Consider the following 121,896-nt stretch of genomic DNA (forward strand, 5'->3'; position numbering starts at 1 on the left):
AGGTCAGGTCACTGGCATCCATATAAACTTACAGCAAATAAAATCACAGTACAAAGAAGGTGCTGCCTGACATAAACTAAAGTTGATTGGCTTGTTTCTACATCTGAAAATTGAAGGCCATCCAAATTTCACATCAGTCAGATAGGAGTGGCGCTAATAGCACCACTATGAGGATGCAAATCAGCTTTATTTGAACTGCATGCTGTAATCGTCGTGTGTATTAGTTCTGTGAGACTGGACGTGGTAAAATGAAATGAGTCAAGAATGCCTCTAAGGCGACAAAGGCACTTATCAACACTTCACTGAGTTTCAACGAGCTCGTGTAATAGGGTTATGAGAAACTGGATGTTCCTTCTGTGGTATTTCAGAAAGACTAAGCAGGACTGCAGCCACTATACATGATTGCTGGCAGCGGTGGTCAAGAGAATGTTGAGTCGCAAGACGACTGAGATCTAGGTGGCCACTTGGCACTATCGAGAAGGACAATGATCGTCCTTGGCATATGACTCTGTCGCTTTGTACTGTTTTGCACCAACAATTTGAGCAGCAGTTGTAACCAAAGTGACCCAACGAACTGTTAAAAACTAATTACTTCAAGGAGAGCTCCGAGCGAGACAGTCTGTAACTTGCATTCCACTGACCCCAAACAACAGCCATTTTCGTCTTCAGTGGTGCCAAGCGAGAGTTCATTACAGGGCAGGGTGGAGGTCTGTTGTGTTTTCTCATGAAATCGGGCTCTGCCTTGGTGCCAGTGATGAACGACTGTTGGTTCGAAGGAAGCCAGCTGAGGGCCTGCAACCAACGTGTCTGCAGCATAGAAACAGTGCTCCTAACCTTGGCGTTATGGTCAGGGGTGCCGTTTCATATGACAGCAGGACCACCCTCGTGGTTATTACACGCAGTCTGACTGCGTGTTTGTACATCAGTCTGGTAATTTGATCTACTGTAATGCCATTCATGAACAACATTTCAAGGGGTGTTTTCCAACAGGATAACTCTCATCCACATACCACTGTTATAGCTCAATATGCTGTACAGAGTGTCGACATGAGTAGCTATAAAATGTAGGTTCTAGCTCACTTGTCTTTGTCTTGGCTCACGCCAGGACCGACAAAAGTTACCTAGAACCAACACTTCATAGCTCCTATGGCTCACAATTTGAAGTCTAACTCACATAATTTTATTTAAAAAACTTCTATTTTATATTAAATTACTTAAAAAATTAATGAAAACTATTTTTTCCGTATCTCATTCACTTATTTTAAATAATTATTTTTGTCATACAAAAGGTGAATGTAAGAAGAAAAATTAATTTTTTTAATAAAAGATGCACATAAGAAAACAATTTAATTTTCTCACAAGGAATAATTGATATTAAAATTTACTGGCTCTCCAATTCAGTGTATTTTATTATTTAACCAGGCAGTTAGGTTCAGCTGAAATAAAAAAAATCTCATTGCCCAAAGTCCAAAAACCTTCAATGCCACTTGAAGGAAACCCAGAGGGCTTTTTCTTGATGTTACCCTCTCTGTTTCATTTTACCCTCCCGTTTCTTTCGAAGTCCATTTTGAAGTCCCGGTAGCTCTCCTTGCATCTGGTCCCATCGTTTTTAATTGAAGAGAGGAGGCTGAACAGGAACAACTTGATGAGTAATGATCTCCATTGCTTGGGTGACCAGCTCACTCCTGGCCTGGGGCACTCCAGGAGCAAATGTATACGACCACAGTTTGTATATATAGTTTGAATCTGAATGACTAAGTTCATTGTAAAAATGCTACTTCATGATTTAATTTTGAGTGTAAATAATTTGTTTTCTTCATATTTTCGTATTTTATTTTATTATCAATAATCCTAATGGAATATTATATGCAAACAGACTTTTTCTTTCTCACACATTTTGAAAAATGGTAAGGGATTGTTAAATACACTAATGAACTAACTTCCATTTGAAATGCATATTGCTCATTATACTCACTGTGGTCCTGGGACCAAATTAGATGACATATTAGTGAGAGGTGATCCACAAGTAAATAAATAACATGAAGCAAGCAAACAACAAGGTATCGCCTATTGTGATCATTAAAATTTAGAATCTAGACGTGAAGCTGATACAGAACTTCAGTTAGTTGCAAAAAAAGAATGCATTCAAGTGATGCTTCATTAGGAGAAAATATAGTCGCAACTGCAGTTAGAGGAATAAGGTACAAAAAAGGAAAATTAGGTATGTGTTTAGATGTTGATGAAAATGATCGGGTATTGTAAAATTATTAATCCCTACAAATATTTTACCTTTATAAATGAATAACCTTAGCATTGATGATACTTTGCTACCAGGTGGCAAGACTAAACCAAAATCAATCAAAATTAAGTAAATAGTGAACAGTTACATAGTAATGATCAAGTTTTAACTGAGGCTTGAGAGAGACAGAGAGAAAAAAACTAGTGGATACTTACTTATTACATTAGGTATTGCAGTTCTGAAAAAGCTTATCGACTATCTAACAAACAAGAAAGAAGGGTTTCCATGAACAAAACATGGAGGTGGATTTTTAACATTACTATTAGCTGCATTTCCATATATAGCAAACAACTGGTTCACTCGCTGATGGTTTAGCAGCAATTGTAAATGAAGTACAAAACAAGAAAATAGCTAATAAAGAAGTAGAATATAATAAAAGAACATGTTTGGAAATAAGCTGGAGCCTAAAGATCACACACTTAATTGCGAAATAACTTTAGAAAACATAAAAAATGAATTATAAGCAAAAATTGGTTCAAAAATAGAAATTTTAATTAAACAATTTCATAAAAGATTAGATAAAATTTTAAAGCATCTGAAGGGTATATTTATTTTGGAGCTGGAAGAAGAATACATATAAATGATCCAGTGAATGCTTATAATGCAGTTACAGAATAGTAATTAGAAAATGCCTTAAACAATCTTGTTACAAAACCTCAATACACATGTATTCTAACACAACTCAGTAATTATGTCACTACTAAACAACTCACTTGAAAAAATAATCAACTTAATAAAAATGATCTAATTACTTTAAAAAAGAGAAAAAATAGAAAAAGGTTTAACAGATTATTTCTCCAAGGCAGATTTAACATCATACCTTAGTTGGCTAAGTAATCTTCACAGAAGAGCATGTGATGAACAGAAAGTAAAATTTTATCTTGTTAGAGATGATGAAATATTAAAATATACATTTGAATATGATGTAAAAATTAAGAGAATCATTTTATATAGAAGGAATATAGATGGTGATCTATCAACTACTGATTTTAAAATAGAAATAAAAAGACATAATGATGATGAATTGCAAATTTTATATTCATCTCAGTTCAGTAATCCATTACTTGAAATGAAACTGAAAGTTAAAGTATTTATAACTATAAAACAATCAGTAAAAATAGAACATGTTTCAGGTGAATTACTCATTTTCGTATCAAATGATGAAGATAGACTGGAACAATAATTTATATCGTATTAAATTTTTCTCCTATGTAGCTGGTGAATCACATTTACTGTTTCAAGTGAAAAAAGTAGTGACACACACATTCCTCACAGAGTAACAACTAGAAATGGAAGATAAAGAATGAAAGGTAGTTGTATAGTATGTAAAACTGAAAAGAGTAAATTCGTTAAAATATTTAAGAAGTTTTAATTAATTATGTAAACCAATGACAAAAAATTTAAAAGACGAACTGTAATTCCTCTTGGTAATTATGCTTTATGGGAATCAAATATAGTAGATATGGTTTTAGGTAATTTGAAAGAAATATCAAAAATAAATAAATGATATAAGTATTTATTAACTGTTATAGACTTTCCTACAAATTTTCTTGAGCCACTCCAGCTAAGGACTGAACTGGTAAGGATGTAGTTCATTCTTTTGAAAAAAAATATTTAGAGACAGAAATCTAAAGGAATTACAAATAGATAATGGCAAAAAATTGAATAACAAAGGTTTTCAAGAATTGGTGAAAATATAACATTTATCATTATTCAACATTTACAGAATTAAAAGCGTCTGTTGTTGAAAGATTTAATTGAACACTTAAAGGAAAGATGTTGAATAAATTTGACTTACAAAGAAATTATAAATGGACTGAGCCAGTTTCGAAATTGTTTGATGAATATAAAAACACAAAACATTTATCTACAAATATGAAACCAATGGAACTTAATGAGAAGAATTATAAACCAACAACTATTGTATCTAACGAGAAAGCGAAATTTAAAACATGAGGTAAAGTTAGAATCATTAAACTTGGTGAAGAAAAAAACTTTTGTGAGTATCAGGTATAGAAAACAAAGCATCCTGATTCATATCTTGTTGATTAAGTTTTGAAAAGGAAAGGAAAAATAGTGTATGTAAAATGGTTAGTATTGATATTTCACTTAGTAGTTGGAGAAATGAAGATAAAACTGTTTTAAAGATAAAACTGTTATATACATATCAAATAAAAATTTCATACAAAAATATATAAAGGTTATCCAAAACTGATAAAACAATAATTTCTTCATCTCATTAATAAACTTAATAATAATGACAAAGAGAATAACAACAACAAAGTGCCACATTATACTAATAAAGGTATTGAATGTTGAAGCAAAGGAATTAGGAATTAAAGGATATTCTTAACTTAGAAAACTATAATTCATCTTATAGACGAAAATATTAACAACGAAATTATTGACAACAACAATGAAGTGAGAAATTATACTGTAATAGGAATTGAAAACTAAAGCAAAGGAATTGGATGTTGAAGGGTATTATAATGCAGAAGAGGAAGAACTTATCACAATGGTTAGTTACGATTTTGTTTCGAGGAATTATATACTCTATATTGTAATTTGTCTGCCAAGTTGCTGCGAGATGCCGTGGAGGAGGAGGGGCGAGACTACCTGGAGCGAGCCCTCGAGAAGAGGCTCGCTGCAGTCATTCTGCAAGCACACAGCGGGAGGCTGGGCCTACGTCCTAAGCTCGTTCAAGGAGGGGCACGATACGAACGGCCTGTCTGACAGCAAGAAGTGCGCCGAGAGCTGATGGACACCTGCAGAACGCCAAGAATATAGAGCAAAAGCATCTGAGTTCTTCTGGCCGAGTGGCAGTCATTTTTTCTTCCATAGAATGCAGGCAGTTGCCAAAAATTCCAGAACTCCACAGTACAGGGAGGAGCGTGCAAAAAGCGCATGGAATTGGCGCAGAGAGGCGTGTGGACGAAGCCACCATTCTTAAGAAGATTTTTTCCTCAACAGTGAGGATATTCCTTACAAATCACGGACGTCAACAGTGTTTTAGAAGGAGCTCTAACATGAGTTTGTCCATGGCTCACGCAGTGAGAGCACTTATAAAGAAGTGTTGTGTAGCTGCTCTCCCAACAGTCTCGGAATGCATGAAAACACCTTAAGAATGTGAAATCGTGAGAAAGATGTCAATTCACGAGGCACACACTAGCCCACGGCAGATAGAAAATTTTCAAACTGTACGGAGAGGTGTGGCGATGGAACGACGATCTGGCATTGAGCTGCATTGAAAATATTATCGTCCGTCAATTACAAGGCCGAAAGCAAAAATATTTCGCAAACGAGTTGAGCTCATCGGGGGAAGTAAAAATAAATAAATAAATAAATAAAAGCGAGAAGATATGGGCGCTTTGCCACTCATCACCAACATCTGCCTTCCGACACCGTCGTAGCACAGCTTCGTCCACGCAGCTGCCAATGGGCAGACAACGCGGAGATCGTATCTTGGCCCTGCCACAGAGCTGCCGTTGCTGATGCGGGCAGCCAACCCGTGCAGCATAGCTCCGACACGACATGCTGCACTAACGCAGGGCCTACCGCCGACAGCAGTATACAACAAACAATAATGAAGAATGGTGAGACGATATGTTCCCTCTCCTTCCCCTTAATAACTGAGTCGTTTCCATGGCCAGTCAAATCGGACCTTTTATTTGTAATTTGGTTTTGCCTTGTGTAAACAGCACGAAGTAAATACATCTCTTCCATGGTTTGATCGTATAAGCAGCCTTTTATATTCATACATGAACAACTTAACGTCGTACCATTTGTGTTTCATTTTATTTAATTATTGATACTGTCGCAGAAAAAAGCTGAGTAGCACAGTTACCGTGGTGAAGTCGTTATGGTACTAAACTGTTGCATGGAGGGTCTTCAGTTCAAAGCTAATCTCAACCGTAAAATATTAATTTATATACTCCGTTGGAGTACATTCTAGAAGTATCCACAACTGTCAAGAATCATTGTACTGGGATGTTCTGTAGCTGTATATATGCCGTATGTGTTCTGGCCAGAGGAAGTTCTCTCTACGCTCTTGTATGTACTAGTGCTGAATAAACCTTCGTTAAGTGAAGTTAGTGTTCGTCATTCATCGAATTACACCTTCTTCTACATGACATTATTCTAGTGGAGACGCTGGGTACTGGAACTTGTGATGGCGCACATTATCGACGACTCAGTGGCTCCCATAGATAGAGCTGCCGTTTACGTGGCGAGAAACCCGAGTTGGGGCCATATTCAACAGATCGCAATCTATCGGAGACAGACGAAGAAAAGGACGTTACGATGACAGTAACTGTGTGCCACCACATGAGATATCCTTCCGGGTTCTCTGGTGACGACAGCCAAGATCCGAACAAGTGGCTGAAGCTATATGAGCGTATAGCCAAATCTAACAAATGGTATGACAACGTTTGGCTAAAGTATTTATCTACTTGGAGGGCACAGCCAAGCAATGGTATGAGAACAACGAGGAGAAGTTCACAAGCTGGAAAGTATTCCAGGCGGAACTGCGCAAGTATTTCGGCGATACACAACGACAGAACTGCAAGGTTGAAGATAAATTAAAGTGCAGGGCACAGCGTCCCCCCTCAGGAGACACCGCCTTAACGAAACATTGTCCGTGTGGGCGAGGGGGTTTGTGTGATCCAATGAAGTGGAGGGCTATGCCGGCGGTGGTGTAACTACCGGCAGGGCCTCCCAAGCCGGACAGGTCTCCATAGAGGATCCAGACAAAGTGTGTCTCACAACGTCCCGTCTAGTGTCCTGTCCTATCCTATTCTGTTCTGTCCCATCCTATACATTCCCTTCATTTCCTTTTCCTCCTTGTGATTGTGTGGCAGCAGACACAGTCCCCTAATGTGGACAGCGGAAGATCCTTGGAAACCAGAACGACGTTGATGCACATAGGCCTTACTGCGAAGGGATGGATAGCGTTCTGTAGTCGTGGTGAAGACAAGCTATCTAAGGGGTAAGGCCCTGAAATAAAACCTTGGCAGGTGTCCAGGCCATGAGGTGGCAGCCCCACCAGGACACTCGGGGGCTGTGGGCTGATAACCCGCACCACCAAAAAACACATATCACAGAAACTAAAAGGAGAAACAGCCGGATGGATCTTAAGGATATGACCTTTGGCCTGAAAAGGAAAACCCGTATCGGTTTTTGGAATGTAAGGACGTTGAGAGAGGCAGGAAGGCTAAGACAAGTTGAAAAAGAGATGGAGAACTATCGACTAGATATATTGGGACTAAGTGAAGTAAGGTGGCCAGAATCTGGGGAATTCCAAACACAAAATGGTGGAGTGTTGCTGTATGCGGGTCAGACCGGTGAGGACGCGATGCACAAGAATGGTGTAGGGCTCTTACTATCTAAAAGCAGCAAGAAGAGCTTACTGGAGTGGAAACCAGTCTCAGAACGGATAATAACCGCACGCTTTAAAACAAATGTGCGATATGTCACTGTAATTCAATGCTATGCACCTACTGAAATAGCTAAAGGAGAATTAAAAGATGCATTTTATACAGAGCTTAACGGAGTTCATAGACAGATAAATTCTAGGGACATAAAAATTTTAATGGGTGACTTGAACGCAAAAGTTGGTTCAGAAAATGAAGGGCTTGAACATATCATGGGCGTGCATGGCATGGGGATCAGGAATGTAAATGGTGAACTGTTGATAGATACATGCGCTCAACATGACCTAGTCATTGGAGGCACATTGTTTCCACATCGTAACTGCCATAAGGTAACATGGGTTTCTCCAGACCACGTTACCGAAAATCAAATAGACCACATAGTCATAAGTCGCAAGTTCCGACACTCTCTGTTAGATGTCAGAAATAGAAGAGGGGCAGAAGTTGGAAGTGACCACCACCTAGTTTTGGCGGAATTCATACTGAAGATAGTGGCAAATAGAACCAAGCTCAATCATAGGTGCAAGAAAATAGAGGTGGCAAGATTAAAAGACCAACAGATCAAAGAAACATTTGCCCTTGAACTACAAAACAGATTCCAGGTCCTCTCTGAAGAAAACTTAATGGAAGAGGGAATTGAAACATGCTGGCAAAAAATCAAGAACAGTTATTTAGATGTGGGAGAAAAAATCCTAGGATTTAAGGCACATCAAAGGAAGGAATGGATCTCCGATGCTACGTGGAATGAAATCAGCCACAGGAAAGAACTAAAACTTAAGTTAAATTTTTGTAAGACAAGAGCGCAGAAGAGCGAAGCGCATAAAGAATACATGGAGGCAAACAAAAAAGTGAAAACATTGCTACGTCGAGATAAAAGGAAATGGATAGATGAGCAAGCAAAATTAGCAGAAGAGGCAGCAAGACAAGGAAATATGAAAGACCTCCAAAACATTACCAAACGGTTGTCAATGAAGAACTTCAGACATGAAGGACCAGTTAAGAACAAGAATGGTGTGATGCTTACAACTCGACAGGCACGGCTACAGAGATGGGAGGAGCACTTCAGGGAACTGTTAAATTGTGAAGACAACCAAGAGAAACAAGTACGAGATGTTCCAGAGGAAGTCAAAGAAGACCAAAATATAAATTTGCAGTGCCCCACAATGGACGAAATTAGGATTGCCTTGAAAACACTAAAAAATACAGAGGCTCCAGGCCTAGACAACATAGCACCGGAGCTCTTAAAAGCCGATACTGAAAGTACTGTTAAAATGCTCCATCCTTTGCTGAAGCATATTTGGCTTGAAGAGAAATCTCCAAAGGAGTGGAAAAATGGCTTGGTGGTAAAGCTCCCAAAAAAGGGAAATTTGTCAGACTGTAACAACTGGCGTGGTATTACACTGTTGTCAGTGCCCAGTAAGGTCCTCACCAGAATTATTTTAAACAGAATTAAAGAATCCCTTGAAAAGCGACTGCATAAAGAACAGGCCGGTTTTAGGGCACAACGCAGCTGTGTTGATCTTATTAACACTCTTAGGATCATCTTAGAGCAAAGCAAAGAATTCCAAGCAACCATGTACCTGGCATTCATTGATTTTCAAAAGGCCTTCGATTCCGTGAAACATAAAGTGCTCTGGCAGGTGTTGTGGAAGTATGGCATACCACAGAAGATCTTAAACATCATAAAAGATCTATATGATGGCTACGAATGCTGCATACTCCACAAGGGAAATATGTCAGAGCCCATAAAAGTAACAACTGGAGTCCGGCAGGGTTGCATTTTGTCACCAACACTCTTTCTACTCATTATAGACTCTGTTATGAGAAGAGTCACAGCAGGCAGGAGACGAGGAATCCAGTGGGGGATCCACGAACGTCTGGAGGATTTGTATTTTGCAGACGACATAGTTTTATTAGCTCCAAGGCTGACTGATATGCAAGCTAAATTAAGCTTGCTGAAAGAAGAAGCAGAGACTGCTGGCCTCAAGATAAATACAGGCAAAACAAAGGAAATGAGAGTAAATTCAGGTAACATGGAGATGCCCCTGTTAATAGGTGAGCAGCGAGTGGAGACTGTCAACTCATTCCTGTATCTGGGTAGTATAGTGGCGGAAGATGGCGGAGCTGGAGATGACGTGAAAAACCGCATTAAAAAGGCAAATGCTGCCTTCATGCAATTGTATCCAATATGGAAAAATAGAAATATCACATACAAAACAAAAATCCGTATTTTTAATACAAATGTGAAGGCCGTCCTTCTGTACGCCAGTGAAAGCTGGAAAATGAATAAAAAGATAACAACCCAGTTACAAAGCTTCATAAATAGATGTCTTCGACGCATCATGAATATCTGGTGGCCAGAAAAAATATGTAATGAGGAGCTCTGGCGAATAACAAACCAGATACCTATAGAAGACCAGATACGAGAGAGAAAGTGGAGCTGGTTGGGGCACACCTTGAGAAAACCAGATGGAGCCATCGAGAAAAAAGCATTGGAATGGAATCCCCAGGGAACAAGGAAGAGAGGAAGACCAAGGGGCACATGGAAGAGGACAGTGGAAGGGGAAGCAAAAAGAGTTGGCAAGACCTGGGCAGAATTGAGGCAAATGGCCAAAGACAGAGACGGATGGCGAGTTCTCCTGGATGCCCTATGCCCCCATAGGGGCCAAAGGAATTGAGTCAAGTCAAGTCAAGTCAAGTCAGGGCACAGCGTCGAGGAAAAATGACAGCATCCTACATTCAAGACGTCTTGGAGCTATGTAAAATAGTCGATCCTCGAATGAAGGAGCAAGATAAGGTTGCACATCTCATGAAGGGTGTTGCTGAGGACATGTATCAAGCCCTACTCCTGAAGGAGGTTTCGACATCAAACGACTTCATAAAATGCTGTCAGTATTCAAGACAATGCATTAAAAAAATTACACACAGGAAGTTTGAACGGCTTCGAAACGTCGTATCGATGTCTGTGATGGAGGAAGAACCTGATTTCACAAGCGTTCTTCATCAGGTAGTGATAGAGGAAGTTCAGAAGGCACTTAGATTGCAAGGCGAGCAAAAAACCGAGACGCTTCAAGAGATCATAAGGGAGGAAGTGGATCAGACATTGAACCCAATCTCTTGCCCTTCATTTCCCTTTAAAACGATAAAAAAGTCGAGACCCAAGCGAAATTACGTTCCTACAATGCCGCGTGAGGAACCTGTTTAGGCACGAAGGATGACTGATGTCTGGAGGACCCAGGATAACCAACCAGTATGTTTCCACTGCGGACGACCGGGATGTATGGTGTGCTATTGTCGAGAAAAGTGGCGGATTTTTGATGACACCCGCTCCTGAAGACAGCAGACCGATCTTAGCCGACGCCAACTTCGGGACGACGAAGATTAACAAGAAGATGTGGGTGCAGGACGACGTAGGTCACCATCGCTGCAAGCTAGCCGCTGAAGAGGACGCTCCCCAACACGCCGTTTAAGGTCTCCATCGCCGCTTATAAGCTCCAGCCTATCACCTAGCCGCCGCAACCTGGAAAACTAAAGGGTGCGACCTTCCTTGGAGGTGAGGCCGCCGAAGAGAACTACACACAGATACCAGTGGGTATAGGATTGGTGTTGTTCTGCTGCAAACTTGGGATGGAAAAGAGCCTATGCTTCTAGGATACTTACAAAAGCCGAGAGAAACTACTCAACTACAGAAAGAGATTGTCTTGCTGTGCTCTGGGCCATGTACAAATTTCGACAGTATCTCTATGGAAGGCCATTCACTCTTGTTACGGACCATCATTCACTTTGTTGGTTGACAAGTCTTAAGGATCCAACAGGACGACTCTTCAGGTGTACACCACGTCTTCAAAAGTATGACGTTACCACAGTGTAGAAAAGTGGAAGAAAACACCAAGATGCCCACTGTCTCTCAAGAAACACTGTTCAAGACCATCAAGACTTTGATGAAGGTAGCGACTGTCTCGTTGCACTCCAGGATCTCTCTGCTGAGCAGAAAGACGCCAAGATATCTCAAATTATGCTTGCCTTAAATCTGTCAGAGGATGTGAAAGGACAATTTAAGGTAGTTAATGGATTACATAGCAAGAAAAACTTCCGTTTGGAATGAGGTGGCTACCAGTGATTCCTAAACACATGGGCTTCGATGTTCCACTGAAACCATGGAATACCTGCGGCCGGACATTAGTGATTTATTAAGATATACGATAGGATCGGCAAGAGATTTTTCTGGCCAGGGTTATTTAGGAGTGTCCGTCAGTACGTGTCGCACTGTCGAGAGTGCCAGATGAAAAATGCAGTTCCTCAGAAACCACTTGGCTGACCCACACCAATTCCACCATCCGAAACACCTTTCCACGTGTTGGGATTGACCTCCGCGGACGAATTCCAACGTCTGCTAGTGGCAATACATGGGTTATTGTTTGCACTGATTATCTGACACTCTATGCCATTACAAAGGCCGTGAAAACAGCCGAAGTATTCGAGGTAGCCAAATTCATCGTGAAAGACATTTTATTAAATCATGGTGCAACAAGGTCGTTAATTACGGATTGAGGGAAACTTCTTCAATCCAATCTTGTGACAATGATAAACCATCAGTGCAACATTACTGCCCGCATCTCGTGGTCGTGAGGTAGCGTTCTCGCTTCCCATGCCCGGGTTCCTGGGTTCGATTCCCGGCGGGGTCAGGGATTTTCTCTGCCTCGTGATGGCTGGGTGTTGTGTGCTGTCCTTAGGTTAGTTAGGTTTAAGTAGTTCTAAGTTCTAGGGGACTGATGGCCATAGCTGTTAAGTCCCATAGTGCTCAGAGCCATTTGAACCATTTTTTTTGCAACATTACTCATCACATGACTACTGCCTACCATCTGCAAACTAACGTGTTTACTGAACGCCTTAATAAGACCTTGGCCGACATGCTTTCAATGTTCGTCAGTACTGAGCAGAGCAACTGAGATGAGGTGCTACCTTTCATGACGTTTGTCTACAACACGGCCGGCCGAAGTGGCCGTGAGGTTAAAGGCGCTGCAGTCTGGAACCGCAAGACCGCTACGGTCGCAGGTTCGACTCGTGCCTCGGGCATGGCTGTTTGTGATGTCCTTAGGTTAGTTAGGTTTAACTGGTTCTAAGTTTTAGGGGACTGATGACCTCAGCAGTTGAGTCCCATAGTGCTCAGAGCCATTTGAACCAATCTACAACACGGCCAAACAAGACACCACGGGATTTAGGCTATTTTTCCTGGTCCATGGGCGAGAGGCGACTACAACGATGGACATTGTGTTTCCGTTACATCCTGATGACGTGGATAACGACTACATCGGCCAGGTGTTAACAAGAGCTGAGGAAGCTCGGCAGTTAGCTCGACTTGGCAGGCTGCTGGCTCAAGAAAACGATCGCCGAAGGTATGACGCGAGCCACCGCCCTGTTGTTTACCAGCCTGGTAACCTCTTCTGGATCTTCACATCTGTTTGGAAGGTTGGTCTCTCCAAGAAACTCCTCAGGTGCTACTTTGAACCTTATAAGTTTGTAAAACAGTTGTCTGATCTTACTTATGAAGCTGAATATTTCGACATCGACACAAGGCGACGAGAGGTCAGAGATACGATCCACGACCTTCAAATGAAGCCCTTTGAGGATCCTGCAACACAGGGTAAATTCGAAGCGGAAAGGTGACGAGGATTGTAATGGCGAAGGAAGTTCTAAGAAGGTCACTACCTGGTTGAACATCAGTCGTTGGCAGTCGGACAAGAAATAACCACCAAGAAATAAATATGTTTGTCATCATGATCATTTAACTGGAAAATTTATATATACATTATGAATAACTCTAAATTACAGTTAAAATATCTTAGTTTTGTACCAGTTTATTTATATAATTTATCTTTTTGCGAAAGAATTTGGTTATGATAAAAAAAGTATATTTGATACCAAATAATGAAGACATATATATTAGATTTGCTTATAGCAGAGGGAGAAAGTTTGAAAATGAGGTTTAAGGATGCATTTAAATTTATGGTTTCTTCACTTTGCAAACATCCATCAAATTTGAAAAAAGAATCAAATGAAAATCATCAGAAAATGCTTCTAAAAGAATTATTCGATTTTTTGGTCAGGAAATGTGTATATCCATTTGATGACATAGATTCTTGGAAAAAATTTGAAGGGACAAGTTTACCAGCAGAAGGAGAATTTTATAATAAACTGAAAGACTGTGAAATAAGAGTTGAAGATTATAAACAGGCAAAACTATTTGGAAAAATTTAATTACAAATATCTTGTTGAAATTATGATCTGTACTTTAAAACTGATGTATTTGAAAATTTTAGAAAAAGTTACATAAAATATATTATCTTGATCCATTTTGGTTTTTTACATGATTATGATATGATTTTAATAGTGAAAAGAGAATAAGAGGGGGAATGACACAGCATTGTAAAGGATTTGTTAAAGCAAATTATTAATGTATGAAAGATTTCGATGTTGAAAGACATTAAATTACTTATCATATTTAGGGGCAAAGAATGTCTATGGTTAGTATATGAATCAATATTTACCATATAGTGGATTTGAATGGGATGAACCAAATAATCTTGATAGTACAAAAGTAAGTGAGATAAAAGATACTGCTAAAATTCGATTCATTTTTAAACTGATTTAGAATACCCATCAGAATTAAATGATTTACATAAATATTTACCATTAGCTCCTAAAAATTAAACTCTGGCAGCAACTACAGAAAGCAAATTGTTGACTGTTCTGAATGAGGAGCATAATTATGTATTTCAGTATAGTGTAATAGTTGTGTTACTAGATGTACACTTCTGTCACTCAATGTAACTGGGTTTTCTCTTTTGATGCTGTCAATTGTCAGGATGAGCATTCTCAAGCATTCTGTTAGGGTGAAAATATTAAATAAATAAACTTTTCTCTCTTAACAACATGTGGGCAGGGTGGGTTCTTCCTTGGCTCGGGTATGAGGTCGAATGAAACATCATTTTTAAATAAGATAACTTTTATTGAAGATTTGTACAACTGTATCTTACGGGATGTTCTGGTTCGGAGAGCGGCAGCTGTGTCGTTTACGTAGCCTTCTGCTGCGGCAGCGGCGGCGGCGGCGGCGGCGGCGTCTGATTACGCGTAGCGGTGTGTATCTCGTGTCGCCGTCTCGCCCAGCTGACCGGAGACGCGCAGCGCGAGGTGGCCCGTTTAATTATTGCGAGCGACGTCGTGCATCGGATGGTGATACCTTGAATGTGGCGTCCCAATGTTTCTCTTCTCTAAGCGGCCGCGTGTGTTGTGCGTCGGCCAGCAGAGCGGCGCGGCGGGGGAAGGCCAGTGTCCCGGACTCGAACCACGGACTCCCGCTTGCCAGTCTTCGGCTGTCAGGTCTTCATCCCAGCTCACAGGTGACTGCTGAAGTGAGGCCGTCTCCTTCCCGTCCTCACGAGTCACCCGGGTACGTAAAGAAAATACCTTTTAACTTCTGTCTTCTGGCGCCGAGGATGCTGCTTGCTATTCCATTACAGCGGCGGACTTGGTGCGTCTGTGCATGATGTAGTCTCTTCTTGCATGACGGTCTTCAGCACCGAAACTAACTTAAAACAACTGCTACGCTTCTTCACTTCTTCGTCTTCTTCGTCGCTCGTCTTCGCCTTCGTCTTCCTCTCGTCTTCATCTGTCGGGCCCACTGCGTCTCGCGTATTTATTCACTTCAGTTTACTGGAGGTGAACGATTTCACGGCCATTGCCTCTTCTGTCACGTTGAAAAGATTCTCGAAGATTCTTCTTAACGTCGGTCATTGGCTCTTGGGATGTAGGCGAGGGCCTTCGCTCACATGCGACAACTGAGAAACACGTGAGCTGGTCGGGCGATGCCCTGACGGCTGAATCGACAGCGCCCGCTTATGTGGAACTTGCTGACTTCACGGTCATTGCCTCTGCTGTTTTGCCCGCTGAATGCCAGTATGTAACTCTCTAAACTAAACCAAGTTTTTCATTTATATTCTAATTTCTACTTCACTTTGATTTCACTAACTCTCTAAACTAAACCAAGTTTTTTATTTATATTCTAATTTCTACTTCACTTTGATTTCACTAATTTATTTACTTAAGTACCGCTCAACATTCCTCCACCCTTCGGAGAAATTCGCCCTCGAATTTACCACTCAACAATAGAAATCTTAAAGATTATTTGTCTCTTTGAATGAAATTAACAAAAATACATAGATTAGTTGCAGAAGTACATAGATTTAGAGAGAGAAATGGAAACTAGAGCCAAAAACAATTTTGAAAAAGATTTCTATAAATTGTTGAATGTGTCAGTGTTGGGAAAGATGATGAAAAAGGTATGAAACAGACTGGATTAAAAATTAGTGTCAGATGGAGATAAATGTGATAAACTTATAGCTAAACAAAACTTGTAAAGGAAAAACTATATTTAATGAAAATTTTGTTGCTACTCTTATAAATAAAACAAAAATTGTGTTTAATAAACCCAGCTATCTTAGCAGGAGTGTATTGATCTATATAAAGAATTTATGTATGATTTTCGCTATAGAATAATGAAATTAAAATATTGAGTAAATATTGATTTGTGTTGTAAAGAAATGGACAGTTACATTTACTAGTTAGTTTACATTTACTAGTTACTAGTGGAAAGTAGTGAAGTGTGGTGGCAGGAGGAACAAGACTTCTGGTCAGGTGAATACAGGGCTATAAATACAAAATCAAATAGGGGTATTGTAGGAGTAGGTTTATTAACGAATAGGAAAATAGGAATGCGGATAATCTACTAGATACAGCATAGTGAACGCATTATTGTGGCCAAGATAGATACAAAGCCCATGCCTACTACAGTTGTACAAATTTATATGCCTGCTAGCTCTGTAAAAGACGAAGAGATTGATGAAATGCATGATGAGATAAAAGAAATTATTCAGGTAGTGAAGGGACAAGAAAATGTAATAGTCATAGGTGACTGGAACTGGATATTAGGAAAAGGAAGAGAAGGAAATGTAGTAGGTGAATACGGAATGGGAGTAAGAAATGAAAGAGAAGCCACCTGGCAGAATTTTTGCAACAGAGCTTAACTTAATCATAGCTAACACTTGGTTCAAGAATCAAGAAAGAAGGTTGTATACATGGAAGAAGCTTGGAGATACTGGAAGGTCTCAGATAGATTATGTAATTGTATGACAGAGATTAAGGAACCAGGATTTAAATTGTAAGACACTTCCAGGGGCAGATGTGTACTCTGACCACTGAGAAAAGGTGGGAATTTGAGGAGATGGGACCTGGATAAACTGAAAGAACTAGAGGTTGTAGAAAGCTTCAGGGAGAGCATTAGGGAACAATAGACAAGAATGGGGGAAAGAAATACAGTAGAAGAAGAATGGGTAGGTTTGAGAGACGAAATAATGAAGGTAGCAGAGGATCAAGTAGGTAAAGAGACGTGGGCTAGTAGGAATCCTTGGGTAAGAGAAGAGATACTGAATGTAACTGATGATAGGAGAAAATACAAAAATTCAGTAAATGAAGCAGGCAAAAAGGAAAACAAACATCTCCAAAATGAGATCGGCAGAGAGTGCAAAATGGATAAGCAAGGACCGCTTGAGGACATATGTAAGGATGTAGATGTGCATGTCACTAGGGGTAAGATAGATACTGCCAAAGGAAAATTAAAGAGACCTCTGGAGAAAACAGAAATGGAAGAGAATGTAGATGAAGACGGAATAGAAGATATGATACTACGTGCAGAATTTCACAGAACATTCAAAGACCCAGGAGTAGACAACATTCCATTAAAACTACTGACAGCCTTGGGCGAGCCAGGCCTAACAAAACACTAGCTTGTAGTGAGCAAGATATATCAGACAGGAGATATAACCTCAGACTTCAAGAAGAATATTATACTTCTAATCCCAAACAAAGCAGGTGTTGACAGATGTGAAACTTACCAAACTATCAGTTTAATAAGCCACAGCCAAAAAATACTAAAACAAATTCCTTACAGACGAATGGAAAACCTGGTAGATGCCGATCTCAGGAAAGATCATTTTGGATTCTATAGAAATGTTGGAACTAGTGAGGAAATACTGACCCTACGACTTATCTTAGAAAATAGATTAAGAAAAGGCAAACCTACGTTTCTAGTATTTGTAGCCTTAGAGAAAGCTTTTGACAATGTTGAGTGGAATACTCTCTTTCATATTATGAAGGTGGCAGGGGTAAAATACAGGGAATGAAAAGCTATTTACAATTTGTAGACAAACCAGATGTCAGTAATAAGTGTTGAGGGGCATGAAAGGGAACCAGTGGTTGGCAAGGGAGGGACACAATGTTGTAGCCTATCTCCAATGTCATTCAATCGAGAAGTAAAGGAAAGAAAAGAAAAATTCGGAGTAGGAGTTAAATCCACGGAGAAGAAATAAAAACTTTGAGGTGTGCCGAAGACATTGTAATTCCTTCAGAGAGAGCAAAGGACCTGGAAGAGCAGCTGAACGGAATGGACAGTGTCTTGAAAGGAGGAAGTAAGATGAACATCAATGAAAGCAAAACGAGGATAATGGAATGTAGTCCAATTAAATCATGTGATGCAGCGGAAATTAGATTTGAAAATGAGACGCTTAAAGTTGTAAATGAATTTTGCTATTTGGGGAAACCTATGATTAATGATGGTCGAAGTAGAGATGATATAAAATGTAGACTAGCAATGGCAAGGCAAGTGTTTCTGAAGAAGAGGAATTTGTTAACATCGAGTCGAGATTTGAGTGTCAGGAACTCGTTTCTGAAAGTATTTGTATGGAATGTAGCCATGTGTGGAAGTGAAACAAGGACTATAAATAGTTTAGACAAGAAGAGAATAGAAGCTTTCGAATTGTGATGCTAGGGAAGACTTCTGAAGATTAGATGGGTAGACCACATAACTCTTTAAGAGGTATAGAATAGAATTGGAGAGGAGGGAAATCTGTGGGATAACTTGACTAGAAGAATGGATCGGTTGGTAGAACATATTCTGAGGCATCAAGAGATCACCAATTTAATATTTGAGGGCAGTATGGAGGCTGAAAGTCGTAGAGGGAGACCAAGAGATTAATACACTAAACAGATTCAGAAGGATGTAGGTTGCAGTAGGTACTGGGAGATGAAGAACTTTGCATAGGATAGAGTAACATCGAGAGCTGCATCAAACCAGTCTCTGGACTGAAGACCACAACAACAATAACATTTAGTAGTTATTGTCCTGAAAACAACATTTATCGTGTTCCACAAGTAACCTTTTAGGTCAAATGAAAGATGAAAGCAAAAAAATAATGGAAGGATTTTATAGTTTGAGAGAAAAAGCTTATGCTTATAAAGTTGGTGTCAAAATAGAAAAAATCTAAAGGAATTAAGAAATGTATTGCTAAATATAGAATAGGCTTAGATGATATAAAGACTGCATCTTTAACATTAGACAACAGTACTTAAAAATTAATATGGTTTGAAGTGAAAATATATGCAGTGGAAATAAACAAGCAGTTTAGGAAATTAAATCAGATTGAATTATGGATCAGGCATTACTGATTATAAAAAAGGGTTAGTAATTTTTTTTTTATAAATGGAGTCTCTAATCAAGAAGGTCAACAACACAAGTGCCTCAAAAGAGATTAAAAAATTAAGCAAGTCAGAGATAATTTTTTTTGTAGAATGTTATTAGATGTGAATATTTAAATACTAGATATGAGGAAAAGTTTATACTGATCTTATTAATGAGACTGAGATAATTTTACCAGATAGATATTCTGAATTAGTTACTGAGTGGGATTTTCAGTTAATTGAAATGAACAAATGAAACTGAAATATAAGAAAACAACAAATTAAAAAATAGAAATAATGAATTTCATGATCTGAAATAAATTGTGTGAAAATTTTTTTACAAATTTTAATTTTTCCTATTATATTTTATAATCCTTAAATGGACAATACCAAACAGCTAAAGGCATGTGGTGACTGTCTAGAGATAAAGAATATTAATGAATTTCACGAAGATGGATACTGCTAGATATGTAAAGAATGAATTTAGTTTACTCAAGCAATTATTAAAAAATTTGAAAAATCAATAATCCGTAAAAATCTTATGGCTGCTCAAGAAGAATCGATTAGAAAAATGTTGGATAAGGAATTGAACGGTTTCTGTTTACTTACTTACATTCACCTTTATAATAAAAATATGCTGAACTAGTGAACCTGTAAAATTTTAATATGAATTATTCTTTGTAAGAATAAATTATTTTTTCTTATGTGCCCCTTCTATAAGAAAAACATTAAATTCATTTTCTTACTTTCGACTTTGTATGAAAAAAATTTATTTTACAATAAGTAATTGTGATAAGATAAAGATTTATGTTTATTAATTTTCTAAGTAATTTAATATAAAATGGACGTTTTTTAAATGAAATTATTTGAGTTATACCCAAAACTGTGAACAATAGTAATTATAAAGTGTATTTTCTGGGTAGTTTGGGTCGTTCCTGGCGTGTTCCAGGTCTGAGGCAAGTGAACTAGAACCTACACTTTATAACTACTGACATGTTGCCTTGGCCTGCTCGATCACCATATCTGATACCAATCGGGCACATCTGAGACATCATTGGATGATAAGTCTAGTGTCCTTCACAAACTGTATTAACTGTCCTTATATTGACTGACAACAGCATCCACCATCCTGACTGACATCAGGCACCTGTAAAATGCAATGCGTGCACGTTACATCCTTGTACTTAACATTCTGGCTGTTTTAGCTGTTATTAATGTACGAGCGGTTCATATTAGCAATAGCTTATTACACACTTGCATTACCCTCTGATCAAGCAATGTTATTCAATTAAAATACCTAGACAACTGCATTCCTCAAATTTCGTTTTTCTAGATTTATCATTTTTTTTGGTGTTGCGACTTCGTTTCCATCAGTATATTAGATCTGTATGCATGGGCATCACCTGTTCCTCATAGGTGAGTGCTACATGCCTCAGCTGGTATTTCTTTACGTCATAAATTATTGTAAAATATTATTTATGAACTCTTACTGATGCTAGTAATTTATATGCTGTAAGTTCAGAAAACATTTTCTTAACTGACAGTTTGCCTGATGTACCCTAGCAACAGTCGGTGGTCTCTTCCAATTTTTATTTTCAGAATATGTGTTATGCATTCTTTTGGATAAAAATAGCTATTTCTAAAGCACTGCAAAGTGATTTCCACAAATCGTTTCCTTATGAAATTGTTCTATACGCTGTAACGATGAAACTGTTGTAGCGAGCAAACAAATGCAGTTGGTACCGTGTATCCAGCGACACCTAGCGGTTTAGTCCTGATGGTTTCCAATTTGTGCCTTGGTAGCAGTTTTCAATTGTCTTGTGATTGAGAACGTTGATGAACTACACTATATCTACTGAACGATTTTACACAATTGTCATAACACTGCTAAGCTAGAAAACCAAACTCTACTAATTATACAATGTCTCTAATGGATGGTAAAATGTAACATATTTTCATTACTTTTATGCTGGTTATGTGTTGTATTTTATTCTTTTTGAGAATGACGAAATGTTGAACTCGTAAAGTGAGTTTGGAAACAAGAAAAATTGTAGTCAAGACACCAGAAAGCTTAGAGGAAATGTGCCTATTATGAGATAGTTCCCTAATATGAGATACCCCAACTGTGCTCATGTTAGAGGCTGCACTCTGGTGGAGAGTTTCTCAAACACGTGTCTTGCGTGCCAGACGACGAAAAAGCGAGTATGACGCCATAGTTGAGCCGGACACAGGATGTAGAGGTTGATACAAAGTTTCTTGTGTTTGGAGTTTTTGCGACATCGGTGTTAAGACAATATTTCAGCTTAAAGGGGAGGGGATATTACTGCACTGTTACATTGTTATTATTTGTGACTGTATTACCTATAATTATTGACAATTAGGTTTATTTTCCAACGAACGTTGTTAGCAAGTGCGCGATTCTTTGTGTAAGATAGCGAAATTTCTAATATGCGATATTATGGGGATCCAAATATGCGACCGCGTCGCGTATTACAATACCTATCGCATATTGGGAGAACTCGTTCTCACACGATTTGTTATATGTAATTTACGTAATACTATCATGAGGTAAGAATATTTTTTCATTTATTGTAGTAAAATTTTGGCAACTGCGTTTATTTTAATTCGATTAAATTACCATAAACAGGAATTACTTTGACTAGTCTTATGAACATAAATAGGAATGTTTTCTGGAACTTTCATTCAAGGCAGTATTTTGCTCAGAAGTTGATCAATATTACTCCAAATTCAGAGTACTCCGTTCACAGTACTTATAAAAAATAATCAACAAATAAAATCATAGAAGTTGAAGTCCTTCAAGAAGTATGTCTGATTATTGTATTTATTCTTTGTAGATGCCATTGGCACCTAAAAGGAAAACGTGGGATAAGGACGCCATGGTTCGTGCCATTACATGTGTGAGAAGTGGCGAGATGGGGTACTTACAAGACTCAGAAGTTTTTGCTGTACCAAAACGTAGTTTGGAAAGGTAGTTGAAGGATAAAACTCGTACACCCGAGAAGCTGGTTGGTGTTAATCTTGGCAGAAGGCCTGTTCTCTCACCTCAACTGGAAGATGAACTAGTTAAATACTGCCTTGCAATGAAAGAGCGATTTTATGCTCTTAAATGTAAGGACATACGAAGCATGGCATTCCAGTTAGCTGTCAGGAAGAGGCTGAAGAATCCCTTTAATTCAGAAAAGGCTTTAGCAGAAAAGAAATGGCTCCGAGCTTTCCTTAAGAGACAGCCCATTTTATCAATGAGAACTCCTCAGGGTCTTGCAGCAGCAAGAGTGAAAGCTTTCTCTCCAGAAAATGTGGGGTGATTTCTTGATATTTAGGAATCTGTGCTATCTAAAGTCAACATAACCCGTCTCGAGTCTTCAATGTTGACGAAACTGGAGTGACGTGTGTGCAGCACAAACACAGCAAGGTTATTGCTATGAGAGGGAAGAGACAAGTTGCTGTCTTGACTTCAGCAGAAAGGGGAAATCTCGTCACAGTTGTAACGTGTATGAACGCAGCTGTCACTTATGTTCCACCACTAATCGTCTTCCCAAGGAAGAATATGAAGCAGGAACTGATGGACGGTGCACCTGCAGGATCATTATCAGCTTGTCATCCAAGTGGCTGGATACAAACTCACATTTTTACTCAGTGGTTTGATCATTTTGTGAGTCATGTAACGCCATCTTCATGTGACTCCGTCATTTTGATGTTAGATAAAGCACGTGAAAACAATGTTCATAATGCATGTTTGCCACCTCATTCATCACCGAGCGAGGTGGTGCAGTGGCTTGCACCCTGGACTCGTATTCGGGAGAACGACGGTTCAATCCCTCGTCTGACCATCCTGATTTAGGTTTTCCGTGATTTTCTTAAATCGCTCCAGGCAAATGCCGGGATGGTTCCTTTGAAAGGGCACAGCTGGCTTTCTTCCCCATCCTTCCGTACATCAATGACACCGATGACCTCGCTGTCTGGTCTCCTCCCCCAAAACAATGCAACCCAACCCACCTCACTCAACGCATAAAATGCACCCACTTGACGTCGGATTTGTGGGGCCTTTGAAAACCTACTACCCCCAGGAGATAGGAACGTGGTTGGCAAGTAACCCAGGTCGTGTTATCATCCCATTATTAATAGCCAGGTTATTTGAGGCAGCTTACAACCGAGCAGGAACAATGGAAGCATCTGTGAATGCCTTCAGAAAAACAGGTCTCATCCCATGCAACAGAAACATCTTTAGGTAACATGAACTTTCAATTCATCGCCATGCTGACGCTCTTCAATAAAGAGATGCCAAAAACTGATGGTGATGGTCAGGCTATCAGGCCGGCAGACATCAGACCTCTCACACACATCGCAAAACCATCGCGTTATTGCTCTGCTGCGTTACAAACTTCAACTCGTTATATGAAGCAATTGCAAGAATCTAAACAGAAATAATCAAAGGTTGAAGCTAAGAAAGCAGCCAGAAAGTAATTTGGGGAGCAGAGTGGAAAACCTTCAAATCGTAGACATAAAGCAGAAGAATCGTCTAGTGATTCGACATCCGATGTCAATCTTGATGACAGTGGGGATTCAGACAGCAGTGTTGACGATGACGCAAAGTGTCTGTTCTGTAGTGGGCGCTTTTCTGAAGACGAACACGGGGAGAAATGGGCACAGTGAACGAAATGTTATCGCTGGGCTCATGAAGATTGCGGTGTCACAGAAGACAATTTTGTCGTAAATATAAACCTGAATACTGTGAAATGAGTGAAGGATAACAGAAATGAATGAACATGTAAAAATTGTTTATTCATATGTCATTATTCTGTAATAAAATAATTAAATCAGAATATTATTACTGTCTCATATTAGGAAACCTTGATCTCATTTCTACGATATGCCTTATTTTTGAAGATTTAATTACTACTCTGAAAGATTGTTTATTATTGCAAATACGATAATTGCATGACAAAATTAAATAATGCAAGGTATTATTACCATCACAAAAAATGCAATTACACTTACTTTTAGGCCTTTCAAATGCGTTTACAAAAGTGTGCCTCATATTAGGCACCTTTCTTCTATAGAATTAAGAAAAATTCCCCACTTGGAGGTTGGCATGCGATTCCTCATTCGGATTCAAAACAAAATTATATCTAGTGAAATCATATCACTTGCATTTTCCAACCCCATGTATGAATACCCGGAGCTGGCAACACTATCATACCATGCAGCGGAGCACAGCTACTGTACCAGCCGTCCTAGTTCGCTGACTAGACTGCTGAGACGTTAAACGTACAACATAGACTTCTGGTTTATATCCTCCTTAGGTTCTTTTTTGTTTTTTAGACGTGCGTTCCCTAGTTCACATCGTTCATAAGCAACACATCATTTTGTCACACGACAATAGCTTGTCACGTGACGGTGGGATCCATTAATCAGCATGTGTGTACTAACTGCGCTGTTCACAACCTTAACTTATCGTGTCAAGTTCACGTAGGACGGCTTTGCGATGGAGTACACAAACGATAAATATGTCGATACGCTTTTGGTGCTAGGTACATCCGATAATTAAGCTGTTGCTGTTCCTCGTGCGTATCCTGCACTGTATACTCAAAAACGCCACACAGTTATGAATGTTTTACATCGTCTGGAGCAAGGCCTTCGGCAAACAGGTAACCTTTGCTAACAAGATCGTCCAAGCACTACATGCACTCCACATGAAATCGTTCACCTGTCACCTCGGCGAAGTAGCTTTGATATTGCATGGCAGTTCCAGGTAACACACAGTCTGGTTGTTGAGGTCTTGTATTATGAAGAACTGCATCCACATCATTACACGTTAACTCGAAACAGAAACCAGAAGATCTCATTCGGAAAATACAGTTTTGTGTACGGCTTTTGAACCAAGAGGAAGATAACGTACATTTTATATGGACTGACAAATCTAGCCTCACTTGTGTGGGTGTTTTCAACCTGTACAACAGCCATTATTGATCGGAACACAACCTACATGTCACCTGTGAACGTAGCTTTCAGGCATCCTATGGCGTTAACCTGTTGATTAGAATAGTTGGAGAGCGTTTGGACACTTCCAGGCAAGTTTAATGCGTGCTTGTAGTGTACACGTCTTTCCAGTACTTTGCCTGACACATTAGATAATTTGATGTTCAGCGACAGCCATGGTTTCAATATTTGGTGCACTGCCACACCCGTGTATGAATGTGTGTAAACCTTTAAATGAAGCGTTTCCAGGAAAATGTTTTGGTCATATAGGTCCAATGTTCTGGCTACCACATTCCCCAGGCTTTAATCCAGTAGATTTTTATTTGTGGGGACTCTTAAAAGAACAGGATGCAGGTGTATTACGTAGGGTCCTGAAAAGTATGATCCATCGAGTGGCGAGGTGTTTGCAATTGGAAGATGACCGTTTCGCATATCTTCTCTAAAGTGAATGTTGCTCTTACGTTTAAGTACTGGCTCTGTGAAAAAAGCCTGGACGTGAAATGTGCAGAATGAAATTATTGTGAGCAGAGTAATAAGCAAACTAGTGTAGCCTACTTATTGTATTTTTGTGCCTCACTGGATACAGATGAATGATGTTTCTGTACAAATGTTATGACCTAATGTTGAAACAAAGCTAACAGCAACAGGAAGAAATACATTTGATACCACTTTGTGGAGATATAAACTGGATACGATTTGATACTTTAACTGAAAACAGGTCTAGGGGGCAAATGCGACTAGAACATTGGCAAGTATGCATGTCGTTAACCAAGGCAGTGCATAGTCTCACTGAGCTGATGGGACAGCTGCAGCAAGGCGCGATATTCATTCTACCTGCTCTTGGCCACATTGCACGCCGTTATAGCGTTGTCAGAGCCTCGTTTTTTAAACTGCATTTCTGTTAAACCTACTGGTGGGTGTAGATGTTAGTAGATAATTTTATTTTTAATTGGGATGAAGAATCACACGCCGACTGCCAAGTGTGGCACTTTTCCTTCGCCCTGTGTATCGTCAGCTTACTACTAACAATTACTTTAATAATCACACAGTGTCATGCTATACTGTTCAGTAGTCCAGGTAATCATCATGTAGAACGCTGCTGCTGTGAACACCTCCACATCAGCCACTGCTCTGTGTTCTGACTGTTGTGATGATTCACGCATTAGTAGTTCAGACAACACTGCAAGTCCTACGTATAGCAATAAACACATAGTAACAATAATAATAATAATAATAATAAGTTATGGACCAATTCAAATAAACAGGTGTTTCCAACACCACTCACAAATGCTTTTTATGTGCTGATAGACTGGACAGAAATTTTAAAAAGAGGTTTGGGAGATTAAATATAGCAATTCATCTTATTGCCATTCTGTTACATTGTCATGCTTTGGGAAAAATATCTCTCTTTGTATTCACATGCTCCTCCATTGTCATACCTTTCCGATCTTCATGCGGGAAGCTGTACATGCATTTCTCTGATGAGTTTTTACAACAATTAGACTTGTTAAAGTCTTCTTTGCTCAATGCAAGCATTTTGTCGACTGAGCCTATGAAGCCTGGACGTACATACAGACGATGGAGAAATGAGAGGGCTCTTACAATCGGATCATAAAAATTGATAAACTGCTTGAGGTTGTGAGGGGCCGAGCTTGCACGCCAGTGGTCGAAACATCATGCCCCTTTGCCCCACAGTGACTGGTCGACAGCGTGATGGCGTCGATCCACGCATATAATGCCAATGGCCACAGCGGGAGGGAAAAGGTGGAAGGTGATAGAATTCCACGGAATAGGAGAAGGCAAAGGAATTTTGGGAATATTACTCCAAGAATTCTGATTTTAACATCAGCGATTTTCTCACTGGAACGTACACTGCTACAGTACTACTGCCGTTCATGGTCATCAGACACAGTATTAAGAACGAAGTCGTACGTTTTTAAAGTTCAGGAGACCATCATGAATCTTTCTGACTTCAGTGTAATTATTGTCTTTGAATAAGTCTTATTTCAACACGTCTCACTACCAATTTCTTTCAGTTACCTTCTGTACTACACTGTTGCAGTTCTTTCTATTAATGGTCAAAGTTTCATCGAGCTATCTTACTTGGGAGTGTCACATCATGCGGAATTTACTATCGTCCATCTAATGGAATGTTGTAATACTTATTACCTTAGTAACAACGCGAAGAAACTTTGGAGGGAAGACTGCTATCATTCGCAACTGATACACATCTCGGCCAGCACAGTAGCAAATTCAGTAGCGAACAGGTTTTGCAGTTTGCTTAGTCTCCTGCTCAAAGTTACTTACTCATCGTAATACCATTCACATACACACTCCTCCTGAAGATGGGTTACCTGAACAACTTACGGAATATCTGGCACTTATCTTCTAGAGGTAACTGGAGAAGTTTCCATGACAGATCCTTATCATGGACATTAGATACTCTTTACCACATCTGCGTTTGGGAAGACCCATACGATCAAAGTGTTTCTCTTGCGGAAGGATGCATCACTGTTCTGCTCGACGATAAGGACAACAGAAGACACTACCCACGTGTAGTTCGTCAACAATTGTCTTACATTTAATATCATGTTATCACCTTATTTGCATAGCTGTCATGAATAAATTGCTGATGTCTGATCGTTCTGTTTTCAGGAACAAATGGATGTTGCACGAAGTGGGTATGTGAGAAAAACAGATCCGAAATGTGGGTTCGTTCATTGATTTAGACACTGAGCATGCTTTCTTTTTAGGAATGTTATTGTTGTTGTTGTGGTCTTCAGTCCTGAGACTGGTTTGATGCAGCTCTCCATGCTACTCTATCCCGTGCAAGCTTCTTCATCTCCCAGTACCTACCGCAACCTACATCCTTCTGAATCTGCTTAGTGTATTCATCTCTTGGTCTCCCTCAACGATTTTTACCCTCCACGCTGCCCTCCAATACTAAGTTGGTGATCCCTTGATGCCTCAGAACATGTCCTATCAACCGATCCCTTCTTCTAGTCAAGTTGTGCCACAAATTTCTCCCCAATCCTATTCAATAGTTCCTCATTAGTTATGTGATCTACCCATCTAATCTTCAGCACACTTCTGTAGCACCACATTTCAAAAGCTTCTATTCTCTTCTTGTCCAAACTATTTATCGTCCATGTTTCACTTCCATACATAGCTACACTCCACACAAATACTTTCAGAAACGAATTCCTGACACTTAAATCTATACTCCATGTTAACAAATTTCTCTTCTTCAGAAATGCTTTTCTTGCCATTGCCTGTCTACATTTTATATCCTCTCTACTTCGACCATCATCAGTTATTTTTCTCACCAAATAGCAAACCTCCTTTATTATTTTAACTGTCTCATTTCCTAATCTAATTCCCTCAGCATCACCCGACTTAATTCGACTACATTCCATTATCCTTGTTTTGCTTTTGTTGGTGTTCATCTTATATCCTCCTTTCAAGACACTGTCCATTCTGTTCAACTGCTCTTCCAAGTCCTTTGCTGTCTCTGACAGAATTACAATGTCATCGGCGAACCTCAAAGTTTTTATTTCTTCTCCATGTATTTTAATACCTACTCTGAATTTTTCTTTTGTTTCCTTTATTGCTTGCTCAATATACAGATTGAATAACATCGGGGAGAGACTACAACCCCGTCTCACTCCCTTCCCAACCACTGCTTCCCTTTCATGCCCCTCGACTCTTGTAACTGCCGTCTGGTTTCTGTACAAATTGTAAATAGCCCTTCGCTCCCTGTATTTTACCCCTGCTACCTTCAGAATTTGAAAGAGAGTACTCCAGTCAACATTGTCAAAAGCTTTCTCTAAGTATACAAATGCTAGAAACGTAGGTTTGCCCTTCCTTAATCTAGCTTCTAAGATAAGTCGTAGGGTCAGTATTGCCTCACGTGTTCCAACATTTCTACGGAATCCAAACTGATCTTCCCCGAAGTCGGCTCCTATTAGTTTTTCCATTCGTCTGTAAAGAATTCGCGTTAGTATTTTGCAGCTGTGACTTATTAAACTGATAGTTCGGTAATTTTCACATCTGTCAACACCTGCTTTCTTTAGGATTCGAATTACTATATTCTTCTTGAAGTCTGAGGGTATTTCGTATGTTTCATACATCTTGCTCATCAGATGGTAGAGTTTTGTCAGGACTGGCTCACCCAAGGCCGTCAGCAGTTCTAATGGAATGTTGTCTACTCCGGGGGCCTAGTTTCGACTCAGGTCTTTCAATGCTCTGTCAAACTCTACACGCAGTATCGTATCTCCCATTTCATCTTTATCTACATCCTCTTCCATTTCCATAATATTGTCCTCAGGTACATCGCCCTTGTATAGACCCTGTACATACTCCTTCCACCTATCTGCTTTCCCTTCTTTGCTTAGAACTGGGTTTCCATCTGAGCTCTTGACGTTCATGCAAGTGGTTCTCTTATCTCCAAAGGTCTCTTTAATTTTCCTGTAGGCAGTATCTATCTTACCCCAAGTGATACTCGCTTCTACATCCTTACATTTGTCCTCTAGCCATCCCTGCTTAGTCATTTTGCACTTCCTGTCGATCTCATTTTTGAGACGTTTTTATTCCTCTTTGCCTGCTTCATTTACTGCATTTTTATATTTTCTCCTTTCATCAATTAAATTCAAAATATGTTCTGTTACCCAAGGATTCCTACTAGCCCTCGTCTTTTTACCTACTTGATGCTCTGCTGCCTTCAGTACTTCATCCCTCAGAGCTACCCATTCTTCTTCTACTGTATTTCTGTCCCCCATTCCTGCCATTTGTTCCCTTATGCTCTCCCTGAAACTCTGTATAACCTCTGGTTTAGTCAGTTTATCCAGGTCCCATCTCCTTAAATTCCCACCTTTTTGCAGTTTCTTCAGTTTTAATCTACAGATCATAACCAATAGATTGTGGTCAGAGTCAACATCTGTTCCTGGAAATGTCTTACAATTTAAAACCTGGTTCCTAAATATCTGTCTTACCATTATATAATCTATCTGATACCTTTTAGTATCTCCAGGCTTCTTCCATGTATACAACCTTCTTTTACGATTCTTGAACCAAGTGTTAGCTATGATTAAGTTATGCTCTGTGCAAAATTCTACCAGGCGGCTTCCTCTTTCATTTCTTAGCCCCAATCCATATTCACCTATTACATTTCCTTCTCTCCCTTTTCCTACTACCGAATTCCATTCACCCATGACTATTAAATTTTCGTCTCCCTTCACAATATGAATAATGTCTTTTATTTCCTCACAGATTTCTTCAATTTCTTCGTCACCTGCAGAGTTAGTTGGCATATACACTTGTACTACTGTAGTAGGCGTGGGCTTCGTATCTATCTTTGCCACAATAATGCGTTCATTATGCTGTTTGTAGTAGCTTACCCGCATTCCTATTTTCCTATTCATTATTAAACCTACTCCTCCATTACCCCTATTTGATATTGTGTTTATAACCCTGTAGGCACCTGACCAGAAGTCTTGTTCCTCCTGCCACCGAACTTCACTAATTCCCACTATATATAACTTTAACCTATCCATTTCCCTTTTTAAATTTTCTGACCTACCTGCCCGATTAAGGGATCTGACATTCCACGCTCCGATCCGTAGAACGCCAGTTTTCTTTCTCCTGATAACGACATCCTCTTGAGTAGTCCCCGGCCGGAGATCCGAATGGGGGACTATTTTACCTCCGGAATATTTTACCCAAGAGGACGCCATCATCATTTAACCATACAGTAAAGCTGCATGCCCTCGGGAAAAATCACGGCCGTAGTTTCCCCTTGCTTTCAGCCGTTCGCAGGACCAGCACAGCAAGGCCGTTTTGGTTAGTGTTACAAGGCCAGATCAGTCAATCATCCAGACTGTTGCCCTTGCAACTACTGAAAAGGCTGCTTCCCCTCTTCAGGAACCATACGTTTGTCTGGCCTCTCAACAGATACCCCTCTGTTGTGGTTCCACCTACGGTACGGCTATCTGTATCGCTGAGGCACGCAAGCCTCCCCAACAACGGTAAGGTCCATGGTTCATAGGTAACTAATAAACAGGACACCTCTCGTTTCAAAAAAGAAACAATAGATCTCCGAAGGTTCTACTGTAGTTCCGTTGATTTCTGAGAGATTAGGCGTTCCACAGTTTGAACTCTCCTTAACACAAACATAGTGCCCAGAAACTGGCGTCGGTTAATAAGAACCTTTGCTGCTGCTTGCAAGAGCAGTACATTGAAGTCGTCGCTTTGATTCAAATTTCAGTGCAGCGATACTGTAATTTGTCCAATTAGTTAGTGGTAAATTGACCTCTACGATACACCCTCGTATAGTAATCTAAATTAAGCATCATCAGAGATCGATATAGAATGAGTACTGTAGTGAAATGTGAGCACAACTAAATATGGGCCGATGAATGGTAAACGTTTATCACTTGTTATAGCCTCAGAAGTCTGCTGTGGGTATATCACATCACTCGTGAATTGTACATTAGTCCAGGAACAGTGACGGAGACGCACTAGAACTTATGTAGTCTGCTAATTCGTTTGTAGAACAATAAACGAATATATGTTGACAAGTAAACACCACTCTCCATGATATTCTAGGTGATATTCCTCCTACATTGTCACTATCAAGCAGTATAGCATCATGCTATAGTCTGCGACTAATGACCTGGAGCGCCGGCCGAAGTTGCCGAGCGGTTCTAGGCGCTACAGTCTGGAACCGCGCGACCACTACGATCGCAGGTTCGAATCCTGCCTCGGGCATGGATGTGTGTGATGTCCTTAGGTTAGTTAGGTTCAAGTAGTTTTAAGTTCTAGGGGACTGATGAGCTCAGAAATTAAGTCCCACAGTGCTCAGAGCCATTTGAGGCAATATCCTGGAAACATGACCACTGTGTGTGTACATGTATTTTCTACTCGTTATAGTAGTTTAAGAGTTGCTTGTAAGTAAGCTTCAATAGCCTCGCTATGCGTACTGTGTAATACGATGTAGAGAACCGCTCCTTGAGGGACATCATGGTACTGCATGTGTGTCGATTATCTCATTCCTAAGTCAAGGTATTTCCAACAGACCTGAAGGTGCTCGTAGACTATGAAGTATTTTACTGTTTGCCTCAGTGCAGTGCTCTGTGTAGATTCTCAGGCAGCAGCTAGCATATTTAGACTTTTTTCTTTTGTTAAAGTGTTCACTCCCACCCAAGTAGCACTCACATCACCAGGGCTCGTCCCTATCTCCTTTTACTTTAAGTTTGTATGGTTTTATTTTAGAAATTTACTTGGTGCCACTTACAGCACTAAAATCATGTAATTTACCCTCTTGTGTGTGGATTCTATGTTATTTTCTGTTTGTTCTGGGTGCATTCTTTCATGTTATTATACACTTCAGCATAAAAAGAAATGCGTGAAGAACGCGCTTAGTATATGTGTACACAAGGATATTGGGGTTGCTGCTAGAGGCTCTGATGGCCATAGCCAACAGACATCATACTAGTGGCCTGTAAAGACGTTGTTACACATGGGGCAGAAGCTGTGTCACTAACGGTGGTTCTGAAATCCTCAGGGAACCCCTGATACACATGCTCCTTTCTGTGTCAACGATCTGACAGATTCGTCCGCATCCACTGACCGGGACGGGTTGGTTCGCTTGTCTCTGAGTAGAATTTGGATTTGGATATTGATGGTTCTGCTGTCCTCTTGTGACTTAACAGCAGATATGCGTTGCTGCCCAGTGATATCAAATATCAGCCAGCAATGGATGTTGTTGGACCTATGTCCATTCTCCAGCAAAGTCCTCACAGTCATTGGGAATGGGAGTGTTGGTTAATTCTCATTTAATGGCAGGCAGGAAATGATTCTTCTCAGGGATATTCCACGCATGTTGGGAAGGAAGGGTACGCAATGATAAATCATGTTGCGAATAACGCCTACCATGGGGCTATAAGCTGATCGCCTGTTTCTTTACGTGGTTGAATCAACTGGTGAAGACATCTATCATCACACGCCGGTTGAAACAACGTTAAACTATTTCCTCTATCGTGCTTAGAACGTAGGGCTGCCGAGTGTAACGTTTAAAGCAGGTGCTCAACCAGTTGTGCGACGATCTCGGAGACGCATTTGTTGACCTTCGAAATAGGGTGGAGCACTATAGAGGCCGCCTTAAAAGATCTGATATGCATTAGCCACAGGAAGTGGCAACTCTTTTAGTAGTATCCATGTGGCGCTTACATAGCCTCACTAAGCCAGACAGTGAACTACGTCCTATAACTGTAGAAATTTTAATCACAAAGAAAACATTCACTCTCGCAACTCTTACAGATATAATGTTGAAGTTATCTTTATTAATTACCTGTAGGGGTGTGGAACGTTAGGTGTCTAAATTGATTTAACTATAGCTAATGATGTCCATATAATACTACGAAAAGAAAGCTGGCTGAAATAAAAGATGGAAGTGAATTTTGAAACATCTCAAGCACAGCTAGACGCCAATGGTGGCCGCTAATTGACTGCTATAAAATTTCGTTGATCTTTAGTGACAATCATTATCAAATTAGCTCTCCTCCTGATTGGTCCGTGCCGACAGGAAAATAATATGGGATTTGTGGCATCTTGATGTAAAGGCTTTGTTTGTTTTTCGAAAACAATTTCTTGGAAGACTCGCATCATTTGCGATTTCCTTTTTTTCTGTAGCAAATGAAATATATAATTGTTAGATTTTTAAATGTTATTATAAATCGGCTTTTTGGTTGTGTTAAATAACAAACCTACTACGTTTTGTATTTCCCCACGTCGTTATTTAAGTTACCTATTTTGCGCTTCTCATTTGCAACAAGCGTGCCTATCATCAGTGAATTAAAATTATGAGTTTATATTAAGTTTACGCTCAGAAATTGTATAAATATGGCAGTAATGCGAAGGTTTGGAAAATAATGACAGTATATTCTTTGCCAAATAAAGATGGTCTCGTATTTACTATCCGGCTCTATTAACGTATCTGTTAGCCTGATGCTCATCTACTTGCCATATGAAACGTGTGGACCATAGCCGGAGCGCTACATGCTCATGTGGGGAATATGGGTCCGCTGAGCAAGTAGCATTCCATTACAACACCCTCATAAGTGTAAGACTCGTAACAGAATACAGTGACATCAAGGAAATGTTGCGAGAACCGGAAAAATGGTGTGCGCTGAGCAGAGTCGCTGATAAGGTTACAAGAACATTGCATGACATCTATAGAGCAGAAAATCAATACGGAAAACATCGTACAGGCGTATAACAACCACGACAACAGGATCCATGGGAGGACACAAACTCAGGCACAGCCACTGATGTAGATGCAGACACAGAAAATTACAAAAACAAAGCAACAACATCAGACATAGGCTCATAACATAAACATATTACACATAAAATACATAAATAACGTAATTATAAGTAATGCAGATATGGCAAGTGACTAGGCCATTTATGTAGACTTCACTTTAAATATGGTAACTAAATAATGTAGAGGAGAACGACTAAGGTAAATAATGAGACAACCATTACATCTAAGTAATATGCCAAACGAATAGGAGGGGCACGAAGTTTAAAGTTCCTAGACTCTCCTCCCGCTTATGGCAATGGTTAAGAGAACAGCGTCATGCACACCAACATACAGTATAACAGAATACACACGACAGGTACAATTAAGTCTAGATTAGCAACACAAGTAGCACAACTGGTACGTGCTAGAAGTAATAACTATTAATACCTCTTAGACAGTAGAAACAATACACGCAGTCACTCATGATGTATATTATTTAGAAATACAAGAAAACATAATTTTGTATACTACTTCAGAAGGAACAGGTTCCATATTTCAGCTGATGCTCCTTTACCTGGAATAGCAACAACACGAACCATAAATTTGACGTTAAATTTCGTTTTGACAGTAAAACAAAATCTGCAGATGGTCCATTTCCTACCTTTCTATTATTTTCTTCGATGTTAGTACCGTTTATTATTTTAACAACTTGTATCATGCAATTTCATTGCTCAAAACAAATTTTGTTAGCAATGTGGAACAGCGTAGCTACTATTACAGGTAAAATTGTAAAATGTTCGACGTGCTTTTCAACATATTACACAGTAGATCTTTAAACATGTAATGAATGGAATGAAAGGAAACGTACCACTAACTAATTTTTGGAACAATTGCACACTCATCATCATATGGAGATGTTACAGGAACGTTACTTTTAGGACCACTGCAGCTGCACGCTAGGGTCGTGTTGTAGCTGGAAACGACGGAAATTTTGGCGTACATTATGGAAATATATACGGAATTGGAAATATATACGGAAGGAAAAGTTAGTTTTGGGTTACTTACATTACACTTAATCGAGGCATGTTCATAGCTTTCTATTAGTATATAGTGTTTGATTATTGTCAGACCAAGCGTCCCTAAATACAATGTGTATGTGTGTGTGTGTGTGTGTGTGTGTGCTATCTAACTGTATATTATCGTAATTAATTTGTTTTTGGTATCTCGAGAGAGCGCAGTTTAAATATTCGAAGACATTTTGTTAAGTTGTCTCTAAATGTTCCTTATTTCAGGCGGCACCACGACCCTAGGGTCTAGTTGCACACAGTGCGGAAAAAAACATTTATATGATGTTGAGCCTACTGGGGTTCCAAAACTAGTTACTGGCTTCATATCATACCTCCATAAAACACCAAATAAATCAGAGTTTCAGTTCCCCATCCACTTATGAAAGGGAAGACTATGTGGCGTCTGGAAATGAGCATCTCGGGAACGGCGAAGTTTCTCTTCTGTTCGCGTGAAGCTTGTCGGTTGTTAGTGTGCGAGTGAGTAACTATGGAAACGAGTTAAAGGACGCGAAAGCAGTAGGTGGAAATGTGTGGGCCGTCCACACCACGGCACAGAAAGTGGAGTTTGGAGGCTTACCCACTCTGTATTGCACAACACGCGGGTATCTGTGACAGATATGACTACAGAATACGTCGATGGTGCAGGCACATTTGTACTGGGCACAGCATTTCGTACCTCTTTCTGAATATGGGGCTCCGTTACAGATGTCTGTTATGGGATAAATTCTAGTGTCCGATACCACCCGTCGGCTTTGACCAATGATGTCATACATGAGGCAAAGATGCTGCAATGGACAATCTATGAATGGAACGGATCATATTCTTAAACTTACGAAAGTAACCTGCCATAAAATAATACATTTAATGCGACTATTATTTACGCGCGAATTTCATTTAAACAAGTTGAGGACGACTGAAATAAATAAGAACACAAGAGCAATTACGAGTGCATATATTATATTTTCCACACGTAATGCTAAAACGATCTAAATAATGAACCGTCGAATAGCTAGAATCGGTAACTAGAAGCAACCTATGTAGGAGGTCATTTCTAGTTACCGATTCCAATATTACTGTTTTTTGCATAAAAATCTTATAACATATCAGAAACGTGCTTAAAAATGATCTTGTTAGTGAACTACAGAATACGACTAGACTTTCAAAAAACGAAAATGTTTACACACATTACTGCACACGCAAAGAAATAAAACGCAAAAAAGGACCAAACCTTGCAACCGATAACTATACTACACGAAAGTCACACCAGCTACAGTAAATCCAAGTAACACTCGGTAAAATCGATACACCAGGAGTGACAGTAAAAATAAGAGAAGTCTAGCAGAAACATGAAAAAGGAAAACATAAAAATGGCTACATAAAAAGAAACTTACCGCATGTGAACTTCCAAAGGAGTCAAATATCGAGCCTGACAAGAACGAAATAAGGACATAACAAGAAATAATAATGTTATAAGGTCAAATTGTAACGGAAGAAGGAAAATCCAGAATAACTAATGAAAAAAATAATAAGAAACACAAACTGACAGGCACAAATGAGGTATCACCCAAATCAGTTCTTCCCTATCACCTGCCGTCAATCGGACGCAAAATTTTAAAATAATAAAATAAATGAAACCACAAGTCAATCACATAAACCCTACGGCAAAGTCACAGCAATACACCTGGGCCCACCATTGTGACCAGAAAATATTAAAAAGACAGAAAAACCTCCCTCCAGAGAAATCAAAAAAGTATCACTCGCACAATACAGTAACATAAAAAAACGCTACGTAAAACAAGAAGAAAGTATCAGACCCACCAACACCTAACTAACGAAACGAGACTTGTACATTTTGCTGGCTACTTTCATAAATGCAGGAGATAAAGAATAACCTTTAGGAATACTCTTCCTCCAACGTTCGGTATTCATCTAAATGGCCCTCGATAGTATTAGCACAAGCCCCCAACTTATAATCTTTAAGCTGAATATTGTGATTCACGACCAAATGATGATAACCCCTTGTACAAGCAAACCCATTCGACGTGACTACAGAACCTTCTTCCCCAAATTCTTCTATTAAAGATGTCAAGACTTCCTTTGTCCGATTTGGTACAACCCTAAATACAACATCAGCACAATCTACTCCAGAAACTACTACTCCAAAAACACAAAGCTCAACAACCTCGTGCCGCCTTTCGTAGTTTCTCTTTCCAAAATGTGACTCATCTACTTCAACTATAACTCCTAGCTGCCCCCAATGACCCCTCCCCCCCCCACCACTTCATAAATTCCCGGCAAAATTCTCTACAAAACGAGGACCAGTCCACTACAGTGCCACACGAAACCTCTGCTTTGTGCATGGCAGATTTGCAAGAATATTCATCGCAAAAATAGTAGGTTAGCATGACAATTACTTCTAAATTCAGCCTCGATCTTTCGAACCACTTACCACTGCGTATGGATCTCCATATGTTATTTTTTCTGCACCTCCACATGTATTCGTCGGAAGTTCCTGATAACGCAACCTTCATCAAAACCACATAATTTCCACAGACACTGCACTTGCAAAATTCAGCAATGACGCCTAATGATTGCAAAAATTTTATAGTTAATTTACGGATACTCATTTTCTGAAGCAAAATTTTCGCAGTAAAAACAACTGACTCATCCATAACGAACAGCGTGAGATAACAAGACCTTATAAATCACGACTACTTATAAATCGCGACTACTTTCATTAACAAAAGATGTCTAAAACAAATTACGAGATGAAAACAAAACAATCTACATCGAATTTTTAATACACGCGCGTAACGAGGAAATGCAGAGAAATTATTTAACGTTCATCGACAGCAATCTGCGGCACAAACAAAATAACATCACACATTACGTCATTAGTCAAAGCCGACGGATGGTAACGGACACTAGAACTGACCCCTCTTATGTGTTTCAGTGTTGATGAGTTGACATCATGTTTCAGTTGCACTTGTCTCATTAGGTAAGTAACGTTGTTCAATTGAAACCTTAATTTGTAAATAAGAATCTACAATACATACATTCTTGAAATGAAATGCTATTACAAACACCTCACTACAGACCCATTATCTCTACATACTCGTATAAAAAGCATCATAGCTCATTCCAAACCGCTAAGTATAGAAACTTGAAATTTGGAGAAGCTCTGGTCCTTACACTGTAGGCGTACTTTAAGAAGGCATTTTCCGAAATTCGAACCTGGGGTGAAAAAGGAGATGAGATTTTTTATGAAACTTTTTTATTACGAAAGCATTTTTAAAACTAAAGCTATGAAAATCTGTATTTGGCTTCTCTGTTACAAGTAAACATATGTATGTCACTGTTTCTGTAAATTCAACCCCTAAGGAGGTGAAAAACGGTGTGAATCGTTTTAGGAAAATATTTAATTGTGAAAGCATTTATAAAGCTAAATCTTTGAAAATTAGTGTTTGGCTCCTCGGTTAGAGATGAAAATATACGCTTTTAACAGTTTTTTGAAAATTTTGCTCCTAAGAAGGTGAAACAGGATCAGCCTGATTCAATGACTCATCATCGCTCAGCCCAAACCGCTGAGGATAAGAACTTTAAGTTTGGACATTGTGTGGATCTTACAATTTAGGCATCGTTTAAGAATGGATTGGCCGAAATTCCACTCCTAAGGGAGTGTAATGGGGATGAAAGGCGTTTTGAAAGTGTATTGCTGCTAAGGGAGTTTTGAAACTAGAACTGTGAAAACTGGTTTTTCATTTCTCAGTCAGACAATAAAACGTAGGTGTTAGTGCATTTTTGAAAATTCAGCCACTAAGGGGTAAAGTAGAGGGTGAAAGTTTTTTTGACAATAGATAATTACTAAAGACCTACCAAGGGATTCTTAAGGCTACATGTATGACCACTGGCCTTTGACTTCTCCATTAGAAATAAAAAGAAATGCTTGAGTGCTTCTGTAAATTCAATCGCTAAGGGAACGCAATAGGGGAAGAAATTTTAAAGAAAATGTTTCATTACGTGAAAAAATTTTAACGATAACTTTATGAAAACTGGTATATCTGTTATTTCACGTCTCAGTTAGATACAAAGAAATATTTGTTAAGGGATGAAAGTTGCTCTGGAAATATCTACACAGGAATGCAGAAGGCATGAGTAAAGAAAACTTTGGACTCCAGCTGCCAGAATGGCTTATGGCTTTATTGGGCTTCATTAGCTTGTATAGCTTAGATGATGTTGCAATTTGGGAATAACATAAAAATTCGATTTTAAAGAAAAGAAAGAAAAGAAGAAGAAGCTCTGCAGGCTATACAGTCTACACGAGCGAAGCAGCGTATGCTAAGATAGTCGTTCTATAATATTGCATAAGTAATATGCTAATCATAAAATGACTTTCGATGTCATGTACAGTGAGGGTTGTTTCAGGACTGAACTAGATAAAACCGCCACGTATGTCATCTTTTTCATTTACATTGATTACTGGTACATACAACTAGAACGCAAATAATGTGGGGATGCATCGTGATATATGGGACCACATCTTGTGAGTAGCAAACCAAAGCTGGTAAACCGTGAGATGCCATCTAAAGTTCAGTTACACGGTCGTCATTGAAGATAGGCACCCATATTGGAGTATGTGTTCCATAAAGATACAGCCACTGTTTTTGCATCAGTTCCAGAATTTTCATACATAACATTTAGTTAGAGCTATCTTTACTTGAATAAAGTAACATTATTAGTCAAAGAAACGTAACCTATTTGAGACTCTGAAAAGCCATTATCCCTCCTGAATAAACATATTACTAAATTAGTGATGATTAAGATCAGATAGAAGCGCTTTCTGATTCCCACACAGCCAGGGTTGGCTGTTGAGTAAGAGCACACGAGCACTTGAACATGCTATCATTCGACACCTTGCGGATTTATTGGTTATTTTTCCTTGTATGCTGTTAAACGTAACATTGATGATGCAATCTGAAAGACACAGCACTTGAATCTATCATGCTACTGCTGCTGTACACTCCATGAATTTTGGCAATAAAGTGGTGAGCGCACCTCCCGTAGTGCACATTTTAAGGAGCTTTTGTGCATGCACAACTCACGTGATGTAATTGCCTTATGGACCAAATATAAATAGATTTGATAAACGATGTGCACAGTTCACAACGTGCACTGCTAGCCCTTGCCACTCAACTAGAAGTTTCCATCAGTGCCTCCAGGTGGTAGCACAGTACAGCAGACTTTTATCCCTACTCGCTCAGCATAAATCCTGCTAGACTATAGCACGCTCCCCAGATATATTAATTCACTCACTACATGCTGTGATAAAAACAGATCGAACGCCAGTATATGTTAAAGTTGTATTGACAGTAAACATATTTTCTGAGTTTCTGAATGAGTTATAGAATATTATATTATGAATTTTATCATATAGTAATGCATCAGAGGCGCTGAGAATCATAAGTGAATAAAGAACATAACTGTCGATTGTGAAACTGTAGCATTTATTCATGGTTTTGAAATATGTTGATCTTATGGTGAGTCAGGTTTGTGTGTGTTGTAGGCCCACACTGCATATATGAAAATTAACGAACAGCTGTATCACTGGCTCTTCTGATATTCACTTCAATGTGGAATCGACGGCACTGTGCTTTAGACCCTTATCAATATCGCAGCCTCATTTGTATTCTAGTCAAGGAACTATGTTGGTAGACATTACTACTTGAGTTTAATCATTTTCACAAACGGCACTTTGTGTTTGGTGTTTGTTGTTTCCCTGTGCGGGACGTGGCTTTCGTGTGCAGTGTAAACATGAACTGTCAGTTTTAAATGCTAACAGAAGAGTAAAGCTGTGAAGAAGGGTCGTAAGTCGTGTTTAGGTAGCTCAGTTGGTAGAGCGCATGCCCATGAAAGACCAAGGTCCCGAGTTCGACGCTTGGTCCGACACGCAGCTATAACCTGCCACGAAGTTTCATATCAGCGCACACTCTGCTGAAGACTATAAATCTAATTTTTGGGACTGGGGCCTCCGAGAACAGATCCTTAGATTCAGAGAGTGACAATTTGAAATAAGCCGGAATATAAGCGTACACTTAGCAAGGAAGTGTACAGTTAGCACACGTTGCGGTTGTGTACATTGAGCGTAAGAATATCTGATTTTCATCCAGAAGTAAATTCGTGAACTAATACATGTATTAAATATCTTGTACATTTGCCCGAAAAAATTAAAAAGCTCGAAAACTCCTACTTACAGCAAAATGCGACCTGGAGAGTTACGAAAGCTTACACATTATTTCGTTATTGCCATACACTGAATTATGTGCAAAACAACAAAACTCCTCGAAAACTATTCCTTCATTTGTCAGAGAAGTCAGGCATATTATTATTATTATTAGTGTTGTTACATTATTGGAAGTGACTGTAGTTCTATAAAATTGTTGTTAAGCGTTACTGTTGTACAGCAGATGCTATTAGTTCTATGCTCTCAAATTTATCTGAATCAAAACGTTTGTGGCACACTGAATGTATACTCACGAACCGCCACTGCAACCACCGTCAGTCTGAAAAGTACGAGGCTGATTTAATTCGTGAGATTTACGCGATGTCAGCACAGTAATTAAGGTGGCAGCTTGAACAAACAACTGTAAACAACAGATGTGCAGTCACTATTAAATACTGGATGTGTGGCAGAAGTGTGTCAGTGTTGTTGTGTCACAAATTACAATGGAGCAACTTCTTTAAATCAGTGCTTAAGACATCTCAAAATGGATTTGAAGAAGATGAAAGTGTGGGCAAAATCTGTCCCAATCAAAAACAGTGACGTTTTCTCGACTTGATTGAAACAGAAAACGTGGACAATTACTTTTTGGGAAAGAAACTACGGGCGACAAAAATTGATGTTTTGAATAAGAACCTACCACAGAACGGTATAGGGCATAAATAACATGAAGGCTCAATGCTTCGATGATATAGAAGGCATTCATTGTAGTATGACTAATGATTGAAATAACATCCAAGAGAAGCACATTCGTAACAACTTCACTAGGTCGTATGAATGTTCTTTACGTTTTAATCAAGTGTAGGGAGAAAGGGGCGAAGCTATGTAGTTCGTAATTTTTAGGATAAATTTTTAGGGTGAATCTGAAACACCATGAAACCACAGAGATGGAGAAGATAAATATAAAGGACTGTATGATAGCGTCATTGTCCTGTAAAGCTAACATGGAAAAAGTAGGAGTAAAAGCTGGACAATAGTCAAAAATATTGAAACAAAGTTTTTGTGTATGTCACAATCTAGAAGCATGTGCTTGTCAGAGGTGTTACTGCAGATTATGTCTCTGGTAACTTTCAGCCATTTTTGAGAAATGTATATACATTCTTATACTGCCTGTCAGACAAGAATAAATAGTATGTTTTGGAGCTTTCAGTGTAGATTTCTTAAGGTACATGGACCGGTAAAATGGAATCATTATTTGCGTCTTTCAGTATAATTTCAGTAGTCAAATTTTCAGCTCATGTTCAGAAATGGACAGTGGTCTGGTTGAAAAAATCTGACGTGAACCCAGTTTTCAAAGGATGTCTGATTATGCCACATAATTAATGGTGGTGATATAGCATCTTCCAGGCCCATAAACATCTTAAGAGTACACTAAAAGAGGTGGTAGGTACAGAAAGAGATCTTAAAGCTAAATTCAGATTATTCGATGGTACATTTGTGTCAGTATTTTGAGTTACTTTCCTAGAATGTTATCTAGGGATTTTATTAAAGAACAAGTGAAGTATAGGTAAGTAAGGAAATTAAAATCTCATTTTAGAGGAGGTGGGAAATTTTTATAAAAGCCAGGACAAGTAAAAGTCAGATATCACTCACATACAATAGAAATACTTCAATATTGTAAGGAACATCATTACAAGTAAAGAAGAAATTAAGTCCTGACAAAAATTAATAGTGCACATAATATGATTTAAACTATATCAGATAATATCAAATGGGAGACAGGACAGCCAGTCAGTGTACAAGTTATCATATTAATTTAAGTAAATGAAGATTTTTTGGGTGATAACTTACGAGTGGTGAGTACTTTTAAGAGTCACTTTCTACATGTAACAGCAAAAATAGGGTTAAATAGTTCAGTTGAAGAAGCAAGAGAATACATTTAAAAACGGAATCCCACAAAAGTAAAGCAAATAGAAGCAGCAACTACAACTTTATGGAAAATCTTAGAATTTGGATAATTCTAAAGGCATCAGCAAATGTGGTGTTGATGCAATTTCAGATGGAATAGTGAAAAATTGTTTTAAATTAATAAGTAATGTCCTTAGTAACATATGTAACACATAATTGATACAAGAATGTTTTTTCAGACAGGTTAAAATATAAAATGTCTTCATATTAAAGGTGATACAAAACGCTTAAACAGTCACCATATAGTTTCATTTTCCCAAAGTATTCAAAACGTAATATACTCAAGCATAGCCTCACACTTAAGTGCAGACAGTTTACTTAGAATATCACAGTTTGGATTCCAGAAAGGTTGCTGGACTTATATTGCTATTTATACAATCGCTCACCAAGTATTACAAATCTTAAGTAATAAAACATCAACAACTGTATTTCTGTGATTTTTTCAAGATGTTTGATAGTTTTGATCATGTTATACTCGTAGAAAACTCAAATTTTATTAAACTGTTGGCTTCAAATCACACTGTATGGAATAATGCTTAACAAACACAATACAAAAAGCTGCTCAGAATCATTCAGTGCTGAAAGGTTAGAGAGCTGTAATGACGAGAAAAACACAAAGAAAGTTCCACAGGGTTCAATAATGGGTCCATTCATATTCCTTATGTACATCATTGACTTCCCACTTCACTGTCAACAATCAGAATTGGTACTTTTTCCAAACAATAATAGTTTTATTACGAATCCCATTAGTGAGAAAGAAACAGAAGACATGGTTAACGATGTTTTATCAAAGAACTATTACGTGGTTCTCTGAAAATTGTGGGGGAACACACTACATTCAGTCCCACAGAACAAATAGTCATGCTGACAACTGTTGCAGGGCATGAACAAGATTAAGTAAGTAGGGCAGAATGCTCCATATTTTTGAGTGTACATATTGATAAAAACTTGAACTGTAAGAAACATATTTCCTGCTCTTTTATAACTGTTAGAACTAATCGACATCCAGACATATTTTGCATATGTTCAGTCAGTAATGTCGTATGGAACAGCTCTTTGGTGTAACTCACCACTTAGAAAGAAAGTATGGATTGCACAAAACTGAGTGATAAGAAGAATATGTGCTGTTCAATCATAGTCGTCATGCAGGTATCTCTTCAAGAAGTTAAACATTTCAAATATACTGTGACAGTGCATGTGTTTCCTCATCATAAATAACCCCTCACTATGTGAGAAGAACTGTGATGTCCATACCTATATCAGTAGAGTAACTAATTACCTAAACTCATTTTTAAAGCCCTTGGTTGTTCAGGCATGACTTCCATACGCAATAAGTAAAATTCTTGATAATTTGACATAAAATGCCTGATCAGTTTTAAATCTCACATAAAATCATTCCTCCCGACCACCACCTTCTATTCTGTTTACGAATTTCTATTTAAAATCTGGTAGATTTTATAAAAGAATAGAAACCCCTTGTTTTTAAGTGTAGTTGCATGAATAGGACTAAAAAATAATGTGGTCATTAATGTTAACATCAATCTTGTGTACGTATCCTGTAAACTGACTCTTTCTGCATCTTTTCAATAAAACAATCGTTCAAAGGATCTAGGCAACATGTAACTAACTAACTATATATATATCTACTTACTAAATTAAGGTTTCCTACAAATTAAAAGTGTTGAAAATCTTTATACACTACATTGCCAATTAAATTTAATAGAATTAGTGAGTTTGTTATGCAGATATTTAGTAAGTAATCAACTCCTACTCTCAGAGCGCCTTACCTTCCTACGAGCGTCTGCAGTATTTATGAAGGGATTGGGTGACACGTTACTAATCTGAGGTGCAAGTGGTAAAAATTAAGAACAACCTATGAGAATCTGTCTGCACCCCAAGGTCTCGCGGTAGCATTCTCGCTTCCCGAGCACGGGCTCCATGGTTCGATTCCCGGCGCAGTCAGGGAATTTCACCTGCCCCGAGATGAGAGGGTGTTATTGTGTAGTCTTCATCATCATCATTCATCCCCATTACGGTCGGAGGAAGGCAACGGCAAACCACCTCCATTAGGTCCTCGCCTTGTACTTCGGTGTGGGTCTCCCGCATCGTTCTCCTATGCTCTGTCAAGAAGCTTGGGACTCAATTTCTTATTCCTATATGAGAATATGCCTTTAAAAGATTATGTATTAACTGTACACATTCGTATAGATTCTGGACATCTTAGTAGTGTTTTGGAGTAGTTGTAGTTCTGTAGCTACGTTGTTGCGGTGAAATTATCACTGGACCACCAATCTGTACTTTATAAGTTGAATACTTTAGAATGTTCTATAAGCAAATCCGGATAACTTTAATACTTAGCTAAGTTTATTGCATAATTTATTGCAACAGTACAAAAACTAAATATCTCTTCATGGAAATGTGATTACCATCTCTTTGTCTTAAGAAGTTTCTCACCAGTGAAGGTAGGCGCTGAGCTCAAATGAGTCAACAGATCGCATAGCTGTGGACGAACTGAGCATGTGAAGCATATCAGGGGGAAGATCTGAAGTTGACAAATTCCGTTTCTAACTGAAAAAAGTTGTTGACGGGAGTAGGCTAATCATGAGACATTTAAGAAACGAATTGACGAGGTTGAAGTACTTGAAATGAAAAGATTATTAGAGGTGATCTTATAGATTAAAATCTATATCTGTCGTTCCTCTTTTCTGTCGTAATTGCCCTCTTGAACTGTTATCTATACGCTAGGCCTGCTGAGTTAACACACGACACTCAAAATAATCTAATCAAGAGACGCCTTTGATCAACATCCTCACAGCATTAGTTGCGCTACGGAGGTTTAGAGGTGTCGCTCCCGCACTGTAGGTAGTTAGCTACAAGCAGACCTGTCTGTCCGTCGTAGCAAACGCAGCCACCATGATATTTCCCAGCTTATCTGTGGGGTCGTTACTACTTCTCATCTTTGCAGTGTTGGGTAAGGTAAAGGCCGCTTTTCCTCCACACCTTCCATAATTAATGAAAATATTTAAAACAGTATATGTCCTATTTAGATGTTAAACCTAGATGTTAAACCTAGGTTTTATTGAGAGGATTGATAAATTCACTCCATCTACTTGAAATAAGGTTTGATCAAATTTTAAGTATGTGTTTCTGTTAGTGATGTACACTGTTTTCAACGAAATATTAAAAATCGCGATCTGTACTCTCCTAAACTCATGACCTGTTCAGGAAAAATGATACGTCAATCTATAACGCTCTACTGTAAGGTGTATTTTTTCTGAATAGTTCGACGTATTACAGTCATGATGTGGAGAATTCTTAACATGAAAGGACCAATAGTCGCAAAAATGAAATTAGCCACAAGGTGCATTATTTAATTATTATTATATGGATATTGTAGTATTTGTTTCAGTATTGTGGTCCCGCTTCGTGGTAAGACGTTTGTACTTTCGCTTCATTTGTTGTAGATAAATGTAGGCATGATGTAATTGATTGAAAATAATGATTGTCACATTTACGTAAATAATAGTATACTATCCTTGACAAGTTTCGGTACTGAAAACGTCTTTCATCTAACCAACCAACGAAACTTTCAGGCAATGTGAGAGTACGACGTCAGCCTCAGGATAAGAATCGTTTACAATACAGTATTACTTCCTGGTCAATATCGATAATTCGATTTTCGGCTAGACCTGTCGAACATTGTAAGTTTTTCATGACGATCACCGATACCTTAGGCACTGTCAACAATCCTTACTGTATAACCATAGCAAGTTCCCAGTAGTTTACTCTTCCGAGGAATATATCAATAATGACGATCTGTACATTGCCTTTGTCATCTGTCTTGTTAGGGAAGAGACCGAGTGCAGAGATAAGCGCGCTGGACTCGTATTCGGGAGGACGACGGTACAAACCCACGTTCTGCCATTCAGATTTTAGTTTTTCGTGATTTCCCTAAATCGTTCCAGGCAAATGCCCGGTTACTTTCTTTGACACAATCTAAGCTTGTGTTCGGTCTCCAATGACCTCCATGTCGATGGGAGGGGTAATCGAACATTACTTCCTTTTTGTTAATGAATATTGATTTTAACGAGTTAATGTGACCTAGTTAGTGATGTTATCAGCTGTCAGATCTTCTCGAGAGGAGCAGGACCCACTAATGTCCTTGTTTCCACCGCCAGAAGAGACTTTGAACGCTTTATAGGCCACCAGATGGTTGAAAAAAAAATGCCTAAATGAGAGTGACACAAATTATAATTCTGACAATCCAGTGGTAATGTGTGAGCGAATCTCCAAACCTATCAGATAAAACTGAAACAATAAAAAGACAATTTGTAAGTATTTACATTGTTCGTTGGCGCCAAGTCAAAGTAAAACTGTCTTGCTCTACAATCTTTTGTCACGAGCACTTGATATTTAAGTTGACAGGACCGTCGAGTTTACTCTTGCGAATGAATCATGCAAGTTTTTTAATGAAAATATTTCGCGAAACTTAACGTAACCTGTATTACCTGTACTTTATCCCATAAAACGAGTCCAGATGCAGGGCAACTGTCTAACGTCTTCTTGGAAAATAAAATTGTTTTCAATATTCTCGTTATTTTTGACCGGGTTCCAGAAGTTAGAGAGTTGCCATAATTTACTCCTTATGAGATATGATTTTACCCGAAAAGCTTAACACAGTAACACAACTAGCACAGATAGGAGCTGTGTGTTTGCCTTGAGATAGCACTACGGATGTCGACGTTAGAGATGGGCAAAACTGTTCTTTTCAGAGATCGGATCAGAACTGTTCATTCCCTGAAATTAACTAGCTCTTTTTCATAACTCACCACTCATTCACAATAGAAAATAAATGGGAGGCACATTGCCCTTTAAACTTGGTTTATTCCATTACTATACCTGTATTTTGATCTTATTTGATCCCATTTTGAAGTAACACAGATAATGAGTAAGAATTTTGTATTGTTTATTGAAATTTCCACAATATGACAAAGTTTTTGATTATTGATTTTGCACTATCGTGGTTTTGGCTTTGTAGCCATTATCATGGTCAAAGGTGAAATAGTCATAAAATATCTGACATGTCTGAATGATTGTAATATTGTGACAGCAATCATTCACACATCAGATATGTAATAAATATTTCACCTTTGCACATGACAATGGCTACAAACTAAAATAGCATGCTGATAACGACACGTTTGAGTTCCCCGCAAAACAAACCTCCACATCTAAATAGTGATAGTGTGAAATGAAGTAATATTGAAACTTAATCAAATGGTTGCATTTTCATTCATAAAGTACAGTATGACTGCAGTCCGCAATGAAGGAAAAATCACTGATAGCTTTATATTACATCCTGAGTCACTTTGAGATAGAAAAGTTATACATTTCATCTGGTGGAAAAAATAAAAATATTACAATAAAATTCTAAGTATTTTTATCAGGTAGGGAAATTTTGAAAATAAGACTGATTCATATTATCTAAACAAAATGTAATTGCATAAAAAGTAACATATAAAAACTGTAATATATTTTAGTATGCACAGTCAACACACACAATAAGTATATGTTATAGAAAAAACTAATCAATGTTCTGGTTTATAAATAAAATTTGTTCAATTTTACACGAAGTGAGTCTATTCCTTCTGTCGTTGCATATTTGTCTTGCTTTTGAGAAGATACGCTCACAGGGAACTGATGTAGCTGGGATGCATAACATTTGCAGGACTAGTTCATACAGTGTTGGGTACAGCAACCTTCTAGTGCCCCACCAGTTTAATGGATTGCTGTTTCTGCACAAATATGCCTCAGACAAATATTTGTCGAGTTCGACAATTGCTGCACATCCTGGGTCATGACTTCCTTGGAGCTGATTTATTGTTTTATCGAAGTCCTCCCAAATTGTAGAACTCTCGCCTGTTACGGTGTTAACTTGTACAGATCGTTGATGTGTTTCTTCTTGTTGAGCTAGCAGTGATTTCATTTTTGCTATGACACTCGTGTAGCAGTCATGGAATGTCGACTCATCAGCAAATCCTTGTTTTTTGAACCAGGAGTCCAATAAAGTTGCTTGTGCAACCACGTCATTGCTGGAGATGACCCCAAATTGCTCTGACAAGCCTTTCAGCAAATTATTTATTAATGCATGTGTTTCTTCAGGATATTTTTCATTTTTGTCTTTAAAAGACTGTAGTTGCCATGCCATTAATCTTGGCAGGATCTTCATTTTTGACAGGGAGACTGTTTTCTCTGAGGACATCTCTTTGGTTACCTCATCGAAAACTTTCAAAATTCTTATACATTGTTGAATTATATCCAAGTCGGGTTCTTTCAAGTTTAAACTAATCGACTTTCCACCCAAATTAGATAGGCAAGAAATTATGGGATCTTTATTCTATATAAATCTATCTAACATGTCGTAAGTAGAATTCCATCTCATGGCACGTCTTGTTTCAGTTTCAGTTTATCCTTTTTCAAATTTTTTTGCACTTCAGCAAATTTGTTTAATGCAAAAGAACTTTTCTTGAAGTACATTACTGTCTTTTTCACCTCATCAACAATTTTCTTAATTGACTCCTGTATCGCGTGTTGCACAATGAGATTTAATTTATGTGCAAAACATGGGATATGCGGGAGTTTCAGAAGCATGACAGCTGCTTTCATGTTTGATGCATTGTCTGTGATCACTGCAGTGACTTTAAAATTGATATCATATTTTGCAATAACAGCCTTTACCCAATTCGAAATATTTTCTGCGGTGTGTCTTTCTTCGAACTGTGAGCACTCTAGAAGGTATGACTTCAGCTGACTGTTCACATCTATGAAATGTGCCGTGACTGCATAGAAACTTATATTATTTATACTTGTCCATCCGTCAAATGTAAGGCAAACTGCCTTTGCAGCGGCCAAATCATTTTTAATTTTTTCAAATAACTCGTGATACAATCTGGGCATTAAAGAGTTTGATAATGTTTTTCGATTCGGTAAATTATAATTTGGGAAAAGCATAGAGATAAATTTTTTTAAAATCTGCATCTTCAGCTACAGAGAAAATCATTTTCAAAAGTTGTGTATCTAATGCCATACTTTTGTTTAATGTGATCGGCTTCATAATATTAACAACATAATATTAACAAATCTATTTATGGGCTGTTGCAAATGATAAACAGTTGGAGTTGAGGGGGTCACAAAAGAAGATAAATCACGACTTGATCCAGAACCAGGTGACACTGATGGGCTGGATACAGCTTGAGACTCAGTTTGGCTTTCTGGGAGAATACCTTCATTTTAGGTGGAAGGAGGTTCGCAAGAAATGATTTCTTGAATTTCTGCGTCCATTGATGCCGATCTTGATCGACTTCTTGACCCACACCGTTCTGCAGGTACTGTTGGATGCTTCGATTTTAGATGTCTCTTCAGGTTTGAATTGGAAATTATCTGTTGGCAGTAACGGCATTTTCCTTTTTTTCCATTTTGGTAAAATGGTTCCATATGTCGCTCCAAATTCTTCTAGGCGAAGGCGATGTAGCTGACATACTGTCCTCCAGTACTGAAAAGTACATTGGAAATTAAAGTATTTACTCTTCAGATAGACCTCTTCAATAGCAAAAACGTAAAATGACAACAAATGCACATGCATTAATAATTGTAAGCGAAAATTATGGTGGGGCTGGGAAGTTTTAAGGAATTTCAGGGCTCTCTGCGATTTTGGGCCCACCCCTATTTTTTTTGTATAATGTAATTTCGACTACACTTTCTATGACTTCAGTGATTATACAGTTTTGATGAAAACGATGGCATGAGGTTTTTGTGAATCTATTTACAGACAGGCCAACAGTAAATTAAGTAGTGGCATACCTGCTACTTTGCATGGGCTTAGGGACTGGTAAATAACACATTTAATTCAATGATTTCTTTGTATGGAGTGTAAAGTGTGAAGACCCAGTTGTAAGAATACAACTTGGACTAGATTTCATAAAATCTCAATAAATCTTTTTTTATGTCAACACGATGGTGGTTTTACCCCAGCTAGATCACAAGTTGGCCTTGCCATGTTAAATGTACGCATTTATAGTTAAAATAAGGACAAAAATACCTAAAAATGCACTTAAACAAGGAAAATATGCATTTAAAATGGATGAACCTGTATCTAAAATAGTACAAAATAGAACTGAAAAACGGGAATCTTACAATGTATTAGGTGCGACTTAAAATTACAGTAATATTAAACCAAATCTGATTTGGTTTTAGTTGACCCCATTATAAAAAAATTACAATCTATTTTTCCACATCTTTCAGAAAGGCATTTCTTACGTATGCCAAAGTAGATTTCACAGTAGGAAATGTGCGTCATATTACTGATACTGAAAACATTAGGGCTATTTATGCAAACCTGCCCAAGATGAACAGTGTAAATTCCCAAATGCATGTTAATGTTATCTGTGGATCTCCGCCTACGCAGGGCACTTTGTATAGTACTAAAGGCAAAAGGCATACCCCTCCGGTGGGAGACATCAAACGTTTCTGGTGCCGGTATTACGGCACAAGCAGCGGCAGCCTGCGAGAGATGGAAATCTGCATTGTTGTCAGTTGACGTGGAGAAGGATTGCACCGGTATTCATCAAAGCTGTGTGGTTGAAGGGAAAGTACATCTATCGGTGAAGGTGCTCTCGACAGCGCTAGAGTGAATGCAGTCATTCTATTAACATTCTAAATCTGAAGACTTTTTTTTCATTTAGCAGGAAACCTGACTTCATTACGTAAGGCCAAATTTTCACAGGGATCACGGTTGGGCCCCTCAAACTGTATCCTCTACAAACCTCTGAATGCAGAGTGTTTCGAAACTGTCCTTTCAAGATTAGAATTGGCGTCAGAGCATACAGTTAATGATGGTGACGCTAACACAATTTTTCAGTATCTCCACTGTGAAATTGAAGCATAAGCTTTCTCTTCAAATATGACGCTATTTGCCTACTTCCACTTGGACCTATCCATAATGCAGCAAACAGTTACAGTTTCATACATATATTTGGAACGAAATCTCCAAACACCGTAGTTTATACCTCTAAAACATTAAAATTTGGAATTCTGCTCCTGACAATTTTGGAGATGTTGGCCCTACTCGCTAAAATATCCAAGAAAGAAACCGCAATTCACTGCAGAGACTTTAATTGCATCATTGTATCTGGTCTTGCTGCAGGGGGACAAGAGAGAGTTTAGGAGACTACTTCCACTCTGTTACCTGACATAAAATACAAACTTGGATTTACTAAGAAAGTAACTCGACTACAAGATAAATGTGGTCCACTGGAGATGGAAACCTTAAGGGAAAACTTATGCTAACGGATGAATTATAACAGCAGATGTATCTCACGCTACAAATCGAACTTACAAATAGATTACAAGCAAAAAGGACAAGAGTCAATCAATCTGAGACAAAAGACAACTCAGGCAAGATAATACATGAATCTACAAGACAAACGTTGACTAAGTGAAGGCAAAGTAGAAGCTACAGCTGATCCCATTGTCCTAAACGAATATTTCACAGAGGCAAATAACATTAGTTATGAAAAATTCTTTCTTAAGCTGGAAACACTATCGATAAATCGATCATTTGTATCACATGAGCATCTTCTGTACAGGATGGCATCACAGTCCAAATGATCAAGTTTATTATTGACACAATACTACGCTATAACTACTGCTCGTTACTCCCTTAGACCTAAAGGCTCTTGCCTGGACAACGCAGCAGAAATACTCGTTTCCATTAGAGTATGATCCTTTCTACTAAAAGTGGCTTAAGATAATAATGCCTAGTACATGCATAAAGAAGACATATGTTATAATATATTTGTTAAGTAGCTGTGATGTACTAAGTTTTATAGTTCCCTGACCTGGCCAAGCTACTATCCGATTTTTTATTATGGACACTTGAGTTTACACTTTAATTACGAACGAAACAATGAATGTACTGCAAAATGTGTACACCAATACTTTCCTTGTTTTATACTGTGTAAGGTTGTATGCAGTCTTAAAGTTAAATTTATATACTTTTTTTCATATTTATAATAATACAGATTTTGCGATTTTAGGCGTCTTCAGAAGGAAACGTTCCCTTTAAAAATATACAGCTTGCGATGTATTTGTTCCAGGTTAATGAAATTTTAATATGTTATAGCCAAATATATTGTTAATGGAAATCTCAAGTTTCAACATTTTCTGATCAACCAAAAATAGTTCTTTATTTTCGTAAACTAAATTTTTCTCATCACAGGATAAATATATAACTGCAAGCGTGGGTTTGTTTTGAAGGTCTCTTTCATGGTTGTAATAAGCTGCAACCACTGTGACCATAGAGTGGGATACGGATTTTATACAGAGTGATATTTAATAACGATTGTGAGCGTGTTTGACCGTGAGTTTAATAGTGTGTGCGGTAGGGAAATCAGTTGCTACGTTGCCGCGTTCAGGCGTAACAGTGGCAGCACGGAAGATATTAACGCCTGTGAGCTTGCTTTGTCTGTGGCTGTTTTTCCCAGCCGCCGGGGGTAGGAAACAGTACGTGACAACGCTGCGCTCCGCTGGACACTGCTAACTGCACGGTCAAACACGCACACAACCACTATCAAATATCACTCTGTAGAAAATCCATGCCCCATGCAATGGTTACAGCTTCTTAGAACCACGAAAGAGACCTTCAAAACGAACCCACGATTTCTGTTATATATTTATCCTGTGATAAGAAAAAGTTACTTTACGAAAATAATAAGAACTTTTTTTTGGTGATCGGAAAATGTTGTTACTTGAGTTTTGCATTAACAATATATTTGGCTATAATGTATTAAAATTTCATTAACCTCGTACAAATACATCGCAAGGCATATATTTTTAAAGTGAACGTTTCCTTCCGAAGACGCCTAAAATTGCAAAATCCGTACTACAATAAGAAAAAAATATATAAATTTGACTGTAAGACCAAAGTGCTGCATATAGCCTTACACAGAATAAAACAAGGAAAATATTGGTGTATCACATTTTGCAATACATTTATCGGTTCGCTCGAAATTAAAGCGTAAATTCGGGTGTCCATAATAAAAAATCCTATAGTAAGAGGAGTCGACAGGAACCTAATCTGATCAATTTAAACAAATAAAAATAAAATAAAAACAAATGATGTATACATAACATAATTATGTAATATACATACCGTTATTACTACGAAGAACAATATCCAGTAGAGAGGAACTCCGATGCAGAGGCGCTGAGTCAAACAGGTCGAGCCGCAAGCTGTATTACTGCGTGAGCTAAGACCGCAGGGACCAGAGTGACACCTGAGTTGCTTTGCTCAACACTCTGGCTAGAGTCGAGAACGGTGGGGTGAGCGTTGAGCGGGCGAGTTCCGAGGGTGGGGGGAGCGGTGAACGGCCACCAGTCACCCGCTCCGAAACAAATCGTCCGTTCTCTTGCGAGTAGGTTGTTGCAAGTAGTTCTTATGTTCTCCGCTAGGAGGCTCTCTGTCCAGTGGCTTGCATCGACTGCCCAGAGGGCAGGGCGTGCGACTGAAACGATCGCCGACAGAGTGCGATGCTAAGTTAAGGTGCACCAGACATTGCACGTGGCAGAGGAAGCACAGAGACGGCACGGCTTATGTGAAACACAAAATCCAATGGAGCACTGCACAATGCAGGCAGCCGAGGCAGAAGCAGGGCAGAGGCCGGCGCTGGCTGTGTTGTATGGTGTGCAGTGCGCGCTGACCAGCAGCGGCCCCGCTGATCTGCACCGACTCTCTCTCTCTCTCTCTCTCTCTCTCTCTCTGCTGTGGGAAACGTTTAGAGCTACCGTTCTTTTCTCTCTCTCTCTCTCTCTCTCTCTCTGCTGTGGGAAACGTTTAGAGCTACCGTTCTTTTTTCTGAATCACTGATTGTTCACTCCTTTGAAAGATTCAACTCTATGAATCAGTTCAGGAGCGGATCCCCCATCTCTAATCGACATTGGTCTTTGTATAATAATGATCCTCTCACTGAGTTATTCACAGCAGTTCACTTTTTGCCTCATGTCTGCATTCATAATGAGTTCTCAACTGTTATACCATTTTCTGCTGCTGTTGATATTATCCTATATTCGTCTGATTGATCCCCACTACACCTACATTGAGCCTACCCATATCTCTTTCCAGGTATTTTTACTTTGTTAATATTTTCTAACTTGTGATATTCCATGCTCTATCTGGTAAACTGTTATCCCGGCGTCGGTTAGTCCATCTTTTTCTCATGGTTACCTCCCCATTGGCAGTTCCCTCCCAGAGGTCCTAAATCTTCGTCTAATCCGGAATCTTTTGCCAATGGAGAGATCATCAAGACATTTTTTTTCAGCTACATACCGCATGTCCTGTGGGTACACGCTATGTGCCTTCAATGCATTGCTTTCCATTGTAATCTGCATTCTCATGCCGATGATCATTGTTCATTCTTCAGCCTTTTAATGGTAGTGTCCCACCCTAAAGGCAAGAGAGTGCCTTGAAGCTCTATCCACTTCTCCGACCTCATTGAAAAGGCGACTGGCAGAACAAGGTTGACTTCTGACGCCGGAATTCTTCGACCGGCATTGCCGGTGATTTTTACTGAAAACTTGAGCAGTGTCTGGGTTAGAACCCGAGACGCAAAACGTGCCCATTACTAGTCAAAGACGCTATGCATAGACCACGGCTGTTATGGCAAAGAAGTACTGTCAACCTCGGGTCTTGGAGGGATGACTGCCTCAATTTTCCTAACATCCGCTGTGGTTCCACTCAATGAAGTATTACAACAGCGGAACCGGATTTTTCCTCCCGATATTGCAAACTGTTTAACTTTTGCCTCACAATCATGTATTTCAAATGGAACGATGAGTTCTGTGGACAGACCGATGATGTCGCTATGGGTAGCTCCTTATTCACACTTACCGAGAAATTCTTTATGACAAAATTCGAGGAGCAGGCATTTGAAACTGCGAAAAAGGAATCGAATACCTGGTTCCGGTATGTGGCTGCATGACAGGGAGGAACTGTGGCGTTTTCAAAAACATCTCAACATTATCAATGCGAAGACTCGTTTCACCATGGAGAAAGACGCAGGCGGAAGATCAAATTTCCTTTATGTGCTTGTTTTCACGAAATAAGTTGGTAGCTTGGGTCACACAATTTACCGAAAACAAAAGCACAGAGCGTTACCTGTCGAAACACCACCACGAGAAAAGCGACGCATCATGAAAACATTTGGCGGATAGAGCAAGGAAAATCTGCAAACTAGAGCTGCTTGACGCAGGATTAAAACATCTCACAATTACATCGCTCAAGAATTGTTATTCGTTCTCTGAGGCAAATAGAGTGTTATGACCATCTTGTAGAAGTTATAGTTAAACTCAAGCAACGGTGAAATCGAAAGTTTTCCTGCCTTTTATTAAGGGCGTTACTAACAGCATAGGAAAAATCTTGTAGAACCGGAACATAGTGCTAATCTACAAACCTACTCGGAAGATATAAGATCACCTAAAATGTGTGAAGGATGCTCGCCAACCACTGGAAAAAGTGGGAGTTTACAAGATTTCGAGTAGCTGTAGTGAGGTGTACTTGGGTATTACAAAAAGAATGGCCAAAAAGCGACTAGAAGAGCTCAAGGGCAGTAGTAGAAGAGGTGAGATTTACAGATCACCTGTTGATGGAAAGGAAGAGGGGGATGGAAAGAGGAGGGGCTGAAACTGAATGACATCTGAATTCCGGTGCTGAAGAATATGTGTACCAGTCTTCCACCTTGGGGTGATAGCTATAGCGGACGACGGCAGTGACAAAGGCCAATTGCGCTCTGGTATTCAAAACAAGTGACGTCATGCCACTGCGCGGAACCACGCGGAAGCGGAATTTAGCTTCAGTCAGTAGCGAGCCACAGTGTGAGTCAGACATTCAAAGAAGCTGTGGTCTCTCCTGAAAACCTCCTCCACAGATGGAGACGGAACGTTTGGCTTTAAAGTGAAATCCATTCGATCACATCATAGCGTGGAACATTTATTAACTGTGACAATTTCGCCCATGAAAGTTTACGTCTTCAATTAGGTCAACTCCACCTTCCATTATTACTGTAAAGAATATTCCTAAAATTCTCCAAAATAATAATAAAAAACTGTTAAAAAATTTTGAAAACAAGCGAATTTTCTCGAAGACCACATTAGCTGCATACAGGTTCCTTTATTAGGCAACATAACCGGCTTTACGTCATTATAAGGGCGTCTCCAGGTGAAAGACTTTTCACTTGATAAACCTAGTGAGAATGTACGATGTCTCAACTTTCAATATGGAAACCGATTAATTGCGTAACTTCTTAAAAGGTTAATCATCGAATGTGAAAAATCGGAATTTATTGCTGTAAGGTCTTCAGAGGTTAAAAGTTAGATGGAAAAAAAGAGAACAGCAAGAAAAGGTGTGAGGGATCCCTGTAAAACATCACCAATATTTAATGGCTCTGAGCACTATGGAACTTAACATCTGAGGTCATCAGGCCCCTAGAACTTAGAACTACTTAAACCTAACTAACCTAAGGACACCACACACATCCATGCACGAGGCAGGATTCGAACCTGCGACCGTAGCAGTCGCGCGGTTCCAGACTGAAGCGACTAGAACCGCTCGGCCACCCCGGCCAGCACCAATATTTATTCAATAACACAATTTGGCTCTGTGTGCAGGAAAGAAAGCAGTATAGAAACACGTGATAACGAGATAAAGGAAAGCTTCGAATTAGGCTCGTAAAGACTGAACTGTGTTTTCATTTTTCTTGAGAGTGTACTTCCTTTATGATACAACACACTGCCATCATTTGGACTCCATAAAGCAGGTTAAGACCTTGTAAGAGGTTCACCACCCTGCTGGAGCTAACGCAATTTCGATGTATTGCTCACAAGCTACCTGCGACAGAAAATATCTTTGCTGCAATAGAGTCGCAGGTCAGAGCAGTCTCGGCAGGAGTTGCAGTCGCTCACTGCAACAGTGCAGCTGTATTCTGTAGCTGGTGCAGCGCAGTTCATAGCCATGTATTGTAAGGTAAATTTTATTATTTTTATTGGCATTATACTTAAATTTAAATAAATGACTGGATCGGGCCTGGTAATGACTTAAGGTAAAATTATTCCTTTTTTTTGTTGGCTGGTAAAAATTATATTTTGAATATCATTTACATTATTGATACAGATCTACAATCCATTATATGAAAAATTGAATATTACAAATCTGGGTCAACTGATGAATCAAAAAAGGCTGACACAAGTTCATATTAACATCTCAGACAAGTGACTTAACTACGCGCACGCCCATAAAAATAATATAATTTACCTTACAATACATGGCCTTGAACTGCACTGCACCAGCGACAGCCTACAACTGCACTGTAGCAGCGAGCGACTGCTACAAGTGAAGAGACTGCTCTGACCTGCGACAATATTTCACCAAAGATATTTTCTGTCGCAGGCAGCGCGTGAGCAATACAACGAAATTACATTTGCTAGGGGTTCACCACCCTGCTGGAGCAAATGTAATTTCGATGTATTGCTCACACGCTGCGGCGACAGAAAATATTTGCTGCAATACAGTTGCAGGTCAGAGCAGTGAGCAATACATCGAAGTTGCATTTCTTCCAACAGGGTGGTGAACCCCTTACAACCTTTAAACTGCTTCGACATAGGCCACAGCCTCAGAATCGCTGATGTGCAATAAAGCATAGCCTTAAGTTGAGATCACTCCTTTAAGGTGCCAAGGCTGTGTTATGATAGAGTCAGGGTCTAACAACTTTATAAACGTAGTCCTAAAATACAGACCATATTGAAAGAGCAGCACATTTACCACATACAAGATCTCTGTGAGGTGGTTAAAACCATAATTAATGTAGGTCGCCTATAAACTGTCAATTTCCTCTTCTACAGTGCTCCTGTCACAACAGTCCTATGTAATGAATACCAGACAATATGGACTTTCAGTAGCCTGATGCAGGACTCTATCACTGCATGACAGATTAAAAATTTCATAGTACTTCACCACGGTCTCGTCGTAGTTTCGGTGATGTACATGAACTACGGTTTTATTGACCTTGTGGAGATGTTGTTTTCGCCAATTCGACTCCTGTTCTAAATGTGGACTACATTTTACGACTACATTTAGTAGGGAGTTCATTTTTAGACCTCCATTTTATTATAACACAGCTTTGGTACTTCACTGGAGCATGAATTCTGACACTTCTAGCTTTCACCTTACGGCGTATAAACTGCAATTACAGCTATTCGTTGATAAACCATTTAAGAAGTTACGCAGTTATTCGATTTACGACTTGAACGTTGGGACAGCATACAACCTCTTTAACCTAATGAAGTGAAAAGTTATCATCCCCTGAAAATCAGGTTATAATGGTGTGAAACCCGTTGTGTTCCCTAATAAGATACCATATTCTATAGCTAATACGACACTGAAGAATTTTCATTCATTAAAAAATAATAATATTAAGATTAATTTGGAGAATGATCGGTAATTTCTTTACCATAACAATGTATAATCTAAACTGTTGTTGCCTTACTAAAAAATCGTATGTTCCTTCCACTGCCCCCAGGGAGATATCTGGTGGCTGCACTAGTACATCACGTCAGTTTGTACGCAAACGTTTAACTTTAGATTATATTAGCGTTAAACAGGTTGTCTGCCTGAGCATTTACGAAAATGTTATACATAATGCTTGATCTATTAATAAGGTTGTCTGCCTGAGAATTAACGAAAATGTTACACATAAGACCTTATCGATTAATAATTTCAGTGGATCCAAACTGTAAAAAATAATTCGTAAATGGAGTGTATCCAATAGTCTTCAGAGGTTGAGAGCAAAGTGGAGAAAAGGAGAACAGGAAGAAAAGAAGTGAGGAATCCCTGTAAAAGGTCACCAACATTTAACCACTAACAAAATTTTGCTCTGTGTATAGTAAAGAAAGCATTACAGTAGCACACGTGATAACTGGATAAAAGAAACCATCGAATTAGGCTCATTATGACTCAATCGTTTTTCCACTTTTGTTGATAGCGTAGTCCCTTTGTGATACTTAAAGAGCAATACCACACAGACGTCATTTAAGCCCTGTTAAATACGACAATGCTTTTAAACCGCTTCAACACAAATAACAGTCTCAGAATCCTTGATGTACAATAAAGCACAGCCCGAAAGCGTCGGGAAACATTCCGAGGAAATGCAGCTCATCATCTTTGGCCAGTACAACGTCGACCAAACCTAAGGTACAACACGACCGATACCTGAGCTTAATTTTATGACGAAACCCATCAATATGTGTAAAGTTTGGCTGCCAGCAACTGTGTATCGGAGACTGAAAAGCAATTGACCGCTCATATGTTTTGGTGTTGAGGGGAAGTATCGTCGTTCAGAGATGTCGAGATAAAGCACAAGAAACAAATGTGCCACCCTTTCAGATTCATTTGGACTAATCATCTTCATGGACTATAATGTTAATTCGCATCGAGCTGCTGTGATGGGTGAATTCACCGTGGGTGAAGATATCCACCATAGTGGTTAGGGAGGTGGAATTTAAGCGTTACACGGCAAATCAGAGATGCAATCGCAACACATTCACCTGCAAGTATGACCTCTTTTTGGGACCTGTACGAAATTGCTTTACAGGGATGAGATCGACAGTCGACAAAGCTCTTGAATCGTCTCAAATGGCTCAGAGCACTATGGGACTTTACATCTACGGTCATCAGTCCCCTAGAACTTAGAACTACTTAAACCTAACTAATCTAAGGACAGCACACAACACCCAGTCATCACGAGGCAGAGAAAATCCCTGACCCCGCCGGGAATCGAACCCGGGAACCCGGGCGTGGGAAGCGAGAACGCTACCGCACGACCACGAGCTGCGGATTTGAATCGTCTCATAAAGAGGATGTACGTTTGGAAAATAGCGTTACATTTTTGTGAAATACGATTATCAAGTTTCAGAAGACCATATTAAATTAAGTCTTGATGTCGCTCTCGAAGGCGAGATGCTTTACCAACAGTCATTTTCTTCTTCTACAACCACATGTACAACCGATTCTGTAAGTGTACTCTACTTTCCTGATCATGCATAAAACTTGTGCACTAGTATACGTAGAGGACAACCAGGCACACAAAGGTGCGTTTCTAGTTCATAAGGAAATGCTAATGACCGCTAGGTAAACAAATCTGGGAAATGTACTGCCATTTGCTGCGTAAATTTAGGGATGGGTAAACCTTGCCAATACAAAGAGCAGAAATTTGCAGAAATGATTATATAGGAAGAATATTTAGGAGGAGGAAGGCACTCAGGTATTGTTAATGAAATTATAAGACTCATATTAATTGACGTTTTGTGTTGAACTAAATAATAATGCATTTACTTATTTCTTTAGGGAGAAGAAATCTTGGTGACGGTAGAGCAAGGTACACTGCTTGGACAAACAGCCACAAGCCTCTACAACACAACATACACAGCTTTCTTGGGAATACCGTATGCTGAGCCCCCTCTTGGGGTACTGCGATTCCAGGTGAGCTCTGAATTATGAATAGTAGTATTACTCGATGCCAGTGATAATCTGGCATATCAGCGGCACAAACGAAAATATCACTGAAACAGCCGAAAGGTAAGTTAATGATGCGTACAAAATTTTTTGAAACACTAATGAAAGTAACTAATAGAAACACAGGTTTTTCCAGTAATTAGTTTGTGATAAAGTTTAACTTTAGAATTCCAGTTCGACTATATTCAGCAGCACACTGACGTATCACTTACAAACCACTTTGTACATGTAGTGCAAACTGAAATTAACCAGTTTACAAGTACTGTCAAAGAAGAACTTGTCTTGCTAAAGAACAATTTCGTACTAGAAATACATAGCACATAATTCATGTCCATGGTTCTATTTCTACAGTGACGTTCATCAAGCTCTTGGTGTTTTAGCACTATTAAAAACACCACTAAATTAGTGTATAGCGTGTTGAGAGCTAAAGTAATAACAGTAATTCATTTACTAAGTTGCATTCCGTGAGAGACGAATATATAAATGTTGTTTCACTACAATGCAGAACAGATAAACAATTAATATATGGTAGTATGTCTCTGTTGACGGTAGTCAGCCCCCTGTTATTATTGGAAATAAATTCGCTCAATGCAAATAATTTGGCTTCGCTTTTGTTAGGTACAAACGTACTACCTATTGGTGACATACAATAATTTGCGCCAGACCCGGATTCCAACTTGGATTTCCCGCATATCGTGAGTCATTCGCATTCGGCGTATATATATCGAAGTAAAATAATCAATACAAGCTAATTGCGGTTTGCGAAAGCTCCCTGGTGCAAACTGTACTTTGCTTTAAGACTCTTCCATGAATCTCATAGAAATAGCACAAACACTGGCCAAATACAATACTGAAGCTGGAAATAAATCTTTCTGTCTCCAATTTTATTAAATATCGAGGCAAATGCGGTAACTATGACACAAAGACTCCAATGTAAAAGCTTTGCACAAATCGTAATATGCAACACTGGCAACATATGAGCGGGCCCATAAGTTTCGACTAAGTTGTAAAAGTATAGTAGTGCAGCCCTTACACATCTTCCGTACAGTACCGATCTCTCCCATGTTTTTGGAGCCGAGAAGAAAGACATTCGTTTAGCCGTCGGTTGCTTCGGACGAAGAGTTGCAAGGCTGGGTACAATCATGGTTCCACAGACCACCACTAACGTATATTTATCCATGAAGGCTTTGAATGTGTTGTCTCACTGTGGGAAAAATGTATTAAAATTTATGGTGACTACTTTTGAAACAATAAACGGTTTACAGAATGAAATTTTCACTCTGCAGCGGAGTGTGCGCTAACATGAAGCATTCGGTTCGGCACACAGTCTTAATCTGCCAGGAAGTTTCAATAAACGGTTTACTCAGTTTTTTCCACCTGTCTCGTTTTAATTTGACTGCCGCTTATAAGACATGTGTATTAGGGAAGTGCCCACGGATGTCAGCTTCTTTCATGCGGTATGAACATAAAGAGTGTGAACAACAGTATCTGTCGTAGAGACATACGTACAGTAATTCCTGCGAATGTTCGTCTGTAAAAAGAACATTAAATCTTTATACGTTACAGAAGCGCTGTTTCTTGTTCAAGTGTACTGCTGAGTGTACGCCTAGTTGCAGGAACTTAGAGTATTGAAGAGTGTAGCATCACGTTTTCACACTATGAAATAACATGTTTGATGGAATTTGTAAACAGGGCAACATTATGAAATAGGGTAAGCCGAACGAGGCTGCCCTGTTTTAAGCAGACTGGTCTGCTATTCGGAAGTATGGAGGCTCCAGTCTTCCTACGGCAGTCCCGACTTCCCTCGTAGTACTGCAGGCCAATGCCGGGATGGTTCCTACTATAAGATCACTACTCTGTCCAGATCTTGTCAGAATAAATGTGAATACCTCTCCGTAATATTTAGGTTTTTTTTTTTTTTTTTTTTTTTTTTTTTTTTTTTTTTTTTGAGGAGGAGGAAGGGGAGATTCTATTACCATGTCATGACCAGTGTCATAGTATAAGTCATGGAAAGATAAATGAAAGTACTGCTGCGGTTAATATTACTCAGACTGGCACTGTTGTTCCAGGCTCCACAGCCTCCACCTAGTTGGCTAGTTGGGAGGGTATTCGGAATGCCACCCAGTACGGCAGCGACTGCGTGCAGTCTAGCGGCGGCTCGGAGGACTGCCTCTACCTGAACGTCTTCGTGCCGGGCGTCCCGCAAGAGGGCGCAGGGCTGCCCGTGCTCTTCTGGGTGCACGGCGGAGGGTTCTTCGCCGGCAGCGGCTCTGACCAGGAGCACGGACCTGACTTTCTCGTCTCCTACGGCGTCATCCTGGTCACCATCAACTACCGACTAGGTCCACTAGGTAATACGACCATTCTCCCCACTGAACACGCGACGTAATGAAACGTACACCCTTCTGCACCTAACACGCTGTTTTTTCGTTTCTTTCTCTTTTTTGAGTCATCAGTCTTCTGACTGGTTACATGGAGCCTGCCTCGAATTCCTCTCCTGTGCCGACGTCCCAATCCGTGAGTAGCACATCCTTAATTATTTGCTGGATGTAATCCAATCTCGGTCTTACTCTACAGTTTTTGCCTTCTACAGCTCCCTCTAGTACCATGGATGTCATTCACTAATGTCTTAACAGATGTCCTATCATCCTGCCCCTTCTCCTTGTCAGTGTTTTCCACGTATTCCTTTCCTCTCCGATTCTGTGCAAAACCTCCTCATTGCTTACCTTATCAGACCACCTCATTTTCAACATTCGTCTCTAGCGCCAGCGCCACATCTTAAATGCTTCGATTCTCCTCTGTACGGGTTTTCCCAAAGTCCATTTTTCACTGCAAACGTACAGTCTCAGAAATTTCTTCCTTAAATGTATTTGATACTACTAGACTTCTCGTGACCAGGAATGCCCCTTTTGCAAGTGCTAGTCTGCTTTCTATGTCTTCATTGCTACGTCCACCGGTGGTTATTTTGCTTCACAGCCATCAGCCCTAATGTTAAGTTTCTCGCAGTTCTCATTTCTGCTACTTCTCATTACTTGCGTCTTTCTTCAATTTACTCTCAGTCCATTTTCCGTATTCATTAGACTCTTCATTCCATTCAGCAGATCCTGTAATTCTTCCTCACTTTCACTGAGGATAGCAATGTAATTAGCGAATCGTATCATTGATATCCTTTAGCCTCGAATTTTATTTCCCTCCTGAACCATTCTTTTATTTACATTACTGCTTTTTTGATGTACAGATTGAACAGTAGGGGCGAAAGATTAATTCCTGTCTTACACCCTTTTTAATCCGAGCACTTCGTTCTTGGTCGTTCACTCTTATTATTCCCTCTCGGCTCTTGTAAATGTTGTATGTTGCCCGTCTCTCCCTATTTTTCTCAGAATTTCGAACATCTTGGACCATTCTGCGTCGTCAAACGCTTTTCCAGGTGGACAAATTCTATGAACGTGTCTTGATTTTCCTTTAATTTAGCTTCTATTATCATCCGCAACGTCAGAACTACCTCTATGGTGCCTTTACCTTTCCTAAAGCCAGATTGGTCATCATCTAACACATCTTCAGTTTTCTTTTCCATTCTTCTGTATATTATTCTTGTAAGTAACTTAGATAAATGAGCTGTTAAGCTAATTCTATGATAAGTCTCGCACTTGTCGGCTCTTGCAGTCTTCCGAATTGTGTGGATGATATTTTTCCGCCGGCCGCGGTGGTCTAGCGGTTCTAGGCGCTCAGTCCGGAACCGCGCGACTGCTACGGTCGCAGGTTCGAATCCTGCCTCGGGCATGGATGTGTGTGATGTCCTTAGGTTAGCTAGGTTTAAGTAGTTCTAAGTTCTAGGGGACTGATGATCACAGATGTTAAGTCCCATAGTGCTCAGAGCCATTTGAACCATTTGATATTTTTCCGAAAGTCAGATGGTATGTCCCCAGTCTCACATTCTACACATCAACGTGAATAGTCGTTTTGTTGCTAGTTCCTCCTATAACTTTAGAAATTCTGATGGTATGTTATCTATCCCACCTTATTTAATTTTAAGTCCTCCAAAGCTCTCTTAAATTCTGATTCTAATACTGGATCCCCTGACCCCCTATCTGTTTTATATCGGTGCCTGTTTCTTCTTCTGCCACATCTGACAATTCTTTCCTCTCATACAAGCCTTCATGTACTCCTCGCACCTACCCGCCCTCTCCTGTGCACTTAACTGGGGAATTCCTTTGGCACTCTCGATGTTACCACTCTCGCTGTATGTTGAGTCAGGCCTTCCTATAACCAATTCTTTCTCGATTTCTTTACATTTTTCATGCAGCCATTCCGTCCAGCCCCTGCAACTCCTATTTATTTCATTCTTCAGCGATTGGTATTTGTGTATTCCAGAATTTCTCTGAACATTGTTGTACTTTCTTCTTTGATCGCTCAACTGAAGTATTTCTCTGTTATCCACAGCTTCATAGTCGACACCTTTTTATTTCAGACTTCCATGATTATCCTTCCTAGTGATGTCCATTAATCTTAAACTGTAGTGCCTATTAGGATATTCTTTATTGATCTATAGTCTCAGAGTACTTTAAGTATAACTCGTCATTCCTTAGTACTTTCGTATCCCGCTTCTTTGCGCATTGATTCTTCCTGACTAATCTCTTAAACTTTAGCCTACTCTTCATCAGTACTACATTGTGGTTTGAGTCCATATACGCTTCGGACTTCGCTTTAAAATCGATTATCTGATTCATGAATCTCTGTATGACCGGCCTCCTTTTGTTATTCTTAAACAGAGTATTCGCTATTATTAGCTGAAATTTATTTCAGAACTCAGTTAGTCTTTTTTCCTCTCTCATTCCTTGTGCCAAGCCTATATTCTCTTGTAACCTTTTCCTCTACTCCTTCGCCTACAATTGCATTCCAGTGTCCCTTTAAGTACTGTATTATGTAGTCAACTTGCTCTATGTAATTGTCGTTACAATAGATTGACTGGTGTACTGTATCGTCTTCTGTAATTTATAGTTAATCAGCATCGGCATTTCAGCTACACTTCTTGAAAGTTTGATAGTGACCTGCTCCTTTATTTTTAAATTTTCCGAAACTTCTGAATGTGGACAGGTAAACCACAGCTGAATTTACAGCCATTGATGAAGAGGAAAGAAGGCACCATTAGGGCATAACATTCTGTCCATGGCGAAGTCAGCAGAGCCGTGTCTCAAGTTGAAATTGGAGACCTCCGGGAGGGAAATTGGGGATGCGTCTTTTTCGAAGGTGTCTTTCTGGTTTTTAACTTAAGCAATTAAAAGAAATCGCGGAAAGTTTAAATCTGGATTTAAGAGAGAACTGAACCGCAGTTCTCTTGAATGCGAGTCCAGTGTCTTTCAATGTAAGGTGTATGAGAGGTCAGGTTTCCTGTACAGAAATTGGCTCATCGATATCATCTGGCGGAAACTCTATGTTCAGTGCTCCCAGGGTTGCAAAATATGATGCTAGGCATATGTTTGCTTGGGCATACATCCACCTGTTTAATAAACAGTGTTATAATTGTATAAAATTCATTTGCACACACACACACACACACACACACACACACACACACACAAGATTAGAAGTACTAAAATCATTTTTGTATAAGTTCTAAAATTTTGGAAGAAAGGGAAGTTCAGTAGTTAAGCTCTAAAGTACTGGAGAAATTAATGTGATCGTTGAACTGAAAACTTCTAACATAAAAGGTTAAGCAAGTGATTTCATAAAGTTTTAAAAGCTTTATTGCACTTCTCTCACAGTTAGCCAACACGACGGATCTCCAGCTGAATCAGTGTCTTCACTCTCGTGATAATGTGAAATGAACTCGGTTAAAATGTGGCGTACTGTGATTTGTACGCCAAGGCAGTGACCAACTGAGAGAACTTCTCACCGGAGTATGATTTCACTTTTCAGTGGGCACTGTCCTATTCGGAGGAGGACCACAGTGACCGACAAGGAGTCCCCTGCAGCTGGGTGGTGTGCTTCCCCGACTGCGTCTTGTTATTCCTCACTGCCAGCTACTCCTCCTTGCACCTTCGCAAGGTTCACTGATTCAGTAGTGAGACATGCAGGGGAATGGTGGACTGCGTCACGTTCTGGTGTCTGCAGATCCCTATGGCAGTTTGGTCTGCCTCTTCGGCTCCACATACTGCCGTGTGGCGTGGTAACCAGTAGAATAACGCATTCTCAACAAGAAGAATTGTCCCCCTTATCTTTTGCATTTTCTTCGCTGCATACATTTGGTGTTATGCTAATAGGGCGCCCACTATTTTGAAGAATTGTCATCAGTCTGCAGCTCGTGGCCTTGTGGCTAGCGTTGCTGCTTTCGTATACGGCGTCCCGGGTTCGATTCCCGGCCGGATTGGGCATTTTCTCTGCCTGGGGCTGGCTGTTTGTGTTACCCACTTCATTTCATTATCATGATCATCATTCGTGAACGTGGCTATATTGGAATGTGTAAAAATGTCTTTGTGCGAGCGCTGATGACCGCGCAGTTGAGCGCCCCACAAGTCAAACATCATCATCATCATGATTATACATTGTTATCAGGATCGAAAATACTTCTGCACTAAATATATGTATTCCTCTGGAAGGCAAACCCTGAAGTTATGTTCCTGGAACATTACCGACAGACAAGGAAGCTCTCCTTACTTCAAACCACCAATGTGCTATATAAAAATCGTGATGCCTTTTCGAAACCACTGTAAAATAAAAGCTTCAGAATCAATACTTAAGTACACTCCCTCTTCAGATTTACCACATCTGCTATGTCGGAATCTTTCAGGGAGCGTCGTGTTTAAAAGAATCTAAACGATCTGCATTTACATGAACTGGCACCATGTTCAAAAGTATACAAACGACCAAAATTTTGTGGCATGTTCAGATATATCCAGTGATCTGAAATTTGGGTAAATTAATTCCAAGCATTAAATATCCGAATATATTAGTTAGAACGGCAAATTTTGGATGCAATTGCGAAGCATTCGCCAGCTGTCCAACAAAAGCATCAACAACGTGTGTATCTTGTCTGTCGTCCAGGTTTTCTGAGCACTGAGGACTCCGTGGTGCCTGGCAATGCTGGGCTCAAGGACCAGCGGCAGGCCCTGCTGTGGGTGCAGCAGAACATCGCCAGGTTCGGCGGGGACCCGCAGCTGGTAACACTGCAGGGGCAGAGCGCGGGCGGCGTCGCCGTGTCCTACCACCTCGTGGCGAATGCGTCGGCAGGTGAGGGACCGCGACTGTAGCTCGCAGACAGCCTGATAAGATTAAGAAATGGATCTGTGCACAAGTTCAAGGCGAGATATCTGCACTCGATATCAGTAAATTTGTGTTTGTTACTTACCGTTCGCCGGCCGCGGTGGCCGTGCGGTTCTGGCGCTGCAGTCCGGAACCGCGGGACTGCTACGGTCGCAGGTTCGAATCCTCCCTCGGGCATGGATGTGTGTGATGTCCTTAGGTTAGTTAGGTTGAAGTAGTTCTAAGTTCTAGGGGACTGATGACCTAAGATGTTAAGTCCCATAGTGCTCAGAGCCATTTGAACCATTTTTTGAACTTACTGTTCTCTGTTTGCAACTCTGCTATTTTAGGTCTGTTAACTTCTGAAGCGGAAAAATTTTCAATAGGGCACTCATCCACCGGTCATCTAATGTGTGAATTTAGCTGTTGAGAACCAAACTTTAGTAATCAATTACGAACGTTTCACAAACTCTCCACTACGTTACTATCGTCCTTTCAGTGCTGCTTATGAGTTAAGATTATTGATACATGGAAGAACCCTGGAGATACTAAAAGGTATGAGATAGATTATATAATGGTGAGACAGAGATTTAGGAACCAGGTTTTAAATTGTAAGACATTTCGAGGGGCAGATGTGGACTCTGACCACAATCAATTGGTTATAAACTGTAGATTAAAACTGAAGAAACTGGAAGAAGGTAGGAATTTAAGGAGATGGGACCTGGATAAACTGAAATAATCAGAGGTTGAACAGAGTTTCAGGGAGAGCATATGGGAACAATTGACAGAAATGGGGGAAAGAAATACAGTAGAAGAAGAATGGGTAGCTTTGAGGGATGAAATAGTGAAGACAGTAGAGGATCAAATAGGTAAAAAAGACGAGGGCTAGTAGAAACCCTTGGGTAATAGAAGAAATATTGAATTTATTTGATGAAAGGAGGATATATAAAAATGCAGTAAATGAAGCAGGCAAAAAGGAATACAAACGTCTCAAAAATGAGATCGACCGGAAGTGCAAAATGGCTAAGCACGGATGGCTAGAGGACAAATGTAAGGATGTAGAGGCTTATCTCACGAGGGGTAAGATAGATACTCTCTACAGGAGAATTAAAGAGACCTTTGGAGAAAGGAGAACCACTTGCATGAATATCAAGAGCTTTGATGGAAGTTCAGTTCTAAGCAAAGAAGGGAAAGCAGAAAGGTGGAAGGAGTATATAGAGGGTCTATACAAGGGCGAAGTACTTGAGGACAACATTATGGTAATGGAAGAGGATGTAGATGAAGATGAAATGCGAGATACGATACTGCGTGAAGAATTTGACAGAGCACTGAAAGACCTGAGTCGAAACAAGGCCCCGGGAGTAGACAACATTCCGACAGATGTGAAAATTACCGAACTATCAGTTTAATAACTCACAGCTGCAAAACATTAACGCGAATTCTTTACAGACGAATGGAAAAACTGGTAGAAGCCGACCTCGGGGAAGATCAGTTTGGATTCCGTAGAAATGTTGGAACACGTGAGGCAATGCTGACCCTACGACGTATCTTAGAAACGAGATTAAGGAAAGGCAAACCTACGTTTCTAGCATTTGTAGGCTTAGAGAAAGCTTTTGACAATGTTGACTGCAATACTATCTTTCAAATTCTCAAAGCGGCAGAGGTAAAATACAGAGAGCGAAAGGCTACTTACAATTTGTACAGAAGGCAGATGGCAGTTATAAGAGTCAACGGGTATGAAAGTGAAGCAATGGTTGGGAAGGGAGTGAGACAGGGTTGTAGCCTATCCCCGATGTTATTCAATCTGTATGTTGAGCAAGCAATAAAGGCAACTAAAGTAAAGTTCGGAGTAGGTACCAAAATCCATGGAGAAGAAATAAAAACTTTGAGGTTCGCTGATGACATTGTAATTCTGTCAGAGACAGCAAAGGATTTGGAAGAGCAGTTGAACGGAATGGACAGTGTCTTGAAAGGAGGGTATAAGATGAACATCAACAAAAGCAAAACGAGGATAATGGAATGTGGTCGAATTAAGTCGGGTGATGGTGAGGGAATTAGATTAGAAAATGAGACACGTAAAGTAGTAAACAGGTTTTGCTACTTGGGGAGCAAAATAACTGATGATGTTCGACGTAGAGAGGACATAAAATGTAGACTGCCCGTGGCAAGGAAAGCGTTTCTGAAGAAGAAAAATTTGTTAACATCGAGTAAATATTTAAGTGTCAGGAAGTCGTTTCTGAAAGCATTTGTATGGAGTGTAGCCATGTATGGAAGTGAAACGTGGACGATAAATAGCTTAGACAAGAAGAGAATAGAAGCTTTCGAAATGTGGTGTTACAGAAGAATGCTGAAGATTAGATGGGTAGATCACATAACTAATGAGGACGTATTGAACAGAATTGGGGAGAAGAGGAGCTTGTGGCACAACTTGACTAGAAGACAGGATCGGTTGGTAGGACATGTTCTGAGACATCGAGGGATCACCAATGTAGTATTGGAGGTAAGCGTGGAGGGTAAAAATCGTAGAGGGAGACCAAGAGATGAATACACTAAGCAGATTCAGAAGGATGTAGGCTGCAGTAGGTACTGGGAAATGAAGAAGCTTGCACAGGATAGAGTGGCATGGAGAGCTGCATCAAACCAGTCTCAGGACTGAAGACCACACCAACAACAACAACAACATGGCTATTTAGGAATCTGAAGGTACTTCACCTGTTCTGAAGAAAAAAGAAAATAAATAAAAAGGTGGTTAAGCGTTCTTGTTCCCAGTCATGATGCTTTCGCAGATGTTGTTAAAAAGTCAATCAACAAGGTTTTGTTTCATTGTCCGTAGTTAAAAAGTGCGCAACACCTATATTAAACATTATTGATTAAGATTGTGTCTTGTTTTTAGTATAAAATATTTGTGAAGTTTTATGTACTTCATGAAAGTTTTTTTTAGACCAATTGTTAATATCTATTGATGTATATTAGTTACACGACAAGCCTAAAAAGTTGTATTTTTCTAAATTTCAATAGCATGAACAGCAAACTTCTATTCGTAGGATTAGCAGCTACCGCCAATCAATATGGACTTCAATAAATCTGTAAATGAGCGCAACCTATTCTGTTCTTCAGATAAGTAGTTCATTTTATTCGCACAATTAATGAGTCTATTTTTTGTGTTGTAAGTCAACTGATATTTTTTCTGTTTATATTTTTTTTTATTTTTAGATCTGATGATGGCTGTAAATCAGATAACCGATTATCAGTTTTAATGAAATTTTTTGTGACGGAGATAGTGAAGTTTATAATCTAATGCGATACATAGGTCACTGAAGTCCTTCACAGGTCCAAACGTCCATAATTCCTCTTTTATGTCTAATTTGGATTTCGGTCATCTTGGCTCATTAATTCTGTAGCAGGTGCATTTTATTGCTTAGGAATAATTATTTAAGTTTTAATGCTATTTAATAGCTTAGAAAGTAGCACTAAAAGATTTCTAAACTCTGTCCATCGAAACAAAAAAGTATATTTGAAGAAAGTTTTAACAGCCAAGATTCCATTCAGTGCTATTTATTCCTGATGACCGGATTCAACTGTTAAAATTTTCATCTCTTGATCTCCAAAAAAGTTGTATTTATACGTCCTGTTCCATTATGACTATATCACACATGCGATGTTGACATTACCAGTGAATAGCATGTAGCACATTCCACACAGGTATATTACAAATAAAATCAGGTTTGTCATAAGTAGAACAATACAGTTAAAAGCACCTTAGCAGCATTGTTCTTATTTCTGACAATCCTGTTTTATACTATCCATAATAATGTCAACATGGCGTTTGTAATACAGTAATAATGAAGGAAGACGTATTATTTCTGAAGTTCAGAACATGACAGTCTTAATTGTTAAAAAGGTCATCAGGAATAAACAATAACGAAAGTGAACCTGGCTATTAAAACTTTCTTTAAAGCAAATTCAGATCTCTAGTACCACTCTCTAATGATGAGAAATTACTATCAAAGAAACATATGAAAAATCTTTATGTTACAGTCACTTGGCGATTCATTCCATATTTTAGAGTGACGAAAGAGACAGCATTGTGTTCATATTTAGACACAGATATTTTCATTTTCAATTGAAATATTTGTTAGTTCCTGTACATTTGATGTCTTCACATTAATTTGAATGCGCGCAAACGACAATCATTGTGAGTGATACCTGACCTGCGCATCAACAACTTACAATGTTCTGTAAAATCACTTGCGTACTGAAGACTCGTTAACTCTTTCAAACAACTGAACAACAGTGCTTATCTGTGGTTGTTTTACATTTTTAGGTTCCGCAATCCATATGTGTCCTTCTACGAATCGCTTCTCGTGTAATGAGCAGTTTGCATCCTAATTGTCTGGAAGAGTGTGTATAACGAACTGAGAGACAATTTGTGAATATGCTACCAGTTGAGCGAAGGACAAGAGAACTGCCGTTCCGACGTTGCGGAGCACGGGCTTTCCATGACAAACTGCTTCCAGTACGTGCATTAACTGCCACACAATAGTTGACAGCACTGCTACGCTCTTCGACAAATATTTCCAGTCTGAAACTATAATTGGAAATCTAGAATACTGCTTGATTCCAGAACTTCAAAGGGTGAATTATAGAAATAGGTGTTGAAACCAGTTTCTTTGTGTAAATTTAAGGGAACAGGGACGCAGTTTCTTGACAGGCAATAGAAAACGATTAAGACAAGTAATTTTCACCAAAACACTAGTTTCGTGCTTTATTCCTAATCTCTTTCCATAAGCCTTCCTTCAGATTCTCTCCGTGTATTTTACATTAGTAACAAACCATGCCAGTCCGCTTGAAGATTTCTTATTTTACTAAAACATTAGGAAGACAGACACAGTGTAACTGAATAAAACAGCAACAGAAATTTATTAAACGAATGTGCCGTTTGGTGCAAAATTTGCTGTCTTCTGCGTCCAGTGAGCTGGCATACTGATCAGTATTGTTTTGTACCTAGGAGAGCTGAGTTATGTTTTTAATCGTCTCAGTTAACAGTTTTAGATGACCGGCAGAACATTAATATCAGCAGAATTGGTACCATAGCCTTCTGGGTTATCACTATAGCGAGACCTCAACGACAGTATGTCGATTCCACATATAATTACCGCTTCTGGGTATCGCAAGATATCTGTGCGTCTACCCTACGCCGTAACAGCAGGCAGCGCACGAGGAGAAATCTGCCCTCGAGTGTGGTATTTTCTCTCTGGCTGCAGGCCTCTTCTCGAGGGTCATCGACGAGAGCGGCACTCTGGTGGCGTCGATCTCTGGGACGAGGGACGCCCGCTACCACGCCTTCAGGCTGGGCGCCGCGCTGGGGCTGGAGACGGAGGACTCCCAGGAGCTCGTGGATTACCTGCGCTCTGTCAACGCCTCAGACCTACTGGTGGACGACGCCCTTCTCACAACGGACGAGGTACGTGTATCCCACAATTTGCTATACGCACGCTGAAGACCTATTCCCATTTCAAACCAAGTACTAGGTGCAAATAATGAAATAAATAGAACCTTGATTCCTGGATAGTTATGTGTGTGATTTCTCATTTCTTCTATACTAGTTCATGATTTTAATCGTAGCTAGAATGAAAGAAGAAAGATTAGGGTTTAATGTCCCGTCTACATCGAGGTCAGTAGAGGTGGAGCACAATCTCAGATTGTTTTAAAGCAACCATCCCGGCATCCACCTGGACCGATTTACAGAATTCACCGGAAACCAAAATCAGGATAGTGCGACTCTGATTAGAGTCGTCATCCTCCTGGCTGCGAGCCCAGCGTGCTAACCACTGCGTCACCTCGCTCGGGGTACTGATTGCTGCTATTTTATCGACAACTTAGGTATATAGACTCCTGGAAATTGAAATAAGAACACCGTGAATTCATTGTCCCAGGAAGGGGAAACTTTATCGACACATTCCTGGGGTCAGATACATCACATGATCACACTGACAGAACCACAGGCACATAGACACAGGCAACAGAGCATGCACAATGTCGGCACTAGTACAGTGTATATCCACCTTTCGCAGCAATGCAGGCTGCTATTCTCCCATGGAGACGATCGTAGAGATGCTGGATGTAGTCCTGTGGAATGGCTTGCCATGCCATTTCCACCTGGCGCCTCAGTTGGACCAGCGTTCGTGCTGGACGTGCAGACCGCGTGAGACGACGCTTCATCCAGTCCCAAACATCCTCAATGGGGGACAGATTCGGAGATCTTGCTAGCCAGGGTAGTTGACTTACACCTTCTAGAGCACGTTGGGTGGCACGGGATACATGCGGACGTGCATTGTCCTGTTGGAACAGCAAGTTCCCTTGCCGGTCTAGGAATGGTAGAACGATGGGTTCGATGACGGTTTGGATGTACCATGCACTATTCAGTGTCCTCTCGACGATCACCAGTGGTGTACGGCCAGTGTAGGAGATCGCTCCCCACACCATGATGCCGGGTGTTGGCCCTGTGTGCCTCGGTCGTATGCAGTCCTGATTGTGGCGCTCACCTGCACGGCGCCAAACACGCATACGACCATCATTGGCACCAAGGCAGAAGCGACTCTCATCGCTGAAGACGACACGTCTCCATTCGTCCCTCCATTCACGCGACACCACTGGAGGCGGGCTGCACGATGTTGGGGCGTGAGCGGAAGACGGCCTAACGGTGTGCGGGACCGTAGCCCAGCTTCATGGAGACGGTTGCGAATGGTCCTCGCCGATACCCCAGGAGCAACAGTGTCCCTAATTTGCTGGGAAGTGGCGGTGCGGTCCCCTACGGCACTGCGTAGGATCCTACGGTCTTGGCGTGCATCCGTGCGTCGCTGCGGTCCGGTCCCAGGTCGACGGGCACGTGCACCTTCCGTCAACCACTGGCGACAACATCGATGTACCGTGGAGACCTCACGCCCCACATGTTGAGCAATTCGGTGGTACGTCCACCCGGCCTCCCGCATGCCCACTATACGCCCTCGCTCAAAGTCCGTCAACTGCACATACGGTTCACGTCCACGCTGTCGCGGCATGCTACCAGTGTTAAAGACTGCGATGGAGCTCCGTATGCCACAGCAAACTGGCTGGCACTGACGGCGGCGGTGCACAAATGCTGCGCAGCTAGCGCCATTCGACGGCCAACACCGCGGTTCCTGGTGTGTCCGCTGTGCCGTGCGTGTGATCATTGCTTGTACAGCCCTCTCGCAGTGTCCGGAGCAAGTATGGTGGGTCTGACACACCGGTGTCAATGTGTTCTTTTTTTCATTTCCAGGAGTGTATTTCAGAATAAAATTTTCACGTCAATTACTCAGTTAGGTAATTTATTTCGTTTTACCGAATTCGACAAATTCATTAATCTGTCATATTCAAAGGATTAGTATTGATTTAAGTGATGTCAGGTCGTCTTCACAGAAGTATATTGCCATGATATTTCGTATAGTTTACATATTTTATGAGATGATTATGGACACCAATGATAATTTCCAGTAAATGAATCACATTTATGTACATTGTGAAGAACTGTTAGCAATGATGTGTTTACAATTATCATTTACAATATGTACATTTTTTACATGTCATGGCACTGTGTTCTCTGAAGAAGATATTGCCGTCTGCTAAATCAATATTATGGTTCAGGAGATCAAATTAATCTATCGAAACGGGTAAAACTAAATAAACTTCCTGATTACGCAACTAATGACTGAATATTATTATGAAATTTATTACTTCATTTTCTTGCTGGCATTTTACTTCTTCGTGTTTTCTTTTCGACCTTATTTTGCCGATGTTTCTGTTTGACCCAAAACCACTTCAGCTTCTTACTGTGATTCTTCTTACGTTCATCTGCCCGTATTCTCTCACATGTAACACTTGCTTTAGCTTCAAAGTTATGCTTCTCGAATAAAGTTTTGAATGCGCCTTTGTCATGTAGAATCTTGTTTCTAGTGCCAATTTCTGGAAGATCTCGCTTAATTTCATGTAACGAATTGTTTTTAATTTTCATTTAGAGGGAATTGTAGAAAATCCTTATTGAAAATGTAAAAGTATTTTTATCATACCGATAAGAAATAGAAAATCAACATTTTTAAATGAACTGAATAAGGGACACTTACCAAGTAGCGCACATCACTCCCTTCAGTCCTGATAACGATGACGAAGGATCACGGAGTAGATTTCACGACAGAAGGGAAGTGTCCAGGAGACATCGTGATCCATCCGTCCTAGAGATCGTGGGGATTGTTCGGATGCGTATCCTAGTCATGTACACCTAGTTCGGTGGTATCATATATTAGGTCGATAATAGAGGCGAGTATGCAAATAAAGATCATTTAGTTGTTAGCTTAAAAAACTGTAAACTGTTAAAAAAATCCCTCTAAAGAACGTAACGTATTTTTTATAAAATTGCTTATATTTTATTTAAAAAACAGAATAATAGCTAATCAAAATATCCACGGGTATGCTGCCGGTCTATAGTGTCCAACGGGCACAATATTTCGGCGATCAAACATGTCGCCATCATCAGGTAAACTGACGGACTGAGCTCCTGTGAACGTGCCGGCACGGAGATCCGTACGCTATGGCTGCTCAGAGGGAACTGGGTTCGGTCGCGGCGGCGGCCGATTTAAATACCCTCCGCCCGCGGCGCGCTCCCTCCGCCGTCCGCGCCCAGCGCCACGGTCGCGCGGTGGAACAGATTGCGACGGCGTCTGAGATGACGTCGGTGTGATGGCTCTGTCCGCCGTGGTCGTCACAACTATACGTCTGCTCGATTTACTCTTGATTAACCCGATCGCTGGTTCCCAAGCCTTGCTAAGATTATAGCCACAGTCCCGGTTTATGAGGTCGTCATTGGTGCGAATTTCGATGGCCTCTCTAACAACGCTGTCCCAGTATCTCGACGTCTGTACCAGAATCCTCGTGCGGTCATACTCCATGGCGTGATTTTCCGACAAACAATGTTCAGCGACCGCCGACTTGCTCGGATACATCAGTCGAGTGTGCCTCTGGTGTTCACGGCATCGATCCTCGACGGTACGCATCGTCTGACCAATATACGACTTGCCACATTGACACGGAATCTGGTACACGCCGGCCTTCCTCAAACCGAGGTCATCTTTGGCGCTCCCCACTAGTGCACGAGTTTTATTTGGAGGACAAAACACAGTTCCGACCCGGTGTTTCTTCAGAATGCGGGCGATTTTCCCCGAGAGTGCGCCTGTGTATGGAATAAATGCAGTGCCTACCTCCTCCCTCGTGACTTCATCCATCTCAACAGGTTGTGCTGCAGTGGTTGGGCGGAGAGCACGTTGAATCTGCCACTCTGAGTACCCATTTTTTCGAAATACAGTTCTCAGATGTTCCAATTCCTGGGGTAGACTCTCTGCGTCAGAGATAGTGCGCGCCCTATGTACTAGAGTTTTAAGTACCCCATTTCTCTGTGAAGGGTGGTGGCAGCTGTATGCATGCAAATACAGATCAGTGTGCGTAGCCTTCCGATACACCCCATGACCTAGGGTGCCGTCAGCCCTTCTCTTGACCAAGACGTCAAGGAAAGGTAATTTACCCTCCGCGGACGGCGGAGGGAGCGCGCCGCGGGCGGAGGGTATTTAAATCGGCCGCCGCCGCGACCGAACCCAGTTCCCTCTGAGCAGCCATAGCGTACGGATCTCCGTGCCGGCACGTTCACAGGAGCTCAGTCCGTCAGTTCATCTGATGATGGCGACATGTTTGATCGCCGAAATATTGTGCCCGTTGGACACTATAGACCGGCAGCATACCCGTGGATATTTTGATTATCAAATACGCCGGGAGAAACTCAAGAATCACAGAATAATAGCTTTTAAAAAAATTTCAATAGTAATTTGCAACTTTTTGAAGTTGATTAAAACGTACTTCTAATACAAAAAAAAACTGCACTAAAATATTTGAGAAGACAATCAGTGAACAAACGTCACAGCACCAAATGTTCGAAGAGTGTGTGTGCATTTCCGATCCACGAAACCGAACAATGCGTTTAACGAACAACTCTTACCGTCTGAGCTAGCAAAGAACGTCTCACGACACCCCCTTAGAAATTCAGATCTACAAGCACCTCTCTGGTTCTGCTTTCCATATTTCCCAGGAGCTCTAATGCCTCCTTTGACGGACTATCACTCATGGAAGGCAAGGTACTGGCCATTGATACAGTCTAAGGGATTACCACCAGAGTGAATCTTTCACTCACCAATGGAAAGTGCGTTTATATGAAACTTATTGGCGGATTAAAAGTGTGTACCAGACTGTGCCACGATCGCGGAACCTCGGCTTTCACGGGTAAAAATCGTGCCAACTTAGCTATGCAGGCACGAACCATTAACTTCCATCGTAGTTCACCTCTTTCAGTACTTCTCTTCTACGAAAGGATGTCGGTTCGTCCCCCTATAACACTCCCACCTGCTACTGTTATACCATAACCACAAAACTGGAGGCAATTTGCAGAACAGAATTATTTTGTAGGATTAATAATTATGGTATAAAGCAACAGATCTGTGTTACCCTATGAGAGGAATTTTGTTATGTTGACCGTGTTGTTCCTAAAGGAGGTGGCTTATCGGAAATGAAAGTCAGAATTACGTTAATATTTGAACAGTAACAAACGAAATTTTGTTTATCTGCATTGTTTAATTGATAAAGAAAACGGTCGCCAGCCTAACTAGGCAAGAGAATGATTAACATTCTCGTTCAAGAAAATAGGTATAAGTAACTATAACGGACAAAACACAACCTAGACTTGGCCACACGCGAGTGCAATGAACGCCGACACACATATGTTTTAAGGTTGAAGCTAACAGCTGGAGCAGCACAAAAACTATTTGCAAAATTATAACACGTACAGAAAAACCCTATCACTTTCAGGGTTTACACAAACTGAGTGGTCTTTATACTGTTAATATGCACACAAAAGAGATAAACACTTAGTGATCATGAACATATAATTTCCTGCTATGCAGTTTTCTACTTTTACTACCGTGAAACATAAAATTAACATTAATGTAAGATACTGACCCACTTTCTGATATTAACAACAGGCAGTAGTGTGATTATTTACTAAGCAAAACTCTATAAGCCACTGTCTTGAGAAATTTTAATTTGAAGTTGGCAACAACACTTTAATAAGCAGTTTTACTAGGAAAATTATTTCAGCAAGCATCATTAACTTTAACTTTCTCTTTACTATGTTCAAAGGGCATCAATTAGAAAACTGGGTTTCAATGTACTTTCAGTAAGGACACTAGGTAATCACTTCACTTCAAACGGAGAGGACCCTGAGAGGTGTTATGATGAGGAGTAAAATCAAGGTAGGTACATAAATTCAGTTATGAATTACCTTATATTTCAGCACATTAGCACATCCATTAAGCTGATCCTTCACTGTACATCAATGCAGTATTCCGATACAATGATTGCGCAATGTGGTGGCCACTGCATGTTGGTAGGTGGAATTGCAGGTAGAATTGCTGGACTCTGTCATTTCTTGGTGGCGATGATAAATACAAATTCCAGAATAGTTCCAGCTATTTATCCACCCATCCGAGGCATTGGAAAGTAGCAGAAAAAAGCCTTCCTCGGAATCATCACAATATGCATCTGTTACTTGGCAGTGCACGGACTCGTAGCTCGTCTCCGACTGCTGGCTCGTCCCCGACTGACTATCACTCCCACCTTTTCCACCTATGCCAACCACAATTTGCACGCGTTACACAGTTCCGTTCCCGAGGGGAACCACTACACCTTTTACATACAGAATAACTGAGAGCCCTAAGTGAGGATCAGCAATTTACATAACAGCAACCAAATACATTAAATATAACAAAACATTTACACATATTGACATCTCTACAAAAAATTATTCACACAAAATTACAATCATATACAGTAAGTTTTGTTCCCTCCAAATGGGACAAAGCATTTACAGTACAGATACACTACTTTGCATTGAATCACATCACGACATCAAAGGTTTGACAAAGAAAAGAGTACACAATTTTATGTTATCGATTCAAACACATTTACAGACGATCAACAATGTAACATTAAATGAAGCAAAAAAAAATCCATAAGCATAAGAGCTGTGGTGTTACACCCCCCCCCCCCCCCCTGCTCCCCTTCTTCAGGCGGTACTGAGTTTTAAGCTGGCAGAAAGTTTTGAAAGAGAGTGAAAACTACATCCTGGAAAGAATCCTCTAAACTGCGGCTAGCTGATTTCGTCTGTTGCCGTGCGTGTACAACGAAAGTAGTGTATATCCACTCGTTGATCTTGTAAAGCGTGTGTATTGTCACTCCACGGTGGTGCATGTGTTATCATATGACGGGAATCAAATGAAAACCGAAAACCCGCCACAGCAGGGCCACTGAATGATGCTGTTCAAAAGTAATTACCACCTACGAAGACATTTATCCTACTGGAAAACGAAACGATTAATTGGCGTTGCGTAGAACGCGAGCGGCCGCTGACGACTTCACTACCGTAACCACTCTTGACTTGCTCGTCCGATTGAAACCGACGTCCACGCGCGTCTTTCTTCAGGTCGGTGAAGATTTAAACACAATGAAAGATCCGGGTTATACAGAGAATGTTGCAGTGTTTCCCATCGACAACTTAGAAGTGAGCCATCCATCGATTGGTAGTCGGGGGCGGGAGTTATCCTACAACAAGAATCATTCGCCCGACGGCATTCCTGGGCGTTTTGACTTGATGCCGTCATACAGTCTCTCAGAAGTTTCTTCATAGAGCTGCACTTTGATTTTGGTTCCACGCTCGAGAAACTCGAAGAACAAAGGGTCCCTGCAGTCGACGCGGAGGTTATTACGACCTTACCGGAACTTGGTGAACAGCTCAGGATTTCTTTCGCGAGGAAGATGTCGGGCGTATCTACTGTTGTCTTTGCTGTTTGTCTTACGATTGTCGGAATGTTGTCGGACGAAATCATCGCGTTTGCATTAAAGCCTATATCAAACCAGTCTTTACACTGAAAACCACCACAACAACATCTACATCTACATCTACTTGGTTACTCTGCTGTTCACAATAAAGTGCCTGGCAGAGTATACGATGATCCACCTCCATGCTGTCTCTCTACCGTACCACTCTCGAACGGCAAGCGGGAAAAACGAGCACTTAAATTTTTTCGTGCGAGCCCTGATTTCTCTTTTTTTATCGTGATGATCATTTCTCCCTATGTAGATGGGGGCCATCAGAATGTTTTAGTAATCGGAGGAGAAAACTGGTGATTGAAATCATGAGAAGATCCCGTCGCAACGAAAAACACCTTTGTTTTAATGATTGCCACTCGGATTCACGTATCATGTCTGTGGCACTATCTCCCCTTCTTCACGATAATACAAAAGGAGCTGCCCTTCTCTGCACTTTTTCGATGTCATCCGTCAGTCCCGTCTGATGTGGATCAGACACCGCACAGCAATACTCCAGAATAGGACGGACAAGCGTGGTGTAAGCAGTATCTTTAGTAGACCTGTTGCCCCTTCTAAGTGTTCTGCCATTGAGTCGCAGTCTTTGGTTGGCTCTACCCACAACATTATCTATGTGATCGTTCCAATTTAGGGTATTTGTAATTATAATTCCTAAGTATTTACTCCAATTTACAGCCTTCAAATTTGTGTGACTTATCGCGTAATCGAAATTTAGAGGATTTCTTTTAGTACTTTTCCTTATTCAGGGTCCATTGCCACTTTTCGCACCATACAGATATCTTATCTGAACCATTTTGCAATTCGTTTTGGTCATCTGATGACTTTACAAGACGGTAAATGACAGCATCATCTGCGAACAATCTAAGGCGGCTACTTGGATTGTCTCCTATGTCGTTAATATAGATCAGGAACAAAAGAGAGCTTATTACATTTCATTGGGGAACGCCGGATATTATTTCTTTTTTACTCGATGAATTTCCGTCTATTACTACGAACTGTGACCTTTTGACAGGAAATCACGAATCACACGAATCACAATTACAACATTTCTTTACAAATGAATGAAATCTAAACTGATGACTGATAGATTTAACAGCGTGTGCCCCTTCCTCCATTTTATTAGACAAAACACAACACTATAGTAAGCAACCGAAATAGCTATGTTTGACGATGCATCGCTGAGTCGCATCATTATATACCAGAACTGATTTTCTTAGTTCAAAGGTAAATGACGGAAACATGAATTGCGGGCGAAGACTGTCGACACTTCTTTTTTGTATAAAAGAGCCAGTAAGGGTTTGGCCACTAGTTTTTTACGAGCACTCACTCTTCATAATAAGAAACAGATGAAATTTCCAGTGAAATTGCAGCCCATCCATGGTGGACAGCTAATAGAATTATGAAAAAGAACCACAAGACGTGTGTACAGAGTCGCACAAATATGTTGTATGTGAGTAGCCTTTACTAGTTCGTGTGTTATCATAAATACAAACCTGGGAATGTGAACTGACCACTTGAATGTACTACTGAGCTCAAAGCCACATCACTTACATGAAATAGAGAAGAATCATCTGTGTGTGAAAGCCAGTATCATTCATAAGAAAGCCGGCCGGAGTGGCCGAGCGGTTAAAGGCGCTACAGTCTGGAACCGCACGACCGCTACGGTCGCAGGTTCGAATCCTGCCACAGGCATGGATGTGTGTGATGTCCTTAGGTTAGTTAGGTTTAAGTAGTTCTAAGTTCTAGGGGACTTATGACCACAGCAGTTGAGTCCCATAGTGCTCAGAGCCATTTGAACCATTCATAAGAAAATAAATAAGCAAACAAATAATTTCACATTCAGAAGTCTTGGTCAGTACGAACTGGTTAAAAAAAAAGTAACTGATAAGAAAAAAACCAGTAACGTCAACTTGTATAAGAATGTAACCTTAAACACGCGAAAATTTCTGCACTGACATATGGCTTTGGTAAAATAGTGAAACTGACAGAACCAACATTGCACAAAGGAAACGAAACAAGCACGTGTTATGAATCTCACCTGCGAAATGAGGTACTGGCAGAAACAGCAACACAGCAAGACTCCGCAATAGCTAAAAAATACTGCTATCTAAAGTTGGTCCAGTAAATTGGGTTCATAATCTTGACACAGAATGCCAATGAAACAAATGACACAACATTTAATTCCTGCAACTTCTATTAGGAAGGAACTAATCAAGGGAATCAATTATAGACCCTAATATGAAAATTAATTTAATCTAATAACTTCCGTGGTGCAGTATATTAACTCGGAATATCAGTCAATAGAATAATTATCAAAATAACTCGACTGTGACGAGGTTGGAGTGGACCAAAAATACAAGTCTACAAAAATAAAAACAATCGTTTCACCTCATCATATAAGACTATGTGCTTCATTTCGAAACCTTTTTACGTCCGTATGCCATGCAACCATTGTCATGGATCATAATTGCTCCTCGTAATAAATCTGCAACTCACATAGTTCCAAAAGTGCGTCCATGCATTGCACTGTACTCACAAAGATAACCCCGCCTGTTGCACACCGCAGCTATCCACTACCGACTGTCAAATATTCTACAACTCCACAGTGCAGCCATCGCAGACACAGATACTATTGCCTAACAACTGTTTTTCGGAACGTAGTTCTTCAAAATATCATTTGCCTTTACAAATATTAACCACATCCAATAACATCATTTAAAAAGAACCATCGTAGAATATCATCAGACAGTATTACGTTAAAAAATTATGAAAATAACGCCACTTACATTTTGCTTCAGCACTTGTCAAACTTCAGGAATCTTCTGACTTAGGTACATGTCACCTTTCTTTTCGTTATTGTTATTTCATACCCTTAGCCCATATGGGGGGATATGGTCTGCCAGCGGTACAATCTCTCACTATTCTCCGTAGAGTAGTTACAAAATTTACTGAAGAAACGACGAAACTTATACGTGGATGCAAAAAATTACAACATTTTTAGATGCCATATAGCGGTGATTACAAATATAAGGAGTGGTTTACTTAATTTAAAATTTTAAAAGGAAAATAGAAAGTCTAACAGGTGAAGATAAAAAGACAAAAGTGGACAGTTAAAAAGGGAAAAGAAAATAGGAACATTCGTTAAAATGAAGCACTGCACTTTCACGAAAGTCCTTAAGGACCTACGCTAGGTGGAGAAGAGTTTAAACGTTTGGATGATTGTCGCCATAAATATAGAAGCCGCTGGATGGTATCCGATCTATAGAGAGAGGCGGTGGGCGGTAAGGTGGGTATAGGGAAAGACGGAAGGAAGGACGAATCTGATGTGTAGGTAGGACCGTGGAATCCGGACAGGAAGGGAGGGAGTAGAATGAAGAAGGAGACAGAGGGGGAGCCCTCATGTGGAGTGGCGATAGGGTGAAAGCCTATGGTTGTTAGGATGAGTGAATACCTTAGCGTATTTCATTAGCTTGGAGAGGGGGTCGGTGTTGAAGTTGCGTTGAGATAGGGTATGGAGTGTGTACAGGTGCAGAGACGGCGGGACGTGTTTGTAAAGGCGCGCCACCGCAATACGATTGGTGATAAGTGTGGTGACAGTGGAGTTACTATATTCTAGTTAGGGAAGTAGTATACGAGGTTCACAGGCGTTCCCTGTAGGAAAGGAGGGGTCAAAATGTGAAGAGAGTGTAGAGGATCCACATGGAGGAACGTGCACATTTTATCGCCGGAGCTTAGTTTTTTCAGTGTAGGGAAACAGTATCGTCAAAAAACGAAGCTCTGTACATCGTGACATGAAGTAAATTACGTAAACTGTTATCACTGTTAAGGTCCTTCACACAAATAGGTATTAATCGATGTTCTAGCACTCTGTTCACGTGTGAACTGAGGCCGCTGGCGAAAATACATTCACAAGTTATATCTTCTGTGCACTTGTCAGAGATGATAGAATTCAGCGGTAACAAGTATGTTTCGTGTCATGACACCATTTTACACCTCGTGAAAACTATGTGATAGTATAGTTATAAGGTACAAGGGAACAGGATTGAAAGATTTATTTATAAAAGAATGGTGTGAAAATACGTATGTTATCTGCCCCAAGAACCTTACATTGTCTTGTGTACTCGTGCAGAACATGGAAACAGTCATCTTACATATCAATTTCTTTGCAACTACATTGCAACAAATGAAAAAAAAATACTGAATGCACAAATGCACAATATGCTTCTCCGTGTTACAGCCTATAGTGAAGTGCTGCAAAATAAGGAAGTACATAAGAGGCTGTCACCCCGTACATACAGGATGCGTCTTTTTACTAAGCTCTAACATGAGAAATTTACTACAATTATGTAAAAACTTGTGTTCTTGTAGTAATACAATTTTAGGGTGCTTACAAAGTTTTCGAGAAAAAAGTGAAAAGGAATTGCACCATATTATGATGCGCTGTTACAATAGATTGTATAAGACAAGACACACTCTGAAGATAAAATGAAATTACAAATATAAAATGTATTGGCGTGCACTTGATTCTCCCTCGTTATCATATACCAACGTTGCAGTTGAATATAAACTGTCAAGAACCCTTATGTAACTTGTTACACAGCATTATTTGACGTCCAACATGTGCTGAAGTGAAATGTAAGTAATGTTATTTTCATACTTAAAACTTCCGGGCTGATAGGCCGTGGTCGAAGTATAAAACTGTCTCCTGACGTTTCGTCTCCGACTGCGGGAGACATCCTCGGAGGTAAAGCGGCGAACTGCGAAGAGAACTCGAGGAAGCGCTGATTACATAGGCAGTACAGAGGGCGCCATTGTAGATCACGTGGCGTCGGCTATGAGATTGTCTCTGGTATTGCCAACATTCTCGATTGAAAGTAATCGATCGTCACGCTTGCGGTGCAACGCTGACATCCAAATTTTATCCAGTTTAACACCTTCGTCTTTCCTGTTCAAATTATTACGATGTTTATCAATCTCGATAGCCTCTCTATACAAGCGTGCATAATAATGCGAGGTTTTTGATATGACCACAAAGAGAAGTGTGAACACCCGTCTTGTCGAACATAAGAGGAATTGCCGTCTGGGTCACACGGATAAATCGGCCGTAGCGGAACATGTTTACCAGGGAGGTGATCATGAAATAAAATTCAGTACTCTCTGTACTGCCTATGTAATCAGCGCTTCCTCGAGTTCTCTTCGCAGCTCGCCGCTTTACCTCCGAGGATGTCTCCCGCAGTCGGAGACGAAACATCAGGAGACAGTTTTATACTTCGACCACGGCCTATCAGCCAGGAAGTTTTAAGTGAAGACAGTACCGGCCGTGAAAGCTTACATTGTATGGTTATTTTCATAATTTTTGTAACGTACTACTGTCTGATGGCTTATTCGTGCGACTCTGTATATACAGCCTGTGCTTAACGTTTTGTATATTTTTTAGCTCTTGAGGTGTCACTTGATACTGACCGGAAGGCAGAAATTGCAATTGCGAAGTAAAACAATTAATTTTCTAGTCAACAGCAAACATGACGCGTTTCTAAAAATTATGCATGTCCATGACAAGTTAATCACAATAATAACTATCCGATATAACGCCTTTAAAATGTTCCTCTGTCCTAGAGTATTAGTCTACAGTCTCCATGTCGGGCAGATACCTTTTGTCACCACCATAAGTGAGTAAAGGTAATGACAACTTAATTTCAATCGTAAATTATAGGTTATCCCATCAAAAATTCCTCGTTTGCCATGGAGAAGTTAGGCTACTGTTTCTCAGAATTTTTATCTTGAACATTTGTTAAAGGACAAGGACAGTGTTCTGCTCATGGGTGATTTTAACGCCAGGATTGGAAATCGAACAGAAGGGTATGAAAAGGTTATGGGTAAATTTGGAGAGGATATGGAGGCCAACAGGAACGGGAAACAACTCTTGGATTTCTGTGCCAGTATGGGCTTAGTAATCACAAACTCCTTTTTTAAACATAAGAACATTCACCGGTATACTTGGGAAGGCAGGGGAACCAGATCTATCATTGACTATATAATAACAGATCAGGAATTCAGGAAGGCTGTGAGGGACACACGTGTATTCAGGGGATTCTTTGATGACACTGATCATTATTTAATCTGCAGTGAAATTGGGATTGTGAGGCCGAAAGTGCAGGAGGTCAGGTCCATATATAGGAGGATAAGAGTGGAGAAACTTCAGGATAAGGAAATCAGGCACAAGTACATAACAGCGATCTCAGAAAGGTACCAGTTAGTTGAATGTAGTCAATTACAGTCATTGGAAAAAGAATGGACAAGGTACAGGGGCACAGTACTAGAATTGGCTAAAGAATGTCTTGGAACAGTAGTGTGTAAAAGTAGGATGAAGCAAACAGCTTGGTGGAATGATACAGTCAAGGCAGCCTGTAAAAGGAAAAAGAAGGCGTATCAAAAATGGCTACATACCAGAAGCCAGGTAGATAGAGAAAGTTATGTTGAAGAAAGAAACAAAGCTAAACAGATAATTGCAGCATCGAAGAAGAAAACGTGGGAAGACTTTGGAAACAGGTTGGAGACTATGGGTCAAGCTGCTGGAAAACCATTCTGGAGTGTAATTAGCAGTCTTCGAAAGGGAGGTAAGAAGGAAATGACAAGTATTTTGGACAGGTCAGGAAAACTGCTGGTGAATCCTGTGGATGCCTTGGGCAGATGGAGGGAGTATTTTGAAGAGTTGCTCAATGTAGGTGAAAATGCGATCAGTAATGTTTCAGATTTCGAGGTAGAATGGGATAAGAATGATGGAAATAGGATCACATTTGAGGAAGTGGAAAAAATGGTCAGTAGATTGCAGTGCAATAAAGCGGCTGGGGTGGATGAAATTAAGTCGGAACTCATCAAATACAGTGGAATGTCAGGTCTTAAATGGCTACACAGGATAATTGAAATGGCCTGGGAGTCGGGACAGGTTCCATCAGACTGGACAAAAGCAGTAATCACACCAATCTTTAAACATGGAAACAGAAAAGATTGTAACAACTACAGAGGTATCTCTTTAATCAGCGTTGTGGGTAAAATCTTCGCAGGTATTGTTGAAAGGAAAGTGCGAGTATTAGTTGAGGACCAATTGGATGAAAATCAGTGTGGGTTTAGGCCTCTTAGAGGTTGTCAGGACCAGATCTTTAGCTTACGGCAAATAATGGAGAAGTGTTATGAGTGGAACAGGGAATTATATCTATGCTTTATAGATCTAGAAAAGGCATATGACCGGGTTCCTAGGAGGAGGTTATTGTCTGTTCTACAAGATTATGGTATAGGAGACAAACTTTTGCAAGCAATTAAAGGTCTTTACATGGATAGTCAGGCAGCAGTTAGAGTTGACGGTAAATTGAGTTCATGGTTCAGAGTAGTTTCAGGGGTAAGACAAGGCTGCAACCTGTCTCCACTGTTGTTCATATTATTTATGGATCATATGTTGAAAACAATAGACTGGCTGGGTGAGATTAAGATATGTGAACACAAAATAAGCAGTCTTGCATATGCGGATGACTTAGTTGTGATGGCAGATTCGATTGAAAGTTTGCAAAGTAATATTTCAGAGCTAGATCAGAAATGTAAGGACTATGGTATGAAGATTAGCATCTCCAAAACTAAAGTAATGTCAGTGGGAAAGAAATATAAACGGATTGAGTGCCAAATAGGAGGAACAAAGTTAGAACAGGTAGACGGTTTCAAGTACTTAGGATGCATATTCTCACAGAATGGCAACATAGTGAAAGAACTGGAAGCGAGGTGTACCAAAGCTAATGCAGTGAGCGCTCAGCTACGATCTACTCTCTTCCGCAAGAAGGAAGTCAGTACCAAGACTAAGTTATCTGTGCAGCGTTCAATCTTTCGACCAACTTTGTTGTATGGGAGCGAAAGCTGGGTGGATTCAGGTTACCTTATCAACAAGGTTGAGGTTACGGATATGAAAGTAGCTAGGATGAATGCAGGTACTAGTAGATGGGAACAATGGCAGGAGGGTGTCCACAATGAGGAAATCAAAGAAAAACTGGGAATGAACTCTATAGATGTAGCAGTCAGGGCGAACAGGCTTAGATGGTGGGGTCATGTTACACGCATGAGAGAAGCAAGGTTACCCAAGAGACTCATGGATTCAGCAGTAGAGGGTAGGAGGAGTCGGGGCAGACCGAGGAGAAGGTACCTGGATTCGGTTAAGAATGATTTTGAGGTAATAGGTTTAACATCAGAAGAGGCACCAATGTTAGCACTGAATAGGGGATCATGGAGGAACTGTATAATGGGGGCTATGCTCCAGACTGAACGCTGAAAGGCATAATCAGTCTTAAATGATGATGATGATGAACATTTGTTAAGCAAAATAGGAATAAACACCTGACGCGTTTGTGATTACGTGATAGCATTTACCCTGGGAACCCGCTTAATATGAAAACAAGACATAAAATGCGTGCAGTCAGTAGTGGTGATATAATATGAAAGATTTAGTAACGTAAATAACGATTTTGAACATCAATTTAGAACACCATAGAGGGGCAGAAGAATCGTGAACAGAAGACACGATGTTTGCATGGGAAACACTAGCAAAACTTTTCACTGTCTGATAAGAAAATAATATTTTGTAATATAAAAGTCCATATTTTTTTAGAAGTAACTTCTCATCAGTTCTCTTTCTAGGTTATTAAGTAGTCTTACAACTTTTATAATGAATACAGCTTAAAATTTAAGAATTAAAAATAAATCTAAACTCTGGTAAAACTTGCAACCTTACGTTTTTGTCCATGATGTATTTATTGAATCCTTCGCAGCGGTCCACTTTTTAAGGCAGTTGTGATATTTTTCAGATATTCCTCTTATATTCCAAATATTATGTCTGTTCTACTACTAAAAAGAAAGACATTCTATTTTCTGTAATTTATTGCATGTTTTTATATACAATGATTTGAAGTATTACCAGATCGGGAATACTTGATTGAAATTTACTTGTGTTCTACGTGCTTATTTACTTGTCGCACTTGCGTATATTAAGGGAAAAGGAGAGACGGTACTGTGTGGTTACAGGAATTTTATATCTCTTGACGATCTGCTGATGCATGATTTATTGTGCTGTTAGTTGTAGTGTTTTTTGTCCTAAACTGTCAGTGCTTGCTCTTTTGTCAATTTGACCTGATTGGCAAGGCTCGTTTTTTGATTGAACCTTTTTCTGTGCAGAAAATTTCTCTTGGTTTCCAGTTACGTTTCTGACACTAACTGTTTTGAGAACATTCATGCTGCTTTTATGTATGTTAGAATGTAGGAGTGGTTGTGAAAGTGGTCTGCGAATGTTGTGTTGTGTCGTATATCAAAGTTGGTTGTTTTTGTTATGGTTCTTGTGCTTTGGATAAGTATTTGTCTTGGGGCACTCGTATTAATTACGGAAATTTCTGAAACTGTGAATATTTGTTGTGAGAACTGATTTTTTTCTTTCATTTTATCTCTTCTTGGTACGTCAATAGAGAATAAGTCAAGATCGGTCCTTTACTATTCTCATCCAGTTTCGCCACTGAAATTTGCTGTTTTATATGATTCTGAGAAGGTTCTTCATGTAAATTTTTCCGCAGACCTCGTGTGCATCATCCTTTGTATTGTTGCTCTCTCACTTCATGAATAAAGCGACATTTTTAGCATGCATGTTGTTGATGTAGTGTTAAGAAAAATTGATTTCTATGTCTTTCAAATGTCCTTTGTCACCATGCTCCTCCTCTGTTGTAAGTAGATGTTAATCGCTCTGTAGCTGTTCTGTTTTTGTTCCTGTTTTTCCTAACAGACATATAATGCAACCCCCATGTGTGTAGAAACAGGTCCTTGTTATTTAGGATTATGCGAGTGTTTCAGGAGATATCAAGAGATAATCTTATAGGCATGTTGTTGGTTGTATCAGTCGGTTGCAACAGACACATAGGCTAGGAGCAATGAGGGTATTTGTCGCCCAGATTATTTTTCTGTACAGAAGCTGGTAGCGTCTGTAGCACCATATGGTATGAATGATTACGGTTAATAGCAGGTTGAGTGATTGGAGAATGAGCGTGTCGGTCCGAAGCCGTTAACCACTATAGCTGAATTTTACACAATGCAACAAGGACGTATGAAATAAAAAATTACCCAGTTTCCTTAGATAATATGATGGAGTATTTCGTATAAAAAATTCCGCATTTGACATCGGGAGTTTTTATTGGTTATAGAGACACAGCTGATACAAAATAATCCAAACAAATATTCACAGAAGGTGTTAAGCAAAGGCAGAGGATCAACTTCAACCCTGATTTTTACAAACAGTGCCACCTACCACTTCAGTCAACTTTCGAATTCTCTTGACAACAGCACGTGTACCTATTCTGACGTTGTGTTAACGTTCTTGTATGAGAACAGCAACATTCATTACCGGAATCTTCAAATCGTCTCATGTGATTCCTTTTTTTTTCTCTGCAGACTTCGCCTTTCATCCATCACTAAAGGTAAAACTTGAAAGGGTTAAGGCCAGGAAACGTTACCATTTCTGCTGATCCATCTTCCGGAGAATGTTAGGTTTAGATGACATGACACCTGAGAACTAGAATGTGCAAGAGACCCATTAATGCTGCAATAATATAACCATCCTTGTAGCCAAATAATACTGGAAGCTCGTTGTTTATAGGTCCCCTGACTTTGACTACAGAACATTTCTGCTCCAATTAGAGAGGGTTCTTGATTAACTTGGTAGAAAGTACCAGAAATTAGTTATATGTGGTGACTTCAGTATTAATTTTGTATATGATTGTGCAAGAAAAAGAATGTTGGTAGATCTCCTAATATCGTATGATCTGATGCAGACTGTATTTCTTTCTAACTAGGGTGCAAAGGAACAGTAGCACAGCCGTAGACAATATTTTTATACGTTCTTCATTACTACATGGGCATTCTGTTAGTAAAAGGGTGAAGGGCCTTTCAGACCATGATCTACAAATTTTAACACTAAAAGCCTTTTGTACTGGAACAAATGTCACATATAATTACAAACTATGTAGGAAAGTTAATCCAAAAGCAATAGAGAGTTTTTTTAGATGTCGACAAAGAGCAAGAGTGGCAGTATGTTTATAGCGCCGATAACATAGATGACAAATGTAGTGCTTTCCTTAACACATTTCTCATGCTCTTTAAGAGTTGCTTGCCATTAGCACGTTCTAAACGGAGTACTAGCAATAGAAGGCAGCCTGGGTTGCTGATTAGTGGGATAAAGATATGGTGTAGAAAAAAGCTGGAATTATATCACAATATTAGAAGTAGCCACAATCTAGCTACAGTAGGCCATTACAAACAGTACTGTAAGGTGCTTAAAAATGTTATTAGGAAGGCAAAGATTATGTGGTACGCAAATAGAATAGTTAATTCACAGGATAAAATTAAAACAATATGGTCAGTTCTGAAGGATGTGTCTGATAAGCAGCACAAGCTCGGCGATATAAAGTCAGTTCGTAGAAAAAATATTTCTGTTACTGATAAATCGAATATATGTGCAGTATTTAGCAATCACTTTCTGAGTATTGCTGGTGAATTAAATAAAAATTTAGTTTCTACAGGGAATCATATAACTTTCCTGGCAAATGCCTTTCCGAGATTGATGTCTGAAATACTCCTCTATGCTAAAGATACGGGCGAGATTGAGTCAAAAATTAAGTCACTGAAGACTAAGGATTCTCATGGTTATGCTGGAGTGCCCAGCAGAATATTGAAGTATTGTGCTGCACATGTTAGTCCTGCATTCAGCCATATATGTAATTTTTCCTTTAGGAATGGTCAGTTTCCTGAACGATTTAAGTACTCAGTAGTAAAGCCACTTTATAAAAATGGAGAAAGGAATAATACAGACAGTTTTAGACCTATTTCTATGCCATCAGTGTTTGCTAATGTTATTGAAAAGGCTGTGTGTGTAAGGATAATTGATCATTTTATATCACACAATCTGCTATCAAATGTACAGTTCGGCTTTAGAAGTCGTTTATCAACTGAAAATGCTATATGCTCCTTTCTCTATGAGGATACTGGATGGGTTAAACAAAAGGTTTCAAACGCTAGGCATACTTTTTGAATTAACTAAAGCGTTTGATCGTGCTGATCACAAAATATTGCTCCAGAAGTTGGACCATTGCGGAATACGGGGAGTAGCTCACAATTGATTCACCTCTTACTTTAGCAACAGACAGCAAAAGGTCATTATTCACAGTTTTGAAAATTGCTGTAATGTTGTATCTGAGTTGGGTGTTGTCAAGTTGGGAGTGTCCCAGGGATCAGTGTTGGTGCCACCCATGTTCCTTATTTATATAAATGATATGCACTATAGTATTATGGAAAACCCTAAAATATTTCTGTTTGCTGATGACGCTAGCCTGGTAGTAAAGGATGTTGTGTGCAAAATTGGCTGGGTTTCCAACAATGCAGTTCATGGCATATGTTCGTGGCTTGTAGAAAATAAACTAACGCGAAATCACAGTAGGACTCAGTTTTACAGTTTCTAAAACACAATTCAACAAAACCTGGCGTTTTAATATCACATGGGCATGTTATTTGTGAAACTGAACAGTTCAAATTTCTGGGTGTTCAGATAGGTATAAACGGTCTTGAAAAGCCCACGTTCAGGATCATGTTCACAGACTTAATGCTGCCATTTTTATTATTCGAACGGTATCTGAAGTGAGTGATCGTTCAACACGAAACTTAGTCTACTTCACCTATTTTCATTCGCTTATGACGTATGGTATTATATTTTGGGGTAACTCTTCCCACTGCAAAAGGATATTTTTGGCTCAGAAACGGGTGGTTCGGGCAATAAGTGGTGTATTCACGAACCTCTTGTCGACCTCTGTTCACGAGTCTGGGTGTTTCGACATTGGCCTCTCAATATTCCTTTCTGTCATTTCTTGTTAACAATATTAGCTTAGTCCCGAGAATAAACAGCTTTCACTCAGTTAATACTTGGCAGAAATCAAACCTGCAATTGGATCGGACTTGTGCAGAAAGGTGTGGAGCGTACCCATTTTCAATAAGCTACCACTAGAATTCAAAAATCTTAGCAGGAACACAAGCGCTTTCAAATCGAAACTGAACAGTTTCCTGATGGATCACTCCTTCAATTCTGCCGGGGAGTTCACTGAAAAATTAAGCTCATTCTTGTTGTATTGTTGATTGCGTTTACTTAAACCTATGGCTTGACTTTTTTTGGGTTGATAAAAATTTAATTTTTATCTGTTATTACTTTTATGTTGTAATTTCATGTACTGACACGTTCCATGACGTTGGAGATTTGCTCCTCAATTTGGTCCTACGGAACTCGACTTGAAAATAAATAGTCTAGATAATGACGCCGTAACCTACAGCGGTAACGCAACAGCCCCAGTCCACTGAATATCAGACCACTCCACATATTTATAGAGGAGCTTTCCTGGAGTTTCTATTGTCAAAGACATTTGAGTTTTCTCAGTTTACCGTAATGTCTTATTGATACTGTTACGAGTAAATTGCCTTGATCAGTAAACAGTATCTGAAATTAGGCAGCCAAAAATACAAATCGTCCCTCTTCGCTTTCCTCTGCTGTTAATGTTAGGGACAAAAGTCGTGCTGACGTAATGTACTCCATGTTGTGTAAGTGTAACTTCGATGCGCTTAGAAATTCTGCGTTTGCTTGTTGCAGGACTGTATTCTACCTCATGAGTAAGTATCCTATTTCATCCACACTCTGTTCATTCGCACGTTCAGATGAGGCATGGCTACTGAGCAGTGCCCCAGTCTCTCACAGTTCAGTGAAAACACAGAACTAACACTCTTGTATCTGAAACTTCCTGGCAGATTAAAACTGTGTGCCCGACCGAGACTCGAACTCGGGACCTTTACCTTTCGCGCGCAAGTGCTCTACCATCTGAGCTACCGAAGCACGACTCACGCCCGGTTATCACAGCTTTACTTCTGCCAGTATCTCGTCTCTCACCTTCCAAACTTTACAGAAGCTCTCCTGCGAACCTTGCAGAACTAGCACTCCTGAAAGAAAGGATACTGCGGAGACATGACTTAGCCACAGCCTGGGGGCTGTTTCCAGAATGAGATTTTCACTCTGCAGCGAAGTGTGCGCTGATATGAAACTTCCTGGCAGATTAAAACTGTGTGCCCGACCGAGACTCGAACTCGGGACCTTTTCCTTTGCAGGAGAGCTTCTGTAACGTTTGGAAGGTAGGAGACGAGATACTGGTAGAAGTAAAGCTGTGAGGACGGGGAGTGAGTCGTGCTTGGGTAGCTCAGATGGAGCAGTCAGCCGGCGGCTGCCCTGGAGGTCGGACGTGCCGTGCTGTGCGCTGCGCTGCGTTAGCTCCGCGTGGTAAGCCTCTGCTCTTGCTGCAGCGCGTCGTTGTCTATAGTGTTTTTGTTGCAATGGAAACCCATTAAGAGATGTCTCAACCACAACGAAAAGACACACTGAAATTTACGTTTGATCGCAACTTTGCTCGACCGAAATCATTTGATGTGGAACAGTGGTTAGAAGATGATGTTAACATAGGGTTGGGTTGGGTTGTTTGGGGGAAGGAGACCAGACAGCGAGGTCATCGGTCTCATCGGATTAGGGAAGGACGGGGAAGGAAGTCGGCCGTGCCCTTTGAAAGGAACCATCCCGGAATTTGCCTGGAGCGGTTTAGGGAAATCACGGAAAACCTAAATCAGGACGGCCGGACGCGGGATTGAACCGTCGTCCTCCCGAATGCGAGTCCAATGTTTAACCACTGTTAACATAGGAATTGATGATATTGTCGGTATCCATTTTTCGATTATGAACTGTGTGGTTTTTGTCAAACTTGCCAGTTCGGAGTTGTGTGAAAGAATAGTTCAATCCTGTGGTGGCGTCATGAAATTTAAACATTCTGACGGCAATGTTGGGGAGGTTATCGTTGCACATGCTGGTCTAGGTATTCGAACCGTACGCGTCTTTGAACTTCCCTTTGAAATAACATGTGACCAGATCAATGCTGTTATTTCTCCATACGGTAAAGTTTTGAGTAATATTGCCGAACGGTGGTCTGCTGCACACAAATTCCCTGTTTTGAATGGTGTGCGCCAATTAAAAGTCGAATTGCAGAAGCACATTCCGTCATTTATAAACGTCTGCGGCTATAGGGCTGTTGTGATGTACGATGATCAACCGAAAACATGTGCTGTTTGCAAGTTACCAGGCCACGTTCGTACTGAATGTCTTCAAAGGCGGGTGGCGCAACTGCCTGCCGGCGATGCCTCTAGACCCTCTGCTATGTCAACACTGCCCCTGTCGTACGTAGTCGTGACGCGCGGTCTTGCAGGTGGTACTGCGCCCCCCGAAGTTACTACGAATAACGACCCACAAGCGACCGACACACCGACCGACTCAAGTGTAACATCTGTAGAACACCAACCCCCCTCGGAAAAAGTAGCTGTTCCTGCCGTTGTCACTGTGGAACCGCACAATGAGGCAATGGATACGGACGCGGCCTCGGTCGCCTCGAGTCGTGCTCCACTGCATCCTGACACTTCATTAGATGTCGAAAGCCTACCAGGTGCAAGGGAAACAGACTTGGCTTCTAGTGGTGCTACTCCGCATCCTGGAGCTTCTTCAGCAACTGACCACCGCCTCTCGGGAGCTATGAAAACAGACCTGGCAACGGCCACTTCTAGTAGTGCGACTTCGCAACCTGAGGCTTCTTCAGGTATTGACCAAAGTCCACAAAGAGGCGCCTCTCCCAAGAAATCTAAAAAACGGAGGATCGCGCGCCAAGGTGCAGAACAGACTGCACCACAACTGCGTGAACGGGCGAAGCAAATAGGGGGCAAAATACGTCAGTCTGCATCTGAGAACTTGACATGTAATCAGCAGTCATCTAAAAAAGACCCCTTGGTCCTGGGCAATGTCTCCGGTTCTGTTGGTTTGCATATAGATGGCGTAGCATTTTCTCGACCCGACGATAAAGGTCACCAGAATCAACCTGACCATAGTGAAACACTGAATGACGAGCCTGTGAGAGATCGGTCGACTTTGTGGACCGACGATGTCGACGAAACTACCGCGGAGGAAACAATTATGGACACCACAGGAACCGTTAGAGTCGCCACGATTGGCACCAGACAAGATGACATCATTATGAATGTCAACTCCGCGGCAGATACTGCCCCAGACAAAGAGAAGCCGACTGATCCCGAGCCATGAATATTTCTAAATTGAACAGCATACTGACTTGTGTCCGTATGTCTATCAGATCAGATTACTTGATGTTTTTCCGATGTGACTTGTTGTTCGAGTTTTTCCTAAAGATACTCCCGTTTTGGCGAACGTAGTTCCGTTGCAGGCCGATAAGATCGCCACGCTGAATATCAACAAAATATGTAGCGTCTTTAATTTACAAACTTTAAAAGATTTCCTATATTTCCTATATGCCTCTGATGTGGACATATTATTGTTACAAGAAGTAGCAAACATCAAACTTGACTTCATACAAGGGTATAAAGCTATAGTCAATCCTGGAATCGGACGTGACTTGGGTACTGCATTAATTTTCAAAGAGGGCATCATAATTAAAGACATAGAACAACTGCCCAACGGCAGAGGTATTGCCGGCACCTTCCAGACCGCGAGGATCATTAATGTCTATGCCCCATCTGGTTCTACCAATCGTCGCCAAAGAGCACATTTTTTTAAGGAAGGAATTGTTCCATTGTTTGGTGTACGCTGCAACCATACCATCCTTGGAGGCGACTTTAACAGTGTCATTCATGCCAAAGACCATACTCCGAACTTTAACAAATCGCCAGAACTGGAACGGATCGTAACCGACCTCCGTTTAACTGATTCGTGGGAGCACAAGCTCGGAGCTGCACCCGGCTTTACTCACCACACTAATCATTCAGCAAGCCGGTTAGATCGGATATACGTCTCACCCAATCTGAAACACCGCATTCTGCAATCTGAAGTTTGGCCAACCGTTTTTTCAGACCACGCTGCATATATCTGCACATTAAATATGGAACGACAAGGAACATGTCGATATAAAGGGCTGTGGTAACTTAATGTTTCACACTTAAAAGACCCTGCCTGTCACTAAGCCTTTCTCACCACGTGGAGAGCCTGCGAGACCAAACTCGCCTCCTACACCTCGACCATGGACTGGTGGCTTAAATGCGCCAAACCTGGGATCCGTCGATGTTTTAAAAATGGTTCAAATGGCTCTGAGCACTATGGGACTTAACATCTATGGTCATCAGTCCCCTAGAACTTAGAACTACTTAAACCTAACTAACCTAAGGACAGCACACAACGCCCAGCCATCACGAGGCAGAGAAAATCCCTGACCCCGCCGGGAATCGAACCCGGGAACCCGAGCGTGGGAAGCGAGAACGCTACCGCACGACCACGAGATGCGGGCGTCGATGTTTTATCAACTACTCTCGGGAGAAGAGCTTTTGGCATAAAAGAACAATAGAATTTTACTTTCACTGTCTCCGAGAACTCTACCGGAAAGGTGCATCAGCTATTGGGAACCATGAACGAATTAAAAAAGTCCAGGCCAAAATACTGACGTTACGGCGACAACAGCTTGAGGGTTACCAAATAAGGTCAAGAGCAGAGACTACAGCACAAAACGAAGCTACTTCGGTCTATCACGTGATTCGTGAAACTAACAGAGGATTCCGAAAAATACCGACGGAGCTTAAAACTGAGAATGGAACCACCTTGACAATGCATAACGAAATAAAAGCGGCAATCCTAACCCATTTCGATAACTTGTTTTCAGCTAAGGTAGTAGACGAACAAGCACAGGATGATTTACTGGCCACCCTGCAAGGAAGAGTTAGTACCGCGTCCGCGGACGCTCTAATTGCAGAGGCAACCGAAGACGATGTAGAGTATGCTGTTTATCAAAGTGCAAAAAATAAATCCCATGGAGCCGACGGAATACCAGCAGAGTTTTATCAAGTCTTTTGGGACCATATCAAAGATAGAATTACAGGCATCTGTAATGAACTTCTGACACTCATTCAGGAGATACCAAAAGATTTTAGAGAAGGGATCGTAGTGTTAACCACAAAATACTCGGCTGGCAAGAAAATTGGAAACTTGAGACCAATCACACTGCTGAACAGTGATTATAAAATTTTTACGCGGCTCTTAGCCCACAGACTTAAACATGTAATGACCAATGTTAACGGACCGTATCAGTCTAGTGTGGGCAAGGGTAGAAAAATTCAACAGACACTGTCCAACAACCGCGACATAATTTCCATAGCTGAAGTGTGCCGACTACAATGTGCCATCGTGTCGTTAGATTTTGATAAAGCCTTCGACAGGATCAGCCACTCTTACCTCCTGAAAACGATGGATGCAATGGGCTTTCCGCCGAGATTCGTTGGCGTCATACGGCGTTTGGTAACGAATAATTCCTCAAGGATAATCATCAATGGACAGCCTAGCCGGCCAATAGCGATCGCAAGTTCCGTCAGGCAAGGTTGTCCGTTGTCCATGGCCCTTTTTCCCTTGGCCATAGAACACTTACTCGCTACCTTGACTCAACGGTTACAAGGATTACAAATACGAGGAAACAAAATAATTTGTCAAGTTTATGCGGATGATGTTGGATTTCTTGTTATGAATATGGCAGAAATCGAGACGGCGATGCAAATAATTGACAAATACGAAAAAGCGTCGGCCGCAATGTTGAACAAAACCAAGTCCGGCATATTCAGTATCGGACGTGGCATTGGCATGCGCACACAAGGTCAGTTACGCGAGCTCACAGCCTTGAAGTGTCTAGGCGTTGATTTCCGAAAAAATATACGTCAAACTATTGCGACCAACTACAGACAAGTGTTAACTACCATACGTGCTAGTGTACGGACACACAGTATTAGGCAACTAAATGAAATTCAGCGAGTGTCTCCCGCGAACGTCTCCATTACTTCCAAAGTCAACTATACCGCACAGGTTCTAACAATGCCCGCCGTCATCGCCAAACAAATTATGTCGGCAATAGGCTATTTCGTGAGCCGTGGTCACATATTTAAAATCCAATATGACACTCTGACACTCGCCACTAAAAACGGAGGCTTAAACTTAACGGATGTTACAAAAAAGTCCCATGCTCTGTACATCTGCAATACGCTTCGGCAATGGAGACAATCAAGCAGTTGTCTCGCTGCACACTTGCTCACCGAAATAACTCCAGATGACCTCTCACCACCTATTAATGTGCAGCATATACCGAGCGCACTTTACCATTTGCGATGGTTTTTAATAGAATATAGCTATCTACATTCGCGAATTCCGGAAAACGATATGAACAACGTAAAAGAAATATACGGCAAATTGATGGAAGAGAAGAAGAAAAACAAAATAGAAGACAAATACCCATGTTATAACTGGAAAGCGATATGGGACAATATTCATAACCGTACCATAGCTACTGATCTGAAAGCAACTTGGTACTTCGCTGTAAACAGGAAATTTGCAACTAACTCTAAACTTCATACGATCGACCTCGCAGACTCGCCACTTAGTGAAACGTGTAATTTAATTGATAACGAAGAACATCGGTTCGTGTGTGACAGGGTTCAAGATGTATGGCTGTATGTACGACGAAATTTGGCGGTTACCCTCCGAACGTCACCTAACGCAATAACACCTGCGTCCTTTTTGGCACCGGATGATGTATCCTTTCCTACCACGAAAAGAAACGCAGTCAAATGGCTGAAAGCAGCAACAGTGCATTACCTCTTCACCAAAGAAGAGAAAAGCAAAGAGGATTTTTGGATCTATCTGCTAACTGAGCATCACAAGTTACTGCAAACTAGTAAATATAAAGAAAATTATGCTAAATTTTTAATCAAGACCTTAATGTAACAGAAGCAACAAGAAATATTTCGGACTCAGAGGAAACAAAGCAAGAGCTGGTCAATATACTGCCTTAATTTACAATCACAGTGATGAAGATAGTTTGTTTTAGTTTTCACTGACATTGATATTATTTGAGGTTTACATTTATTAAACATTTTGATAAAGCCAGTATAAATAGCTACTTCACACCGAGGATGGTTTTATTTTCTTATCAGTGAGGAGCGGAAGATAGGAATTTTCTTTTACATTTCATTATCGCAGGAGGCCTATTTGGTTCAAGAATACAAAAGAAAGTGAAGACGAAGAAAACTGTTTCTGTTTCGTACATGGTGAAGACAGCATTCATTTTCACATTGTCATTAAACCCGAAGAAGTGGTAATTTATTTTTTGGGAGATAACGAGATTAAAGCCGCCTCATCATTTTATGGTTTTGCACATGGCGTGAAAGGCCGACGCCGACGAAGGCGAATTATGGCGAGCGCAGGTCCCGAGTTCGAGTCTCGGTCGGGCACACAGTTTTAATCTGCCAGGAAGTTTCATATCAGCGCACACTCCGCTGCAGAGTGAAAATCTCATTCTGGACTCTTGTATCTGTTACTCTGTGGTTAGGATATCGTCTACCGTATTCTCTACAGCCGCCAGTGGCAGCGTTTCCATCACAAAATCCATACACAAATAAATAATAAGTATACTTAGCATTTGTGAATGTCCGAAAGAACAGACACCATATCCATATAAGTACAGTAATCGAAATGGAAACTTCTATCTTTCGAACAAATAAAACTAGAAGATATGTTATACGATATGTTTTATTCGAATTAGTCTATACTACCACCTCTGAAATTATTTACTAAGCTTCTTCAAAGACCCTTTATCATAACAAAAATACCTGATAATGCTGAGGTCAGTGGCTGCATTGGTTCCATAGATGGTACTACCACCACTGAAAATAACATTAGTTCATCGTGAGTTTTAGAAGCGCTATTGTTCCATGTGTTTCAATATTTTCTTCAGTTTTCAGTTTTTCTGATGGGGGTATCATAAGCGGGTTTCCACAGCAAGGAAAGTTTCGCGCTATGTGGAATGTTTACGTTTTACTTTGTCAGCTGCATTAGGTTGGTGACATTTCGGTCTTGTGTATGTGTGAGGGGATATATTGTGTGTTTCTTTGTATAACCTGAGTTATGAGCTGGGTTCCTGCGTAGTTAAAGGACCTGACAGTGACATAGAGTTGTTTAACTGTGGTTGACAAGTAAGTGAGTGACTTCTAGACGAGGTGGACAAAAATAGGGAAATGTGAAAAACACACCACATCGACGTGCCCATCACGCTGTAGGGGACCCTTTAGCATTCGTAACAGTGTCCAGTCGTCTCGGAATGGATAAATATAGGCCGTGTATGACTTAGGTAATCTTATAACATTGTCCTGGAAAATAGTGGCGAGTTCAGGTGACGATGATTGAAGTGGATAGCGATCACGCACCCTGCTCTCCAAAGTAGATCACAAAGAATCATTAGTACTAAGATCTGGTGACTGTGTGGTGACTGCGGTGGCCAGTGTAGATGCGACAGTTGAGTCTTGTGCTCACAAAACCGCAACTTGACGATGCGACCTGTGTGAACAGATGTCCTGTCGTTCTGGTGCACAGTATCAGCGTGGGAGAACAAACATCGTACAGTGGGATGGACTTGATCAGCCTAAAGGATCACATAAACTTTCGCTGTAATGCCACTTTCCACAGTGGCAATGGGGCCCAAGACATACCGCGATATGCTTGCCCAAATCGTCACTGAACCTCCACCATTTTCAATGTCGGGACCTAAATTCGGCGAAATATTTAAAACAGTGTCAAAGAAGACCTATTCTGCTAAATGACCTTCCTCCATTGCTCCATGATTGAGTTTCTATGACTTCGACAAAATGTTTTCCTGGTGAGTAATTTTGAATTTCCAGCTCGCCATGCAATTCTGTGCATCTGTAGCTCCTTTTGTGTTCTTTTGGTGCTGACAGGATTCGCGAAAGTTTCCTTAGCAACTTTCGAAAGTATGGTCCCTTTATTTTTCGTCACAATCCTCTTCAATGACCGCCTGTCACAATCACTGAGCACACAGTTTCGTCCTCGTAGTGACTTATCGGATGATGCTTTTCCGCTTTTCCTGTATACGGTATAAATCTTCGGGTACCTCGGTGACGGAAACAGCCACCACAAGAGCACGTACAATTTGCCCACATTCGAATTCGAACCTAGTAGCGAATTGTGCAAAATAAATGACAGCTGAAGATTTCACCAGGAATTTTAACGAATCCACTTAGCTGTGACACAATGCACTCACAACTACGTGCCACACTGTTCTGACAACGACTGACTCTTCCAACGTGCTGAGGGTACTGCGCAGTTGCTGTTCGTGGTCAAATACAACAGGGTATCCTGCAGGCTTGACCAGCCTCTGAATTTGTGTTCATGCACACATTTCTCACGGTGTTACCATACTTTTGTCCAATCCATGTATGTGTGAAGTTGTGTTTCCCTCTACCATTTATTGTACGTTAGACCACATCCTGCTGTGATCGAACGGTCCACGGCTAAATTGCCAGTTCATAATGTCCAACGGGCACAATATTTCAGTGATCAGACGTACAGACATCGACAGGTATGCTGATGATTTGAACTTCTGAGGGCTCGTGGCCGACCTATATCCCTCCCTCCCGCGAGCTGTTCCCTCCGCGGTCCGAACCGGCTAGCGTCGACATCTGTGGTGTCGCTGACGTAGGTGCTCTGTCCACCCTGGTCACCAGATGGTTTTGTTTGCTGAGAGTCTGCTTAATTAAACTCAGCGCTGGTTCGCAGGCCTTGCTAAAGTTAGAGCCACAATCTCGGTTGATGAAATTGTCTCTCCACCGATCTGCTATCGCCTCTATAACGATGTTGTCCCAGTATTAGGATGTCTGTGCCAAGATCCTGGTACGTTCGTGCTCCATCGCGTGATTCTGAGAGAAACAGTGCCTTGCCACCGCTGACTTGTTGAAATTCGCCAGCCGACTGTACCTCTGGGGATCCCGGCAACGATCCTCGACCGTGCTCATTGTCTGTCCGATATATGTCTTCCGACAATGACACGGAATCAGGTACACTCCGGCCTTTCGCAAACCGAATCTTTGACGCTTTCCAATAATGCTCGCGTTCTATTGGGCGGACAAAATGGAACTTTTACACGGTGCTTTTTCAATATGCATCCGATATTTCCCGATAGTGCGCCAATGTACGATACAAAGGTAGTGGCTGCCTCTTTCTCCGTGACTTCTTCTATCTCCACAGGTTGTATTGTTGTGGTGGGTCTGAAAACGCGCCTAATCTGCTGTTCTGGGTATCCCTTTCTTTCCAAAATACAGTTCTGATATGTTCCAGCTCATGGGGCAAACTCTCTGGGTTTGAGATGGTTTGCGAAACTCTCAGTTTCTAGACCCCATTTCTCTGCTAAGGGTGGTGGCAACTGATTACACATAAAAACTGATTAGTGTGCGTTTTCTTCCGATAAACACTATGGCCAAGGATGCCAAGACCTGTTCTCTTGCCCATGGAAAAATGGAAATGAGAGTACGACTTTGTGGGCAGGGAGTCTCCCATTCGGCCGCTGAGGGCAAGTACTCACCGCATTCGAAGCCACATTGGGCGACTTGCGCGTCGGAATTGGGGATGAAATGATAATGAGGGCAACACTACACTGCGTCCTTGACCGGAGAAAAATCTCCAGCTCCAGCCGGGAATCGAACCCGGGCCCCTTGGCGTGGCATTCCGCCGCTCTAACCACTGAGCTAACGGGGGCGGACTCTCTTGCCCATGACGTCCAGGTAATCGGCCTTCTGCTTCGGTCTTCATAGTGAATTTAATGTTGGGATGTATGGAGTTCAAAGCTGTTAGGAAGCCAAAGAGTTTGTCTCGTCCATGGGTCCATATGACGAATGTGTCATCCACATAACGGAAAAAACACATCTGCTTCCATCTGGATGACACGAGGAACTCCTCTTCGAAGTACTCCATATACAAATTCATCTGTTTTAGGCTAGAAACTCTCAGTTTTGTAATATAAAATTTCCAGTCCGTTAGCGTCAACTGAAGTTTTTCGTTCATTGTTCATGTTGGTGCAATGCGCTCCTAATTTTAAATTTCCTGCCAGATTAAAACCATGGACCGCATCATTATTTGAAACTGGGACCTTCACCCTATCCTGTAGCGGCTGAGCTACAGTATACAAGCACGTCTCACGACCTGGCTTGACTGTTTTACTTATGACAGTAGCTTGCGACACTAGCACTCCCGGTGGAAATGTTATTGTGGGAACAACGGCTTTGCCATAGCCTAGGAGATTGCTTCTGGAATGAAATTTCACTCTTTAGCGAAGTGTTCGATGATCTGAAACTTCTGCGGAATTTCCAGTACCAGGTTCGAGTCCTGGTCGAAAACAGCTCTAAGAGAAGTCCCTGGCGTCATCCAAATGGAAACAGGTGTGTTTTTCCGTTATGTGGGTGACACTTTCGTCACCTGGGCCCATGGAAGAGACAAACTCCCAGAAAGTTTCAAATCAGCGCACACTTCGTTGCAGAGCGTAACTTTATTGTGACCTTCAAAAATCGTCTTCTAGTGTTTCAATGTATCCTAATTTCAATTTATTTGTCTGCTAATTTCTTGTTTTACATATACTATAACTTCTTTCGTTACGTTGTTAAGCATATTAACTAGTTAACTTCGTGTCTACAGAGATCCTTTCTTTTTTATACTGTGCCACAACTTTATTTGAGTTATATAGGGTTCACTGTAAAATTCATTTATTTGTATCATACCTCGGAAGCGAAGTAGCTTCTTCTGTGCTAAATTTTTGCGTTCGAGAAATTACATAACCCTTACATGGTGTGTCTGTTGTTGGGTTAAGCAGCAGAAATAAAATTCAGCTTATAATTACCATCTCTTTATAACAAATCACAACGTAATCGTATCCTTAGTTCTGTTCTCAGCGCTGGACGCTATGCTGAGAAAAGTAGTAATTTTTGCTCTGTTTGCAGGAGAAGCTGTATATGTCAAACATCGTATGGTCGCCCAACATAGAACCTCCGACACAGAGCGCGTTCCTGACGGAATCCCCCATTTCAATTTTGAACGAGGGCCGTTTTCTGAAAGTGCCCCTCATGATCGGTGTCACTTCCGCTGAACTCGGTGAGTGTGAAATGATTATGCGTTAGCACAAATGGAGGATATAGAGAAAATTTTGAGCTTTTTACTTCCTGAAGTAAACGCCTATTAGATCGTTCTGTGTCTTAAGGTTTCAGCATCCTCAGCCAATCAGTGGTGATCACCAACTTGAACGAGCAGTTTGAGCAAGTTGTGGGTCCCTGTCTTCACCTACCGACAACCGAAGAGCAGACGGAAGCTGCCTTGAGGATTAGAAATTTTTATTTTGGCAACGAAAGCATTTCTCCAGAAAACCCGGAGCCGTTAGTGCAGGTAAGTCAATACCTGTTTGCTTTGTTCCTACTGTGTGATAACTGTAACACGGTGACAATAAAATTAACGATTTTGTTGCAGAACATCCAACCCACTAAGAGAAGCTAAACGTCTTTCCCGAGGCCGCTAATAACAACCACAGTCTCGATAACCGGTTTCGGTAACAAATTTTACCATCTTCAGATTTCAATAGACAGGTTATTTGCATATTTCTTAACGTGTCTGTTGAGATCTGAACATCGTAGTGCCGATTACCGAAACCGGTTATCGAGAACGACGGTTGCTATTAGCGATTTAGGAAAAGAAGTTTAGCTTCTATAATCTGTTATCACAGCTCGCTCCTGGCGGCTCAAAATGAGTAAACTAAAAGAAAACCCAAGAGGTTGGTTCTCTTTCTAAGTGCTATAATAATTAATAACATATACAAGATAGTTATAACCTTTCGCTACTTGAACCAGCGTATATGAAAAATTATTTACCTTATGGGTACCCATCTTTGTAGGAATGATATTTATACTCTATGCTGTAGAATTTGCATTGTCAGTAGTGATAGTGGAGTGACTCTCCGTTACACGCCGATATTGATACGGCGACGTACGGTTGAAACACAAGCATCAGTGCGCTTTACAGCAGCAGTCAGTCAACAAAGGTGAGCAGCGCTTAGCTCACAAAGCTGTTTTATCAAAACAATGGCAATAGCGCAGCTGCTCTTCGTAAGTATCGGCGCATTAAAGGAATACAGAGTAGTTCTCTTCCTGCGCCGGTGTTGAAGAACATGATTCGGAAGTTCGAGTAATTGGTGATTTGGGAATTGTTCATGCGAAAGGCGACTGATAACTGCACCACAATTGTTGATGAAGATTGCTATGACTGAGAATTCTGGACGCAATGTGCAATCTTCAAGTAGTACACGTGATGTGTCACGACAGCTGATCTTTCCACGGTCCACGGTTGCTTCGGGAAACAGTAGAGCAGTCTCTAGTGCGGCTCCAGGCTCTCGTGGACGGAGATGGTCGTCATATTGAAAAACCTTTGTAACCTGCAGCGCAAAAGTGATATATATATATATATATATATATATATATATATATATATATATATATATATATATATATATATATATATGCAAGCCTCTCAGTATATACACTAGCTATTTAACACATGGAGTGCTGGAGTGCTGGCAAGCATAACGTAAAGTTTGAATGCGTAATATGAATGACTTTTTACCTGACCTACGTCTCCCATTTTTTTCAGGCACCATGCAGTATCACACTATCACAGCTAGGTAACTGGTAACTGGTGGCTCTGCTCCAGAAATTTCAAGCTGAACATCATAATCATCTTTCTCAGCATTTCTGTGTTATTAGACTGAACTTTAGCTACATGTCGGGAACCGCAAGTATTTAGTATAGTCACATGGTACTATTCACATTACGGTCTCCAAAGGAGGTTCACCATAGATTTTTCCACATTAGTTACAGTAACTAGTCATTCAGTATGTAAGAGTGATGTAGGGCTCTGTTGCTAGCTCATGCTTTAAACCCCGCCTTTACAGATTTTTGAGTCCCATTTTTTTTTTTTTTTTCCTCTGAAGCTTGAATCCCTCAACGCAGCTGCTCAGGTTTTAGTTTTGTCATCAATTGCCTGCACTGCCACTACCATTGTGCCTCAATTATCACGCAGTTTAGAAGGATTGTTACTGAAAATACCAGTGACATGAAGTGGGCCTGAATCTAGAGTTATGGTCTGGGGTACGATTTCGTATGGCAGAAGGAGCAGCACTCTCGTGGTTATCCCACGCACATCGGCTGCAAATTTATACCTCAGTCTGGTGATTCAACAAGTTGTGCCAGAGCTCGAACCGAAAGATTTAGGAGTTCCTTTTTCCCACGCACCATTCGAGAGTGGCATGGTAGAGAAGTAGTACGAAAATGGTTCGATGAATCCTCTGCTAGGCACTTAAGTGTGAATTGCAGAGTAATCATGTTGATGTATATGTAGACATTCACGAACAGCATTCAGGGATGTTTTCCAACAGTATAACGCTCGGCCACACAGCGATATCGTAACCCAAGATGCTCTACTAAGTGTCAGCATGTTGCCTTGGCCTACTCGATCTTCTGGTCTGTCACCAATCGAGCACGTGTCGGCATAATCGGACGATAACTCCAGCCCCCTCCGCGAACAGCATTAACCGTCCCTGAATTGATCCACCAACTGCCTCAGGCATGGAACTCCATTCTCCAAGCTTACACCCAGAACCTGCGCAACACAACGTATGCACGTGTGCATGCTTGCATTTATCATTCTGTCGGTTACACAAGTTACTAATGTGCCAGCATTTCGTATTTGCAATGGATTATCTCTCGCTTACATTAATCTATGTTGCAACGTTAATCACTTAAATGTTTCCCAAAATTTTATTACTCTACGTTAATTATTTTTTGGTGGTGCGATTTTTTCCCGTCAGTGTATATAGTAAACTTCAAATTGCCCATTTACTCTCTGCCAGAGAACCAAACAACTTAGTCTTGCTAGATAATTTAAATATACAAAACGATAAAGCAACAGGTATATTTTTTGTCGAAAATTGTTATAAATGCAAGATTGTTTTAAGTTGGTAGCAATTTCGAAATGCAACAGATGTTGCATACAATTGATCCTTCGCTTCTAATTGGTTTACTTACTTATTATTTCTTAAACTTAGCACCATTTGGTAAACATTTGTGTACAATTTCGTAACAAGATTGTGTTACTGAAACAGCTAAACGAAGACATCACCTTCTTCGAGCCGACCGATTCCCTCGTCAGAAAACTGACCCAGCTGACTGACGTGCCAGTATATTACTACAAATTCGACTATCCTGGGCCTAACGTCCCTACAAATGAATGGGGTAAGTGACTGACACTTGGCATGATATGTTACTGATCACGTTTAAATTATGTGTCTATTCAAAGAATATGGGTCTTCATTTCGTCCGTAGTTCCTTACTGGTAAACAGGTAACACAAATATTTGTGACTCTAGCTAAAACATCTATTTTGGCATGAAGTCACACGTACCCATAGTTGTAAGTCACTTCTTTGTGCTTCATGTCCAAGAAGGTGAGGTTGTTTAGCGAAAAGACGTTTACCCATTTAAGAAGGAATCTAACCATCACGTTGTCAGATTTAATTTGAGGCAGGAAATGTTTTGTTTAAATTTTGTTGTACTCGGAGAAAGAGACTTCAACTTTTTCTTTCTGTTGAGACAGCTTTTAACGTGTTGCAGTGCTTAAGACTCTGGAATTGTATTCGCGAGCTGTTGAAATTCCCTCTGGGACATTTTCTTGAATCGGTTAAGGCGAATTCCGGGTTCGCTCCTCGGAAGAGGACACATCCGATTTCTTCCCCATCCTCGTGTCATCTATGGTTTTGCAACGTCTATGCTCTAATATTCCTTCTTTTGTTCTTCCATTTATCTTCCTTTACTTCCCACTTTGTAGAAAAGTCATTTAATTATCACCTAACGTCAGTAGTAATTTCGAGCAAGCCAAGGGAACTAATGCAAAGTCACTCAGTATGGGATGTGATATATCTGACTTACTGATTTGCTGTCTCTTTTAGGAAAAATTTTCATCTGCGAGGAGATTTCTATGTAATGTAAAGGTCGCTCACTCTCGCCATGGAAGCCCCTACTATTTTTCCAGCTTGAAGGATGAGGAATATGTGTGGGTCGCTTTTACTTCTTTTTTTCCTCTTTTGGGTCATTACTCTTCTGGTTGGTTTGATGCGGCACGATTTCCTCTACCTCAGAGATGCAATTGAAACCTAAATCCTCAGTATTTTGCTGGATGTATTCCAGCCTCTCTTCCACTACAGTTTTTACTCTCTACAGCTTGCCCTAGTTCGATGGAAGTTATTCCCCGATGTCTTAACAGATGCCCTATCATTCTGAACCCTTGTCAGAGTTTCCCATATATTCACTTCCTCTGCGATTCTGCAAACAACCCCCCCCCCCCCATTCCTTACCTTATCGGTCCGCCTCATTTTCAACACTGGTCTGTAACACCACACCTCAAACGATTCATTTCTCTTTAGTTCCGGTTTTCCGACAGTCCATATTTCTTACCTCACAGTGCTATGCCCTAAACGTACATTCTCAGAATTTTTTTCCTTAAATTAAGGCCTTTGTTTGATACAAATAGACTTCTCTTGACCAGGTATATCCTTTTTGCCAGTGCTAATCTGCTTTTGAAGTGTCCTCTTTGCTCCGTCAATCATGGGTTATTTCGCTGCCTAGGTAGCAAAATTTCTTAACTTCATCTACTTCGTGATCATCTATCATAATGCCAAATTTTACGCTGTTCTCAGTTCTGCTACTTCTCATTACTTTCACCTTCATCGATTTACTCTCAGTCCACATCCTGTACGCATTACGCTGTACATTCCATTCAGCAGATCCTGTAATTCTTCTTCATTTTCACTGAGGATAGCACTGTCTCCAGCGAATCTTATCATTGATATCCTTCCGCCCTGAATTTTAATTCCAGTCTTGAACATTTCTTCTATTTCCAGCATTGCTTCTTCAATGTATAGATTGAACAGTAGGGACGAAAGATCACATCCCTATTTTACACCTCTTTTAATCCGAGGACAACGTTCTTGTTCTTCGACTCTTATAATTCCCTTTTAGTTCTACAGCTTTTTCAAGTTTTCCCGAAAGTTTCGTACATCTTGCACCATTTGACATTGTCATACGCTTCTTCCAGGTCGACACATCCTATGAACGTGTGTTGACTTTTCTTTAGTCTTCTTCCATTATCAACGTCAACGTCAGAACTGCCAATGGCTTCTACCCTGTTCCCTTCTTCGTACTTACATTTTCTGTTGTAACCTCTTGTAACCGCGACCGGAATGGTCGCGGGGTGGCCGAGAAAGCGCGGCGGGACCAAACGGAGAGCGGCCCGCGAACACACAAACGGAAAAGAGGGACACGAAACAACGAGCGACGATCGAGAGAGACCTTAACGACGACAACACGCAAGAAGCAACGGAGTGACAGACACAACCAAACGAATCCAAGGCGTCCACTAGTAATGAAAACAAAGAACGGTAAACACGCTGTCGTCGAGGCGATATGTCAAGCCTCACGCAACGATCAGACTCGCTGGCTGAGCGAGAGGCAGGCCTCTATGGGGGGCGCCGCTATTGGCAAGTGGAACCACGTGTTCCACTGTGGCGCCCTCACACTGAATGCGGGCCGGGACGCGCGCGCCGCCACAGCTTACGGCGCGATGGTGCAGAGACCTCCAGGGGGTCTTCGACGTCCATGACGACTGGCGCGGATTCAAATTCAGCGGCGCGCGGTACCAGATTTTCTTTCCATTTTCTGTGATTGCCCTTCTTGGAAATATCCATTGCTGTCTACATGCTGAGTTATTCTTTATAGCAATATCTATATCCTAAGGGAACTTCAAGCATATCTGTTCATTCCTTAGTACTTCTGTGTCCCACTTTTTTGCATATTGATTCTTCTTGACTAGCCCCTTAAACTACAGCCTACTCCCCATCACTCCTAAATTGTGATTTGAGTCTATATCTGCTCTCCAGTACACCTGACAATCCGGTATCTTACTCCGGAATCTTTGCCTTACCATGACGAAATCTGAAATTCCCGTATCTCGCGGCCTTTTCTAGGTATGCCTCCTCCTCTTGTGATTCTTGAACAGATTATTCGCTATTATTCGCCAATATTTATTGCAGAACTCAAATAGTCTGTCTCTTCTCATTCGTAGTACCAATCCCATATTCTCCTGTAACCCTTTCTTTTACTCCCTCCCCTACAACCGCATTCCATCCCCCTATGACTAATAGACTTTCCTCTCCCTTTATTTAGTACATTAACCGTCCAGTACCGTCATATACGTTTATACTGCTTCATCTTCAGTTTGCGACGTCGGCATTTATACCTGAACTATCATTGTAGGCGTTGATTTGCTGTCAGATCTAGTGAGAGCAACGCTATTGCTGAACTGTTCACAGACATACACACTATCCGACCTTCCTATTCACAACTGACTCTACTCCAATTATTCCATTTTCTGCTGCTGTTGACATTACCCTGTACTGATCCGACGAGAAATCCTTGTCTTCCTTGCATTTCACTTCACTGCCCACACTACATCTCTGTAAACAACGGCCGGAAAGCTCTGGCAGTCGTTAAATTTCTCGGCGACAGAAACCCGCTCCTTGGTCGCGTAGCCAAGCGTGAACCACTGTGTAAAAGTTCTCATCGTTGTAAAATCTCTTTCGGCCCCAGACATTCATTCACGGATATGGCTTGGTGAAAGGTCTGGATTTCCCGAGTAGCGTCACCCACGCCAGTGCGTCGTTGGTCAAATTGTTGGCACGATGGCCCTATGGCGGGACGCGACATTGGATTTGATCCATATTCTGCCAAAATTTCACAGACAAATTTTGTGCTATTCTGCACAAGAATCGTACTGCCAGCGTACTTCAATTTGGAGGTCGTTTCAGTTGCCGCGTCATTCCCATGACACACTGTGAAGCAGCTCTTATCCGTACCACAGCAAAATGGCGTCCGCAAGAAACCAGGAACATGTACTCTCTTCTGCCAGAGCGCCACTCTTGTTGGACAATGGTATTGGCGTGTGACGTGTTGTGCAACATTTCTTGATACCCCAAAGAATAGTTTCTATTTTTAGTCTTATTGAAAAGGAAAAAAGGACCGATATTGTCTTTGCTTAAGGGCACAAAGTTTACGTTGTACTAATTTCGTTTATCGAGATTACAAATGTAAAAGCGAAAATTGCGAAAATTCTAACGCAACTTAAAATCAAAATGTGTGGAAATTACTTCAGATTGTAAATGTCTGGGATTTTAATATACGTGAGGCTTGTTGCTGCAACACGTAATTCATAATACCGTAACTATGAAGCATTAATCAGTCGGAAAAGCAGTCATTGACTCTGTACTTTACCGAAGACTGCGCCCTCACTGATAACTTTGACTGACACGTAAACAAGATCTTTCAGATTTTTTTATTGTCAAAGCATGTAGTCGTCTTTACAGGATATTCTTCCATAGCACTTTAACATATTAATGCCCGTAAAACAAAAATGTCAGGAAATTAATTTTTTTATGAGTGGCTATGTCATGTTGTACACTCATGCTGTTTTAGGAAAGAATTAAGACTATTTGAGTTCTGCAATAAATATTAGCTAATAATAGAATTAAGTCCAAAAAGTTGCTTCTATTTTGAGATGTTTATTTAATCACGGCCGGCCGGTGTGGCCGTGCGGTTAAAGGCGCTTCAGTCTGGAACCGCGTGACCGCTACGGTCGCAGGTTCGAATCCTGCCTCGGGCATGGATGTGTGTGATGTCCTTAGGTTAGTTAGGTTTAATTAGTTCTAAGTTCTAGGCGAATGATGACCTCAGAAGTTAAGTCGCATAGTGCTCAGAGCCATTTGAACCATTTAATCTCGACATGCCTGTTTCAGCGCTATTGCACTAATCAGGCGATCTGAATGTAATGGTTATATTATACTATATTATAGGGCAGATGGTAGCCTACTTGTCATATATGACATTGACAACGATACATTTATGGAATTCTTAACTTACCTATAACGTCGCTGGTTAGTCACTCAAACGGTTTTCTTACGTCTTTTAAAGTTATTTTATGACCTAGCTTTCATAGGGTGTATTTGTTGGAAGTTATAACCTGAATTTTATTTGTTGTGTGTGACAATTTTTTGTTTGACGTTTAACCAACGATGTTGTAAGTTTACATCAGAATAGTTACTTATCGATTTCCCTTAGTTACCGTGTTGTTTATTTTTATCTGTTAATGTGTTATTGTTTTGTCTTAGCTTATGTCTTTGGTTGTTTATCCGTTTTCATGATCGGTGATTCGAATAAAGTTTTCTATTACTGTTTGTGTTTTAGATCTAATTACTCGTTGATTATTTGTTGTGGATATTTGTGTGCATGTGTGTAGATTTCGACCTCTCCCAGAATATTGAGTAAGCGACCTTTATATGTTATATGCAAAATTTGGATTACTTTTTCTACATTGTCTGTGTTATGTTGTTCTATCTGTAGGTATTGAAAGAAGGACAATGGGTTGCGTTCAGTGTTTCTAGTGTGTTCCCTGCATCTGATATTAAAGTTCCGGCCTGTCTGACCTATATAGAACTTATCACAATCTTTACAATGAATTTTGTATATACCTGTTTTAGCAAAGTTAAGAGTATAGTGAACCTTACTTTTCAGGCGTCATACATGGCGGAGAACTGCCGTCTCTCTTTGTGCGGAAGGATACTGAGTATAATTTGGATCCCGAGTCCGAGGAGGACCGAGTACGCAGAAACGTGTTACGTCTCTGGACCAACTTTGCAAAATACGGGTACGTGTCTATGAAATAAGTGTAAGTAAGGTAAGGACTGTTCTATACTGTCGCACTTGTATTACATTCCTGGGATCGTAATACGTTAATTCTGTTCTTCCACAATGTTCATTTCTGGAGTTGGTGTTTTAATTTCTCCGTGGTTTGCCGCAGCCACACAAGAACGGTGATCATTCACTCAATAACGACGGACTCCTTTCCAACACCTTTACTACTAAATAATGCTAAATTTCAAAAAACTTTACTCTTTAATCACATTACTCGCGGGAGTATTTAATGAATGGGTTTTGTGTTATGAAGTTAATTATTCTGATTTTGTTTTTCAGTTTCATTTTTTATTATAAAACTGCTGTGTATATGAGCTCACTTTAAAAGACCCGAAAGTTCGCTTGTAGATGATCACATGACAGTCTATCATTGACGGGAATCATGGTATTGATGTAGTGTGTGTGTGCCAGTGGATTACGTGTAATCAGTGTAGCAAGAGAAGACAGAACGACGGAAAGGAGCCGTCTTGTCTTATTGGGCTATGAAAATTCCGCCAATGAAGTTGTCTGATCTCTCGGTGTCTGCAACTAACGATGCACCAATGGCAGGTTTGTAAACCGTAGTGAGAATAATCGTCCCAACATATAACTGGCAACGAGCGGAGTCGAGTGTCACGCCTTGTCAGTGACAAGTAGTTTCCAACTCTATGGTGCCGTCAGTGAATGGAGATCCATCTCAACCAGTTACCGAGCGCATATTGCGAAGGGGGCGGACAGGAATGGACAATGAGAGTGGGTACCACGCAAAAGGCCATCGCTGATACTAGCACGTAAAGCTACACGTCACCAGCTGGCCAAACAACACAGGAACTGCACAGAAGCTGTACAGTAGCTGGCTTCACGCGTGTAGCGAGGCCTGCTGTGTCTTTTTGAAAGATGCATGCCGTCGAGTGCACCAGCGGCCCAGTGAGACGCTAAAGGCGCAATGCGCGAGGGTGCACTTCAGGCCAGAGGTGGTTCTGTGATATTCTGGTACAGCGTTTCGTTCATCGACTTGAGCTCAATCATTCAGGTTGCTGTCTATACGCACCTGAATGTTTATTTCAATCATTCTCGAGGATCAAGTTTCATGATGAATACGCTGTGGTTACTTCCGATTTCCAACACAACAACAGGAGTGTTCACAAGGTTAACTCATAGTTCCTTTTCTGATTAACACCCAGGTACTCTATTGCATCTCCAATGATACGCTGAATTATCGGTCCTTAGCTCGAGCGGAAATATTCGGGACTACTTCCATCAGCGGGCGAAACGCAACATATATAAAAGAAATATCTTGAGACAAATTCTTAGGCCACTGGAAAAGAATGGTGTCCCTAGAAGGAGATTCAGCTATGAATTACATGTTCTTTGTCATGAACCACGCGTAAGGACATAAAACTGAAAAGCCTGAATTGGCTTGGTCATGTAGAGAGCAAATGACATAATGGTTAAGGAGATGTTAATGCAATGCCTAAAGGAACTACAATGGTTGCAAGTCTTGCGTCGCCCGAAGAATAAGGTCCTAGCAAGGCTGGTACCTCACGACCAGATCACAAAATAAACGCTATCGTTGCCTGACGCGGCAACGAACGAGAAACGTCGCGATAAACACGCCCTCCAGAGGTTTCATACGCCACCGCTGCTGGAAGATTACTTACGTCACAGGGTAGTGCGGCTCAGCCGCAGACTGAAATCATAGTTTACGAAGACGACAGCATACTCTTTGTTCATACAGAAAAGTGCTAGTTATATTAGAAGTCAGGACTGTAACGAAATTTGTAGTCAGTAGTACAATGAGTTGAGTTTATCTTTCTCAAATGTATGAAATATTTACACATTCCTGTGGACATGGATTGTTTCCAAGTTACGTATTTCAGATTATTCGGAGTTTAATAAAGTGATCTAGTACATTTCGAGAGTTGCAGTTTCCACTCGACCTCCTCCAGAAGTAACTGGCCTTGCTAGGACCCACTATATAGCCGAAGCGAATGTTTCCAGTGGTGTGTGTTCGGCACCACAGGCAACTAAAATTAAAGTTGCAGAAAAGTATCAGAGAGAACTAAGAAATAACACAATTCGGATTTGGAGAGGAAATAATTGAATAGTCTTCTAAAGAAGACCAGGGCTCACAAATGGATGCAGTAAGACTGATGATAATGATCATGACAGAAATCAAGATCCTCGAAGTCTAATGGTAGTGCTAGATCAAATTGTCAGTGAATGGCTTCAACTGGATATAGCGTAGACTAAGGGACTTGCGGAATTCCAACCTCGCGGAATTCAGGCCATTAGATGGAGGAGGTATTACCGATATGTCACCAGCGACTAGTTAATTCTTGCTTGTCCTGACGTGCCATTTAGTTTTTCTGTAATTCTGGTGGTTTCCTGTAATTCGTATTCTGTACGGAAAACTTGTGGCTGCTAGCTGCCATTGCACAACACCTGAAATATTTTTACAGAAAATACACTGTACAGTCTCATTATGTACGGTAACTACCAACCAAATGTCTGAATAACCACCTTTTGCAGAGCGGATATGCAGGAAAAGAATTGAGGTTCTGGAAGGTACCGACAGGGATGTGGAGCCATGACGACTCCAATGCTGTGGCCACCTGCTCTAGATTTATCAATTGAGGATCCGTGGCACTACCAGCTCAGTCGGGTAATCCCATATGTACTCTACTGGATCTAAATCAGGGGAGTTTTATGGTCAGGGGATAAACTGCAGCCGGCCGGAGTGGCCGAGCGGTTAAAGGCGCTACAGTCTGGAACCGCACGACCGCTACGGTCGCAGGTTCGAATCCTGCCTCGGGCATGGATGTGTGTGATGTCCTTAGGTTAGTTAGGTTTAAGTAGTTCTAAGTTCTAGGGGACTTATGACCACAGCAGTTGAGTCCCATAGTGCTCAGAGCCATTTGAACCATTTTTTTTGTTGTTGATAAACTGCACTTCGAACCACGCACGCACAGTGAAAGCTGTGAGACATGTTAAATTGTCCTGCTGGTAGACGCCATCCTGCCGAGAAGGAACAAACTACATGTAGTGGGTGGAAATGGTCGCCAAGGATAGATGCATACTTTGGCTGGACCACGAGGCCTTCCAGAATGACATGATCACCCAGGAAGTACCACAAAAACGTTCACCAGACCATAATACTCCCTCCTCCGGCCTTGAGCCTTCTGACGAATGATGCAACCTGTTTGCTTTCGGACGTTTAACGCCGTACATCCCAACAGCCATCTGTCCGACGCAGCATTAAACTTGAATCACCTGAAAAGGGCCCCTGTCAGCACTCGGGGACGTCCAGTTGCGGTATAATCCACCAAATTCCGACATTGGACGGCGATGTACAGTGGTCAGCAATGGTATATGAATCACGCTCCTGCTGTGGAGAGTTATAGACAGCAACGTTTGCTGAACAGTCGTTGAGGAGACACTATTGGTAGCCCCTTAGTTCATCTGGACGGTCAGTTGCTCAACATTGCACGCCAGTTAGCCCGTAACACATCTCCGCAGCTTCCGTTCACTTTTGTCATCTATGGCCCGTGGTGCACCACAACTGCCTCGGTGCCCGGTTTGGCTAGCGTCGTTTTATTACACACGATGCACTCTAACCACGGCGGCACATGAACAATTTACAAACCTAGCCGTTCTGGAAATCCTTCCACCCTAGACCCGCAAGCCTTTTGGACGGCAGATAAATCGCTCTATGGCAACGACTGCACTCTTGTCCGCGTTCCGCCGACACACTTTTTATGCCCTCTATTGCTAGTGCTGCCACCTGCCGTCTGCGAGTGGTTATAGCACGTCGACATCGATACATCTGGTGGTCATATTAACGTTACTGATGCGTGTATGTTTCTGTAAGAAACGCTATTGGCACAAGTGTAAATAAATTTCACACTACAACATCAATTTCGCAGAAACAGCAGGAAATATTTAATGTAAAACCTAACGTCAGCTTGGTGTGTAAGAAGTGAAGACCGGAGTTATTAGACTTAAGGTAAACGTCGAGGAAGCACAGCATGTCACTGAATGTTATGTCTGTACTCCTCCAGGAACCCTACGCCCGAGGCGGATCCCGTGGTCTGGGAGCCATACGACCTGACCAGCCGCAGCTACCTGCTGATGCAGGCCAACTTCTCGCTTGCCCACAACAAGGACAGCGAACGGATGGATTTCTGGAACCAGAATGTGCCTCTGATGCCGTACCCTGGCACATACTAGTGGGAGAGGTGTTCAATTACAGGAAACAGAAAGTTACACAATGTATCGAACAAACCATGTAACGTACTACGCAGTTCGAAATGTCCAAGAGTATATCTTTGGCTTCAATTTGCTGGACACGTTCGATATTATTTTCAGTTTTCATTGTTTCCAAAAATGTTTGAAGGTATCACGCAGTGGAATATCACTAATGTTATAAACAAACGTATCAATTAATTCCACGGTCCACTGTAATGAATATATAGACGTATGGATACCTACTTTCATCATATATATATATATATATATATATATATATATATATATATATATATATATATTACCTGTAATTGTCCGTTATAAAGTGAGAAGCGATTTTCACAGTGGAAATACTAAGCTGTCCGCGAAAGTACGTACGTGAAATAAGAAGACGGAAACGGAAATAAACTACATTTTAACCTTCAAATATAGCTCTTTTGTTAACTTCACGACAGCGGACTACAATGATCTTCGTCACTGTTGCCCAACGAATGCCTGAAATACCTTTGCAGCAGTGGTTCCCTACCTTTCTGAGACCGTTACCCCTAAGCCCTAACTGTAATGAGACATTCACTGGTACCTCCCTCCCTCCTCCCATCATCTTAACATTAGTGCCTAGCTATAGGATGGAAAACAATTTTCTTTGGACAGTTTCCGTAGTCGTTTTATTAACCTGCGAAGTAATCTGGCTGTGAGGCATTTGGTACTGCTTGCTTATAACACCATTTCCTTTCTTTTTTTTTCACCAATAATAATTATGATACTGTGCAGACCCCACAGCCATGTACTTGCAGTAGCAATCACATTTTACTGTTGTGTTTTCCTGTCGTTTATCTGTTACGAAGTGAATAATGAAACAGTTTGTGATCCTCTCCGGGAACTACCTACAACCAGAATAAAGAATTTTCATGAGATATTTCAGCGTTTACTTGCATCGTATGTATGTCTCAGTTTTAATGTGGCCGATGAGTGGTACAAAGTATGTATATAGTGGGTGAACTATGTGAGGAAGATGTTGTACGTACTTACAGTCTTATGGAAAGTGACACTAGTAATTATCTTTTAAAAGTAATTTAGCCTGGTGACTGAAACACAGGGGAA

The 121,896-nt window shown here is 40.6% G+C and overlaps 1 protein-coding gene across 1 annotated transcript; it reads left to right on the forward strand.

Annotated features, from left to right (window-relative positions):
- Window positions 1–52,253: 52,253 nt before the first annotated feature.
- On the forward strand, window positions 52,254–121,049 carry LOC126176428 (cholinesterase-like). Its single transcript, XM_049923585.1, has 10 exons — window positions 52,254–52,436; window positions 62,298–62,432; window positions 64,555–64,816; window positions 69,507–69,692; window positions 74,969–75,168; window positions 107,673–107,823; window positions 107,930–108,111; window positions 110,876–111,005; window positions 116,389–116,521; window positions 120,609–121,049. Exons 1-10 carry the CDS (start codon window positions 52,254–52,256, stop codon window positions 120,775–120,777), a joined length of 1,731 nt encoding a protein of 576 aa, XP_049779542.1. The 3' UTR covers window positions 120,778–121,049.
- The last annotated feature ends 847 nt before the right edge of the window (window positions 121,050–121,896 follow it).

The sequence above is a fragment of the Schistocerca cancellata genome, chromosome 3, assembly GCF_023864275.1.
Source record: "Schistocerca cancellata isolate TAMUIC-IGC-003103 chromosome 3, iqSchCanc2.1, whole genome shotgun sequence".
Taxonomy (NCBI): Eukaryota; Metazoa; Arthropoda; class Insecta; order Orthoptera; family Acrididae; genus Schistocerca; species Schistocerca cancellata.

Excerpts from the sequence above, each read along its gene's own strand:
- LOC126176428 (XM_049923585.1), top strand. The coding sequence starts at position 52,254 with ATGAACAGTGTAAATTCCCAAATGCATGTTAATGTTATCTGTGGATCT. Across the intron at positions 52,437-62,297 it reads AGATGGAAATCTGCATTGTT|GGAGAAGAAATCTTGGTGAC; the intron begins GTCAGTTGACGT and ends TTATTTCTTTAG. Across the intron at positions 107,824-107,929 it reads TGTCACTTCCGCTGAACTCG|GTTTCAGCATCCTCAGCCAA; the intron begins GTGAGTGTGAAA and ends CTGTGTCTTAAG.